The 144,179-nt window shown below is 46.5% G+C and overlaps 3 protein-coding genes across 4 annotated transcripts in view; 2 read left to right on the top strand and 1 right to left on the bottom strand.

Moving 5' to 3' along the window:
• The window catches only part of RAB40B (RAB40B, member RAS oncogene family), a 50,981-nt gene extending 2,836 nt beyond the window's left edge, over window positions 1–48,145 (top strand). Inside the window, exons 2-7 of the mRNA XM_075579652.1 lie at window positions 1–211; window positions 35,533–35,593; window positions 40,084–40,144; window positions 42,277–42,354; window positions 42,816–43,038; window positions 47,103–48,145. The exon at window positions 1–211 is cut by the window's left edge and continues 56 nt beyond it. Of these exons, the coding sequence (XP_075435767.1) occupies window positions 70–211; window positions 35,533–35,593; window positions 40,084–40,144; window positions 42,277–42,354; window positions 42,816–43,038; window positions 47,103–47,374 (837 nt within the window). The 5' untranslated portion in view covers window positions 1–69 and the 3' untranslated portion in view covers window positions 47,375–48,145. The remainder of the gene's footprint in view (window positions 212–35,532; window positions 35,594–40,083; window positions 40,145–42,276; window positions 42,355–42,815; window positions 43,039–47,102) is intronic.
• Window positions 48,146–53,634: 5,489 nt separating this feature from the next.
• On the top strand, window positions 53,635–70,800 carry WDR45B (WD repeat domain 45B). Its single transcript, XM_075579651.1, has 10 exons — window positions 53,635–53,826; window positions 58,055–58,129; window positions 61,907–62,008; window positions 63,093–63,180; window positions 63,643–63,737; window positions 64,957–65,147; window positions 66,762–66,847; window positions 67,362–67,463; window positions 68,223–68,344; window positions 69,220–70,800. Exons 1-10 carry the CDS (start codon window positions 53,760–53,762, stop codon window positions 69,324–69,326), a joined length of 1,035 nt encoding a protein of 344 aa, XP_075435766.1. The 5' UTR covers window positions 53,635–53,759; the 3' UTR covers window positions 69,327–70,800.
• A 1,930-nt stretch (window positions 70,801–72,730) lies between these two features.
• On the bottom strand, window positions 72,731–135,267 carry FOXK2 (forkhead box K2). 2 transcript variants are annotated; one of them, XM_075579649.1, is made up of 10 exons: window positions 134,895–135,267; window positions 94,864–95,058; window positions 93,688–93,835; window positions 92,901–93,047; window positions 82,445–82,638; window positions 80,075–80,250; window positions 77,328–77,624; window positions 75,909–76,148; window positions 75,344–75,403; window positions 72,731–74,392 (listed from the first exon to the last, which is right to left on the bottom strand). In XM_075579649.1, exons 1-10 carry the CDS (start codon window positions 135,212–135,214, stop codon window positions 74,193–74,195), a joined length of 1,977 nt encoding a protein of 658 aa, XP_075435764.1. In that variant the 5' UTR covers window positions 135,215–135,267; the 3' UTR covers window positions 72,731–74,192. The 2 variants fall into 2 exon arrangements, with proteins under 2 accessions (XP_075435764.1, XP_075435765.1); XM_075579650.1 differs by lacking the exon at window positions 134,895–135,267 and adding an exon at window positions 95,445–95,488.
• Between the last annotated feature and the right edge of the window lie 8,912 nt (window positions 135,268–144,179).

The following is a 144,179-nucleotide window of genomic DNA, read 5'->3' as shown; positions in this document are numbered from 1 at the left end:
CGCAGAGATGCTGCTTCCCAAGATGGGCTGAAGGATCACATTAGCCAGAGACTTTCTCTCGGGGGGAGAATGACCCACAGAGCCAGTCCGGTGAAAGCGTACGATTTCCTGCTGAAATTTCTGCTAGTTGGGGATAGCGATGTCGGTAAAGGGGAGATCTTGGCCAGCCTGCAGGATGGCGCCACTGAGTCGCCTTATGGTTACAACATGGGTAAGTGCCCTGTGCATACTGAAGCAGTATACGCAGCACTGTACATTGAGCGTTCTGTCTATTTTTATTGCATGACGCTAGCGTGACTTACCCAAGTTCTGGGCTTCAATCCCCATCTCATTTCAGAGGCCTGTGCCTATCCTATACCACATGGGTGACGGTCTCCTAGTCCAGGCTCTCGTACCTTATTTGGCATCTTACACTCATGATAACCACTTCTAATCTAGTACAGGTTTTCTTATCCAGGGATCTATGTTTCCCTAAAGCAGGGGGGCTCATCTCCAGTCCTCAAGACCCGCCAACAGATCATGTTTTAAGGATATCCCTGCTTCAGCACAGGTGGCTCAGTCAGTGATTGAACAACCTGTGCTGAAGCGGGGTTGGCCTTAAAACCTAACCTGTTGGTGGCCCTTGAGGACTGTAGTTGAGCACCCCTGCCCTAAAGCACCTCAGACTCAATGAAGTGTTCCACCCAGTAGAACAATTTAGGGTTGAATTTGTAGGGTATTTTTGATTAAATATATCATTTTTAAGCAGAAACATATTACACACTTGCATTGAGAGACGTACCAGTGTCATTGTAAAATAAAGTAATAGCAACAATTTGCCCTAGGTTTTTACAGTGTTTTCTACTAATGTTAAAGCCGCGGCTTCCTATTGGACTGCTGTTTTAAATCCCCTCAAGATACACCGGTAACTAAACTGATAAGTACCTTGAAATCCGGAGATCCCCTGGAGGTCTTAGCTCTGCAGGACCCCCTGGATCAAATCCTGGAAGTAACTAAATGTGGCGAGTTTGCAGTTTAACAAAAGTAGCCGATTTTATCCTTTTCAACACCTAAAGATTTGGGTCATGATTCTGGGATTACTTGTAAAGATAAAATAAAGAACAGCTATGTTCTGAAAGCACTGGGCGACAGGGTGTCCTGTCCAAGGTCGCAAGAAGCTGGCACTGAGGGGGAAATGTGGGTCTTGGACTTGGCTGACCGGTACCTTACGCACAGCAGTGTCCTTCTCCAGCTTGTCTCTGTGGGTAATCATAGGAAATGGGAGTGACTAAGCCATTCGGGGCAAGGTCTCCCTGTGTCTTATGTTGTCACTTACCTGTCGTGCTTCTCCCCATTGTTTTGTACGGTATTTACCTTGTATTGTCATTTTGTAAAGCGCTGCTGTTACACTATGGCTGCTTTATAATTACAATGATACATTCATGCTTAGTCTGGTGGCTCAGTAAGGCAATATTATGGCAGGCCCTCGGTGACTGAAATCTATAGTACATATTTGATATATCGTACTAATAATAGACTGGGTGGAAACCCTTTTCTCTATACAGCCAGGGTGATGTCTGCTTCGCCATTGCCAAATAATGCACGTGGTGTATTGCCTTGCAGCTTCCGTTTGATTGCACAAATATCCCCTATTTGCAGGTTCAGTGATATTTTAGAGCACTTTCATGCATTAGTACAACTTAAATGTGAATCTCCTTATCCGTGAGTTTTATTGCTGCATAATAATCAGCGAAGAAGCCTACTTTCTTATTGCCCGTTAGCTAGTTTTTGTATCCCTCTAAAATATGTACCAGCTGTTCTGTAAAGTGAAGGGAATATCTGTACACATTCCAAATCCTTACAGAATAATTCTCCTTTTAGTGGCGGTAGCTTAACGAGCCGCAGTCAGCAGACCTTTGCAAGGTGTACCACAATGACTTCCTTTCTTGTGGTTCCACCTTCTCTGCACAGTAATAAGTCATTATACGGATTTCCCTGGGTGTGTTTGAAAACGATTACAGGATTTTAAAGATCATTGAAGGGTAGGGAATTACGAGAGACCTGTTTGGGCTTTCGGAAGACACGGCATCCACAGAAACTTCCTTATGGTTTTCTCTCTTAGATTCCAGAGGTTTATTCTTCGAAATGTGGGTTATTTTGGTTGTGTTCTTTTGTTTTTCTTTTGATTCCCATGACGTGTATTTGAATACTTATAAATACCTACGTGCCTTGCTAGGCACCACTCTCCGACCCCCCCTCCTTTCATGTATAGGTTTCCCACTCTTGTGTAGAAGCGTTGTTTGTTTTGTCGCTCTCCTACTTACGTTGTAGTATCCCTCTCTTGAAACCTTAAAGAACTACAGTAGATGTATTAAAACACTGGGATAAGTGTCCATGCACTATAAGTGTATGTGCCTTAAAATGTATTCTTATGGTAATCTGTTGTCTTCCCAGTTACTAACAACCTAGGAGAGTTAATGTGCTGCAAACGTATTTATTTGGGATAAAGGCGTTGTTGCGTGGTGGTTATGTCTTTCGGTGACGATATTATTTAATGCAAATACTAAATCCACAGCCCTGAATGTGTGTACTTATGCATACCACAAGCAATGTCTGTCTAACGAGACACAAGCTGGCACAGAGACCCTACTAAATCCAGTTATTTGGCAGTGTACTAGGAATCCACACTGATTTAATGGTGCCTGTTTGGATTTTCGCTTGTGTGTTCAGGAAATGCATACCCTCCTTTGTAATCCCTCAGATTGAATGTCCTTCAAGTGAGACCTATTAATCAATAAGGTGCCCCAGTGTCATTGGAGGGGAGATGGGGGGATATCACCATGGTTCCTGTGACTGGTGGTTTAGAGGCAAAATCTCTCACATCCAGCGCCTAGAACTGTATTTTACCTCCTGTATTGACACCACTATGTGTCACGCCAGCGATGCTGTATATTTCCAGTTGTCACTGAACAGTAGCAAGTAAATGTGAGACCAGGCTGTCTATTTGTGGACTCTTCTTCCCTTTAACCTTTTAAGGTAGGATGAGATTGGAAAGATCCATCACCAGAGGCTTAGATGAGAAGTGAAGATCTATGGGGATTGAAGGCTGTAATTTGTTGCCGAGATACATCCATGTGTTGTATGTAACCATAAAGAATCATTTTCCTTTTATTAACCCCTTTCACTTTCAATGCTTTAGGGTTCTTAAAGGTGTAATCCTATATGTATTCAAATATTCTGTACTCTAGTGGGGTAAATATATATCTAGATCAGGGGAGCGCAGACTTTTGGAGCTGCGCCCCCCTGCCTGCTCTCCCTCGCGCCCTACCTGGTTTGGTGGGGTTAAATGACGCCGCAGGGGTCACGTGACCCCCGTTGCCATGGAGATGGACGTGTGACTTCACTCCGCATGACACCGCAGCGTTATTTGACGCTGCGTTGCCATGGCAATGCATCACAGCAATGCGTCTAAACCACGGTAAGTGAGTTGCAGAGGCCTCACGCGATCTCCCAGCATTTAAATTAAGTGCCTCAGGGAAGAGCGCGGGGCTTCTGCAACCGCCCGCGCCCCTTCCCCCCCCAAAAAAATAATCCTGCGCCCCGCACTTTGTGCACCGCTGATCTAGATCAATCATTAATAGTTGCAATGTTAAACCCCTTTGCTGCCAGCAGGAGTAGGGACCAAGGCAACATTTCTAAAGCTACCAATGATGGAGCTTCAGATCAGAACCAACTGTAATACCATCCTAGCCCCTGTCACTAGTTTTAAATATCTGGGCATATGGTTTGACTCCCTTTTAACATTTGGGTTGCACATTGATACCCTAACCTCAAAAAACCTATTCCAAAATAGGGGTACTTTATAAGAACACATCCTCCCTAAGTCTCCTGGTCAGAAAGCGTATCGCACAGCAGATGCTAATGCCAATTATAGACTATGGGGACATAGTATATGGCACAATATACCACAAACTCACCTTGGCAAACTAGACACCCTCAACAATTCAATATGCCACTTTGTCCTCCAATGTAACTACAACACACAGAACTCCAAAATGCTCAAAGAACTAGATTGGTCATCACTCGAGTCTAGGCGCAAAGTTTACCTTTCCTGTCTTGCCTTCAAATACCTTCTGGGCAAGCTACCCGCCTATCTGAACAAGCTCCTCACCCCTACCACACGCAGCACTTATCATCTGAGATCTGACTCCACAAGGCTGCTCACGGTCCCAAGGTTCAACAAAGTATCTGGCCGCTCCTCCTTCTCTTACCGTGCACCCCAAAACTGGAACAGTCTACCATAGACTCTCACAGCCACCACCGGTCTAAGTTCTTTTAAAGCTAAAGCGGTCTCACATTTTAACCTGGTCTGTAACTGTTCTCCTGTCTCTGCTGCGGGGTCAAATTCTGAAGGGAGACAGAATGACATTGATAATGTTGTGTTACTCCAGAACGAGCTAATGGTTCTAGCAGAGCGCATGGTATCACAGAACAGATTAAGCTATAGTCTATCGCAGGGGTGAGACACTCCAGTCCTCTGAGGCCACCATGAGGCTAAGGATATCCCTGCTTCAGCACAGGTGGTGCAGTCTTCGACTGAGCAAAATGATGTCTTTCATGTTAAATTGATGCAGAGTCATTTTGCAACTGGTGTTTTTGAAAGTACTTTGCTCCTAAATGTCTCTGTGTTTGCGTGCCATTTGGGTAATGTCAATGAGTTGGTTAGATAAAATGCATCTATTATAGCATGTGTAAACCTACATCTCTTCATTGTTCCTTCCTCAGTTTTTGCGAGACGAGTATAACGTGTTCTATGGATCAAGGCAAATGGGTGCAATTTGGGGCAATATAAATGACTATATTTATCACATACATTTTTTGTTCTTCAGATACCTATGGCCAGGTTGTTGCGTTAGAATCTCACCATTTTTGTCTCGATACAAATGTCCCAAAGTGATTTTCTTAGGCAGAAAGGGTGCCAGCTATGGTTTTTCACCACTTCACAGGATAGATCATTAACCCCTTCTGCTCCAAAGGCAACTGCAACACAATGCTGCAGTTACTCCTCCCCCTTGTAATAATTTTCTCATGTTAAATTTGTCTATATATTGTTACCTATCCCAATATTGTGACTTGTGAAAGAAGTGAACATTAAATAATGCATGTAACAACAAAAAAAAACAGCTTGGCAGATTTCTTCATTTTCTGCAATCTTTTGCCATATCAACAGCCCGGTTCTATAAACGCGATGTTAAGCTTTTCTGTAAACGGAAATCTCAAACACAGTAGCTTTTGTTATGTTCATGTATATTATTTTTTTGGCCACCTTTTTATTATACTATTGTGCTTGAATGATCCGAGGTCATTAGCTTACTGACTGCCAGAACCTGTACAAAGCTGTATGTCAGTAGGAGCCGATTGAGCCCAGTGCTACCAGTGCTTGTTTGTACTTGACAAACGTCATTAACTCTTTAATGGCTCGAGGTTACTTGTAACCTCATTCCCATACATGATGATGTTACACTCCCTGAAGTTACTAGTCGGCTGCTGTAAATGAGTTAATGTATTTAAGGGGTAATTTGGGTGGCGTCGTTAGGAATAGACTAGCAATACAAAAATTGAATCAAATCAGAATTGCACCATAGTCAAATATGACCTTTTAAAAACAATTCCTTGCTTAGAAAACTGAACAGGTTCATCAGAAATGTAAATGTGTTCAATGTTTCTGAGTCTCCTGGTAAAACATTAGTCATCGCTCTGGTTTTCGTTTCATGTACTGTATTATTTTTTCGGCAGCAGTTTTTGCACACCTGTTAGTGGTGTATGCACTAGGTACATAATCCAGTGGCTAAACACTGAAATGGTACTGAATAAAACGTGTCCGCACTATTTTTAAATACAACCTACTTTTAAAATACCTTTTTGTAAGCAACTCATCACTACAAAAGAGTGGGTACATTTTCTAATATATTTTCATTGCATCAAAGTGTTTAAATGTATTCCCAAATTGTCAATGGCTACTGTGTATTTGATGAGCGTAAGGCAGGGTTTCTCAACTCCAGACCTCAAGACTCCCCCCTCCCAACAGGTCGGTTTTTCCGGATATCCCTGCTTCAGCACAGGTGGTGTCAAGTCTTCGACTGAGCCACTGATCTGTAACCGCTCCCCCCGAAAATCTCACGCACCGCACCCCTGGTCTACAACATCTGTCAATATATGGGGTATATTGACTAAAGTGTGGTAGGTCTCGCCTGCATGTAAATGTTACCGGACACGCAGAGTCATATGTTTGCTTAACTGCAATAGCCAGTGTATTGCCTAACCAGCCATTTACAGATAATGGCCATCACTCTAAAATATTGCACTCTTGCATTTTTCTACCCCAGCCACCCGCCTGGCCGTGAAAGCGTTGTACAGTTAATGTGTTCGAATCCCCTGTTGATCAATCTTCAAAATGCTAGAGTTCTTAGGCAGTTAATTCAATTAATCAAATGGTCATGTCAACATATATTTGTGTTCAGTTTAAGTTGAATATACAAATAGTTGTTTCTTGCACGTGCATTTCACTGTATTACCACCTGCTACTTACTCACTCGGGATGTTTTTCTGTGAGCTGCGTTTTCAGCTATTCATCTTCCCAGCTTTATACAGGTTTTTCCAGTAGTAATTTATTACTTTGCATCAAGCACTGTTTGATCTGTGTATTATTGCTTAATTTTTTTTTTATCGTAGACATATTTCCTTGTGAGTAGTCGGCCAGACAGATGTTTTCATGCAGAGCCTTTTTAATATATTAACAAAAAAGTGCTTCTTGAAGGTGGCAACAGTAAGTTGCTGTATTTTTAATGTATCCTTGTCTTGTCTTTATGACACCATTGGCTGAAACTATTTGCAACACCCTGGACAAAAAATTCCTTTCATGGATGCTGCCTTCAAAAATTGTGGCACACCCTAATCTCATTAAATCAAACTGTCTGAACAAATACATTTCCCACCCATGGAAATTAGCATTTTCTGTGATGTGAGATGTCAAAGCTAAAGCCTGATTTTGTACATTTATATTTACAGATCATTTGTCAGGCTCGTAATAACCTCTTTATAGACCTGACCTACATGCGTGTTCTTCTAGTTATAGTTTGTCTGTGATCCTTCGAGACTTTTGCTCATTCTCAGAAGTCGCACGACTTAAACTAATCTACATTCTGTACACATGTGATGGATTCTCACTTTGGTCAATTATATTTACTAATATCCGCATACTGTATAAAATGTTCTTATAAAGCGGCAGCCTGTGCTACTACTTATTTTAAGAGATCTCTGTCTTTTCCAACACTGGTTTAATCAAATCGGATGACCTGTGTTTGAAATATTAGGTGTCCGGGAGGTTGAAATGGAGCCTACTGCCGTGTAAAGGTTACGATGGTGACCTCAAAAATCCATGATTTTCTTAATTTCCAACAACGTCACACACTAACAAGTGGGCAAGGTCCTAAGGCCCGAATTCCATAGAAGGATGGCCTTCACTGCCATTCACATACATGTGCTTCTTTTTGTGCATCTGGCCTAACATTATAGAAGTTAATTTCGTATAGGTGTCTGGGGGTATTGCTGATTTAAAGTATCTTTACTGGGAAATATGTTGTATATGGATAATAAAACCTAGACTTGGTAGTGCAACTTTACAATCCGGTATGTTTCTGCATGGGGTCCTGGTCCTGAATCTTAACACTCCAAATATTTGATGGCAAAAATATAGTATATAGGAAATTGAGTAAACAGGAAACAGGAAACGGGTAATTAACAGAAAGGAAGTTCGAGCATCCCAGTGAACTGTTTTATTTTTTAGTTCCTTTAGGTCCCGTGAGGGTATTCCCTTGGAAATGTATGCTTTTTGTAAGTCGGAAAGCTACATGTCCTGTTTGCAAAATATTAATTGTCATTGCCGCATACTACGTAGCGAGGTTTACCACATGAAGGATTTCTCTGGCGTGTGGTTAAGGGAAGGTTCTTTTAGCCAGTTCTTTTTAGTTAACATAAACATCTCGGCATACCAGACTAATGTTATGTACGAAGCGTGTGTTTGTTTTGCACTTTCTTCCATTTCATGTATTTCCAAATACAATTTTTATATGGGGATAGTAAAAAGTGCAGAGCAGTTCAGTTTTTGTGTTTTTGGGTCCTACATTTAAAAAAATGGTGTGCTGTGCTGAATTTGATTCTATTAATGGTACATCAGTACTGTATGCAGCACTGTACACTTGAGAGCAGACAAAAGAAATACTTTATTCAAAGGGGGTCTTCAATGTTTAGGAGTAGAAGGGCCACAAGCTGATTGCAATGTAATTTTATTGATACATTTAGTGTGTGTGTGTGTGTGTGGCATAAAAGTGAGTTTCATTGTGAAAAACTGCACTTGGCTGCCTTATTTCGTACTAGTTTCTTAGGCCCACATCAAGGCCCTTCACGGGTACCATTGTACCTACAGGGCGCTAGTTACAGAGCCCGGGACTACTGTGTGGTTTTGATATGTTATGAACAAGGAGATAATGATGTAACATGTTCTATGCATGATGCTGGTTTTTAACATGATTCTGTTGGTTCACATATAATAGATGCTGTCCCACTGTGCAACACACAGTGAAGTTGTGGCAATTTGAAAGCATTTCACTTTTACATTTGAATGCATGGTCCAAAGCTTTTCCTATGTTGAACAGTAAAACTGTGACGTGCACAACAGCAAATAATTATGTATGTATACCTTTTATTTTTGTAGCGCTTCACAGCAATAGTAGAAGAAAGGCCGCGCTTATAGTGCCGACGTTGCGACAAAAGAAATGTATTGCCGCCGTCACGTGCGTTTATAGTAGAAGCAGCGCGACGGTTTGATCGCTGGAAGTCAAGTCTATTTGATTTTTCCAGCGAACAGCCCAAAAGTAAAGCTGCCCAGAAGAGTTACAGTCTAAGTTTTTAATGTATAATCTGTTTCCTGTAGGGGTTAGTAACTGGATAATACTTGAGTACAGGATGCTGGACTGATCAGCACTGACTTTTTTTTTTTTTTTTTTTTTTTTATAGTTGCCATGTTCTATTTCCCCCTATTGTTGACTTAGAAATCCAAAACTTCTTTGAGGCCGACTATTAACTGATCATTTACAATACAAAATACATTACTAATTGTAATATAATAATAACTTGTTCTTGTATAGCGCTGCTAGTATTACGTAGCACTTTACAGAGACATTTTGCAGACAGTCCCTGCCCCGTAGAGCTTACAATCTGTTTTTGGTGCCTAGGGCACAGGGAGATAACCTGACCTTTTGATCTTGGACAAGTCATTTTTTCAGGATATCCCTGCTTCAGCACAAGGGGCTCAGTCAATGATTGAGCCACCTGTGCTTAAAAAGGAATATCCTTAAAACCTGACCTGTTGGTGGTCCTTGAAGACTGGAGTTCATGTTATTGAGTTGTTTAGAACATGGGGTTCTATAATTTGTGCATACAAAACATTCTCTCTACTAATACTCTGTAGGCTTTATAAAGCTTAGTTACTTATTGTCATACTGTGTTTGGTTTGCAAAATGTGATTATAGTAATAATAACTAGTGTATAGTGTAATACAGGTCACTTTTGTAAAGTGCATGAATGCAAATTAAATATTGAACTCTTGCGGGAATTCCCCCCCCATCCGTCTGTTCATTCTGCACTTATTAAGTAAAAATACCCAGACTGTCATTCCACATGCAAGTTATACTGTACTTATCTTTTACAATGCAACTTGGTGATTCATTAGCGTTCCTAATGCTTCTTGATTGGCATATAACACAGGTTGCATATATCAAATATCCACCATATAGAATCTACTATCTACAGGGCTATAGAGATATTCAATAACAACTTCATGCTTAGTTTCTTTTTCCTTAATTACAGAACATGCCAAAATAGTAATTGTAGAAACGGTAAGATCTGAATTGCCTTTTCCCCACCTACTGCTGTTTTTTTGACATTGCCACAAAGAGAGCAATTTTAAAGCAGGGAATCATATACAGAATAATTACATGGTCTTCCAATGAATACAATGCTGTGGTTCTTTTGGAAAGGAATTTCCTACGCAGAAGATCTTGTGCCAAACCTCATTCAAATACATAAATAAAATGTGCATTGTTATTGGCCCAGTGAGCAATTAAGTCATCCATTTAAATTTTATTTGCATAACACAAAAATGATAATTTGTAAGGGATTAAGAAGCAATCTAAAAATATGTAGTTTAGGAAATCTTGATTTTGGACGTATCAGATTAGAAATTTCTCCAACTCCGACAGCTACATTACATGTTCATAATGGTACCCCAGTGGGGATTTCCACCGTCCGATGTTCTGACCAAAGGTGTAGTACAATAAACATTTTCTTGACTTGAATACAGACAGCATGTGTTAAATTGTTGCTGAGCTTGAATGTTGGTTCATATTTCTGCTAACAAAACTGTTTATACTTGTGCAGTCTTTGTATATTGAGAAACTCTAGGATGTGTGCCAGCATTGTGCCATATGGAATAATGTGTCGTTAGCTCTAAAGGAGGCATCGTTTTCATAGAGCTATTCCCACTATACCAAAGAGGGGAAACGGAGGTGTTTTACTGGGGGGCGGGGGAGGGAGGGGGGTGTTGAATTGCCTTCCTCTGTATTTATACAACTAGAAACATGGGATGAATATCTCGCCCAACTAGAATTTTACATAGGTTGAACGTGATGGACATTTGTGCTTTTTACAACCTAATCTGCTTTGTTAGAAGTATTTTGTGATGCATTGTCCCTTTTATCTCATTGACTTTCCTTTTGAAAGCAAACCTATGAAATGATTTTGTTCTTACCCTTAAAGGACCTTTATTCTAAAGGGGGTACCCTGTTCTCTCTATATTAAATATGGGGAAATGTGCCATCGTACGTCAACCAAAAAACACGCCGTTTTTTTTCCTTCCCTTTTTTAAAGCGGCAAACTAAGCCGGTAATTGGAGCCCCGGGGCCCCCCTGCTTCCAGAGATACTTTCTTCCATATGGAGCGCCAGTAGCTGCTCTCCTCGGCTACCAAGGATCACGTATTGTCGCGTCGCCGGCACTATAAGCGCGGTCCCAGGACATACTTGAAAACGAGAGGTAACTCTCAATGTATTACTTCCTGGTAAAATATTTTATAAATAAATAAATAAATAAATAAATGTGAAGAGGATTCAGAAGCTTCAGACAACTCGAAATATGGACAGATGAATGCTGGGTATTACCTGATGAGACAGGAAAAATAATTAATGGGTTTGAAACTAATCAAGTCTGTGACATCACAACGGTAACGAAATAAAAATGGCAGTGGGCCGGACATATCCCAAGAAGAAACGACCATCGTTGGACAAAGACGGTACTCTATTGGATTACGAGACATTAAAAGACAAAGATGACAGCCAACAGCAAGATGGGAGGATAAAATCCCAAACGTGTTGAAGCAATGTATAAGAGACTTGCAACTGCAGTGTGGAAGCGTCATCCAGCAGTTAATAGACGAGGATATGATGGATATATCTCTCATCTCCTTATTTTGTGTGCATGTTTTTTGTGTGTTTATACGCACACGCAAAAACACGCACACACAAGTGTTGTACAACAGTATGGAAACAAAATGACCATTTCAGAGAAATTGCATCTCCTGGAGAGCTTATCTGATAGGGCTGAAGGAGTGACTTGGCGTGTGAAGGCACTGACTCCTGAACCAGGCACCCCTGCTTCAAAGTCCTGACTTTCAGCCATGTGTCGGCTAGCTCCTTGGGTCACTTATTTTAATCTCTCTATGACTCAAACTTGATTCAAAACCTTAAAATATCATGTACAGTGCTAGGTACGGCTCACTATATTGTACTTGGGAGAAAAGAGTGCTATGAAATGAAGCTGTTCTATATGGGCACCCCCAGCAGATGTGTTATGGCTAGTAAAACCCAGTCCATTCCCCTTTTGTATGGGGTGTGAACAGATTCATGCCTCACTGCTTCAGGCTACAAATATTATTTCTACCAAAGGTGTAAAGGAAACAGACACTTCCTCCTTTATATTCCGCACTGATTATACTGTTGGCTTGAAGCATGTATTATTCATTGTTAATCCCTGTAATATACTGCCTTGTATAAGATATTGAAAGCCATATGCTTTGCTGTAGTAAATGGTTATCTCCCTATGATATTCCAACATGATAGACCTCTTTTTGTTCTTAATTGACCGTATCATGATATAATGGTTGTCTGCCTGTTTCTCACGAGCTGAAGTATAATGGTAAGCAGTAGGGCCAAGTAAAACATGACATCCCTTACATGAACACACAGAAAATTTGATCTAGTAAGTTTGTATCGGGTACTGATGCATTCAAGTTATTAATGAAACTGCAATAGTGCTAATTGGGGCACTAGCACAGGTTAATTAATTCCCCCCACCCCCGTGTCTTATTCACCAACCCACAAATGCCAAACACAAGGGCAACTCAAGCTTGTAGGCTTACTGCTTGTGGTATAGTGTATACTGTCACATTGATTAACTTGGTATATAATACAGGTAGGTGGGAGACCAGCTATGCATTCTGATTTAATGCTTTGCCCCCATATAAATCTGTGTAGCAAGATTTACAGTTGCTATGGAACATGGTTATGCTGGGTTGAGGTAATATGGTATGAGTTGGTATGGAACATGGTTATGCTGGGTTGAGGTATTATGGTATGAGGTTGGTATGGAACATGGTTATGCTGGGTTGAGGTATTATGGTATGCGGTTGGTATGGAACATGGTTATGCTGGGTTGAGGTATTATGGTATGAGGTTGGTATGGAACATGGTTATGCTGGGTTGAGGTATTATGGTATGAGTTGCTATGGAACATGGTTATGCTGGGTTGAGGTAATATGGTATGAGGTTGGTATGGAACATGGTTATGCTGGGTTGAGGTAATATGGTATGAGGTTGGTATGGAACATGGTTATGCTGGGTTGAGGTAATATGGTATGAGGTTGCTATGGAACATGGTTATGCTGGGTTGAGGTAATCTGGTATGAGGTTGGTATGGAACATGGTTATGCTGGGTTGAGGTAATATGGTATGAGGTTGCTATGGAACATGGTTATGCTGGGTTGAGGTAATATGGTATGAGTTGGTATGGAACATGGTTATGCTGGATTGAGGTAATATGGTATGAGTTGGTATGGAACATGGTTATGCTGGGTTGAGGTAATATGGTATGAGTTGGTAATCAATCAGTTACTGTAGATGTGCTTCACTGTCCTACAATGTGTTTTTTTAAATTAACATTTTTATTACCATTTTCTGTGTCTGCTTCTTATAGGCAATAACCTTTGGAAATGTGTACTCCTATAATTGCCGTTGGGCTTTCTGGAGGACTGGAAAATTGACTGCATTATTGTAACATACAGTATGAACCGTTGACATGATGTAGAATTTGTGGTGCTTTTCTGTGTAACTGTGCATGTACAGTAGGCGTATTCTAATATTCAGTCCCAGCATATAAATATTTCCAATAAAAAGGAGCTGGCGCACACAAGCAGGTTTCAGAAGCAGAGGACTGATTTTTAAACAGGAAGTAAAAAATATGTATCTGGTTAGGGAAACGCAGCTGATTTAGAAATAGTTTTGTGAAGCAGCTGTGTTGATGAAGGTTAGTGTTGTAGATCTTGGAAAGCTCATACATCCAGAACATGTTCATTTGATAACGTTGGATGACAGATTAGGTATTAAAATGTAATTTGTTAAACAACTGCTGATACTTGAAATAACATAGCATATGCATGAATATTCTTGCTATTAAAGTTACTTAAAGATCCATTCAACAATCAAAATATTAAGATCAGTGTTCTTTCTCTTGACGTAGTCCCTATACATGCCAAATCTGAGCTTGTTTACAGCTTGTAAAGTTTCATTATGAGTGCTTCTTGCATTCCCCCCCCCCCTCCTTGGAGTATGTTGCAATTTTGATATTCTGCATCTGTTTTCAATTTTACATGGTTAAGGGGAACTACAGTACTATCCTCTTTGCACTTAGGAAAAAGTTTTCCTCAGACCGTCTTTAAGCGACGTTGGGGGAAAAAAACAAAAACAAAAAAAACTTGTAGCCCTGACAGAATAGCAGAAGTCTTTATATTAGTTTAAGGTGCAAGATGCGTCCTAATCAGTGTTTTTGTCAATACATTTTCAGTGGCTCAATGCAATTTTACAGAACTATCACCATGAAATGTCGTCTTTGCAATTCAATAGGCTTGCTGTATAGATTCCTGCATCTGTTATTCAACACAATCTTATGCTTTTAGATCATGTACAGTATAAAACAAGCAAAAATTAGTATATTTTGTAAAGGAGAAAAAACAGCTCTAGCCACTAACTATCTAATTTGAGTAGGATAGGTGTGTATAACAAAATCAGTGATGAACATATAATTCTGTGTGTGTAAGATTGACCAGTGTCAATAAGACACTAAAACAGTGATGAGTGAATATATATAACTGATCACAGTCCCGAAAAAAGTAATTCTGTAAATTGTCCCGTTTAAAAGTCAATGGGTAGATAATACTTAAGTCTAGCTGCCGGCGTCTATAGAGGGATTTGCACGGTGGTCTGTGAGGGTCAACCCAATGCGTTTCGCAGTACACTTTCTCAGGGGTAATTACCATTACCAACTGCGAAACGCGTTGCGGACACCACTCCACAGACGCGAACACGCTTGAAAGAAACTGCCGCCGATCTGTTCCGCTCTCGACTGTGCCTGTGCACAAGCCGAGAAAGGAGGTAGTGTGCCCTCCCCCCCCCCTACCTTGTCCAACTGAGAGAAGCAGATGGCGCCGGACTACGAGGATACGGATATCCCCTGACAGAAACCCCACAGACTCCGGTAACATGAAGGACGGGAGGAGGGGAGACAGAGATCACCTACATGCTGGGAAGCTCTGTATTCGAAATGCTTAATGAAAAGAGGCTTTGTGAGTGTACCCAATTTATATACCAGTTTGTTTGAATAAAAACGATAATATGCCATGGCACCTTTTTTTTCTTCTTCTATTTTTCACCAGGATCGGAGGTTAACCACTGCCCTGGGACTAATAGGAGTATATCTCCATCCCATTTGTGTGAAACAAGCCCATTTACAGAAGATATAGAAAGATGCAAGTGTCTTCCTATGAAAGTAACCGGACACAACTGACATTTTTTGCTTATTCTTTATTGCATATCACATCTATCTGCTGAGTCTACGCGAGAGGACACCGTCTCTTTAACAAACATTTGCATATTGTATCCTATAACTCAGGGGTGGGCAACTTCCAGTCCTCAAGGGCCAACAACAGGTCAGGCTTTCAGGATATCCCTGCCTCAGCACAGATGGTGCAGTCTTTGACTGAGCCACCTGTGCTGAAGCAGGAATATCCTTGTTCTAGTAATGTAAATGTGTGCAATCAATATAAAACAATTGCTGTTAGTATAATATTTGACTTTCCTCCACCTATTGGTCACCAGGATGCCAATAGTAATGCAGACTTAATATTAATAAAACCATTTTCCTCTGTAAAAGTAAATTAATTGAAAACCGGGATTGCAGAAATGTTCTGAAGTTTCCTCTGGTGAGTGTTACTGCTTTCCCAGGGTTTCTGAGGTGTAATAACAAGCACACAGGGACATGAGAAATGTTTTCATTTGAATATTAAGTATAGTGCATAATGTTTACAGTTCAAAAGTCATGTATTTATCAGGCTGTTATCTGCTCAGATATTAAAAGCCTATTGAAATAGCATGTTCTTGGTGCAGTGCTACAAAGTATGCGAGGAATTGCATGGGGTGCAGCCATAAAACACGAAGAAACAAAACTGCCAAACGCTACCTACGCGTTTCCCTTTCTCCCATGGTGCTCAACACCTGCAGATTGTTCTGGAATCTCTTGCTACCCAACCCACAAAGACACACTTCTTGGTGTTGGGCCTGACTTTTCCTTCCCCCACCGTGCTAACGCACATTGCTGATACCATCACAAGTCACTTGTGTTACATGAATACTTGGTGCGAAATGCAGCCATTGATTTCTAGTTTCGGATGCTCTTCCTGAGTACGGTGTAAAAGCTTGACTTGTATAGAACATCAATGATTGCAGAACGTTATCCATTGTGTTATGGATCCAGGTCCTCAAATGTCAAGATATTTTATTCTCTTAATCTTAAAGCAGCATCTACAACCCTCCCTTCTTCCTTTTTTTATTTTTAGTGTGTGTGTGTTAAGCAAGTGACAATGTATAATTCTACATTGTTACCTAAACTGGCAATTGTTTAGAGCAGCGGTGCACAAACAGGGGTTGGCGTGAGATTTTCTGCGTGGGGCGCGGGATTTACAGAGGCCCTGCGCGCTTCCCGAAGGAACTTAAATAAAGTGCCAGGGAAGCGGTAAAGGCCTCTGTAACCTGCACTTACCTTGGCTCAGGCGGCTTCTGGAGACGTGTCGCCATGGCAACGCGGCATCAAATGACGCAGCGAGGTAATGTGCCATCACGTTGCCATGGCAACGTGACGCCGAAACTGAGGTAAGAGGGGGGGAAGGGCGCAGAGAGAAGGGAACAGGGGGGCGCAGGAAAAAAAAATTGCGCTCCCCTGGTTTAGAGCAGGGGTTTCCAACTTTTTTTGGTCAAGGAACCCTATGTGAAATTCTGAGGCACCAAACTCTCTCTAACACCGCGTCTGACATCAGATGCATTGTAAGGAACCCCAACCCTCTCTAATAGCGCGTCTGACATCAGATGCATTGTAAATTCGTCTGTATTTGGTACAATTTTAAAATTACCTGAAAATGACAGGGAGCACTTTAGAAATGCCCGGGGAACTCAAGGGTTCCTGGGAACCCTGGTTCAAAAACACTGGTTTAGGGGCTCCTGTACTAAATGCCAAAATTCTAATTGTGTGCCTAATATAATGGCTGCTTCAGTCAGGGTAATTCAGCAGCTAAAATGCATCCTTGTATTACTAAGGTAACATTATCTATTGTTACAGTTTGCTGCTCAAACGGCTGGGAACATTGGCAACAAATTATCCCAAACAGGAAAGTGTTGCAAATATGGGCTAATTCCTGCTATAAAATTCAAAGGATGCTTTCAAACTTATTAAACATGGCATTAAGGGCCTCGTGCATAGAGCAGCGGTGGAATTAATTGGAGAAAGTAAAAAATAGTACCTTTTTTGGCGTGATTTAATCTCCATATGCAGAAAGGTCATAAAACTGCATTTAAAATCCTGTCTGCATATGGAGAGTTTCAACCGGCGATATGAGCGCTGTTGAAACTTGTTGTAAAAAAATCGCGTTTTTTTTTCTTCTCCCCCACCGGCCGCCGAGCTCCAGCTTCTTGCCAACTTTTGTTGGCGAAGCAAAATGTTGAAAATCGCGCCATTTTTTTGGCGCGAACAGCCGCTAGATGGCGTTCGCGCCTCTCTGAATACGGCCGTTTTCAACACTGGAGAGATTTAGGTTCTCGCCAGCCGCGCGGCGAGATTTGCAAATAAAAAAAAAAATGACGCTTCTTTCAAAACTCGCCATTACCTGCCTTTCTAAAGGCAGATTTCGGCAAAAAATGCCGCTTTTCCTGTTAGCGCTGCTCTCTGCATGAGGCCCTAAGTGTTTAATAATAATAAAATACTGTAACTATTATCTCATACTACAGAACTGATTTATTATTAAACAAAAAAACACTATAATATTTCACGTGTTGCTGCAGACTGCCCTTTTCCTATCCCCCCCCCCCATATTGTATTATGATACATCTTTTATATACTTGTTTCTTTCCAAATAGTTATTTCTGGAATAGTAATAGCAATTATTCCCTCCATGAGCCACTCGGTCCGTGTGCAAATTGCTGGTAAAGCTTTTGGAACATCTGCTCTTTTGAAATAGATTCAATCTATGTAAAAACCGGGCCATGTTATTTCTTAACTGCACATTACCAACTGTGCTTAACAGAGCGGGGTACCATCATCTACAATGCACTAATTACTTACTGTCAAGGGATGGTAATTTCAGAGTGGTAATAGTCAGGCTGAAACAATTTGAATTGGGCTGTACACCCATGTAATTAACCAAGTGGAACTGGTCTTACTTAATTGGCAACAGAGGGTGAACCATACCCCCACTACAATGTATGTTCTTTATTCTCTCATACCATATTGCTTCAATCAAGCCCAAGCATGTTCCATATTAACTATAAATCATTCTACACCAGTGTATATGGGATTTCCGGGCAAAGCATGATATTATAATTATATAATAATTATAATGCATAGCTGTTTCTCCCCCAGTTCTGCTCATTCATTGTATACTGAGCTAACTGGTCTTTATTAACGCCCACCTCCTGATGCACATCTGGTAATGATGTGACAGGGTGTCTGCTAACAGGTGTATGTGCACAGGTGGTATATAGAGTTTGAAGGGATTTTAAAAATACTTCGCGCAAAGCACCTCAACCCAAATCAAAAGTGTGTATTTGAAGGGCAAAAAAAAATACACCAATCAAGAAATCTCAGGGGTTATCTTCTATATAATAGAATGAAATAAACCCAATGTGCTAAGCCAGTTTAACGAAACCAATATAAACAGCAGCTGATGAGATTGGCAGAGGGGATATCTGTCAAGATTATACATCTAAGAAAGCAGTCATTAGATTTCATATGGAAGAAGTCAGTATTATGCTAATTACCTGGTCATTTCTTTATTTAACCAACATACAGGATATAATGAATAAATACGTTAAAATATTAACAGTAACATTACATGAATAACTATTTAAAAAAACATTCAACAATGCAAGTTAATTTAATATATTTAAAAATTTGGTGTGAATGTGAGATGTGCATATTGGATTTTTGTGTCTTTCACCTGTAACATCCGTGTTTTGTGGATATCATTTTGCTGTGTTTCTGGTGTCACTCAGATGTGCTGAAGTGACCTATCTACCAGAGGTGGCAGGCTTTCTATCTAAAGCTAATTAAGCCCCTGTATAAAAATATTTGTTACACTTCATGATCAATCTATAATGGACGTAATGCAGCATCAGTAAATGGGTTCCACCTGTCCGCTGGCTACGTACAGTAACTGGAAAGGAGGACATAATATCCCGTTATAAATAACTTACATTCACAGACCTGAAAGGAGTTATATACTGTATTCAGTTTTAAAGCTGTGCTTGTGGGAGAAGCAGAGTGTCATTCCCTCTGAGTTTAACTGAGGGCTGTAAGACAGCTAGGAAACCCACTCTTGTCAAAGCAACCATTCTGGCTATTTCATTGGGTGGGTAGGATTTATTTGTGCAGGAGCATGTTGTAAGGATGGTAACGACCATCTGAATGCTGCAGTTATTCTCTTCCTTACACATAACTACAGTCTGTAGTTACTCTGTTTCCATACAACATGCATATTAGATTGGTAAAAAAAACCACGTGGGCCGAGTTGGCGCATTTTACGTGAAACTTCTTTGCATTCCTCAATGCCAAAAACACTTGCTTTTGATTTTGCACGTTCTTTTTATTTATTTATTTTTTATTTCATTACCTGGAGATAGGCAAAGAAGGGTGAAGAGCTGTGTTGGTCCTTCCATGCAGTAACACAGGAGGGAGAGGGAGGAGCGGGTATGCTACCTTTTTATTGAATCACCAAGTAGTTGACATGTTATAAGCTTCCCAACCTCGGGGTCCTTCATCGGGTCACCCTGACAGGTTTGTAACACACCTACTTGTTGCCACACACATCATACCACCCTACTCCATCTCCCTCCTCTGTTACTACATTACCTGGTGGTAAACTTTTCAGTGCCTGCAATATATTATGTCAGCATGTTGTCTGCTGATACTCGCTCCACGGATGCCTGATTAACTGAAGATATGAATTTGAGGTTTTTGTAGCATGAAGCACCCTTACCTGACATCTTTGTTTCGATAACCATATTCCTTTTTTCTTTTTTTCTTGTGCTGGGTGAACTGCATGTGAAAGATTAGACTTGTTGTTGCTATAATGTGTGTGAGTCATGCACATGCACCCACAGGTGGTATTTTTACGTGCTGTACACTGTACGGAGGAGGCTTTTTGTCCTTTCTTTTACCCACCATGACATTATAAATGTTTCCTTATAGCCACTACCAGCTTCACATTGCAAGGCCACTAAACATCCTCTCACTGACGGGACCCAGAAGGTGGAAAAGGAGTTCTGCAGGCCCACGTCCCGAGGGTCAAGAAAGCAAATAAATGCTGGTGCTCCTAGAAATGGGGGAAGTCCCAGGGAGTCGTGGAGTACAGGAGCGGCCGGGCACACGGACTTGGCAAATTCTGTGTGCCCTGCTGTACACCCAAAAGGTGGAAACGGCTGTCATGTTAAAATGGATACGAAGCAAAAGGTCAGACACTGTGAGAGCTCATTTGCATGTCATTACCCAGAATCCCTGGCTGCAGTGGAAGCATTGTATGCTAAGAGATAATGGGGAAAGGCAGGGCTGCAGACCTGTCTGAGACATGTGACTGTGCTCACATGTGGGATTTGTATTTGCTGTACACTGTACGGGTGGGGGAGCTTTGTCACTTATTTTACCCATTATAAATGTGTGTGTATACACATCTGTTGAAATGCTCTAAATATATACCACTACACATTGCATAAAAATAAGATGACATATGTTAGAGCAACAGCATTAAGTTGGCAATTTACTGTTTAACACATTTTAATATAGTCATTTATTTTTAATAGTTCTGTTAAGCATGCGGTTTTGTAATGGAAACTTGTATTTATTTATTTTTCTTGGGGGGTTATAACATATGCTAGATTTAATTGCAGCTTTGCCTGAAGGGAAATGGAGCAGGCTTCTTTATATCTTCGGCGATATAATTTTCCAGGCCATACTGCTAACAGCTTGTTACTTGGGCTTGGTAAATCTCCTGATACAGTAGGCTAGAGGGAAATGTGGTGTCAGATCTGTGCTTTGGACTTACCCTGCCCTTAATACGCAGAGCACATATATGGATCGTATGCTGTTTATGTAGTGAAGTCCTTTAAATAACGGAGGTTGGGAACAGGTATTTCCTTTAGTTCCAAACAAAGTATTTCCTGTATAACGCTTTGCACACATTGAACTAAAGGGCTCTACTGTAAGGCAGACAGCAGTAACTGCAGGGCAGACACCCGTAACTGCAGGGCAGACACCCGTAACTGCAGGGCAGACACCCGTAACTGCAGGGCAGACACCCGTAACTGCAGGGCAGACACCCGTAACTGCAGGGCAGACACCCGTAACTGCAGGGCAGACACCCGTAACTGCGAGGCAGACACCCGTAACTGCGAGGCAGACTCCCGTAACTGCGAGGCAGACGGCGGTAACTGCAGGTCAGACGGCGGTAACTGCAGGTCAGACGGCGCTAACTGCAGGTCAGACGGCGGTAACTGCGAGGCAGACGGCGGTAACTGCGAGGCAGACGGCGGTAACTGCGAGGCAGACGGCGGTAACTGCGAGGCAGACGGCGGTAACCGCAGCTCAGTAGCTTACACCAGGAGTGCGCAAACTTTTGCAGATTCGCCCCTCCCCCTGCCTGCTGCCCCCGGCGTCAAATGACACCGCAGGGTCATGTGACCCCGTTGCCATGGTGACGGGCGTCAAATGCCGCTGCAGGGTCATGTGATGTCGCATGGCCCGCGGCGTCATTTGACTGCGTTGCCATGGCGACGCGTCTACACAGCAGGCTGAATCTCGGTAAGTTGAGGTTGCAGAGGCCTCACGCGATCCCTCGGCTTACACAACATTATCCAGCTGACAGATAAGGCTGTAATAGTTCCCTGGCCGTGCGCTAACCGGTTTCCTGCAGTCTTCAGATCACTTGAAAATTGTACCAAATACACAAGTATTTACAATGCATCTGATCTCAGACGCGCTATTAGAGAGGGTCGGGGATCCTTACAATGCATCTGATCTCAGACGTGCTATTAAAGAGGGTTGGGGTTCCTTACAATGCATCTGATCTCAGACGCGCTATTAGAGAGGGTTGGGGTTCCTTACAATGCATCTGATCTCAGACGCGCTATTAGAGAGGGTTGGGGTTCCTTACAATGCATCTGATCTCAGACGCGCTATTAGAGAGGGTCGGGGATCCTTACAATGCATCTGATCTCAGACGCGCTATTAGAGAGGGTTGGGGTTCCTTACAATGCATCTGATCTCAGACGCGCTATTAGAGAGGGTCGGGGATCCTTACAATGCATCTGATCTCAGACGCACTATTAGAGAGGGTTGGGGTTCCTTACAATGCATCTGATCTCAGACGCGCTATTAGAGAGGGTTGGGGTTCCTTACAATGCATCTGATCTCAGACGCGCTATTAGAGAGGGTTGGGGTTCCTTACAATGCATCTGATCTCAGACGCGCTATTAGAGAGGGTCGGGGATCCTTACAATGCATCTGATCTCAGACGCACTATTAGAGAGGGTTGGGGTTCCTTACAATGCATCTGATCTCAGACGCGCTATTAGAGAGGGTTGGGGTTCCTTACAATGCATCTGATCCCAGACGCGCTATTAGAGAGGGTTGGGGTTTCTTACAATGCATCTGATCTTGGACGCGCTATTAGAGAGGGTCGGGGTTCCTTACAATGCATCTGATATCGGACGCGCTATTACAGAGGGTTGGGGTTCCTTACAATGCATCTGATCATAATGCCCCTTGAAGTCGCACTTGACGAAACGCGTAGGGCTACACTGCAGACATAAAGTACAGCTTGCAGAACCAGAGGTACTGTGGAGGATCGTCCAGGACATCCAAACCCCTATATGTAGTGACTTTCTGTGGATGGCCATCACGAGGGCTTGCTGCAACAAGGGTTTCTCCAGGCCTGTACCACTCACTACCTGACCCAGAGGGTCCTACTGTCTACGTTTGCTTACTTATCTGGAGTATTCTGTCCCTCCAGCGATGACCCATCTCATTACATAAGTTGGTTACTTGGAGCAACCAAAATGCTCATATTGCTCACAAAATATCAGGAGTTTTACCATATTATCTACTACTTCAACATTCACTTACAGTATTACACTATTTTTGTTTTTCTATTTTTTGTTCTCTTTTTATAGTTAACTGGATGAGAGTGCGCTTCTGACTTTTTTTGCTGTTACCTCTATAGTGGATTTGGATATAATCTACACCTTTGCTGCACCCATCACAGGACAATACATATACCTATGCAATATCTATGATTTATTATATGCCTTTTTGATTCACAGTATTTTGCACTCTTTCTTGTTCTTATCTATCACTTGTATCAACATCTTTAACGTTGCTTCTTTAGCAGCGTATGTACGTTCTGCAAGCATGATCAGAACTATAAAATAATAGAATATTTGTAGTTTTATGGCTGAAAAATAATAGGTGGAAAAACATTGGAAGTCCATGTCCTAAAGATATTCATGCACAATGTGGAACAAGGCATAGGGGACAGATTTGCTAAAAGGCTAATTCTTTGCTCACTTAGGGCCTCATGCAGAGAGCAGCGCTATTTAAAATCTCGCAATTTTCCAGAGAAAATCGCGCAAAAAACAGCTGAAAATGGCGAGGTAGGAAAAACGCGCCATTTTTTTTTTCTATTTGAAAATCTCGCCGTGCGGCTGGCGAGAAACTACATCTCGCCAGTCTGAAAAATATCCGAATTCAGAAAGGCGCGCTCGCCATCTAGCGGCTGTTTTTGGCGCGATTTTCTTCAATTTTCGCTGCCAACTAAAGTTGGCAAGAAGCAGGAGCTCGCCGGCTATAGGGAAAAAAAAATGCGCGATTTTTTTTTCCCCTTTCAGCTGCGCGCATCTCCTCATTTACAATTCTCCACATGCAGTAATGCTAAAAATAGTGGATTTCGCCCATTTCTGCATATGGAGAATAAAACTCCATTAAACCTACTTTTTATTCCCCTCTCCAATTTTAAAAAGCGCTGCTCTCTGCATAGGCCCCTTAATGCTCTGAATTTGGGTCTCTGTCTCCGGTTGCAGATTTGTACAGCAGGATTAGAGGGTTTAATAAAGTGAGTGTGTAGAGGGAACGTGGAGTGACGTGTTACGCATGGAATGGCTTTAATGTCTTAACTTTAGAAACCTCAACACTATTGAAAGCAATTTATGAAACTTGATTACTAAGTAAGGTTATGAATAACTGCTACTAAGATGGATCTGACAATATTCCCCAGTTAGCATTCACACATTGATGAGATCTGCCACTCCACAAATCTAAATAAAAATGATCGTCATATGAATTCTAATGCACCAATATAATTAAATGAATGATAAAAATAGTCATTTAAAATGCAGATTTTTCCAGCAGATTGTAGTTGCAATCTGTGAGTTTTCAAGCAGGTGGTTTTGAAGCGTGTGCAGTAATTTCTTTTGACGGAAGGGATGGGAAAGAGACGGATGATTATTATTCAGAAGAATGCTACCCAACTTGATTTTTGCGTGGTTGTTATCTGGTAATGTTTTACCAGTTCTCGTCACCCAGTGACAGCTCATAAAGGCAGGGTATAAGGGAAATCAAACTCCTCCCATGTTACTGTTTACTATGCTTACAAACTACTTTTAATTAAAAAAAAAAAAAAAGGCATTCATCACCAGATTTAATTTAAAGATGTCCTGGCCACTGGTGTTTCTTTCTGGTGCTAGAACGGAATACACATTTAAAGGCCACTGTCGCTGTATATTCCTGTCATTGGAGGGCTCATATATAGACGACGTTTTGGAATTGCTTGTCCACTTGGTTCAGAGGCAGATAAATAGATCATTCCACAGCTGCCATGTCTTTCTGGGGTTTCTTTAGGAGGGTCACAGGGACACTTGGAAGTCCACTGGTCAATTTTCATGGAAAGAGACAATGTAAGGTGTTAGATTAATTATGAGTACAAGGAGAGGCTCCACACAGATCTTACATTTTTCCTTTTGGACTTCAGCTCCATTGAACACTCATTTTATAGTCCTTGTTATACAGGTGTTTAATTACTTGCATCACATTGTAGCCTCTGAATCCTATTTTACCACGCTAAAAGCATTGCATATTTCCAAACTTCCTGCCAAAAGCAATATATGATTCACATCCCAACCAGCCTAATAAACAACCGTAGAAAAGGGTGGTAAGAGATGCATTATGGCACATTGGTTTCATTCTATAGATGTGCAACTAGGACAGTTTTCCTTGATGCTCCTGAAAAGTAAGTCCACGTTCGTTTTATTGAAGCATCTCAAGAATAGACCCCGCAACTAGGACAATTGCCACAAGGTGAATCCACTCTGGCAATTCAGAATCATGTAAAGGGGTTGTCCAAAATAAATAAATAACAGTCCCTTTATGGAGGTTGGAATCGGATATTTCAAAGACAGAATTGTGGTGTCCACAGATGTAGCTGACATTCCCAATATTGCTCTATCTATCTATTAATTTTCCTCCCAAATCTACACACAGCATTTAACAGAATTCTGCAACATTTCTGGTTAAATAAATCGACCATGATCAGTCTGAAGCATGATCAGTCTGAAGCACTCCGTCCGTATCAGCCTCTCAAAACATGAAGTTAGACTACAAATAAACTTGAACTAAGTGTAGATGGAGGGAAACAAACTTTACAAACAATCTTACCAAAGATTAATCAGTCATTATTCAAAAAGGACTACCCTGACCTTTTTTAAAAAGACTAAAAAAAGACCTAGATTTGTGGAATAATTTTCACATTTCAGGCTGAAGCTGTACAATGAAGAACATCCTCCCAAAAGTTCTATAAACGCAACCTGTACCAAACAACTTATAATAAGTTCAATTTTATCTGTGGGGAACAGAGCGCAGCTTTCAGCCGTCTGTTATTGGCCTAAATTAGGACAAGGCCTTAGTCCTTTTGAGTTAAAATATTATATCCCATCATGGCACAGAATGACGCCAATAACCCAACATTGCCCGCAGGTACGCAGTCCAAACCTTTCCAAGTTTGGCAAGAAAAAGGCATAAGGCTCAATGGAGATTTTAATACCAAAATAATCAACATATTGAATTTCAGAGACTCGGAAAGAAGTACAACTTTCCAGAATCGGCATATTTATAAATGAACAATTTGCAATTTCTCTAACACAGGGGTGGCCAACTCCAATCCTCAAGGGCCACAAACAGGTCACGTTTTAAGGATATCCCTGCTTCAGCTCAAGTGGCTGTAATGAGCCACTGATTGAACCACCTATGCTGAAGCACTGAAACTGTGGCCCTTGAGGGCTGGAGTTGGCCACCCCTGTATTAACCGCTTCCCAGACCTTCCCTCAATGTATACACTTTTTGAAGGAATACTACGATATTTGTCTGCAATTTTAATGGCAAATCTTACAATAAAGTGTTAGAAAAAAACCCATTAGACTACCAGATAAATCACTATATAAGAAATTCTCTGGCGTGGGTCATTTACAGTATTTAAAAATAAACAGATCACCATACAATACAAATAAAACCAAATGAAATAAATGCCGACTTTACAGGGAAATAGGTGAAGAAGGATGTATTTAGCTCCAGAGAATTTGTGAAGATGACACACGGGGGTATAAATGGATTTCTTGTGACCGACAGGGCTATAAAATAATGAGGCCAAGGTCGGAGAACTAGGTCATTTAATGAGCTAGTATGTTTTATCTATTGTCTTCCATTGAATCAGCCCTGGATTGTGCAGAAAGTAATCTTCTACATTAATCAGTTCTCCATCCCCAAATACTGTGCCTCAGTATGGATTGGTTTCTATAGCGGGACAGGAATGTTGTGAAGACTTACGGACAGATGTCTCTGAAATTATTTTTATTGTCGGACAGAGATGTGGACAAGTTTTACAGGAGGATAGCTCTGATTTTTTTATTTTTATTATTAGACCGGAATGTGTTTAAGATGGTTTCAAGAACTGCACCTGTCACTACAGTGTCATCCAGTCTGCTCCTGTATGTTATTGATATTATAATTCTGGTTTGGATTTACTGTGCTGGGCTTTTTTTTCTTCTTTCACTAGTACTGTACATTCTTTGTGGAATTCAGTGCTACCAGTTTACCTGCCTGTCTTTAAGCCAGCAAATAAATCCATGTTCAGACACCTATAAAAATAAATATTTTATTCAAACTGTATAAATTAACAGTTTTTGCTTATTTAATGCCATCTCCGTTTATTATTATGTAAAGATACAGCCATTAAAGATTGTCTGAGCTGTACAACTAGCAGATATATATATATCATATATTAGTTGGCTGTTATTCAGAGCTACATCCACTGGGACCCATCCCACTCTATTCATAGAAAAATTATTTGGGATTCCTGCAATTCAGGGAAGGCTTTTCCGATTCATGGCACTGACTGTCCATGTTATTCACAGCTACATAACAAGTAATGCTTCTAATTTGGTTTGTGGACAATTCTTGTGGTAGAGCAAATTCTTGTCTGAAGATTCCGGCGGATCAGGTTTATGTATACTCCAGTCTCGTGGCTAGCTCGTAAATTGGCAAGAGTCGGTTATTTTGGTCCCAAGTGAAGTTTACTGTTCTATTCTACATGCCACAGAGAGAAGCAGAGAATCAGTTAAATTATGCAAATTATGTATTGCACTATATTTGTATTTTCATTTTCATATACACCTGGATTTATTTGTGCTCGTGATTCTCTACTTATACCATTCGTTGATGGTCTTGGATTGAGTCCATCTCTGAAGCAGCACTATTTCCAGGAATTGTATAAATTTATTATCTTTATCACGCAAGTGTGTTCACTTTTAAATGATATTTGCTCTCGGTTATTTTCTGTTTGCGTTCATGCCACAGAGAGATTTCTTTACATATTAATAGGGTCAATGTGGTTTGAATATACTGGCTTAAGACTTGGAGAATCCACAATCCAAATGTAGGACTCTTTTAGTCTGAATTTTGGGCAGGTTGGCCGTTTTAACATCTGTGGAACAGGCTCTGGATTCTGACCGGGAGCAAAAGCATCATGAATTTCAATATCTATGCACTTTGCGTTACAATAGCAATAAGCTGCATCTTCCTCCAAAGAGCTGAGTGCGCCGGCCTAACTTGGTCAAACAATATATCTTTAAATTTTTTACCTTGTCCACGATTACATTCTTAAACGTCTTTAGAGAGATTAAACCAGTGAAGTAAGATCAGTACGTTTATGCATTTTTCTGGAACTGTAAAAATGTGTAGACGAGCATTTCAAATGACATGGCAAGGACATTAAATAGAACAATTATTATGGATGTGTATGAAAAATATACTGTACCCGTTAATCACTGTCCTTTGTGATTTTTAAATAAGGCTAAATTACATAACTCTTGAGAGCCTGCATTTATACCGCAAAAGCAGAATTCCATTCTCATCTGAACACTCTGATTTATGCTTTCAGATAAATATTGGCTATGGAAAATAAAGGAAGCCGGGGCATACGGCAGAGCTGTTTTTCTTGCTAAATAATGGAGAGCAGGAGAATGCAGGCATTTTAATATTTTATAAGTGGTTCTTACAAATGCAGTAGCCTCTGGAGAGAGATATTGGTCTCTTCTGTCGTTTATCATTTCTTTTTGAGGACACCGCTAGGTAGAACAATGAATCTATTTGAAGTTGATTTTGAGATTAGGTCACTGGCATGCAAGGGTGAATCCAGTAAAAGGATGTTTATTTCTCTGTGGAAAAGTTGTTGAAACATGTCACCGGAAAGGGACTTTCAGAGAACAATAGACCAGAGCCATACCAGAATGTCTATTGAAGTATTTCACCTATGTGTAACCCGCCCTTTGAAATTATTATGGCCACTGTTAATTGTGTGTGCCCAGACAGAGTAACACCCCTTCCCCATCACATGGTGCTGGGTGACTAGGCAGCATCATAGTCACACACTCTTCTGCCTAGTTATAGTGATGTCATCGCAGGATCTAAATAGGGGGGAGTTACTTGTACTTCAGGGCCCAGGAGGAGTTAAAGAGGGATCTCGCTGTAAATGGGTTGTAATATAGAAGCATATAGGGTAAGGATTCCCTTTGTTTTATAGTTGGGGACCGTGCCCTATATAGACAGCGTCCCCAGAAATGGCTCCACACTACTCATGAATCACATAGAGGAAGCATAGACCTCAGAGGGGTTCCCCAAGCTGCAGCCCCGAGGCGTAGCTGGAGCAGCCCAATTGGAAGGTCCATGGCTGATTCTCACCCAGAAAGCCGTGGGATGGCGTTCAGTACCCGAGATGGGGATACTGATCCCAGACGGAGATGGAGCACTACCAACGCTACACAGCAGAGGGATGACTTGGGTAACAAGGATTAGTAAAGCCTCAGCACCTCCCTAGCGGGCCGAGATAGGTGGTAGCTAGGGAAGAGGATACAGACCGCACAAGCAGGATAATGATACTATACCAGAAATGTGTGTGTGTGTGTGTGTGTGTGTGTGTGTGTATATTCATACAAATGGCATCTTCATCAAAATGAAAGTTCCTGGCACACATCATAGCATTCCGTGCACGCCCAGCGTGCAGAATCCAGCACCCTGATAAGGTAACGCTGAGGAACCCAATTAAAGAGACCTGATGTAAACTGCTTAGGAGTCAGGCAAGGAGAGGTGCAGGTCTTTAAGGACGGGATACAGCCACAGTTGCCTAATTTAGCAGCCAATTATTTGCATAGCTGTTTGTTTCATATTTTCAATCTAGAAGCACACTTTAACACATCAGAAGTTAAATATCTTAAACTTGCACATTATATATATATATATATATATATTTTTTTTTATGGGCCTTGTCAGAGAGAATAATTCCTTTTTTTTGTTTTTTCTTCTTCTTGGGAATGGTTTTTAAAGCTAATAACAGCTCATGTATACAATGGTTACATTGCTGGCATCACCCATTCTTAATGTCCTGTTCGACACGAATGAAACATGTCAATGATTCCATTAAAGCAAATAATTTCTGTATCTCTGTAATGAAATTACCTCATTTGTCGAAGAATGGACTCCTATTAAAAACAAAAACCCCCAAGTCCTTTACTGTCACATTTCTGTGTTCTCATTCTGTAACCGTGGGGTCTAACAACCAAGGCAACATTGGAGCAATTTTGGGACAAAAAAACCCGAACCAGATCTGTCTAAAGAAAATAATCCTATTTCAGTGGGATTGTTTACTTTGATACATTAGCTGACGTTTTAATTGCACCACTTTTCCCTTTATACACCGACCCCAGAGCCTGCTGAAGAATAGGATACCGATTTTCTTACACACTGCTGGAGAATCTTTTGCCAGCCATATTGTAAGACAAAAGGGGAATATTGGTGAGGGTTGACATTACCTTACTGCACATTAAGGCATTCACACTCTTTCAAAGTGGGGCTGTAAATATGGTCTCACCTCCAGCACTATTTATTTTTTATTAATATATTTTTTACCGTGAGTTTGCTCCTAAGAATGAATCGGTTGTGTAGCTTACATGGCGATCTTCAAATGACCCCAGAAGTGTGCAATGTAGAGTGGGAAGCAGGTCTCGTCCCCCAGTTTCTGTGATTTGCACCTGTAGTTATTTTTGTGAGCAGTATTTCACATACTCTTACTCCTGTTATGTCAGCTGCATTCGCAGTCTCAGAATAATGTGCCTATGAGCTGTGCAGGATACCGAGTCCCACCAATTGTCACTGTGTAAGTATTTTCATTCTTCACAGCTTCCCACTCACTGCCAATATGTTACACTTGCTCTCCCTCCTACATGTGTAATTATCTGCCCATCGTCTCAATAAAATCGAAATATTCAAGGTATATTGTTAGCCCACAAAAGGACACTTTTTTTTTTGTTTCTTAAAGAGACGCGACAAACTATTAGTTAAGAGGTGACTCTTTGGTTAACTGGTATATTAAATAAAAATATATATATTGATCCAATAATGTTCCTAGATTAAGTACAACAAAGACAAAAATACCCAATGCTATATCCAATGTGACAAAATACATAGTTAAATACTTAAATGTTAGTATTCTCATGAATAAGGGTAATTTAGTTATACCCTTTGGCCAAAACATTATAAGCCTGCAGCCACGTCACGACATGACCAGTATGCAGCCACGTCACGGCATGACCAGTATGCAGCCACGTCACGTCACGACCAGTATATGCAGGTCCTAACACTACCTGTGAAAATTCTCATTTACCTCTGCAGTGGAGGGAGAATGGTCACAGTGGGCCTGTCCTGCACAGGAACATGGAAACACCTGCTACTTACTGTATGAGCTTAAACCCAGGGAGGCGGGGCCACCAACCCCCAAACAACTGATACCAGTTGAAAATATAAAATTAATAAAATCACAATCCCAGCAAGCTCTAACCCCAGATCTAGATGAAGTAGCTATATGTTTTAGGGTGAATGCAAAGACTGTGTTTGTGTTTACGCTGGCGGTTATTGACATAAACAATTTGGGTACTGTTCTGTGACTGTAGAAAGGTATAGGTTAATGACACAAAAGCAGACTAGTTTTATTTCCAGGCTGAAATGTTATCTGCACGCGCAGTAGAAAGCTTTACACAACAGAGAGGCATTTGTTTCCAGTGTTTCTGTACACTAATATTGTGCTGAATTATTCTGGTCATGTCCAGCCTTATAAATGTTGATGAATGAATGGGCAGTGCAAGCCTTGGAAACCAAATGTAACAACATTCTCATTCATTGTTCAGGCCTCTGGATGTTAAATCTCAAGTGTGTGCTGCCTTCTTTAAAAATGGCATGTGCTCTCTAATGCGCAGCTACGAAAACTCATCCATGTTCACCAAATATACTAAATCCCATTTCCTTTGTTGGAATTGATGTCGAATCCTACGCAGGAGCAAAATCACTTTAGAGCTGTAACTGTGTAGTACAGTGTGTTAGTAGCTGCATTAGCCCTGGAGCTTCCATGTAGCTCACACATCTTCATTGGGTACAGAAGATCAAGTTAGTGATATTCGCTCCAACATTTGCTTCCAGTCTTAAAAAGACAATTCAATAGTATAAGTCCTTTTAAAGATGCAAAGGATAAGCCACTGGGGCTAGTGAGTTATATAAACAATAACCATAGCACTTTGGCGACTGCAAAGTCGATAGCAGGATATCTCTGTCGCTGAAGGCTGAGAATGGTAAACTCAGACCCAAAACCTCATTGGGAGAGTCCTAGACTCACCTTGATAAAAGTACCAGTGGATTCGAAACGCGTAGGAGGTTACTTACTTCCGTTTTTTTAATATGGACCAATAAAGATTCTATTTTCTCATTTTTGTCTGGGACCCACTCTATTTTGGCTGTGCGTTGGAGTGTTTTTTCCTTTGGGTACAGAAGATGTCTTATCCTGAAAGCTTATGTAAAACTACAGTACATCCCTGAAGAAGCCTCATGTTAAAACCATTTAAAAGGTTACTGTTTTTATAACGAACCTCCACTTCTCCAACACCCATCCAGCTCCTGGAGCTCTGCAGTTGATCACATTTATCACACACCATATTTGTGTGGCCCACATTTGGCGTTGCTTCCCTGAGATCACCTTTTTACATGGCCAAAGGAATCTGCGTGAGAGCGACCCACAAAGAAATACCTTATTGCAGGGGTGTCAAACTCGGTCCTCCAGGGCCACGAACAGGCCAGGTTTTATGGATCCCTGCTTCAGCACAGCCAATGATTGAGCCATCTGCGCTGAAGCAGGGATATCCATAAAACGTGGCCTGTTGCTGGCCCTGGAGGATGGCGTTTGACACCCCTGCCTTGGTAATTGTGACCATGAAATAGAATAAGGCATATGTTGCTGTTTCTGTTCCGTCTTCTAAATTATTAATGTTGGCAAATGCGTAATGTAGCGTGTCGGCTTTCAGGAACACACAGGAATAAAGGGCATTGCACAGTGATTGGTGGTCATATTTGGGGCATTTCTTTTGGATTCTTCTGTAGTCTCAATTGGCAGGAAGTGCACTGACCTTTGCTACATTTTGTGATGATCCCCAAAGGATAGAGACTTGTACGCAGGCCGTGAAGCCGTCTCTTTCTGGTGTGTTAAACATGTTTCAGACCACAGTACTGAGTGTCCAGCCTTGATCTGATTCCAAGCACTGCCTTTGCCACCTCCAAGTGGTGTGTTTACTGTGACTCTTACTGGTAGAAAGCAGTCAATTCGTTCACTAATTAGTTCAGTACACGAAACCTCTAGGACCAGGGTGGGCAACCCTGGCTCCATTCACCACGTGTGGCGAATTGGCAGTCAAAGTGTGGCAAACTGAGTAACTACAACATACGGGCTGCCGGGACTCCCTGTGCGGCCCGCGACGGCCCCCTCAGCCACCCCTTCCCTTCCTTGGTAGGGAAGGAGCGTGCTCCAGCGGTGTGATGGCCTATAAATACCACTTGGCCCATATAGTCTGCCCATTAGGACTAGGAAAACCACCAATATAACAAATCAAGCACTCATCTCCTCCCTGGTCAATGCAGTGTATATGTACTGGAGTCTTACCAGCCATCAGCTGTGGACTGCACATTTATCTAGCCAACTGCCCATTCATTCTACTTCCTTTCTCTGTTTAAACGTCACAACAACACACTCGCTCACACATTGGGAAGATTGAGTGTTAAGAGAACACACAGCATCAAAGAAAACAGACTGTCGGAAATGGCTCCAGTACCTCTCTGCAGTGTTTAAATTTAGCTGCAATTTCTCTTGTGAAATTCAAGTACAAAACAAGCGGTGTACACTGTGTTCCCTAGCATTGCAGCGATGACACACACCTACTCACCTCCCACAAGCCAGTGAGGGGTGAACAACACATTTCTATGCAGAAAGGAGCATGCAGGAATACTGTGCTGCACAAGTCTGTTTATATGAAAGAAAAGCTGCTATAAACCCTTTGTAAAAACATGAATCAGAAGATAATTTTGCCTTTTGCAATACTGATGTATAAATGGCCTTTTATACAATAATGCTTAATCACTAAAAGCATTAATTCTCCTAATTCGTATGTCAGTGACAAAATGAGTTGTTGGTTATATCCTTTATTACTAGAATGGCAACTCAATGTGTTACGAGAACACCTTTGCTGTATGTATATTCTATATATGTATATCTATATTGTGTGTGTGTGTGTGTGTGTATGTATGTATGTATGTATATTCTCCAGCCTTTGTCGATCCACTGCTGGATGATGGGCTTCTCCAATAGCCTTCCAAGCCTCTCCTTAATGTTGCTCCAGCAAATATTTCTCCCGTTTTTTACTTTTGGTTGTTGTCTTGTTCTTTTCATATCCTTCGGAATTCAGCCGAGTACCATCTTGGTCCAACAATGGTCATTTCTTCTTGCGATATGTCTGCTACACTACCCTTTTAATTTCTTGTTGCAGACTTTTGTTTGTTACCTTTTGAACCCGTTGATTATTTCCCCTATCAGAGTAATCCTTTTCTCTGTATGTCTTTGTTTTCTAAAGCTACTAAATGATCTTTACATTTAGGGTTCATTTTTCACATCCAGAAGGGAACACGCAGAATACACGGGACAAACACTTTTCTCCTTCAGGCACAGTGGGAGGTCCAATTGAAAGGTTGTCTTGTTTCTTCCAAATGCTCTCGATGATCGATCTCCTCTTCATTTGATTTTTAATTGAAAAGGTTCCCATACATTGTTACTTACTGGCCAAGGTAAACCGTCTTCAATTACTTCTATTCTATTTATTAACATCTTTGTAGAGATGGCACATTTGTTGAACATCACCTTGGTCTTGCTGAGATTCATATGACGGCTCACCTTTTTTACCTTGCTACTGTTCGTTCTGTGATTTGCTCCTGAGAGATGCATGTATATAAAATAAACCAGAGTCTCATGTTCTCTCCTCATTTTAGTGTAAAGTCACAATAACAGAAACGGCAGCACTTTACCTTCAAAGATCTCATCCATATTACAACACTAAATGTAAAATGTAATTATTTGGTTTCCATTTCTAATCCATTTTATAGGAACTTTGCTGAATTAAAAATTTGATAAACGGATTGTGCCTTAGGCCCGGGCCATGGTGCCTTTGCCCTCGCGGAGGCTGTGAAATCACCTGTGTGAAGCGGGTGCGTTCCCTGGTCATGGTGGACGGGCCGTGCGGGTGTTCCTAGGGGCGTCACAGAGCTGGTTCGCCCTCCTTGGGCGAATCCCTCATGTGACCTGCGTGTCGCACCAAGAAATTTCAACTGATTTCTTGCGCAATGCGCGCCTGCCTCTGCCCGCGTGTACCCGCGGTCTATGGGCGTGATCAATGCCTTAAGGCAATCTGATCGCGCCCTGCGCGGTCTCCCACACCATGGACTCAACCTTAGAAATGACAATGTGGAATTAAAGGTAGAGAAACCCTTGGATAAATGTAAATTGTTTGTAGATGTTAGGAGAAACTATTTTGTACACGTGTATAGAAATATTTCATAGAACTCCTTCAGGATCTAAGTAACATTCGACATTTACATGTTTCTATTGCAGGAATTGACTACAAAACCACCACCATACTTTTGGATGGCCGTCGAATAAAATTACAGCTTTGGTAAGTTTTATTTAATTTTTCCTCGTTTCAATGACTGAAATAAAATGTAGGTTTTTTTATTTCTTATCGCGCTGACTATGTACATAGTCCTGTATCTACTATAATTTTTGGTTCCTGGGGCACAAGGATAAACAAGACTTTCCCAAAAAGGAAAGCTGGCACTGGGATTCAAACCATGTTCCCATCCATTGACTTTGGGGCGTCGGCACGAGTGATGCTTTACCAATAAACACCTTACAACCCATCCACTGGAACGGGCTGTAAGGTTCTGACACTGGAAGGTGCCTTACGGAATAGCACTGCTTGGTAAATATGGGCCATTACCCCAATTACTATGCAACGCCTTGTTCCACTGCATTGTTACATGAAATGATGTTGACATATTAGAACATGCTATTTAGTCGGTAATTGTTTAATGCATTCATTTAAGAAGAACGTTATGTTCTTTGCGTTGGTATACATAGTTTTGTGTGTGAGATTTGTTTTAGTGAGTTATGGTTGCTTCACTAATGCATGTGAGAAGGAGCCTTCTGTGTCGGCTCGTAGTGGCGGGAGGTGGGGCAGGCCGGCTGGTGGTAAGAAGAGGGCCCTGGTGGAATGGGACATTTGGTCGCGGCCGTCCCGCTGGCGTTTAGCCGCAGAGGGACTCTCCACCGAAGCCATTGGCTGCTTCTACACTGTATGAGAAAGTACGTTTTGGGGGTAGGGGGTTAAGGTTTTTAGGATAGGGGGTAGTGTGGGTATTGGGTTAACATTAGGGCTAGGAACTGGTGAATAATTGTAGTCTCATGAGTTCACTGGGCGTGAAACCATGCGGTGGTCTGCCCATACAGGAGGAATTTGGGGTTGTGCGGACGGTGTTCTTTTATCTGACCTCTGCCTGGGTTTATATCACCATCCATGGTGGGTTGGAAGAGGGTTTCTGCGGGTCTGGAGGCCCGGGGCTTATTTAATGATTGTTAAATAGCCCCGTTGGGGGAGGGGAGGGTAATGCCTGGTGGTGGCATGGGGCCTGTTCTCGCAGCTGACTGGGGAGTACGCTGGCAGGTTTAGGCACTTACTGGTTTCTGTATCGGTACTTAATAAAATCTGTGGCCATTGAACCTCCGGACCTTTTGTGTCTGTCTGTCTCTGTGTCTCTGTGTGTCTGTGTCTCTGTGTGTCTGTGTCTCTGTGTGTGTGTGTGTCTGTCTCTCTGTGTGTGTTTTATTTTACATGTATGTTTCAAGGGGTGTGCTGGAAGCAGCTTCAAAGGCTTTTTACTTTGCTGTATCTGACGTTATTCCACTAATTTAGAAGCCTTGTTCAGCAATACATGTCAGAGCCCTATAGCACAGAGGAGGTTAAAAGCATCTTATAACATAGTTTAATAATATATTGGTAGAATGTTTCTTATTCAGAGGCCATACTGTAACTAGTTAGTGACGTTCTGCATTTTCTGCCGATGTAGTGAAGCGGTTAATATATAGCATTTGGTTAAGTATTAACGAACCAAAACATCAGGATCTTGTAAAGTTGCTCTTTTACGGATTTCAGACCAAAAGGAAGGCTTTAGTGCTGTGGTTTCTTCCTGGAATTGAATATACAATCCATATAATCCCACGGGGACCAGTGGAAAAGCACTAGGTTGTAGTCACGCATACTTCTACAATTTCCGCATGATTTGGGGGGAAAAATGAAGTAATAATAAAAAAAATGAAGTAATTCTTTTTCTGGGAATAACTGCATTTAAAGACACGCTCTGCATTTTGCGCTTTAATGCGATTATATGAAACGAATCTAAAATAAATTAAAACTAGTAGCGTTTTCAATGCAAAATGCAACTCTCAGTAACTATAATTATAGTGGGAAACGTGTAATTACAGAACCCAACGACGTGCTCCTCGGATTCTTGTGAAATCGTTCCTCTCAGGGGTCTTGTAAATGTCGATCTAAACTGCATTTCTGATGCTACATAAAACCCCAAAGCAAAAAGGCGTTACGAAGCGCCCCCCTCCCCACCCCCCAGATTCTGATGTGCGTTTCATTCCTACAATGTTCGTATCTCACCCCCTGAGCATGTCCTGTTCTTTACCAAAAAAGGGAGGATTTTCATCTCTAGCTTGAGGTTGCCATGGTAACAGTTAGACCGCTATGGAGAGAGCGCCATTTTAACCCCCCGCTTAATATTTCACACGCTTGTATCTTGAACGCATCGATTTAAAAATAAATAAAAATAAAAACGAATTGAATTGGGCAAGATGAGATTTCATAAAGCAAATAGAAATGTCAATCGGTGCAGATTCGCGCCCGAAACTGCTAATGGTCTATAATGGAAAGAAGTAAGTAGAAGATCCAGGGCACTACGGATTTGTAGAAAATAAATGTATTCTTTCAGTGGCACACACAACGTTTCGAACTGCACAGAATCACTTGACAAAGAACTCTGTGCAGTTCGAAACGTTGTGTGTGCCACTGAAAGAATACATTTATTTTCTACAAATCCGTAGTGCCCTGGATCTTCTACTTACTTCCATATACTTGAAATTACACCAGACATGTTTTTTCCCTGAACCACGGAGCACCGGTACCTTTATACGCAAGTATATTGCTCATCTTATAATATTTAAGGTGTGCAAATCTGAACCTCTCATTCATTATAATGGTAAGAGCCATTCACAAACAATTTGAGATTTCTACTTAAAATACAGCTTAATACTGTAGTTATAAATGTTGTAGTTACGTTTTGCAAATGAAGAGTTCACATCATGTTCCGCGCAAATGGGTATTACATTCTTGTGACACTGTTCCTGAGATATATATATATATATATATATATATATATATATATATATATATATATATATATATATATATATATATATATATATATATATTCAAGAGGCAGGTGTAGGTCAGGCGTGCTCGACTCCTCCAATCCTCAAGGGCCATCAATAGGTCAGGATATCCATGCTTCAGCACAGGTGGTGCAGTCTTTGACTGAGCCACCTGTGCTGAAGCAGGGATAACCTTAAAAAATGACCTGTTACTGGCCCTTGAGGATTGGAGTTGATCACCACTGGTGTAGGTGACCAATATACAAATTCAAAACACCTTTTTATTTGACCCAAGAGACCATAGTAAAGGCATACCCCGGTTTAAGGACACTCACTTTAAGTACACTCGCGAGTAAGTACATATCGCTCAATAGGAAAAGGGCAGCTCACGCATGCGCCTGTCAGCATGCCTGAACAGCAATACCGGCTCCCTACCTGTACCGAAGCTGTGCGCAAGCGGGGAGACTATAGAGCCTTTTACACATGTGTTATTTACATCAGTTATGGACGTATATGACGATTGCAGTACAGTTCATGCATCGATAAGTAGGAAAAAGGGAGTGCTTCACGTTAAATACATTTTCGCTTTACATACATGCTCCGGTCCCATTGCGTAAGTTAATGCGGGGTATGCCTGTATTGAGATGCTGTTAACTCTTAGGCTGTGTCCATGGTCGGGCAGACCGTGCGGAGGCATGCGCACGCTGGCCGATCCAACTGCCCAAGGCAGTGATCGATTCCATGCGGCGTGCGGAAGCGGGAGGGGGCGTGCGGAAGCGGGAGGGGGCGCGCGTTGCGCAAGAAATCAGTTCAAACTGATTTGTTGTCGCGACAGGCCGATCACGTGAGCAGTTTGCCCAATGACGTCACTGGCACACCCCTAGACACGCCCATGGACGGTGTGCGTACGATGGCCAGGGAAAGCACCCACTTTCCCTCAGCCACCGCGCGCCTCCGCACGGCTGAACTTACCATGGACGCAGCTTTATACATACACATTTACACATACTGTGCCATTTGGGCCTCTAGGTCGTTTGCATTCAGCAATAAAAAAAAGGTAAATTAGAAGAAATATAGTATAAATAATTAAGTAATATACAGCATCCCTTCAGTGTTTCTCTGTGCCCTAAATATTTTGGTCAGAGGTGATCAATTAATATTGATTCTCATATTCACATCAGGCTACACAAAGGAATCTGGTGAAAGGAGAAACTGGTTATCCCATAGTCTGTTTTATAGTCCAGGAGAGGAATCGTGCACCTCTAACCGTGTTTGCCGTGCCAGTATTGGCACACCCTGCTACTTGACAACAGAGCGAGGCAATAAGAATGGTACTGTGCCCGCAGGAAATCAGGGGAATAATCCATGTTGTGATATTACAACGTGGCCGCGAGCTCTTGTTTCTAAGGATTGTAATATAAAAGTTCATTCTCAGGCTGTATGAAGTCATTACAACTATTGCCCCATCTATTATAGTTTGTGGTGGAAATTGTATTTTAAATGGCATTTTCTAGCTATTATGGGCTTTGTTTATAATTCAAGTCTTACTAACAAATATTGTTCTGTGTTCTTTTTCTTTAGAATGTTATGTAGGAGAGTTTTCAATCTGTTTGCTTAGCACAAAAATGATCATTTGCTGCATATCTTAATGTCATCCTTTTTGTTTTCTTTAAGGGATACATCGGGACAAGGGAGGTTTTGCACTATCTTTCGTTCCTATTCCAGGGGTGCTCAGGTGGGTTTCCAGTACTAAATTACTATGCATTTATTATATATTGTTCTAGATCAAAGGGAACGTCCGTTGACATTTTACATGTTAGTGTAGCGGGTGTGAAAAGATCACATCAGAAGGTCCTCTTATTAGATCACCATGTAAGTTTTTTTTATACCTTAAGTATACATTGAAGGTCTTGAAAGCTCATCCACATCCTAAATTGTGGAGACGCTACAATATTGTCTTTACAACATGGCGACTGGTTTATGTTGACCTGACCCCCTGCAGGACTGGATCTAAGAACAGTTGGTATAATGGCTCAGAAGCTGCCTTGTAATGGGAAGAACTACCTACTGATTATACAGTGGCCCTGCAGTTCATATAGGTTAACGGTCTGGTAACAGGACTAGACCAAACCCAGCCAGCTGTACTGTGCTGATAAGCTCTGAACAGGAGGCACGTGCTGATTATTTAAAGACCTGGTTTAGGCCATTTCCTTTCCCCATTCTAGTTACATACAGGAATGTGGCCAAGAAAGTCCGGATCTCATGCGTGTCTGACTCCTAAGAGCATTGTGCATCAGCCAACATTAAAGCTAAAAGAAGCATTGCATGTAAAGTACACGAGACTGCCCCGTTCAGGCCCACTACTTTGTTATACTTAAATGAAACATCATATAGGCTAGCATTTTCTATAAGCAAAATACAAGCTTGATATAGTCCACCTCTCCACAATCTATGAATGGCAATATTCACCTCTGAAATGCTTTTCTCTTGCATATCATTTGTGGGTTTGTCATGTTTGTAGTAAACAGTGACCGTTGGCATAAACAGACATATGGTTGTGTTGGGTAGTTTTGTATTTCAGAAGGGATGCGAGTATTACCACTTGCAAACAATTAACTGTATTGTATACTTTCATGTTGCATTATTTTCAGCTATAATCTGACAATGGCTTCTCTGATCATTTCAGTGCTTGCCAAAAACATAACGCTAGATGCTGAAGTAATCTGAAGCGCAGTGCTTTTGTATATTGTTATCCTTGACAAAGAAAGTTTTTCCACATCTGAAAGGATGTTGAAATATGTCCTTTTGTTAAAATGCATTCCAGAGATTCCCTATGGTTGTTTGAATGGGGCTGTTTGGCCAGAGATTCCCTATGGTTGTTTGGATGGGGCTGTTTGGCCAGAGATTCCCTATGGTTGTTTGGATGGGGCTGTTTGGTCAAGTTAATGCTTATGATGCACAGATTCTCCAGACGGCCATGTGGTCTGTATTGTATTGTATGTCTTTATTTATATAGCGCCATTAATATAAATAACAGATCATGGGAATAAGTGCTTTAGACATAAAAGTAACATTAAGGAAGAGGAGTCCCTGCCCCGAGGAGCTTACAGTCTAATTGGTAGGTAGGTAGAACGTACAGAGACAGTAGGAGGGAGTTCTGGTAAGTGCGTCTGCAGGGGGCCAAACTTTATGTATCAGGTGTTCAGAATATCCACAGTGCTATTCATATGCTTCTGTAAGCAAGTGGGTCTTAAGGTGGGTCTTAAAGGTGGATAGAGAGGGTGCTAGTCGGGTACTGAGGGGAAGGGCATTCCAGAGGTGAGGGGCAGTTTGCTGATTGTTTAACTTGTATGTATTGACGTTAAGTCCTTCTGCACTTATAAGGACCTCAAACAAACAAACGTATTATACATGATTCTAGCTTGTGTAAAGGTTGAGTCGCACTTAAATGTAAAAAGATTCAGGCAATAAAAATGGTGGATTATCTGGTATTGTCGACAGTGCTTTACAGAATAGAACATGGGTAGGAATAAATATACCGTATGCCACAAACTCTTTCCAGAGTCCGGGGATAGAGGGACAGGACTATGGCAAGAAGACCCCAACCACAAACCCTCAATGTACAGGGAATGCCTGCACTGCCCCTGCGATAACAGCGGTCTCTGCATTAGGGTTATGGCTTGTCTTAGTATAAATACTGGAGGGTTGTTGGAGTTAACCTTCTATCCCGTGCTGTTAAATCATTCACCATACAGTATAATGGTTAGAGTAGATGAGGTGATTATTGGCTACCAGAGACTATTTGGAATGCCAGTTTAATTGTATTTAATTTAGTCACACTCTCTTTCCTTCCCCTTCTGCATATAGGGTGTGATTCTGGTTTATGATATCGCAAACCGCTGGTCTTTTGATGGGATTGATCGGTGGATAAAGGAGATTGACGAGGTAAGACGCACACAGGGGCTTATATTGCAAGGTGTGATGGCGCTGATGACGTACTATAACACCTTACAGAATAAGGGCCTTAGAAACCGGTAATAGTCTCTCCATACTCTGGCCTGGAGCCGGAGTCTAAGTAGGCTTGTGTAAACTTTGCAACTATTGTAGTTCTTGGCACCCATTTCAGGAGTGAAAATTCAATCTTTTTTTTTTTTTTTTAATGATTAGAATAGTCTGTGTTTCCACAACGGTTTGACAATCTGTAGTTAAAATGACACAATGGCAGCCACGGTATTTTTTTCGTTTGGCTTGGGTGAAAAAAAAAAAAAACGCATAAAAATATACTTAATTGGTTCAGGGAAAATGCCACCGTCATTCCAATAAAAGGTATACGGGTTTCCTTTCCCGGTAAAGATTTATATCCATATATGGGAACCTCATAAATAATGACCTTATTTGTTCCCCAGCATGCTCCTGGTGTACCCAAAATCTTGGTAGGAAATCGTCTTCACTTGGCCTTCAAGCGGCAGGTGTCCACAGAACAAGCACAGACGTATGCCGAGAGGTTGGGCATGACTTTCTTTGAGGTCAGCCCACTGTGCAACTTTAACATCACCGAGTCATTCACAGAACTGGCAAGGATAGTGTTAATGCGACATGGGATGGACCGTCTGTGGAGGCCCAACAAGGGTAAGACGACTGAGCAGATTTCAAAATATGTTCCCTGTTTTGTCCTGCTAAGTGGATGTAAAACGTCATTACCAGCAGCACACACAATATGCAAACAGCTGAAGCCCTGTAGCTTGAGGTCAGCAGCTGATCTCGTTGAAGTGAAACTTCTTTGCTGGTCCCTACAGAGATCTGATGGGGAAAATCCTTGTGCTGTAACAAAATTCCGTAACGGAAGTGATGTCACTGCGGTCAGAAGAGGCATCAGTGACGTCGGAGGAGGGAGAGGAAAGACACTGACTGGCGCACACACACACTGACATACACACACACTGACACACACACACACTGTGTGTGTCTGTGTGTCACATGCACGCAGACGCGCACACACACACACTGACGCGCACACACACATTGACACACACACGGAATGCAAAGTTACTATAAATATAGAAGTGCAAATAGCTACAACGCATTCTAAGTGAAACTTCTTTGCGCTTTGGCACTGAAATTGTGTTTTGATTTTTGATTACAAACATCACCATCACAAATACAATTTCTGTGACAAAATAGTGACAGAAGACAAAGATGTTTCACTTAAAATCACACACACACTTTTTTTTCTCTTGGTGAATGTCACAACACTTGCTAACAACGTGAAGATTTGCATGTAGGTAATGCCTGAGATATCTAAAGCCCTGGTTCAAAGGGTCCAGTTGATTACAGCTACATAGAGCTTTATCAAGTGACGGTACCTCTGCCAACTAGAAAAGGTAACGACTTCACCAAACCATTTGCTGGTTTGTGCATCGTAAAAGTGTTTTATGTTCATGTAGTTAGTGTCCTCATCCGGTAACATAACAATGCTCTGCAGTAAGAATGATTACTAGAAAGAGTAATGGTGGCTTTGAGTATGTGAATGGAGTAAGCCCGGAGGTCTCAACTCAAGTCCTCAAGGCCCCTACAACAGGTCAGGTTAAGGATATCCCTGCTTCAGCACAGGTGGCTCTATCAGTGGTTCAGTTGAAGACTGCATAACCTGTGCTGCTGATGGGATATCCTTAATACCTGACCGGTTGGGGGTTCTTGAGGACTGCAGCTGAGACCCCTTGGAGTAAGCGGTCAGCGACTAGATTCGTGTGTTCAATGTTCTCCATACAAATCCTCCATCACAATCATTCTTGTGTAGTGGGCAGGTTTAAAAGGATATCACAGGTGGAATTGAAAAGGAACTACAAGGTCACCTAAAGCCTACAGTGTGGCCGATGGATGGATCACTGTAAGGAACAAGTCGGGGCTGCTAGTAGTTTATTTTATAGCACTGTCACAATTGTATGAGTATTGTTTTATTAGCTATCTATCTATATATTTCTCAAACCGTCATATGCCTGTCTGTCTGTCCTGTCCCTAGGGGCAATCACATTGGACCTTTGGCCCGTCACTCCGCCTCAGGCCAATGAGATGGCTCCCTTGGCCCGCCCCCGCACACCTCTCATTGGCCTGAGGCGGAGTGACGGGCCAAAGGTCACACACACACACACACACACACACACACACACACAGTCCCTCTGTCCCCCCCCCCCCATCACGTGCGCCGCCCTGCACCGGCTCCCGGACGGGGGGGGGGGGGGTGGGAAGCGCGGCACGGCCCTCCTACCCCAGCCGCCAACGCCAACGCTGGGGGGCCAAGCAGCCTCCTCGGATCTGTGCCAGTCCCACTCTCCACCACCTCTCACTCCCGTCGTGTGTGTGTGTGTGGAGAGGGACATTTTACTGCCAACAATTTGTGCCTCACTTTCACCCCTGCCCTTCACCCCCCCTGCCCTTCACCCCCCCCTACCCCTGCCCTTCACCCCCCCTACCCCTGCCCTTCACCCCCCCTACCCCTGCCCTTCACCCCCCCTACCCCTGCCCTTCACCCCCCTACCCCTGCCCTTCACCCCCCCTACCCCTGCCCTTCACGCCCTTCACCCCCCACCCCCTGCCCTTTGCCCCCCCCACCCCCGCCCTTTGCCCCCCTCACCCCGCCCTTTGCCCCCCGCCCTTCGCCCCCCCACCACCTCCTCTGCCCTTTGCCCCCCACCACCTCCCCGCCCTTTGTCCCCCTCCCCGCCCTTTGTCCCCCTCCCCGCCCTTTGTCCCTTTGCCCCCCTCCCCGCCTTTGTCCCCCTCCACGCCCTTTGCCCTCCTTCCCACCACGCCCTTCACGCACCCCCCCTTCCCACCCCGCTCTTCACGCACCCCCCCTTCCCACCCCACCCTTCACGCACCCCCCCTTCCCACCCTTCACGCACCCCGCCCCTGCAATCCCGGGCAACGCCGGGTATATCAGCTAGTAATCCATAAAACATGATCATATTAACTGCATCACACACCTGCATTCAACCACACATTTTGGAGTTTCAGGAATACAAATATTTATTTGTACTATCGGTAAACTTGAACAGTAGTACGATTTAGAAATGAGTTTCCTGATACAGATATATGTTAATGGGATGAAGATGTTGGATTACTTGATGGCATGTATTTTCTACATCTTTAGTCACTATACTTATCCACGTTTTTAATACAGAATTGACAGAGATGATTTAACCCGGCCCAAGTTTTACCGCATGTACATGGGATTCAAATGCTAAGGCGCGGCATAGTAAATCACTGGATGCAAAAGGGTTAATAAATAAGGCCTCATTCACAAAACCTCCGTCGCTGTACTTCACGGATAAAGCCCATAAGACCCCCTAAAATCGCCCAGAAATGTTTCCCCTCACGTTCTAGCTATATACATAAATCAGGTTGTTTACACTTTTGTAATGGAAATAACCTTGGTGTTTTTCACCCCTCTGGGCTGTGCCGGTCCTGTTCGGATGTGCTGATGGCTTTGGACCTTGTCACACCAGGTGATTGTTTGAACACTTTGCCATTGGTGAAGTGCTGATTCATCTCAGCTGATCTTGTTTACAAGACGTGAACCTGGCAACAATGTCCTAGAAAATGCTGCCTCTCACATCTGCTCTGCAATGTGTTCACTTGTCATATTATAGACCATCTGAACCATCTCAGAAATATTCATTAGCCTTTTATATTTCAATACTAAAAAAAAATTAATGCATAGCCAAATACAATAGAAACAATCTACAAAGGCATTCCCTGCCCCTATCCTCGTAGTTATTGTTAAACTGGCGTCGGACATTTTTAACTGTCTGACTCCTAGATTTTGTTCACCTTCTTTAAACTTTTTGCACTGTATCCATCTGGTTACTTGTGAATTGTGTCTCCAACTCCCTTTTGTGAGTGTCCCAACTGGCTGTCGCATCACCAGTGTCATCCATGTTTAAAACGTGTTGAAAGTGAAAGCTCGACCAGCAGAGGATTCTGGGGCCACAGTATGGAAACCTGGGTTTGGGGCCACTAAAAAGAGCATTAACCTATTTTTTGGAGTTGAAAGGATAGTTCTAGAATCCCAGTCCCCTCTGGTAACTAAGTGGTTAAAATAATGATTCTGGGATGACATAATTAGACATGTTTAAGATTAATTAGCAAGATATAACTATAGATTGCACTTTCCTTAGTCAGAAGAACCGTTTTAGTTTAATGCAGGTGGGTAAGGAGGGGTTTGAACCATGTAATTGCTGGAGTAGCTAAATCCTTTATAGACATTTCAGTTCCTTCGCAGATAGACGGTACGTACTTTCACTGACTGGGTTCCTACATGTAAAGGCATCACCAGGGTGACCACCGGTGAGAGGATATCTCAACCAGGAAAGAAACCGGTACTTGCAATAATGTTTGTACTGCCACCATGTGGCTACCGAACAAAGCTACAGGCATTATTAATACATCATGGAAGGGGAGGTATTGACACGCAGACCTGTTGAAAAATTGAACTACCTTGAAAGTGTTGGCCGCTTCTAGCCATCAGAGCGGCTATGAAACGCCAGAGTATTTACAGACCAAAAGATATGGGGTGATGGCATAGCCTGGCACAAGCAGAGAGTCAGAGAACCCGTGTTTTGAAGGAGTTGCTGACCCCACAGAAGTGCATGCTTGAGCCTTTCAGATTAACATTTGTCTTTTCTTTTTGACAGTACTGAGCTTGCAAGACCTCTGCTGCCGCACCATTGTGTCATGCACCCCTGTACACCTGGTGGACAAACTCCCCCTCCCCGTTGCCTTAAGAAGCCATCTCAAGTCTTTCTCCATGGCCAACGGCCTCAATGCCAGGATGATGCATGGCCGCTCGTATTCCCTCACTGCCAACAACTCGAACAAGAGGAACAGTCTAAAGAAAGCCAAGATTATCCGTCCACCTCAAAGCCCCCCTAAGGACTGCACCAGAAATAGCTGTAAGATCTCCTAGTCCTGACCATTAAAACACGCTGCTCACGTTTGCCGGGGGCCTCAGGACTCCTTTCAGTGCTGGAGGGGCATGGATGGAATGAGTAATAGGACATCGTTCCTTATAGTATGTTTGTTTGATTCAGAACAATTAAGGAAGATACTGAGTTTTCTTCTGATAATAATGCTGCTTTGAAATGGATATAGGACACGCTCCTACAAGAGCCACAACATAAAGAGAATACACTTTGTAAAACATTGCTGTGTGAGTATCGCGGTGTAAGTCTGCATGAGCCCGCCGTGTCTTTCATGTGTGCTTATAAAGGGAATATTCTGCATTACCCGCTCTTGTAATTACATCAGTACTTGGCAATGAAGTTTACCCTGTAATTTGTGAACTAGACACTTTTTAATGAAGGTAAGTTAATTTGCAAAGTAATAGTGTTTATTGCAGACAGCGACTTTTTTTTCTAGTACAATGTAATGTGTACATTGCAACATGCACAATGATAGAGACCGTAAGGTATTATTTCTATAGTCATTTTGATTTCTCTTTTGTAAAAGTTCACCTTTGTAATCTTGAGGCACTATATATGAGCTGCAGACAGAGGTATATAGAACATAAAATGCACTCACATCCTCAATGTGTCAGATTTGTGTATGAAACAGGTTATTTGATAATGTTTTTTGCATTGTTATGTAATACTTTTGGGATTAATTCATGAAAAAAACAATTATATATATATATATATATATATATATATATATATATATATATATATATATTCAAATATTTCTGTAAATCAGCCATTTTTTGTACCAGATGTACTAAGCGTTGCGGTGTCAAGAGAAGCAAATGCCAAAGATGTGTTTTGAAATGTGAACGTTTTTAATTAATTTGCAACAGAACAGTGACTAGAATGTGATTTGAAAAACTGTTTTATAAGAGAGAACACTAATATTTAAAAAAAATAAATGTTTCGGAACAACCAGATGTGTGATGGTCTTTATTAGTCCTTTATGTAGGACTTTTACATTTTGGTTGAATAAAATGCTCATGTTTTTAATGTATCTTTTAGAACATGGAAAGTAAGAATTTTTAGAACGAATGTTAATTTGGATTTAGGTTTTTGATAGCGGTTCGTATCCTTAGCTGGCTGGGAAGTTTGTCAATGTTTTGTTCCTTGACACGGAAAAGCGGCACATCATTGAGTAGGTTCCATCATCTTCATGGCCAAAACTTAAATACGCTGCTTTTTTTCTCTATTCCTTCTAGTTTGGTATGTGAAATGTATTGTACGTTCAAAGAGATACAGCTTGTGTATTCCACTTCAACTTCTCAATGTGCACAATCGGTTGCATTAATATGTTAAAATTGTGTTTAAATACGTCCCTACAAATCCTTTTTAAATACATTTTAAAAAGTAACCACTTACAGTTCCGTTAACCATTATGCTTGCGTTAAGTGTGTATCGCCATTAGAGATGTGCAAAACTTGCGCAGGGGGTGGTGAACCTGGCAAAATGTGCCCTTTCAGCCATGGAACTAAATGCGTCTGACTGTTGGTCACACAATAAGGCCGTTTTTCATAGGAAAGGGCCTCTCAATCAGTGCCCACTTCACCCACTGATTCACAACTTGTAATGTGATTTGTCTAACAACCTACCACGCCACAAGCTTAAAGCAGCGGTAACCAGTCGGAACTCAACACTGTACATGCTACAGCGGCTCTGACCAGCACGAAGCCCTGAATGATTACACCATGGGTTTATTATTTCCATGTTTGCCCTGTGACCAGACATTTTTTATTGTGCTACTTATGTCACAGCTGCATGGTTTAGTAATAAGTGAGAGAAATTCAGTGAGAGTCTGACTGAGAAACAACAAGGCAAGTTGCTGAGCTGAGTAAGCTGCCACAAGTACTGTCAGTCTATAGCATATTCTGCCTCAAACCAACACCAACTGTGTAAGTGTACATCATCGCAGCAGGACATTCTTGTATCTTTACAGAATCCACTATGTTCTGTTTTTTTTTAATCTCCTGTGCGCTTTAGGTTTCTTCATTCCCATCTACTAAACCAGTTGCAGGGAGGGTATTGGTTGTATAGGCCTTACCGTTGTTTTTTTGTTTCTGGTTTTGTTCCGTTAGTGTTTCATTATTTGCGCTGTTCTCCTATAGCATATTACCACCACGACCACCATCATTTAATCACCATGACCACATCGCCAGTAGCTAACCTGCCTATGAAATAATGTCATGCTTTAGTGGTGGCACAAAGCTGATAATGACAACAACATGGAGGTAGAACTCCAAGCATATTGAGGGTCTACTAAGGCTGTTTGAGGAGGCCACTGCTATGATCAGCAGTACCAATAATACTGGCATCAGCCAATTCATACCATGGAGCATAATTGTAAGGCTAATGATAACGCTAACTTGGAGAGGGTGGTGGTAGATGTGAAGTTGGACTGCCTAAGGAATTATCCTTGTTTATTGTACATGAAACCAACATCGAGTTTTATGTTTTCACCAAAAGCTCCAGTGACCACCACACCCCACTGTTTACTGTCCACCAGTAGTACCACCTGAGACTTCCCGGCCAACGTTTAACATAACCAACATAAATGTGGGGATTGGGGTGAGAGCCTGGCAGAAGTAAGACCACATGGCTGGGAATGAGTGAGAGCCTGGCAGAAGTAAGACCACATGGCTGGGAATGAGTGAGAGCCTGGCAGAAGTAAGACCACATGGCTGGGAATGAGTGAGAGCCTGGCAGAAGTAAGACCACATGGCTGGGAATGAGTGAGAGCCTGGCAGAAGTAAGACCACATGGCTGGGAATGAGTGAGAGCCTGGCAGAAGTAAGACCACATGGCTGGGAATGAGTGAGAGCCTGGCAGAAGTAAGACCACATGGCTGGGAATGAGTGAGAGCCTGGCAGAAGTAAGACCACATGGCTGGGAATGAGTGAGAGCCTGGCAGAGATCAGATGATGATTAGTGCAACGTGTACAACTTTCAACCACCAGGATCTGTTCACCCCCCAAGGATCCTACACGCCACCTCCACCTGGGCCATAGATACCACCAGTATTTGTCCACCCAAAGGGTCCTACACGCTACCACCCAAAACTTGTGTGCACAAATTTTACCAATGGGGCCACATAATATCTACTGTACGGGTCTGGGGGGAGAAGGGACAGGGATTGAGGATGACGAGGATGATGTCTGGAAATAAAAGTTAACCGATTCCAATAAATATATTTTTATTATATAGAAAACATACCATTACAGCTCGACTATTATTCAATACACAAGTTATTACATGGATCATATAATACAAACAATTTTTTTTACTGGGGTTTGTTGAAAAAAATAAAAATAAATAATTATTGGACTGAAGATTTTAATTTTAAATAAGGAACAAGTTCTGCCACCAGGTGCATTCGTTTGCAGAATAAATATCCACAATTGTTCACGCTGCTGTAACATGTCCCTGTCCCCACCCCTAGATTTGGAGGTGAAGATCTCCAAGGGGTAGATTTCATATATACCTGACCGACGGATCGGGCGGTTTTGACCTGAATTCCGTATTGACTTAAACCCTAAACTCCTCTCCATCACATTCCATAATCCCCAATTAACCAACTACCCCATCCCCCACCTCCCCAACGTCCATGATCTCCCCCTACTCTCACCCCTTCGTAAAGTCTCAAAACCCACCTCGGCAATCGCCTCCACGGTCAGACCCATCAGCATGCCACCGACAAGACTAAATACAGAGACCTGACCCCCAACCAAGCAAGTTCTACTAACGAATGTACAGCGCCTGGATACGGGCGCTAGATAAATGTTATAAATAAATGGGGGAATTTAAGCCACGATCGGCCACATTGGCAGATCTCGAAGAAGCCCCTGAATGGAACACTAGAAGGACCCCATGATGGTTTTCCAAAACAAGTTTGGTCAAATTCAAAATGGTCTCACCCTCCCGTAAATGTTTGAAAGTATTTTTGATATTATTGGCATGTTCCCCCTATTTTTACTTTAGGGCATATGATGCTTTGCCCACATACTGGATACCACATGAACAATTAATAACAATGTTAGAATTGCAATTTGTTTAAATTCTTGATACTATATAATTGATGTGTGGTGTAAATATCTAAACATACCACAATGTCCACAGTTCTGTCTGTAACATACGAGCTATTTTTGGATGAGTACCAAGACTTTCACCATGTATCCATTCTTAACCATTCCTAATGTCCAAATCAAAGTCTCATCCGGGGGCCATATTGTTCTGCCGAGCAGCGTCCTCGGGGGTCGGGGGACCAGCGATCCGTTCAGGGGGACACACCCCTTTTCACCTTGGGGGGTGGGGGATTGTTGCCCTAAGCAGAAAAGAGATGTCCAAATGTGAAAGAAATCCCTATATGACACTTGGCAAAATGACATCTTATCTACTCATTTGTTTCATTAAAGAGGCAGCCCCTCCTGGGACAGAAGGTGAACTAAGACAAGTGACATGTTTAATAGATTAAATGTACCTGTATAAAGCAGCACACCTACAAGTAATGTATTATCTTGTTTGTAACCCTGCAAAAGAACTGAGAAGAGCCACGATGCCAACTCGTCCATGCATCAACACATTATGTGATGACAATGTGTTGTATATTGTAAGCGCATCATCGTCTTTCTGTTTATAATTGATACACAGTATTACACTATATATCCCTATGTTTTCCTATGAGGTGTCATCAATCCGACGACAAGATCAGAGACAAAGAAGGTTAAGAATCTGCATACTAACAAATTGTTTTTGAGGCACAACTAACAAGAAAATGGCAGTGTGTATTACGTACTAACTGCTATTATTAGCAAAACTAACACTACTCCACTAAATAAATGAATTCCCGTCCTATGCACATATGGACCTAACAACTAGTAACAAGGGTACAACTTTTATGGGGAAAACCCTAGAAAATAGGTAATATGGATTATTTATTTTCTATTGCTACTTAAAAAAAGTTCGTTGTGAACTATCACTTTTAAAACTCTATCCTATACTGTAAATAATCACTACTACCAATTGTTATACTAAGTAATATATTAACTGATTGATAGTGTGCTCCTTTAGCATTTTGTTTTACTAACTGATGTATTCATTGATATACATTGAAGACTGATATTATCATTTTTTAATACCTAAAAGAGTACGCACAATATTCATACGGTTTCTTTCCCAGTGTGAGCACATTTTAATCAGGGAGAAACTGAAATAATAACATGATCCAGCATATTTGTAGGTATATATATATATATACTAAATAAAATAATGAAATTCAGGCATACATTGCAGTTCATATGGAAGGGGCATTTAGAATCACAATGAGAACCGATTTCTTTTTAAGTGGATTGTAAACAGTGACTCAAGTCTAGTGTTAAGTTAGTGACGAAGAGGAAAACCATGATTGCTTAGGGTTCAATATATATATACACACATGTAGAGGTATCAGTACCGTGTTAGCCGAGCTTCAATAATCAAAAAATAAATAGATGATACCATTCTGTGGCTAACAAAATGCTTTTATTTGTGCGAGCTTTCGAGATACACTGATCTCTTCTTCCGGCGATGTTACAATGAATGAAGCAAGCAAAAGCTATACTATAAACAGTGTCTCTTGGAATGTTATCTGTGCTTGTCCTTCCCCCGGTGTGGATGTGATATATGGCTAGAGGTGTTAAATGGTTCCTGAAAGTAAGTGATGTAAGAGAGTGTGTGTGTATCTGTGTGAATATAAATGAATGGAGACACACACACACACACACTTATTTATAAAGCGCCAACATGTACTCTGCGCTTTACAAAAGGTACAGTACAGGGAATTATAGTGCACAAGTGCATGAAATAAGATCAGACAATAGACAAGGAAATCCCTGCCCCGCAGAGCTTACAATCTAAGTGGAATGGTGGGAGAGTGCCTAAGTGCAACAGCGACCCACTTTTTTTTATGCAGTCTGTCAAATACAGGTGGGCAGGGGGCAGGGGGCAGGGGGCAGGGGGCAGGGGGCAGGGGGCAGGGGGCAGGGGGCAGGGGGCAGGGGGCAGGGGGCAGGGGGCAGGGGTGTGAAAGTGTATTCCCTGCTGATTGCAGCCTGGGTTCGGTTGCTCGGCACTCCGCTGTGTGGGTGACGTCTGGCGGCGCTCGGCAGGGCAGCCTGCGGAAGCCGGAAATCGCAGTGCCCCGAAGCTCGGCGCTCGGCATGGCGGCCTGCGGAAGCCAGACGTTGCTCGTTGCTCGGCGCTCGGCAGGGTGGGTTGCGGAAGCCGGAAGTCGGTGTGTCCCGCAGCTCCCGGGGAGGATGTGAGGCGGCGGCCGCCGGAACCGAGAGAAGCGGCGACAACATGAACCTGCTGCCCGCCAACCCGCACGGGAACGGACTCCTGTATGCGGGGTTCAACCAGGACCACGGTGAGAACCGGGGGGGGGGGAGGGATGGAGAATCGGGGGGAGAAGGGCGAACTGAACAGGTGTGCAAATGAGCGAGAGACGTGTGTGGGGGGTGAGGGACTGTAAGGGAGTTATGGTAAGAAAGGAAAGAGCAGGGGCCTGGGAAGGTGAGAGAACTACCTGAACCAAGAGAGAGGCCAGGGCATAGAGAGAGGCCAAGGGATAGAAAGAGGCCAGGACCTGAAGACCCAGAACAGGGGGTGGGGATAGAGAGAAGCCAGGACCTGGGAGACCGGATACTGGTCCAGTCTGCGCTAGTACCTCGGATACTGATCCAGTCTGCGCTAGTACCTCGGATACTGATCCAGTCTGCATTAGTACCTCGGATACTTATCCAGTCTGCGCTAGTACCTCGGATACTGATCCAGTCTGCGCTAGTACCTCGGATACTGATCCAGTCTGCGCTAGTACCTCGGATACTGATCCAGTCTGCATTAGTACCTCGGATACTTATCCAGTCTGCGCTAGTACCTCGGATACTGATCCAGTCTGCGCTAGTACCTCGGATACTGATCCAGTCTGCGCTAGTACCTCGGATACTGATCCAGTCTGCGCTAGTACCTCGGATACTGATCCAGTCTGCGCTAGTACCTCGGATACCGATCCAGTCTGCGTTAATACCTCGGATACCGATCCAGTCTGCGCTAGTACCTCGGATACCGATCCAGTCTGCGCTAGTACCTCGGATACCGATCCAGTCTGCGCTAGTACCTCGGATACCGATCCAGTCTGCGCTAGTACCTCGGATACCGATCCAGTCTGTGCTAGTACCTCGGATACTGATCCAGAATTGTCTTTATTTATACAGCGCCATTAATGTACATAGCGCTTCACAGTAGTAATACACGCGGTAATCAAACAAATAACAGATCATGGGAATAAGTGCTACAGGCATAAAAGTAACATTAAGGAAGAGGAGTCCCTGCCCCGAGGAGCTTACAGTCTAATTGGTAGGTAGGGAGAACGTACAGAGACAGTAGGAGGGAGTTCTGGTAAGTGCGTCTGCAGGGGGCCAAGCTTTATGTATCATGTGTTCAGAATATCCACAGTGCTATTCATATGCTTCTTTAAGCAAGTGTGTCTTAAGGTGGGTCTTAAAGGTGGATAGAGAGGGTGCTAGTCGGGTACTGAGGGGAAGGGCTAGATACTGATCCAGTCTGCGCTAGTACCTTGGATACTGATCCAGACTGTGCTAGTACCTCGGATACTGATCCGGTCTGCGCTAGTACCTCGGACACTGGTCCGGTCTGCGCTAGCACCTCGGACACTGGTCCGGTCTGCGCTAGTACCCCGGACACTGGTCCGGTCTGCGCTAGTACCCCGGACACTGGTCCGGTCTGCGCTAGTACCCCGGACACTGGTCCGGTCTGCGCTAGTACCCCGGACACTGGTCCGGTCTGCGCTAGTACCCCGGACACTGGTCCGGTCTGCGCTAGTACCCCGGACACTGGTCCGGTCTGCGCAAGCACCCCGGACACTGGTCCGGTCTGCGCTAGCACCCCGGACACTCACAGCATCAAAATGACTTTCGCGTTGAATGGGCCAAGCCTTGGGTGTTAACCGACTGTGTCATGAGTGAGTTATACAGGTGTCTTCCGGCCTGTAATAAAATGCAAATCATTTCAGGGCAGGCGGGAGTTTCATTTTGTGTATTGTGAAGTTAATGTGGACGGGCCAGGTTTGTTACTGTCTGTGGAGAGCGTTAAAGGGACGGTCTAATGATCTATGCTGCCGATCGGTGAAGGTCCGTCTTCTCCGTGTTAACCCTACGGCTGCCTATTTCAAAAGAGGAAGTGCTGTGCGTTTGTGAGTGGCTGCGATAGAACAATGCAGCTTAAAGCATCCGACAAGCTGCCGTTTTTAGAAAATATATATATATTTTTTTTCCCCCCTTTAATACGTGCATCAATAGAATCCACACAATAAATAATTCGCTAAGTTGCTGATCGATCTGTTCTCCTGTGATCTATCGGCGAAGCTTTGGCTCGGGGGTTCACTAAATGGCTGTCAGTGCAGCAGAATAGGACCAAAGATACAATGTTCTGTGGGGAAGATCATGTGACCAGGCAGTCACTAGATACAATTGGTGCGCTGCTAGAGAGAGGGCAGGGCTCAAAAAGAGGTGTGCCAGAGCCTGTTTCAGAAGAGGAAGGGGATGTGACTCTGTAAATGGTTGCTATAGAAACAAGAAATGCTTGTTACATTGTAATACATTAAAAATGTCATTCAGCGTTGTTTAAAAAAATGCTACAGGTATTTTCTCATAGTACGGAACTGATTTATTAAATAAATAAAAGGGAGGATTGAAAACACATGTAGGATATTGATTAGTCTGCAGCTTTAATGCATTAAAGCCAATTACATACAGAGATGGGTATTTAACAAAGTATATGGGTAGCTCTGCTGTCTGGTACTATATATCTCTTATGCACGGCCCTTGGCCCCTTACAGACGCACTCACCAGAACACCCTCCTACTGTCTCTGTAGGTTCTCCCTGCTTCCCTCATAGAGTGTAAGCTCTTCGGAGCAGGGACTCCGTTTCCTATTGTTACTTTCATGTGTGAAATGCTTCTGCCCATTGTGATATTATTATGTCACAGCGTGTTACTGCTGTGACGCGATATATAAAGATAAACTTGCAATACTACCAAACAAATTTATTTAAAAACAAAAAACCATACAGGATTTTGAAGGTAACGCTGCTTAACAGCACAGCAGTGGCACCTACGTGGGGAGTTTTAGGTGTGACAGTAGGTAGCACTTTGCCACACTCGGCGCCCGGTTGTAGAAGGAACACTTTTGCCGGACTCTGTTCCCCTACCGGAGTAATGGGTGCGGTGTTAGATTGGGTTATTATGCTGACACGTTATGCTCGCCAAAGCCACGGTGCCACTTTGGAGGGTATATTGTGGGTGCAACAAAATGAGCATCGAACCACATCCCGCCTTTCCGTCACTCGTGGTGTTTGCTATATTTTATAACGTTTTAAATCTTGGATGTGAATCCCCATTATTAGGGTGCCAGGTACTGATTGGGCCAGCTGTGCTGAAGCAGTGATATCCTTAAAGCCTGACCTGTTGGTGGCCCTTGAAGACTGGAGTTGGCCTCCCCTGCGCTATAGTTTCTATCTGCTGCATTACACAGCTAAACCTGGTACAAGGAAGTGCAGAGTCAGTGGCCCTGCTCGGAGACGGCTCTTGTATCCTTTTGAGCGTAGTCACTGATTCTGCATTGTGAAACGGATAGGAGTGGTGTGCAATCCTTGGCAAGTTAATGCATGAAGCAGAATTTAGGGTACACTCCTGGGGTTCCTATCTGTGCTTACACTTAGATGGAAACTAATTATTGGGGGGATCTCCTGATGCAGTTTTAAGCTTACGTACTACACGACTTTACTGACGGAAAGGAAATCCCTGCCTCGGGAGTTCACAAGCTAATTGTCCGACTGTTGCACTTCGTGTATTAAAACTCCCTGTATTGCAGCGTTGTTGTTGCACACATTGTCCGTGCTATATAAAGGGAAGATATATGGATCACAGTATATGGTGAACACAGAGTACAGAGCATTTGCAAACGATAAAATGCATCGATAAAATGCATCCTCTATTCCTGGTGATGAAGCGTTGAAATCGCTCCTTTCTTCTGCGTTTCATTCTGTGTATTTAGTTTCCCAGTAAAGACAGGATGATCATAGTGTGACTTTACTCAACTGCAGGTCTTTGCTTTTGTACCCATCCTATAAGTTTATTCAGTGTCTAAACTCTTGCTGCAGAGCAATGCATTGCAAGTTTGCGTGTGTCTGCGTGTGTCTGCGTGTGTCTGCGTGTGTCTGCGTGTGTCTGCGTGTGTCTGCGTGTGTCTGCGTGCGTACACACACTGCTATGAAGAGGTCTTCTTTGTTCTCGAAGATTTGTGCCATTCATTAGAACGGAGCTGAATTTTTCTCCGCGACGTAGGCTGCATTGTCGCGACGTAGGCTGCATTGTCGCGACGTAGGCTGCATTGTCGCGACGTAGGCTGCATTGTCGCGACGTAGGCTGCATTGTCGCGACGTAGGCTGCATTGTCGCGACGTTGGCTGCATTGTCGCGACGTTGGCTGTTTGTACGACACGCTGATATTTGGGGGGAATGCATATTGTTTTGTAGCCATGACTAATTGACCTTGTTCTCTCTCCCTCGGGCTGCAGGCTGCTTCGCGTGTGGCATGGAGAACGGGTTCCGCGTTTACAACACAGATCCATTGAAAGAAAAGGAGAAGCAAGGTAAGAACAGTGTACCCCCGACCCCCCCGCTCCGTGTGGGACCCAGCAAACAGTCTGTGACTTGTACACACCTGTGTCCTCCTGCTCCCCCCATCACACGTCCACCCCCTGCTCCCCCCATCACATGTCCACCCCCTGCTCCCCCCCATCACACGTCCACCCCCTGCTCCCCCCATCACACGTCCACCCCCTGCTCCCCCCATCACACGTCCACCCCCTGCTCCCCCCCCATCACACGTCCACCCCCTGCTCCCCCCCATCACACGTCCACCCCCTGCTCCCCCCCATCACACGTCCACCCCCTGCTCCCCCCCATCACACGTCCACCCCCTGCTCCCCCCATCACACGTCCACCCCCTGCTCCCCCCATCACACGTCCACCCCCTGCTCCCCCCATCACACGTCCACCCCCTGCTCCCCCCATCACACGTCCACCCCATGCTCCCCCCATCACACGTCCACCCCCTGCTCCCCCCATCACACGCCCACCCCCTGCTGCTCCCCCATCACACATCCACCCCCTGCTCCCCCCATCACACGTCCACCCCCTGCTCCCCCCCATATCACACGTCCACCCCCTGCTCCCCCATCACACGTCCACCCCCTGCTCCCCCCCATATCACAGGTCCACCCCCTGCTCCCCCCATCACACGTCCACCCCCTGCTCCCCCCATCACACGTCCACCCCCTGCTCCCCCCCATATCACACGTCCACCCCCTGCTCCCCCCCATATCACACGTCCACCCCCTGCTCCCCCCCATATCACACGTCCACCCCCTGCTCCCCCCCATATCACACGTCCACCCCCTGCTTCCCCATCACACGTCTCCCCCCCCATCACACGTCCACCCCCTGCTCCCCCCCCATCACACGTCCACCCCCTGCTCCCCCCCATCACACGTCCACCCCCTGCTCCCCCCCCATCACACGTCCACCCCCTGCTCCCCCCCCATCACACGTCCACCCCCTGCTCCCCCCCATCACACGTCCACCCCCTGCTCCCCCCCATCACACGTCTACCCCCTGCTGCCCCCCCATCACACGTCCACCCCCTGCTTCAGTCTTCAACTGAGCCACTGATTGAGCCACCTGTGCTGAAGCAGGGATATCCTGAAAACCTGACATGGTAGTGGCCCTTGGGGACTGGAGTTGGCCTTCCCTAATATGTATTTTTTCGCCTTTCTCTACTATATTTCAATCCCATTGAACCTATTTTACATTTAGTAGACACTTATCCTATATTTCTAACAAATCTACGTAAGTACCAGCACTCTCTGTCTAATAGCTAAATGATGAAAACAGCTGTAATGCAGAAAATACATTTAATAATAAAACAAACCAGAAATAAATCAAATGTGTTTGCAGAAACCAGTGACACAAAGTGAGGGGTGGGGGGGGGGGGGGGGGGGAGGAAAGGAAAAGGGGAAAAAAACATGAAACACAAGGAATATACACAAAAAACGGGGAACGGGAAGTATGCTAGGGGGGCGACGTTTCGAGGGACTACATCTTCTTCTGGCCCATTCCCCCTTGTCCCAGAGGTACTTCCCTAAGCCTCCCTTCCCCTAAAACTGGTCAAATCAGACACCCCTGAAAATAGATAGCCGTGTAGGCTAAATACAGCTAATAGCAGGGCAGCAAGAATCCACTAAAGTCAATGCTAGTAGTTCAAGTACCACAAGAAACTGCTGGCAATAATACAGTAAAGGCTGAACACAGCTTGCAAATAAGCACCAGGAGTCCGCAACAGTCAGTAAAAGGTTAATAGCAAATGAAAACAGTGATCAAACCCTCTGTGGCTCTGCTCCTCGTGTGTAGCGCTCCTATATTTGTACGTATATTTATCCGGAGGAAGTCAAACCAAATCCCCCAATGAGCTCTCATAGGGAGAGATAAATTCCAGTAATGGCAATCACATTTCTCCCTTAATGAACATACTTCCCATGTTTAGTTATTTGGTATATCCCTGTATTCCTTTCCTTTCTATGTATATCCCTGTATATTTTCCTTGCTATGTATATCCCTGTATACCTTTCCTTGCTATGTATATCCCTGTATACCTTTCCTTGCTATGTATATCCCTGTATACTTTCCTTGCTATGTATATCCCTGTATACTTTCCTTTCTATGTATATCCCTGTATACTTTCCTTTCTATGTATATCCCTGTATACTTTCCTTGCTATGTATATCCCTGTATACTTTCCTTGCTATGTATATCCCTGTATACCTTTCCTTTCTATGTATATCCCTGTATACCTTTCCTTTCTATGTATATCCCTGTATACCTTTCCTTGTATATCCCTGTATACCTTTCCTTTCTATGGATATCCCTGTATACCTTTCCATGTATATCCCTGTATACCTTTCCATGTATATCCCTGTATACCTTTCCATGTATATCCCTGTATACTTTCCTTGCTATGTATATCCCTGTATACCTTTCCATGTATATCCCTGTATACCTTTCCTTTCTATGGATATCCCTGTATACCTTTCCATGTATATCCCTGTATACTTTCCTTGCTATGTATATCCCTGTATACTTTCCTTGCTATGTATATCCCTGTATACTTTCCTTGCTATGTATATCCCTGTATACCTTTCCTTGCTATGTATATCCCTGTATACCTTTCCTTTCTATGTATATCCCTGTATACTTTCCTTGCTATGTATATCCCTGTATATCTTTCCTTACTATGTATATCCCTGTATACCTTTCCTTGCTATGTATATCCCTGTATACCTTTCCTTGCTATGTATATCCCTGTATACCTTTCCATGTATATCCCTGTATACCTTTCCTTGCTATGTATATCCCTGTATACCTTTCCTTGCTATGTATATCCCTGTATACTTTCCTTGCTATGTATATCCCTGTATACCTTTCCATGTATATCCCTGTATACCTTTCCATGTATATCCCTGTATACCTTTCCATGTATATCCCTGTATACCTTTCCTTTCTATGTATATCCCTGTATACCTTTCCTTTCTATGTATATCCCTGTATACCTTTCTATGTATATCCCTGTATACCTTTCTATGTATATCCCTGTATACCTTTCCTTGCTATGTATATCCCTGTATACCTTTCCTTGCTATGTATATCCCTGTATACCTTTCCTTGCTATGTATATCCCTGTATACCTTTCCTTGCTATGTATATCCCTGTATACCTTTCCTTGCTATGTATATCCCTGCATACCTTTCCTTGCTATGTATATCCCTGTATACCTTTCCTTGCTATGTATATCCCTGTATACCTTTCCTTTCTATGTATATCCCTGTATACCTTTCCTTGCTATGTATATCCCTGTATACCTTTCCTTGCTATGTATATCCCTGTATACCTTTCCTTGCTATGTATATCCCTGTGTTCCTTTCCTTGCTATGTATATCCCTGTATACCTTTCCTTGCTATGTATATCCCTGTATACCTTTCCTTGCTATGTATATCCCTGTATACCTTTCCTTGCTATGTATATCCCTGTATACTTTCCTTGCTATGTATATCCCTGTATACTTTCCTTGCTATGTATATCCCTGTATACTTTCCTTGCTATGTATATCCCTGTATACCTTTCCTTGCTATGTATATCCCTGTATACCTTTCCTTGCTATGTATATCCCTGTATACCTTTCCTTGCTATGTATATCCCTGTATACCTTTCCTTGCTATGTATATCCCTGTATACCTTTCCTTGCTCTGTGTGTTTCTCTTGTCTGCATTTGTCCTTTTTTAAGGGGCCTTGTTTTGTTCTTCCCGTTTCCCAGAATTTCTCGAGGGCGGCGTTGCTTATGTGGAAATGTTGTTCCGCTGTAATTACCTGGCGTTAGTGGGAGGTGGCAAAAAGCCCAAATACCCCCCCAACAAAGGTGAGTGTTGCCCGGTTCCCGGGCTCCTGTCTGCTTTCCGGTTAGGGTGCAGATCTCGGTATAAAGCCGGCTGTGGGTGGAGAATAATCTGCTGGCGAGGAGAGACTTTCCAAAGCTTCGTTCACCTCGTTTTAACAAAAGTATTTCCTGTGCCGACCCTTTAGTAAACCATCGAGGAGTAATGAGTAACCGTGGCCCTTTCTAAAGCAGCAATAAAGGACAGATTCGGCGAATTAACCCCCCTTTTTTGGTTAATTGTATTTGCAGGGTTTGAGACGGGAGGACCTAAGCGAACGGGCTATTTTCAGCTTTGTGGTCCCCGCGTACTTCTCAGTGACGTTACTATTACTTCCTGACTTTTTAAAGGGAGTTTAAATGGCCGCCCAGCAGGGCGGCGCCAGCGCTCACATTAAAGCTTCCGAACACTCAGTATTTGGCGACGATTTGAAACTTTGTCACTAAATATCCCCAAAAACCGCAGGGTCCCCGCAGCTGAAAATAGCGCGGTCCTACGCCACTGGACCCCCGATTCCAGCCCGGTAAATAAATGGGGGGGAGGGGTTCTGCTTCATTGCGGACTCCTGAAGAACAAGCCAGTGAGGCTGAGAGCTGGTACATGGTGACACGGTGAGCGGTACCGCCTGACACGTCTGTCCTCCCGCCTGACCCGTCTCTCCTCCCGCCTGACCCATCTGTCCTCCCACCTGACCCGTCTGTCCTCCCGCCTGACCCGTCTGTCCTCCCGCCTGACCCGTCTGTCCTCCCGCCTGACCCGTCTCTCCTCCCGCCTGACCCGTCTGTCCTCCCGCTTGACCCGTCTCTCCTCCCGCCTGACCCGTCTCTCCTCCCGCCTGACCCGTCTCTCCTCCCGCCTGACCCGTCTCTCCTCCCGCCTGACCCGTCTCTCCTCCCGCCTGACCCGTCTCTCCTCCCGCCTGACCCGTCTCTCCTCCCGCCTGACCCGTCTCTCCTCCCGCCTGACCCGTCTCTCCTCCCGCCTGACCCGTCTCTCCTCCCGCCTGACCCGTCTCTCCTCCCGCCTGACCCGTCTCTCCTCCCGCCTGACCCGTCTCTCCTCCCGCAGTGATGATATGGGACGACCTCAAGAAGAAAACGGTCATCGAAATCGAGTTTTCCACCGAGGTGAAAGCCGTGAAACTGCGCCGGGACAGGTGCGTGCGACTCCATCACGCTGCTTCAGCGTATCCACTGGAGCAGGAAGAGGAAGGGGGCAACTCCAGTCCTCACGCCCTCCTCCCCCCTACCCCCCTCACGTCAGGTTTTCAGGATAGCCTTGCTTCAGCACGAATGGCTCAAAGGCTGTCTTCGACTGAGCCTCTGAGCCACCTGTGCTGAATCAGGGACTGATTGAGCCATGTGTGCTGAGGCAGGGATATATTTAAAACCTGACCTGTTGGTGGCTTTTGAGGACTGGAGTTGCCTACCCCTGTATTAGAAGTTTGTAAGTAACCCTTTACCCTTCTATAGCGCTGTGCTGTACACAGGAGAATCGCAGGCGTAGTGCAGCCTGGGGTAAAGAGCTTGCAATCTAATGTTAATCATGCCTGGGAGGAAGGCCGGTGCGATGACTTGGACGCGAGACGTGACGCGTTTCTTCGGTTTGTGCGTTTTAGGATCGTGGTCGTGCTGGACTCCATGATTAAAGTGTTCACCTTCACGCACAACCCTCACCAGCTTCACGTGTTTGAAACCTGCTACAACCCCAGAGGTAGGAGCCGGCCGCCCCCTGACAGGCGGCGTTAATACCGCGTGCGTTATTAACCCCACGTGTGCGAACATGCTGCTGCTTCACCTTTTCTGGCATAGTTGTACATAGACTTTTTGGTGGAATGAGTTCCTGTCCCAAAGAGCTTGCAATCTAATGTATAAAGAGATAAAGTGGCTTGCCCAAAGTCACTAGGAGCCGAGCGTGTGATTGGAAGCAGGTTTGTACCTCCAAGGCCTCTGCTTCCGGCCAGAACCTTTATATTACAGCAGCGGTCCGCCCTGATCCGCATCGGCCTAGCATTTTATTTTTACATTTACTTTAGATCTCCTCTTCCCCTTTCTAACACTGCTTTTATTTTTTACATCTGACCGTTTCATTCAGGAGATATCCGCGGTTGGAATATTAACTGCCCGGGAGGTTAAAATGGAGTCAGTGTAAAGGTTACCGTGGTAACCTCTGAAGTTAGAGATGAACTAAAAGAGCAGGACGCTCAGCGGGCAAAATACTAACATTATACGAGTTAAGCGTATATAGTCTTCTGGGGATCGCTGCTTTAATGCGTGTTCATATTTGTATATTATCACCAGGACCTACTCTACCAGTCCTGTCCCGCCAGTCCTGTCCCGCCAGTCCTGTCCCGCCAGTCCTGTCCCGCCAGTCCTGTCCTGCCAGTCCTGTCCCGCCAGTCCTGTCCCGCCAGTCCTGTCCCGCCAGTCCTGTCCCGCCAGTCCTGTCCCGCCAGTCCTGTCCCGCCAGTCCTGTCCCGCCAGTCCTGTCCCGCCAGTCCTGTCCCGCCAGTCCTGTCCCGCCAGTCCTGTCCCGCCAGTCCTGTCCCGCCAGTCCTGTCCCGCCAGTCCTGTCCCGCCAGTCCTGTCCTTTCTGTGCTCAGCACTTTATACTAAAACACTTTCTATATACTTTTTCCTCAAGACATTATATCCCTTGTTGAGTATAAATTAACTTCTCTCTCTCTCTTTCTTTCGTTACTGGATCTCAACTCCAGTCCTGGAGACACCCCCCAACAGGTCAGGTTTTAAGGATATCCCAGCTTCAGTTCAATCAGTGGCTCAGCCGAAGCAGAGACTGATTGAGCACCTGTGCTGAAGCAGGGACTGATTGAGCCATATATATCCTGAAAACCTGACCTGTTGAGGGGGTGTGAGGACTGGAGTTGAGACGCTCTGTAATAACGGCTTCACGCCCATTGCGCCCCCTGCAGGTCTGTGCGTCTTGTGTCCGAACAGCAACAACTCCCTCCTCGCGTTTCCTGGAGCGCACACGGGCCACGTACAGATCGTGGACCTTGCCAGCACAGAGAAGCCCCCCGTGGACATCCCAGCCCACGAGGGCGTCCTGAGCTGCATAGCGTTAAACATACAAGGGACCAGAATCGCGACCGCGTCAGAGAAGGTGAGGCGCCCAGAATCCCGGCGTTACCCGCCGCTCGCCTCCGAACCGTCCCAGAATCCCGGCGTTACCCGCCGCTCGCCTCCGAACCGTCCCAGAATCCCGGCGTTACCCGCCGCTCGCCTCCGAACCGTCCCAGAATCCCGGCGTTACCCGCCGCTCGCCTCCGAACCGTCCCAGAATCCCGGCGTTACCCGCCGCTCGCCTCCGAACCGTCCCAGAATCCCGGCGTTACCCGCCGCTCGCCTCCGAACCGTCCCAGAATCCCGGCGTTACCCGCCGCTCGCCTCCGAACCGTCCCAGAATCCCGGCGTTACCCGCCGCTCGCCTCCGAACCGTCCCAGGATCCCGTCTCCTGGTACTAAATGTGCTTCTGTACGTAGCCAGGCGCGCGCCTCCTCCCGCGCCTCCCTTCCGTAGGGTGCGTGGTGGGAAGGTTAAGACATTGGCAACGCAGACTGGTGGATAACCCGTTTTCTGACACTTCTCTCCATTGTTACGTTCACAGCGCGCCACTAAGTGACTTAATGTGCCCGTAACCCAAGTTAACGCCTCGGCGTGTGTCTGTGACGGACAATAACGTAACGTGATCGGCCGGGGCACAGCATTACGCACTCTCACATACTTCACAAAGTTTTGTCCACAGGACAATAAGAAATTCGGCTGCGTCCGCCATGGTAATCTCAGCCGGTGCTTTCCGCGGCCATGGTGTGGGCGTGTCCAGGAGTGTGCCAGTGACGTCACAGAGCAGGTTCGCCCTCATTGGGCGAACCGCTGACGTGACAGCTTGTCGCGCCAAGAAATCAGTTTCAACTGATTTTTTTTGCGCAACGTGCTCCCCCGCTTCATGCCGCATAGACGCGAACACTGCCGTAAAGCAGTCTAATCGCTCAGTGTGCGGAGGCGTCCGCGCGGTCTGCCATACCATGGACGCAGCCGTACATATATTCGGTGCCTGCTAAGCGGAGGTTACCTGGGCGAGGTTGGCGGCTTGAATCATGTTTTGATCACAAGATGCATCCAAAAGACGCCTTTGTTACAGACTTGGGTTCTAAATGCAAACATGTCACTAGTATATTTTAGCCCAATTGGTCGGAGCGCAGGCTCTGTTCTTTGTTTTAGTTATAATTACGTGTAACAGGCGTCCCCCTAACGGAGCAAAACATATCCACGAAGACCCGTTACGGTTACCGCAGAAACTTAACGTTGCATAAGGACAGACCTATACACCTCCCGAGAAACCCAACGCGTGGAGACACCAGGGAAATACACCCATTTCAATCATTCGCATATAATCTGGTATAAGGTTTAAGTTGGGGTACACCAGCTACTTCACCTCGCGTGATGCACGTGTTAATGCGATATTGCTTTTAATTATCCTTGTACGCGTTGACCTGATTTTAGGTAACGTTACGAGTTTTTATGTAACGTGGTCTGTGGGCCCGGCGTTTTGTGTACCCCGCCTATGGGTGTCGCTGGGTACTCAACCACATATCTCAAAAGGGATTTAAATGGTCTTGTTCACCGGGAGAATGGTGTTTCTTCCTTATCTGCTTGTAACGTACGATGCGATGTTTCTAATAAGCGGAGATGTGAGTAATGCTTTTCTGTCTGCAGGGAACTCTTGTAAGAATATTTGATACTTCATCTGGGCATTTAATTCAGGAGCTGCGGAGAGGATCTCAAGCTGCAAATATTTACTGGTAAGCTGAGAAATCCCTGCGGGTGACCCGCGCTACGTAAATTTATAGCACGCCATTTATCTGTTTCTGTTTTAAGATCATCTTATTTTTTCATGGTTGATGAAGTATATTGGGAACAGAATGAAAGCACTCACCCGAATAATACTCTCCGTGCGGGTTTAATGGATATTTCAGTGACCGGGGTGGGAGAATAAGTAATTTATTGTTTGCTGTGCGTGTGATACTGTGGATACAATTTTCGTACAAAGCAGAAAGATCGGAGAATAGGAGACCCACGTTATAATACCTTCTTATAATAAGACCCAACCAATGGAATTGTACTTGTTACACAAGGAGAGAGACCCCCCGTGTGTTAGAACTGGTTACGTTTTAATTAATGTCACTCAAAATTCACTTTATTTTCATCCAAGGGTTTCTTTGGACACGGTCATTGCGGCTAATTTCTGGTAATGTTCATATTTGAAGATGGTATAAAGTGTGACTCCATCTTCCTTTAAACGCCCTTTTTTTGTAGCATTAGTTTCAACGACGACGCTTCCCTAGTTTGTGTATCTAGTGACCACGGCACTGTCCACGTTTTTGCAGCCGAAGACCCCAAGAGAAATAAACAGTCCAGGTAAGGTGCAGGCGCTGGTGTTTGTATACACTTGTGCGTGTAGGATCAGCGCCACTACTCAAATACAATCACCTTCTAAATAAAAATCCCCCATGTGCGCACGTTCACAGGTCTGCCACTCTGCCACGCCCCATTATCTCTTGGCATACCGTGCTTCCACTGCAGCCAGGGGTTCTGGGTAATGACATGCAAAAGAGCACTCTGTGTCACCTTTTTCTTCATATTCATTTTAACATGGGCCCCTATAAGCTTCTGCCTGCCGCCGTACACTACTTTTCCGTACAGCCCGGGTTACAGAAGTGCAGAGCCAGTAACCTACTCACAGACAGCTTACATTCTATACAAATTCACTGCAGCAGAAGAAACTGGATCTTCTAGGATTTCCTTTCACTTTTCTCCCTCTGCTCATGTACACGGTATACACGTATGTTTCCGCTATAAGGGGAACAGCAGGATGAAGATGCTGTCGTAAAGGTGACATCTTTGCTGCCAGAAGCCGACGCCGTAAAAGTGCTGTACAGTTTAATGTCCTGAACATCTAATTACCCCCCAAAACAGCAACAGAAGCCAGTAAATTGTAATTCCAGCTGGAGGCAGCATTGCCCCCCACTAATGGGTTCAATGTCATTATCGACGTGTGATTGAACAATTAGGTTTGGGGACATCTAGTATAGCGATGCTGCACTGCAGGGTGTGTGGTTACCGTTATCAGACTTTGGTAACAAAGTGACATGACCTTTTTGTTTTCTCTCTTTTCAGTTTGGCTTCCGCCAGCTTCCTCCCCAAATACTTTAGCTCCAAGTGGAGCTTCTCGAAATTTCAGGTTCCCTCGGGGTCTCCTTGTGTTTGTGCCTTCGGAACAGAGCCCAATGCAGTCATAGGTAAGGCCAAGAGTACCGTTACACTCCGGACGCCGTGGTAATGCTGCGTTACTCTCCCGGCTCCGGTGCTGATCGGACAGCGCAAACCAAGGTCCCTTAATAATGACATTGTTATATAGGGGGCTGCTGTCTGTCTATTTCTCATTGCACCGACTTAGTGTCTGATTATCAATGTAAACTGTGTCTACAACTGCACTGAGTGCTAGGCGATCGCCGTGTCAGGCCTTAGAACAAGCAATGGAATACATCGACATATAACTATACAAACAGTCTGCTGTCCGTGCCCGTGCTGTCCTAGGATTGTCTTGTAATTCCGGCAATCACCCCTTGCTGCTGTGTGCATGAAGCATCTCCCCCAAAAATTTAAATATATGTATTTTTACTGGAATGCAAAAGACGAGTTCCGGAAATCTCAGGGCACTTCTCTGTGAGTATGTATATGCTTGGTGGCTCTCCTTTACAGGAGAGGATTATGCAGCACACACAGGATCTGTTGTATGTGGGTTGTACTTGGGGCCTGAAATCTCTTCCCTCGGCCGTATAGAAGTGTGCCAATAGGTTTCATTTAATAGATATGTATTTTTACACACGAGCAGAGTTTTTAGTACTTTGTATTGCGCCTCCACTGAAGGCTGTAGCACTGAACATCGGGGGGGGGGGGAGAGAGAAACAGTAAATTAAGTTTAAATCAAATGAGGAGACATTGCGTATAATCTGAGTGAAGGATAAATCTGAAACCTTTGAAGAGTCTGAAACCCTTCCCTGTTTTTGTGGTTGTTGATGGGATATACTTGTAATAATTTGTGCCGCTGTTACTGTGTGCACCGAATAACAGGCTCAAACCGCTCACCGAGTAACGAGAGCGTCTCTTTCAGCGATTTGTGCGGACGGCAGCTACTACAAGTTCCTGTTTAACCAGAAGGGGGAGTGCTCGCGAGACGTCTACGCTCAGTTTTTGGAAATGACGGACGACCGACTCTGACTGAACTGAAAGGGAAAAGGTCCCACCCCAAATTTCTGCCGTGTCGCACATTTCAGGACCCTCGGACCAGCGCAGTAACGGGAAGTGGTTGCAGCAAGGAGGAGACGATGGAAATGGTTTACGACTCCATCTGGTTAGGCTTTTAAGTTGGTTTCATTGGATTTTAGCATTCAAATCAGTTACTGTAAAGCTGTTGTGCTTCTTAAACTCTGGCCTTGTTATACGACCTTATTTTTGAGGTACCCCCAACACTTGGATCCATTTTTTTTTTTTTAACATAGTGGAACCCAGATGTAAAAAACACAAGTGTATTTTCTCAGCAACAAATCGAGCATCTGTACCATCACGTTAGTAAATTGCTGCCTCCCACACCCGGTGGGACCTATAACGTGGACTTGCTGGCAGGGAAATGGCTTAACCTGTACATGCGATTTCTTGCAATAAAGCAGAATTTTAATCTCCAGCTTTCACAAGCGTTACTGGACTTACTGCAGATAAATATATTAAACTTTATTACCAGCCGCTTGCCTTAGAAATCCCCACAAGAGAACAGAATGTAATGTAATGTAATGTACCAATGAAACGCAGTAAAAGTATGCATGTTTTAAATCCTCCTTCACCCCAATGGCAAAGTATTTCCTGGTTTATTTTATACAGTCCCCGCGACGCTCACCTGCGTTCTGTTCCGTTTTCAATGCAAGAAGCACTAATGTCCTTTATCCGTGTCACACGCAGAGCCTACTGCCGACACAAACTAACCACTATTAAACCGTCCCCCTTTTCATGCTGGAAAGACTTTGATTAGGGAAAGCGTTTCCTTAGAAATGGGGAGGTCGTTAATGTACAGATTATCAATATTCATCGGAAGGCGATTGCCGGTCAGCGTTGCTTGCCTCTCTGGCAGTGAAAGGGTTCATTAATAACCCCACTTGTTAAAAGCGAAAGTTACACCCGCCACTTTATTTTTTTATTTTTTCTTTATTCTACTGAATAAATGTTTCTATTAATGCTAGAAATAACGGGTGCCGGCAGCCAGAATTCCCTCGCACTCCTCCGGCCCAGATCTGCAGCCAAGCGAATAAAACACTTTAGGGGCAAAGTGGCCTAACTGTCATTGTCGGCCAAAATTCCCCATTGACCATTAAAATGCAATGACCCCCTTCCGCTCTCCAGTAAAACACAGGTCATAGGTTTAACACTAGTATTCATACTCTTTAGGCTCATTGTATGAGTGATTTTCATCCGCTTCAATACTCGAAGCTTTTGTTTCTATCGACTCATTAGAAGCCGGTTCTAGACTAAAGCCTCGCACTTTTTTTGTTTTACAATATCCCAGAATTAAAATACTAAAGATTAAGCAGTTTTGACGTGTAGGGTTTTTGCATGTTACTTTGTGTATTTTAATCATGAAAGTTTTTGTTTTGCACACTTGTTTGTAAGATATGTTGCTTTTTAATAAAATGTGACCAAATTATGCAGTCTAAATATTTATTCTAAAGCTGTTTTCTGCGTGGTTAATTATTGGGGATGTGGAGAGCAGATGCTGCATTGTGTGAAATAAATCCTACCTCTGCAATCAGTCTTCCAGCTGCTGTAATAAGATTTGCTTTGAACAGGAGAAGCAGTGCATTTTCGCTACTGCTTAATCTGATTACATTTAGGCCAGGGGCAGTTTACTCCAGTCCTCAAGAGCTACCAACAGGTCAGGTTTTCAGGATATTCCTGCTCCAGCACAGGTGGCTGGCTGCTTGTTCGCACAGTGCACACCGAGGCGTGCACTGTGGCAGTCACTGGGACCGCAGCCTAAGGATCTGTTTTGCATTAAACAGGATTTTTGAACCTCACTGACTTAGATAATCACAGCGTCAGAGCATGTGTGTTACAAACAGCAGCGCTGACCCGGTCAGTGGAAGGGTTACTCCCGCAAACCACTAGAACGCAATAAAGTCGGTTTTCTGCTTCCCCGTGTGTACTGGATTTACAAGTATTGAGCACACTTAAATGTCCGGCTCATTCTATGGTTTTCACACACGGATACATTTCCAATCCCCCACCCGGTCAAAATGGGCTTGAAGCAAAGGGTGGCACGGTGTGCTCATTTGCATGTCATTTCCTAGAATCCCTTGCTGCAATGTATGCCGAGAGATAACAGGGATGGGCCAGATTGCAGACCTGGGCAACGTGAAGGTGCATTTTATTTAAGACTTTCTTTTTTTTTTTTTAAGTGGTAGACATTAAGTATTTCAGCAGACAGGATGTGACAGGGAGGTTAGTGATTAGGATGGAGAAGGACATTAGGAAACAGGAATGTTTGACCGGTAAATGAGACTGAGGATCATTAAGAGCTGAAGGGTATAATCCCACAAATCGGCCAGTTGAATTTGCTAGGAGCCTCGGACTAAGGAAGCGTTTATCAAGTGTTTTCTTTCCTCTTATCCAACCCCATCCTTATCAACCAATAAAGATATATGGGGGGCGAACTCTGTACAAGCGCTCGCTGATCACCCCGCAGGGAGCAGCCAGAGGAAATTACACCCTTCCCAAGTCTCGCCTGAAAAAAATACTTGTGGTATAGGCATCAGATTAAAAAAAAAAAAGTATCAATTACCCAGACGAGACCCCCAAGGTCACTGGGATTAGTGAACTTTGCTGCGAGAACGGGCTGCCTTGCGGTCTCTCATCCACCAGAATGCCACGGGAACCAGGCCCACAGAAAGACATTGTCACCGTAGCCAGGTGACAATGTGCCCAAGTAATTCCCCCTCCTATTCTGATACTGTAACTGTGTTCACTTCCTGCCCTTGCCACGTGCCCATGCTTTTCTGTAAGTGGCATGTGTGGGGTGGATGTCCCAGAAGGCACTAGGACACGGCCCATGTCTCCATACCTTGCAGCATGTAAATTGGTAGTTGGATTTCCTCCGCAACCATGAGAAACTATAGCATCTTTGCCTAATTTGCATGCAGCCTTCACCAGCTCACCACACAGGCTTTTCCGCTACGGTTTCCAATATCACAATCCTCCAGCGGCACTTGCGATTGGTCTAATCTGGTTTGCTCGGCCCATGGGGGTCTGTTGTATAATGTTTAATGAATACGACGAAAACCAGAGCACTATACTCACCAAGTCCCTTATGTGAGAGCGCACACGGACAGGGAATGTGGTCACTTCTATGGGCAATCTCCATTATGCACGGTATGGTGACACCAGCCACCTTGCGCGGGTGATATATATATATATATATATATATATATCCTCTGAAGAGAATGCATTAACCCCTTCCTGTCAGAGGGGATCAGGAAACTGGAAACAATTCAAATAACACAGGAATTTCTCAACACCTTGTTCTGCACCGAACACCCGCACGCCCACATTTCTGCTTTCACTTGCTAAAGAATCAGAAATTTTCTTGACACATTTTCTTTACGATTTTTTATTTTTATTTTTTTCTTTGTCTTTTGGATTTTTTTTTCTCTAAGTGGGAGATGAACAGCGTCTTTCTGCCATTTAAACATACACAGTATCAAGCGAGATTCGGTGTACTTTAGAAGTAGGGGGAGGGGAGAGGGAATTAGGCTGGGGCACAGAGAACAGAAGGGGGATAGTTAAGTGCAGCTCTGGTCAAATTCATATTGGTATCTTTACAATTTGGTAAACATCTCGAACATGGGGTTTTCCCAAAAGTCGTGTTACGTGCAAGCGCCAAAGAAGCATTTGATCACTACAAATGGTAATAAAACTTTGGGTTCAATTTATCCGGCAACTGCTAAAATATGGAGAAAAGAAAACAAAAATTTTTTTTGCAGGTGTTTTAAACTAACTTTTTACCTGGACAGATAAGAAAAATAATAAAAATAAATAATAAAATCACTCCATTGGTTAAAAATAAAAAACAGAACTACATTCAGTTTTACCCAAAACAAAAAATTCACAAAGACCTGGGTTTGCAAAATAATGTCGGAGTGATTGGAAATTCTGAAATGTACGACCCGACACGCCCGCTCTCCCCCCCCCCCCATCTCTCCCCCTCCCCCTTCCCATCTGTCCTGCCCCTCAAATCTCTCCCCCTCCCCCCACCCTCTCGCCCTTCAATGTGCAGGAGAAAAAAAATATATATATAACCTTAAGTCCACGTGTGTACAGCAAAATACTGCAAAACTACAAAACAAATGCATTAGGTAGGTATATTACTAGGACCTTTCCCAGCCAGGAGGGGACACTTTTGCAAGCCCCCCATCTGACAATGGAAGGGTACACAAGGCTAGCTGCCAAAAGATGTATGTTATAGCTATTGCCTCAGTTCCCTTTAAAGGAATATAATAAACTATTATTTTTTCCCCCGTTTTAATTTTCTTTTCTTCCTTTTCTTGAACCAGTCCACACCAAGCGCCTTATTACCACGCCACAACAATGTGCTCGGTACTTAAAAAGAAGTGATTTTGTTTTGTAAAAGCCAGCCCCCCTCCTGTACACGTCCGTGCGCCCCCCAGTGCGGAGGTAGCGGGTAGGAAGGGGTTACACAGCCTCAGGATCCACCAAAAAAAAAAAGTTCAGTTTATTTTTCTTTTTTTCTTTTTTTAATTGTGTTTGTTAAATTAAGTTTCTAAGGCCTCCTGTGTTATTTCAGTGCTGAACTACAAAGTATTTTTTGTTTATTCCACAGGGCCCATGTGAGAAGTCAGTGTCTGCTTTTGGCACCTTTTGATGGTTGCGTTTCGTAATTTGTGTTTTCGCTTCCGAAAAGGGGGAGGGAAAAAAAAAAAAGGAAAAATCCGCCGCGGTTCCTATTTTTGGTGGTCTTGTTCACTGGTGGCTGCCGCGGTTCCTATTTTTGGTGGTCTTGTTCACTGGCGGCTGCCGCGGTTCCTATTTTTGGTGGTCTTGTTCACTGGCGGCTGCTGCAGTTTGGGCGTCTACGTTAACCGCCATGACTAGGTTCTCTTGCTCATCTCCTTTAAGTCGCTTCAGCTCGGGCTGCTCCGCCTGGTCGCCGTTCTGACGCTTGGTTGGGAGGGAGGCGGAGGCAGATGCATGGGTGGCCAGCATATGCAGGGGACTGGCTGCAGCTGCAGGGGGGGAGGGAAAGAACAATATAGTGAGAGAGACTTTTCTACCAGTCCAACAACGTGCAAATGAGCACAGTGTTTATCTACCAATTTATATAAAATAATAAAAAAATAAGTGTGTCACTAACAAACATACGGAGACGAAAATGCGTCTCGGGAAGTAAATATGAATGTTCGGACGATCCCTTTTCTTGTTCGCTGGCGCTTTAAGCCTTTTTCTCGGGCAAACACGTCCAAGTCAGAACATGTCTCTTTTCTGGACTGCTTGGGACGAACGGGTCTGCGTGAGAGTCTGCGTGAGAGTCTGCGTGAGAGTCTGCGTGAGAGTCTGCGTGAGAGTCTGCGTGAGAGTCTGCGTGAGAGTCTGCTCTCGTGGGTAGGTCAGGTTCCACCAGTGAGCTGGAAACAGTTTGTTCCCCACGAGCAGAGCGGGGCTAGAAGTGAGATACTGGCTGGAGCGTGGACCTTCCACGTCTGTTTGTACATTGCGGCTTTCTGTGAGCGATTGTCAGGCGCACGCACGGAATTAGTGGTGAGAATGTGAAAGTAACTGGCTGAGTCTTCCAGAGATTTGGTATTTTTAGTGTACATGTGAAATACATGAATTGATCTTCTTATGACAAATTATAGGCATTTGTGTCTCTGCAAGGTTTCTATATATTTTTGTTTGTTTTCAGAACATAATTTTTCAGTATTTATAAAAACAAATCGAGGAATGTTGCATGCTAAAAAACCCAGACTATTTCCAAAACGTGTACACTGTAAAGCAGGCGCATGCAACTCCAGTCCTCAATTCCAAGACCAGGTTCTCAGGATATCCCTGCTTCAGCACAGGTGGCTCAGTGTCAGAAGCTGGGTTATCCTGAAAACCTGACCTTTTCGGGGGTGGGGGGTGGGGGAGACCAGATCAAAAACAAAAACTAATAATGCAAATAAACAATTGGATCTCACCTCTGGTTCCATTCCCTCGCCACTGCCAGGGGCTTTCAATCAGGGAGTAGCTGGTGTTCGCTGAAAGAAAGATGGGCTGCATTGTGGAATAGGATAACTTAACTGTCCGGGGTTGTGTAACTAATGTAGTGTGAACGTGACCCGGCTCTAGGTAAGACTGGCGGTGTCTTACTGAATACACGATATTCTGTGCAAGAACGTGCAACGCACAATGACCGCGTTTCAGCTCCTAGCCTCTCTTCTCGAGGCCCCCCTAATCACAGTGCTCCATTACCAAGGCACCCCCTCAACAGGACAGGCATACACATGACAGTCATACACCAGATAGAGACAGAAAGGCGAAAGCGCGCAGCACGCTCCAGCACGTAATGGCAAGAGATAGTAAAATGACAGTGTGTCATCATATTGTTGCGATTTATCTTGGACCCGCCTGTTTTACACTCGGGTTCAGTTGTCCTTATGGGTAAGTGTGGCTGTAATTAAAGGACAGTGTTCCTATTGGACATCTGTGCCACGTTATCACCGGGACCCACAGATCCGTGGATATTACAGGCTCCCCACTTACCTGTGGTGACGTGCCCCTGCAGCGCGGTGGTGATGGGCACAAGGTGCGTCCCGTTCTGTGTTACTGCTTTTATTGGAAGCTGGTGCTGACCCAGAGGTGCCTGGACTATGGTGACCGTCTGGAGGGGCGTGGAAGAGGAAGTCTGGATGATCCGACTCGCGGTACCGAGTGAAGGATGGCTGATCCGACTCGCGGTACCGAGTGAAGGATGGCTGATGGCAGGAATAGCTTCTACTTTCACTGCAAAGAGAAGCCAACAGAGACATTGGTTTGTGTAATCGAACACTATTAAGATACAAAACAGCAACTAAAAATCACTTGTGTGCTGCTTCGTTGTGTGCCGTGATGTGTTGTGTGCACCACACACTGCACTCCTAGCTGCTTTGTTGTTCGTGTATTCCAGCCCTCATGGGTAAGGTGCATCTCGGGGGTAACCTGCATCTGGTGGGTAACCTGCATCTAGGGGGGTAACCTGCATCTGGGGGGGTAACCTGCATCTGGGGGGTAACCTGCATCTGGGGGGGGGTAACCTGCATCTGGGGGGGGGTAACCTGCATCTGGGGGGGGTAACCTGCATCTCGGGGGGTAACCTGCATCTGGGGGGGTAACCTGCATCTGGGGGGGTAACCTGCATCTGGGGGGGTAACCTGCATCTGGGGGGGTAACCTGCATCTGGGGGGGTAACCTGCATCTGGGGGGGTAACCTGCATCTGGGGGGGTAACCTGCATCTGGGGGGGTAACCTGCATCGCAGGGGTAATTACGCTGCCTTTGACGTGCATGAACCTGGTTTTATTCTCAGTGTCGGCTCCTTGTGATTTTTATCCTGCTGTGCCTCAGGCACTGAAGTTTAGATTGTAAGCTCTTCGGAGGAGGGTCTGCAAAATACTATATAAAGTGCTGCGTATAATGGGATTCTGGTTGGTATTGCCTTATTGTACGACAGGTGTGTACCAAGCTGTAGGTTGCGATACCTTTTACTGGAACACGCCTAGCGATCTAGGGGCGAAATGAGTGCAGAGCTTCCCACAACCGCTCTCCAAGGACAAAAGTGCGCGCATCTTTACCCCAGTCATTGCAGCCTACCGGGCAGCGAGAGGGATACACAACGTGTTTACCCCAGTCATTGCAGCCTACCGGGCAGCGAGAGGGATACACAACGTGTTTACCCCAGTCATTGCAGCCTACCGGGCAGCGAGAGGGATACACAACGTGTTTACCCCAGTCATTGCAGCCTACCGGGCAGCGAGAGGGATACACAACGTGTTTACCCATGGAAAGGTCGCAACCAAGTCTTGCAAACGCTGGAAAGAGCCAGTGAATGCATCATTTGGTTGACAACGTTCCTCCCTGGGTATAACTTTGCCAATGGTCATGGCACGCGTTCACCAGTTACACCGGCAGCGGCAGCTAAACCTACCTTTCACTTCCTTGTGGTCTCCATTCTCTTGAGGCGCCATCTTGGGCTGGGCCATCATTGTGGCCTGCGTGAGCACCGTTTGCCCCGCTACTGTGTAGGTGTTGATGGGGGTTAAGCCGGTGACGTTGGTGACAGACACGGCTGGGATCTGGTGTACCACGTGCACGGTCTGCATGAGCGTTTGCTGGGACGTTGAGGTGGTCACTGGAGTTGCCACAGTGTATGTGACGGGTTTCATGTTCTGCGGGAGCTGGCGCTGCACAGTGATGAGGACTGGCTGGCCAGCGAGGGGTGACCCTATTTAGAGAAGGGAGATACGAGTCACATCGGACAGAGGTGCAACTTAATCCTCATTCCTTTCCCCAATAAATGACCTTGAAAGTGTGGTCAAATGTAATGCTATTTAACCCCTCAAGTTCCAGAGCAAAAATATTACCGTGGTGCTGAATAAAAACAACTTTCCTACAGCATCTCCCAAAATATTGAAAGGTTATAGAGAGGGGAGCCTTCAGATACCGGGCCAGGGAACCGCTCTGTGAAACCCCAGAATTCCCGGGAGTCTTTCTCCTGTGGCTTAGAAATGTTTATGTAAGGCAGTAACCGTGGTGAGCGGAGTCAACTTGGGAGAAGCCTCCCCAAAACAACCCAGCACCGGAGAGGGTCATCTTCTCCTGAACGTGAAATGGGGAGGTCCCCTTCACTCTTAGGTGGGGTGTGCCCCCACAAACTTCTCTTGGGCACCGTGTTTTCCACCCCGAACAGTTAATACGGTCACCACCAGAGGCTGAGCCTATGTATAACTTTGGAGAGGCGTAATGCGCTAGGCTCTTGTGCGCTGGTGTTTACCCATTGCATTTTTAGGCTATGCCAAATTCAGCAGGACAAAAAAACATGTTTCTGCTTCTAAAACGGCTAAATGCACAAATGTAAAACAAATATTATGCCATGTTCTTGTAGCTTTAAGGGTGCTGATCAGTACGTTACATAGACTGTGTAAGAGTGACACTGAATAAAGATGTACAAGTCCATATTCATTCAATGCTATTCATTTATGTTGATGCATTTGGAACATTCTGTGTGACATTAAAGTAACATTTAGGAAGAGGAGTCCCTGCCCAGCAGAGCTTACAATCTACGCGGTAAGTAGGAAGAAGTCACAGAGACAGTAGGAGGGTGTTCTGGTAAGTGTGTCTGCAGGGGGCCAAAGTCAGTGCATGAAAGCTATAGTATCAGCCAATGGAGCTGCCTATATGCTTTGTTACTGAGGTGTGTTTTAAGATATGTCTTAAAAAAGGTGGATAGAGAGGGTGCTAGTTGCATATTTAGGGGAAGGGCATTCCAGAGGTGTGGGGCAGCGAGTGAGAAAGGTTTAAGGCGGGAGAGGGCTTTAGATACAAAAGGGGTAGAGAGAGGAACGCAAGGAAGGGCAGAAGAGTGTATAGTGAGAGGTTAGAGTGAAATGTACAGAGGGGCAGGGGAGGGTATAATGAGATATTACGGTGAGATGTAAGGAGCGGCAGAACAGTGTATAGCCTTAAAAGTGAGGAGACGGAAGCCAGGAGAGGGATTTCATGAGGGGAGACGCGGAGACAGATTTAGGAAAGAGTAGAGTGATTCTGGCAGCAGCGTTTAGGATAGATTGTAGGGGAGACAGGTGAGAGGCAGGAAGGCCGGACAGCAGGAGGTTACAGTAATCGAGGCGGGAGGGAATGAGGGCCTGAGTCAGGGTTTTAGGCTTTGGTCCCGCTGCGTGCGTTCCTCACCAGCAGGGGTATCCTTTCCTAGCTGGTCCCAGTCCCCCCTCGCTGCACGGCTCACAACGTGCTGTGACGCGTCAGTCGCCAGGGGATGCAAGAAAATTGTGATCCCGAGCGGCGACACGTCACGTGGTGCGCTGATGAGCCTATCAGCGGCGGGAGCTGTCAGACAGCTTCCTACACAAGGTAGGAGGTGGTGTGTGTGTGTATCAGCGTGTGTGAGGAGGGCATTTGTGGTGGAAGGGGGAGGGAGCTGCTTACCTTCCAGCAGCCCGCAGCAGCTACCTCCTGCACCCCAGGAGACCGAGCCCGTGGAGGGAGGGGGGGGGGGTGGGAGTAGCAGGTCCCTCCGCTCAAACCACGCCCCCCCCTTCCGGCTCCCTACAGACCGCAAATCGCGGTCTGTGCCTGTCAGCGCGCCGTCTGTCTGCAGTGCGGGCGCGCTGACAGAGGGAGCGGGGCCTTAGCCTTAGAAGTAGAGGGACAGAGGAAAGGGCGTATCTTTCCAATTTTAAAATCGACAGGTTTTAGCTACGTTGTGAACGTGAGGGAAGAGTCAAATGTGACCCCCTAGGCAGTGTGCGTGTGATATTGGGTGTATGATAGTGCTGCCAGCAGTAGTGTAGAAGGGTGCAGTAGGGCCAGGCTATAGGAAGTATAAGGAGCTTCGTCTTTGTCCGTACCGGGAGATAAAGATGCTTGCACACTACTTCCTAGTTTAAAATAAAATATCTAAAATACAGCAGACATTGTTTGTCACATTTATATCCTGTTACACCTGCAAAGCAATGTTTTGGACCTGTGAACAATAAGGGATTTAGGGAACGGAAGTCTAGAGGGGGAAATAGTTTCTGAACGCAAGGATATTTTTGTTGCTTACTTTTTTGCCGTTCATGTTCCAAGCATTTGAGTCACTTTTTTTACATTAGCTGACATCTCCACGCTATATTACAGAATGTGCAATTCAAGCATTGATTTGCAATGTCTCACCTGGGGCGCTCTGTGCAAATCGCGCTTCCTGGATAACGGCTAGTTTTGGCTGGATGGTGGTAGGTTCGGGATCCAGAGGGACGGGGGACCCTTCCCTGGACAGGCTCTCTGGGGTCTGGACTCCGCTGGAGTGTGCGGATAAGACTCCAGAGTGATTCGGAGAAGCGGGTGCACTCCTGCGAGACACAGAGGTGGGAAGGTCAGCCCTTCACGAGCAGGAGAAATGGGTGAAAACATTTATTTGCCTTGGAATTCTCCCCTGAAAATGCGAAAGGTTTTCTGAATTGTCGAATATTTTAGCACTTTCGAATTTTCGTTCTCTCAGAACTTGATATCGTGTCAAATTCTTATTTTCTCCCGGTCTCTCTCCCTCCCTCAAATGGTCCAATATTCTTCCATTTCAACTTTTTTTTTTAAATTTGTGTGTGTGGTGGGTGGGGGGCGGGGGGGGGGGGGGATTGGGGGAGGGAGAAAGAGACATTTTAACATTTTCTCCAATTTCGATTATTCAAGGGGGAAAAAAAACAACAAAAAAAAAAAACCTAATGACAACTTTTCTGTAACCCCAACAAATGTGTAAACGAGTTGGGAATACATGAATTGGTTAAAAGTAGATGAACCTTCTCAGTGATCTACTACAAAGCAATGTGCCGTGATCCACTTTGCCGGCGAAAGAACCAAGACCTCCTCAAAATCCCAGGCCTTTCTAGACTGGTCATACCTATTCCCGCAGTCAGCTCGCGTCACAAGCGGCAGTAATAACCAATAGGAACGTTCTTAGCTTGTGTACATACGATAGGACTCAGATCCATGCAGCTACACACACTAACACAGCGACAGCTTAAATGCACTTGCAATACCAATATGTAACACACGAGGGAGCCGCCTGCATTGTGATAATCAGGAGCGATTGGGGTGTAGCTGGCACATATGCCTGGGATACATCAGCTCTGTGCGTCCCCATGTAACATGAATGTAAATAGGCACCCGGGGCATGGCACAGGCATGTAAATAATAGGAAGAGACGTGTGCACGCAAGCAGGATCTCCGAAAATCTCCTGCATTACTTTCCAGCAGCAATACCCAACACGAACGTACACGTTAGATTCCACCGCAATAAAGACTTCTATTCGGCTGTGGTATTAGGGCAGGGTGGGAAACTCTAGTCCTCAAGGGCCACCAACAGGTCAGGTTCTCAGGCTATCCCTGCTTCAGCACAGGTGGCTCAATCAGTGGCTCAGTTGAAGACTGCAAAACATGGTGCTGAAGTAGGGATCTCCTGAAAACCTGACCTGTTGGTTGCCCTTAAGGACTGGCGTTGCTCACGCCTGTATTAGGGCCCATGTCCCCATGCAATGTTTTGTCTGTCCGCAAAATGGCACCAAAGTAGAACCGACCCCTATATAATCGTGACCCGTTGTACCATGCAGGGCAGTGGGGGAAAAACCCGAATGTCACCCCCCTGCGTGCCTGCGACGACGCAGGAAGCCCGGAAATTGCCAGCATTTAAATGGTTATAAACCTATTTTAATTAAATGAGTCGTTCTCCCAGCAAAAAAATGATGGTCTTGAACCCACCACACCACTCCCTATTTATTATAAGCAGGGGGAATCCCGACGAGGACGCAACGCCGGCCAACGGGAAGCAGCGTGGTCATCGGACGCGGCTTCTTATTGGCCCGGGGGATTTAAATAACCAGGAAATACTGGCGCGACCGCTCCTGGTACGTCGGGGGTCCGTATTATTAGTGTGTGTGTGTGTGTGTGTTTGTATGTATGTATGTATGTGTGTATGTGTGTGTGTATATGTGTGTGTATGTGTGTGTATATGTGTGTGTGTGTATATGTGTGTGTATGTGTGCATGTATGTGTGCGTGTATGTGTGCGTGTATGTGTGCGTGTACGTGTTCGTGTACATGTGCGTGTATATGTGTGTGTGTATGTGTATGTGTGTGCGCGCGCGTGTGTGTATATGTGTGTGTGTGTGTGTGTGTGCGTGCGCGCGCGTGTGTGTGTTAGTTCGCGGATGTTACCGCTGCTCTGTTATTGGTTTCGAGTAAAATATTTTGTCCCCCTGTACCCGATGTTTCCGCTTACAATGTGTTTGGAAGGGTACGTTCCTTGGGGCCGGGCCCCCCTCACCTACTGCAGCAATGTATGTTTAGGCGCGTTATCTAACCCCTATTGTACTGCGCTACGCAATATGTTGGCATGTTATAAATAATAATAATAAAATAGAGACACACTGATCTCCACGAGTTACCTAAACCACAAAGGCGCCTCCTTCATAAAACGCAAGTCACAGCGTGTGCAGCGTCACTATACAGTGCGTCACGTCATGAGAGAGCGGCCCAGCGGCCTCCGTCTTACCTGGAAGAGAGGGGGCCCAAGGGTGTTCTGAAGCAGGGAACGCCCCGGGGCCTTCTTTTCCTAAACGCTTGCTCTATGAGCTTGCTCTCCGAGGCCGGATCTATCCTCCAGAACGAACCCTTGCCTGGCTCCTCCTGGGACCGTGGGACCTTGATGAAGTAGCGGTTCAGGGACAGGTTGTGACGGATCGAATTCTGCGAGACACAGAGGGGAGGAGGGAACACGGACACACGTTATGCTTACAAACAAAGAGGGGTCCGCCTGCCGAGATCGGCTCTCTGGCAACACGGACGCCCGAGCTAATATGTGATCTGCCAGACGACCCAGCACACAGTCACACAGTGACACAGTACACAGCACACAGTCACACAGCACACAGTGACACAGTACACAGTCACACAGTCACACAGTACACAGTCACCCAGTGACACAGTGACACAGTGACACAGTGACACAGTGACACAGCACACAGTGACACAGCAGTCACACAGTGACACAGCACACAGTGACACAGCACAGTCACACAGTGACACAGTGACACAGTGACACAGTGACACAGTGACACAGTACACAGTCACACAGCACACAGTGACACAGTGACACAGCACACAGTGACACAGCACAGTCACACAGTGACCCAGCACCCAGCGACACAGCACACAGTCACACAGCACCCAGCATTACAATGACACCGCTTATTATATCTTTTAATAAACACGTAAAAGATCTTTATCGTAGTGTCATATACTACAGCTTGGTAGAGTGACTGCAGTACCAGACTATAAAGTGTTTTGCGGCTCCGCGGCAGACAGGCCTGAAGCGCACAGCGAATTACTGCACTTTCTGGATACAAAGCCATTAAGCCACAATCCCCCGCAGAAGCCGCCTGTACCGGTGGAACGCCTATAATGTTAGTATCTGACGATCTGCTCTTCAGCTCTTGCTTCCGAGGTTACCATGGTAACCTGTGCTGGGCTCTGGGGAGAGCTTCATTTTAACCTCCCGGACACTCAATATTTACAACGCTGGTATCTCCTGAATGGAGCCGCTGATTTGCCAAATAAAAACCGCGTTGGAAATGGCAAAAGATCTATCAGGAAGTTTAAAAAGAAAGGAAGATGACCAGGGCGGTGGCTGCTTTATAACCCTGCAATGCATTCCTGGTCCCCCGCACTGAAGCAGTTCAGTGCCAAGTCAGTGATTCAGAGGACTTTAGGGGTGGACGTCTGGCTGCAGGAAGCCTGTGGAACAACGCACGATTCCACAGCTGGAATGAAATCCACAGGCCCCACACAGCCCATTAATCCACTCAAACACAGCACAGCCGGATAACGGCTGCAGCTCACAAGGAAACAAACACAGAGTACATGTGTTATTGCCTCTTGAAGCCCCTTAGGAAAAGAACACGTGATACGGAACACGCTCACACTGGAGTTGTGCAAATCTTTCCCAGGAGGTCAAAATTGTTTCATTTTTTTAGCCGGGGTTTAGTCCACATTGAGAAATACCCTAAAAACAAACGCTACATTTGCTTAATGCGGAAAATATAAAAAGGGGGCGCCCACCGTGTTACGCTCACTGCCTGGCGAGATTTCGTTGAACGCTTAGAAATTTGGCGACATTAACCCTTCTGCGAGGCCTGGCGAACGTTTCACAGCGAATCCAAACTGAGCACATTTTGCACTTAAACACACAAAAACACACACAAACACACACAAACACACACAAACACACACAAACACACACAAACACACACCACACGTAAGCCTGGGCTCTGTTGCTTATACAAGTTCTGCCCCACTAATTCATTGACCGATATTCTTCATTCACAGCCTCGTTATTACACTGGGAATGAATTGTATTATGCAGAGGTTGTTATAAAGTATTATGGCAAACATGTCCAGAAACCCCCCAGCAGCACAAGATGAGACTGTGCGATTCCCAGACACATTCTGTGAGGCCGAGCAGACTCCGCGTAAGATAAACACACAGATTTGTATGCAAACGGCATGTTTAGGAATCCGGAAATCGTGCCCAAAAAATGTTACTACAGTGAGGAGAGAGAGTCATATTTCCAGATTAAAAAGGAGGGTGCTTAATATCACTAATTACAGTTGCAGCTGCCCCTATTCTGGTACAGGAACCCACAAAAGCTGTGAAACCATCTTCAACTTGCTCAGGAAGGTTTCAGCTCCCCTGCTGTAAATGGGGTAAAATATTTCCTACTAAAAAGACCACTTCACAGCTCACATTAATAGGGGGGTCACATTAATAGGGGGTCACAGCATACATTAATAGAGGTTCACATTAATAGCGGTTCACATTTATAGGGGGTCACAGCTCACATTAGAGATTCACATTAATAGGGGTTCACATTAATAGGGGTTCACATTAATAGGGGTTCACATTAATAGGGGTTCACATTAATAGGGGTTCACAGCAAGCGATTTAGCAGTACAATTCATCCTACTGTAGGTCCTTTCGCCTAGCAAATTTTTAGTCAATCGATTGTCTGCCGAAAGCACAACAAATACCCCAGAATACACAATTCCAGCGGCTTTTGTAAAGCGCCAGCATCCAGGGGTAGCCAGAGGGCCGAGTTAAAGTGGGTTAGAGACACCGCAGTGGCCGCCATCTTTATTGGGCCCAGGAGAAAATACTTCTACTAGAAGATTTCTCGCAAACCTAAGTAACATATTGAATGAGCGTGGTGTCCCGGTCTGAACCGGCGTTTGTTTACTCTTGTTTCTCAGACTGGAAGCGACAGCGGGCGCCATGAGGAGGAAGTGATTGTGCGGAGGTTATTGATAAGACTTTCCGTGGGCGTTTGGCACACCTCTCCGTGCTAAAGTATCACAGAAGCACATTGTGGCGGAGACGAGTGTCTATACGCGGCGCACTATACCATAACCCCGCAGGGGGTTCATGCGTGGTTAATGATATAAGCATCTTCCCAAGCCAACACATTACCTGCACATTGAGGCCAGATATACTAAGCAGTGCTATTCAGCCGAACGGACCAGAGGGGTAACGAGTTATCAGGACGTTGGCCTTGGAAAGGCCATGAAGCATCGCCTAAATCAGGGGTGCACAAGTCCAGTCATCAAGGGCCACCAACAGGTCAGGTTTTCAGGATATCCCTGCTTCAGCAAAGATGGCTCAATCGATCTCTGGTTTAGCACAGGTGGCTCAGTCTTTGTGCTGAAGCTGGGATATACTGAAAACCTGACCTGTTGGTGGCCCTCGAGGACTGGAGCTGGCCCCCCTGCCCAAATTATACGACTAGACAGTGTTTAGCTGTGCAGGTGTCAGGCCTGAGCATTGGGAGATAGGCTCACCCCCACATATTCCTAACCCCACCGTGCGTGCGCACACCCAGGGGAAGAGAGCGGCAGGAGTTCCAGGCGTGCACGGCTCGGTGACAGGGCAAGATCAGAGAGACGATCCCAAGTGTAGGAAATAAAATACATCACATATTAGAGAACATTGGATCCTTTCGTGCAGTCTGACAATTTGGATGTGCGCGTGTTGGACCTACCTGAAACTCCTGAACTTTACAACAAGAGGATTCTGGGTAAAGAGAGACTGTGAGACTGTCACAGTGAACCAGCAAGGCATGGGTTAATGCTCCAAGGCAGGATTATGTGGGAGCAGTTACCCGGATACAGCTGCGAGAGAGCACGCGCAGGGAGAGAGAGAGAGCACGCGCAGAGAGAGAGAGAGAGCACGCGCAGAGAGAGAGAACGAGCACGCGCAGAGAGAGAGAACGAGCACGCGCAGAGAGAGAGAACGAGCACGCGCAGAGAGAGAGAACGAGCACGCGCAGAGAGAGAGCGAGCACGCGCAGAGAGAGAGCGAGCACGCGCGTAGAGAGAGCGAGCACGCGCGTAGAGAGAGCGAGCACGCGCGTAGAGAGAGCGAGCACGCGCGTAGAGAGAGCGAGCACGCGCGTAGAGAGAGCGAGCACGCGCGTAGAGAGAGCGAGCACGCGCGTAGAGAGAGCGAGCACGCGCGTAGAGAGAGCGAGCACGCGCGTAGAGAGAGCGAGCACGCGCGTAGAGAGAGCGAGCACGCGCGTAGAGAGAGCGAGCACGCGCGTAGAGAGAGCGAGCACGCGCGTAGAGAGAGCGAGCACGCGCGTAGAGAGAGCGAGCACGCGCGTAGAGAGAGCGAGCACGCGCGTAGAGAGAGCGAGCACGCGCGTAGAGAGAGCGAGCACGCGCGTAGAGAGAGCGAGCACGCGCGTAGAGAGAGCGAGCACGCGCGTAGAGAGAGCGAGCACGCGCGTAGAGAGAGCGAGCACGCGCGTAGAGAGAGCGAGCACGCGCGTAGAGAGAGCGAGCACGCGCGTAGAGAGAGCGAGCACGCGCGTAGAGAGAGCGAGCACGCGCGTAGAGAGAGCGAGCACGCGCGTAGAGAGAGCGAGCACGCGCGTAGAGAGAGCGAGCACGCGCGTAGAGAGAGCGAGCACGCGCGTAGAGAGAGCGAGCACGCGCGTAGAGAGAGCGAGCACGCGCGTAGAGAGAGCGAGCACGCGCGTAGAGAGAGCGAGCACGCGCGTAGAGAGAGCGAGCACGCGCGTAGAGAGAGCGAGCACGCGCGTAGAGAGAGCGAGCACGCGCGTAGAGAGAGCGAGCACGCGCGTAGAGAGAGCGAGCACGCGCGTAGAGAGAGCGAGCACGCGCGTAGAGAGAGCGAGCACGCGCGTAGAGAGAGCGAGCACGCGCGTAGAGAGAGCGAGCACGCGCGTAGAGAGAGCGAGCACGCGCGTAGAGAGAGCGAGCACGCGCGTAGAGAGAGCGAGCACGCGCGTAGAGAGAGCGAGCACGCGCGTAGAGAGAGAGAGCACGCGCGTAGAGAGAGCGAGCACGCGCGTAGAGAGAGCGAGCACGCGCGTAGAGAGAGCGAGCACGCGCGTAGAGAGAGCGAGCACGCGCGTAGAGAGAGCGCGCGATTGAGCACGCGCATAGAGAGAGAGCGAGCACGCGCATAGAGAGAGAGCGAGCACGCGCGTAGAGAGAGCGCGCGATTGAGCACGCGCATAGAGAGAGAGAGCACGCGCATAGAGAGCGCGCGATTGAGCACGCGCATAGAGAGCGCGCGATTGAGCACGCGCATAGAGAGAGCGAGCGCGCGATTGAGCACGCGCATAGAGAGAGCGAGCACGCGCATAGAGAGAGCGAGCACGCGCATAGAGAGAGCGAGCGAGCACGCGCATAGAGAGAGAGCGAGCACGCGCATAGAGAGAGAGCGAGCACGCGCATAGAGAGAGAGCGATCACGCGCAGAGAGAGAGCGAGCACGCGCAGAGAGAGAGCGAGCGCGAGAGCGAGCGTGAGAACGCGCAAAGAGAGAGAGAGCGAGCACGCGCAGAGAGAGAGCACGGGCAGAGAGAGCGAGCGAGCACGGGCAGAGAGAGCGAGCGAGCACGGGCAGAGAGAGCGAGCGAGCACGGGCAGAGAGAGCGAGCACGGGCAGAGAGAGCGAGCGAGCACGGGCAGAGAGAGCGAGCACGGGCAGAGAGAGCGAGCACGGGCAGAGAGAGAGCGAGCATGCGCAGAGAGCGCGAGCACGCGCAGAGAGAGCGAGCACGCGCAGAGAGAGAGCGAGCACGCGCAGAGAGAGCGCGCAAAGAGAGAGAGCGAGCACGCGCAGAGAGAGAGAGCGCGCGCATAGAGAGAGAGCGCGCGCATAGAGAGAGAGCGCGCGCATAGAGAGCGCACATAGAGAGAGAGAGAGCGAGCACGCGCAGAGAGAGAGAGAGCACGCGCAGAGAGAGAGAGCGAGCACGGGCAGAGAGAGAGAGCGAGCACGGGCAGAGAGAGAGAGCGAGCACGGGCAGAGAGAGAGAGAGCGAGCACGGGCAGAGAGAGAGAGAGAGCGAGCACGGGCAGAGAGAGAGAGAGAGCGAGCACGGGCAGAGAGAGAGAGAGAGCGAGCACGGGCAGAGAGAGAGAGAGAGCGAGCACGGGCAGAGAGAGAGAGAGCGAGCACGGGCAGAGAGAGAGAGAGCGAGCACGGGCAGAGAGAGAGAGAGCGAGCACGGGCAGAGAGAGAGAGAGCGAGCACGGGCAGAGAGAGAGAGAGCTAGAGAGAGAGAGAGCTAGAGAGAGCGCGCATAGAGAGAGCGCGAGCACGCGCATAGAGCGCGAGCACGCGCATAGAGAGCGAGCACGCGCATAGAGAGCGAGCACGCGCAGAGAGAGCGCGCAAAGAGAGAGAGCGAGCACGCGCAGAGAGAGAGAGCGAGCGCATAGAGAGAGAGAGAGCGCACATAGAGAGAGAGTGCGAGCACGCGCAGAGAGAGAGAGAGCACGCGCAGAGAGAGAGCGAGCACGCGCGTAGAGAGAGCGAGTACGCGCGTAGAGAGAGCGAGCACGCGCGTAGAGAGAGCGAGCACGCGCGTAGAGAGAGCGAGCACGCGCGTAGAGAGAGCGAGCACGCGCGTAGAGAGAGCGAGCACGCGCGTAGAGAGAGCGAGCACGCGCGTAGAGAGAGCGAGCACGCGCGTAGAGAGAGCGAGCACGCGCGTAGAGAGAGCGAGCACGCGCGTAGAGAGAGCGAGCACGCGCGTAGAGAGAGCGAGCACGCGCGTAGAGAGAGCGAGCACGCGCGTAGAGAGAGCGAGCACGCGCGTAGAGAGAGCGAGCACGCGCGTAGAGAGCGCGAGCACGCGCGTAGAGAGAGCGAGCACGCGCGTAGAGAGAGCGAGCACGCGCGTAGAGAGAGCGAGCACGCGCGTAGAGAGAGCGAGCACGCGCGTAGAGAGAGCGAGCACGCGCGTAGAGAGAGCGAGCACGCGCGTAGAGAGAGCGAGCACGCGCGTAGAGAGAGCGAGCACGCGCGTAGAGAGAGCGAGCACGCGCGTAGAGAGAGAGCGAGCACGCGCGTAGAGAGAGAGCGCGCGATTGAGCACGCGCATAGAGAGAGAGCGAGCACGCGCATAGAGAGAGAGCGAGCACGCGCATAGAGAGAGAGCGAGCACGCGCGTAGAGAGAGCGCGCGATTGAGCACGCGCATAGAGAGAGAGCACGCGCATAGAGAGCGCGCGATTGAGCACGCGCATAGAGAGCGCGCGATTGAGCACGCGCATAGAGAGAGCGAGCGCGCGATTGAGCACGCGCATAGAGAGCGAGCACGCGCATAGAGAGAGCGAGCACGCGCATAGAGAGAGAGCGAGCACGCGCATAGAGAGCGAGCACGCGCATAGAGAGAGAGCGAGCACGCGCATAGAGAGAGAGCGATCACGCGCAGAGAGAGAGCGAGCACGCGCAGAGAGAGAGCGAGCGCGAGAGCGAGCGTGAGAACGCGCAAAGAGAGAGAGAGCGAGCACGCGCAGAGAGAGCGAGCGAGCACGGGCAGAGAGAGCGAGCGAGCACGGGCAGAGAGAGCGAGCGAGCACGGGCAGAGAGAGCGAGCGAGCACGGGCAGAGAGAGCGAGCGAGCACGGGCAGAGAGAGCGAGCGAGCACGGGCAGAGAGAGCGAGCACGGGCAGAGAGAGCGAGCACGCGCAGAGAGAGCGAGCACGCGCAGAGAGAGAGCGAGCACGCGCAGAGAGAGAGCGAGCATGCGCAGAGAGAGAGAGAGCACGCGCAGAGAGAGCGCGCAAAGAGAGAGAGCGAGCACGCGCAGAGAGAGAGAGCGCGCGCATAGAGAGAGAGCGCGCGCATAGAGAGAGAGCGCGCGCATAGAGAGCGCACATAGAGAGAGAGAGCGCGAGCACGCGCAGAGAGAGAGCGAGCACGCGCAGAGAGAGAGAGAGCACGCGCAGAGAGAGAGAGCGAGCACGGGCAGAGAGAGAGAGCGAGCACGGGCAGAGAGAGAGAGAGAGCGAGCACGGGCAGAGAGAGAGAGAGAGCGAGCACGGGCAGAGAGAGAGAGAGCGAGCACGGGCAGAGAGAGAGAGAGCGAGCACGGGCAGAGAGAGAGAGAGCGAGCACGGGCAGAGAGAGAGAGAGCTAGAGAGAGAGAGAGCTAGAGAGAGAGAGAGCTAGAGAGAGCGCGCATAGAGAGAGTGCGAGCACGCGCATAGAGCGCGAGCACGCGCATAGAGCGCGAGCACGCGCATAGAGAGCGAGCACGCGCATAGAGAGCGAGCACGCGCAGAGAGAGCGCGCAAAGAGAGAGAGCGAGCACGCGCAGAGAGAGCGCGCAAAGAGAGAGAGCGAGCACGCGCAGAGAGAGAGAGCGAGCGCATAGAGAGAGAGAGCGCACATAGAGAGAGAGTGCGAGCACGCGCAGAGAGAGAGCGCGAGCACGCGCAGAGAGAAAGCGCGAGCACGCGCAGAGAGAGAGCGAGCACGCGCAGAGAGAGAGAGCGAGCACGCGCAGAGAGAGAGAGCGAGCACGCGCAGAGAGAGAGAGAGCGAGCACGCGCAGAGAGTGAGAGCAAGCGCAGAGAGAGCGCGAGCACGCACAGAGAGAGAGCATGCGCAGAGAGAGAGAGAAAGCATGCGTAGAGAGAGAGAGAGAGCATGCGCAGAGAGAGAGAGCATGCGCAGAGAGAGAGAGAGCACGCGCAGAGAGAGATGCAGTGCTCATAAAAGATTTCAACTTTGAGCACAGGTCTGTGACAGCCTCGCCTTTATATACAGTGTGTGCGCGCCATGGGTGGTGACACACGTATTGAACTGGCAGTTTATCCAGCAGTTAGCGGTTATATTCTATATAAGTTGATGTTGTTCAGGACAGGCTTTCTGTTTTTGGGTGTGTGGCCCTGGGAAGCCGCCCCCAAAAGGATGTAAAGTGCAGTGTGCAGGATATTCCCAGCATGCTCTGCAGATCTCTGGTGACGCGAGAACCTCGCAGCCGGTGAGCGCGTCTGTCAGCACACGCTGCCTTGCCTGATTCACTGCAAGCTCAGACACACCGAGGGGAGGGGAAGAGGTCTTAATTAGGAAGTGACAACATTTCCTGAATTACTTCATTCCCGGCCACAACTAACTCTCCCTCTCATAAACCACCAGTGTCCGGAATCCCATTTAAAGGGGCAGTCTCTCCCAGGGGGAAAGGAACTCAGACGGGTGGAACGTTCTATAGGCGGATTATAGGTTACGGACACTTTAAGAACAAGCAAAAACACACAAGTATAGGTTCTATTTGGAGCATTTCTACACGGTGTAGCTAATGCCACAGGGTACGGTTTTGTTTTCGTTCCTGATGGCAAAGCAACGGTGACGCCATCATTGGCAGATTTGCGTGAATTTCGTGTTCCCGGAGATACAGAAGGAAGTGCCATTTTTCACAAGATACGTGTATATCTTTCTAAAGGACCCGATAAGTGATATAAAACTCTTTGGGACTGCGCCTTCAATGTTGGAGAGAAAACATTGTACATCACATTGTATGGACTATGGTAGGAGTGTTCAAGGGCCACCAACAGGTCAGGTTTTCAGGATATCCCTACTTCAGCACAGGTGGCTTAATCAGCCCCAGTGTCAGCACAGGTGGCTCAGACGAAGACTGAGCCACCTATGCTGAAGCAGGGATATCCTGAAAACCTGACCTGTTGGTGGCCCTTGAGGACTGGAGTTGGCCACTCCTGCTCTAAAACTTAAACCTAAATGGCATACAAATGAAAGGGTGTCACTATTAATGCCCAATACGATCTGCGAGCCTTTTCTAACCCTGCGCTCCCGAGGACGCTACAAGTTTTATAATAGCCACAAATATATTACTCCAAATGACTAACAATATCCAAAGAAAAAAACGCCGGGGTTTCAAGCACAGGAGAGAGAAAAAAATAATAAAAATAATAATAATAATATATATATATAAAAGTTTTAAATAGCGTCAGTTTCTTCAGCAAAACTAGGAGGTTTCCAAAGTGATGTACATTTCAGCTACGAAGAAACCTCATTATAAAAGGTATCGCAACGAACCAACATTTCTCCAACACCAGTACGGTTACTGGAACGTTCCATCACCACTTTAAAGCTGCAGACCGGGCAATATCCCACGTGTGTGTTTTTTTTATTAAATAAATCAGTTCTGTACTATGAGAAAATACTTGTAGCATTTTTTAAAATGAACTCTGAATGACATTTTTTATGTATTCTAATGTAACAAGCATTTTGTTTCTATAGCAACCATTTACAAAGTCACATCCCCTTCCTCTTCTGAAACAGGCTCTGACACACCCCTTTTTGAGCCCTGCCCCCTCTCTAGCAGCGCACCAATTGTATCTAGTGACTGCCTGGTCACATGATCTTCCCCACAGAACTTTGCATCGTTGGTCCTCTTCTGCTGCACTGACAGCCATTTAGTGAACACCCCGAGCCGAATCTTCGCCGATCGATCGTCAACTTAGCCAATTACTTATGGTTTGTATTATATTGATGCACATATTAAGGGGGGGGGGGAGGAACCGGCAGCTTGGACTGCTGATTTAAATGCACATAACAGTTGGTTTCTTGACATCACACGGATACGTGAGGAGTCGTTTTATACCACTCACCTGCCAGCCTTTGTCCGCGGTCCTGTAGTACGGGTAGTTTTTCGTTATGTGCGTGTAGATTCCATTTAACGTCAGCTGCTTATCGGTGGCCATGGTGATTGCTTGGACTATTAGTTGGGCATAGGAGTAAGGAGGCTTGGAATCGTCCTGAGCAAAAAGAAGGGAGAGAGAGTGATGGCAGAGAACCTCCGTGGACTGGAGGAGTCTCAGCCGGGTGAATAACCAGTGGGAAGCCCTCGTTCTGGAAAGGTCACTGACCTATAACCTTGTCACGCGAGGAATCCTGTGCACTGAACAAGCCCAAACTAAAACCACCTTTATATTAAATACAGAACATAAAAAGGAGGCCGCCAATTCCAACCACAGGGAATTAACACAGCCACTGGCTTTTACCTTTAAGGATTGACCCCAGAGTGAGTGGTCATTACCCATTTCCTCTCCCAGAATCTCTTGGCTCATTCTCGCTGCTTACTGGGGTTTCCTCCCAAGTGAGTGACCTCATCTGACTGGAATAAAAGCTTCATTGGATTCCGCCTGCCATGTTTGTTTCCCCAGGAAGGAGGAATTTCCTGAGGACTTGGACGTGTAGGGATTGCCTTCCACAAGTCAAGGAAAACCATTGGGGGGGGGGGGGAAATCGGAAGAGATTGGACCTTTAATAAATACATGGAGCTCTTGCTGGAGGAAGCTTGTTTTTGGACACTGCACACATCCCACGGAGTTACCCTAACCGCTCACATGATGTGTATGTAGACAAGTGATGTGGCGGATTGGTGAAAGACATTACCTTTGGGCTGTCTCCACCCGAAGCCTCCTTGTCATTCTCGGACTGCGAGTTCTCCGTCATTAAGTGTAAATCGGAGGAGATTACACGCCCCATTTTGTAACCCGAAGAGCCGGCACCGCGGGGACTGGAAGGGCAGGAGTTTGCAGCGCTGGGGGGACACAAAAACAGGGATTATTGTTCAATGTGTCGTGCTTCCCCTGCACCATATGCTTTGAAGCTCACCTCTCCGTGTCAGGGAAGCTTGGAGCTCCATTCCAAGGAGTTTACTTCACAGTTCCCTCAATATTACCAGTGTTTGTTACCGCAATGTCTCTGCGTCTCGTAGGGCTGGGACAGCGAGCTCCCCCCCTAACCATTACGGGGAGAAGCTACAGGGGAGCACAGTTTCATGTCATATTACATGCGTGTATCGATTGCCCTGTTTATCCCGCTATACATATTCTGTAAGTAGACTCAGATTTGACACAGGTATGCAAGTGTGTGTTTATATGTGTATGTATATCTTTATTTATATAGCACCATCCAGGTATATAGCGCTTTACAATACACGGGAAAGGAGTCCCTGCCCCAAAGAGCTTACAATCTAAGTGGTAAAGATGGGTGCCTGGGGCTCTACCCTTACTATAGTGTGGATGGTGCCATGATTGTATATATAGTAATAATCACACACATGCATCATAAACAAACCCCTCCAGGGATGAGCCGCCCTATTTACCCCACAGTTCCCGAGTGAAGTTACTGTTATTACTTCATGGTTTTTAAAGGGGATTTAGAGGCCGTCCAATGGGAAGCCGCCGCCGCCGATGTCGCAGCTTCCTATTGGCCGGAGATTTGACCGCCATTTTTGTTTCCCCTGCGGGAGATTGAAACACGGTAATTTCACCGGTAACTATCTCACGGATATCCAGGTGGGTCTCCGGAGATACAACCAGCGGCGTTTGGCTCAGGGGGACCTCTGCTTCCCCCCCTGTAACAGATAATGGGGGCCTGTTCCTCTAATCCAGGGGTGGCCAACTCCGGTCCTCAAGGGCACCAACAGGTCAGGGTTTAAGGACATCTCTGCTTCAGCACAGGTGGCCCAGTCAACGACTACTGGTGAAGAAGGGATATCCTTCCACCCTGACCTGTTGGTGGCCCCCGAGTTGCTGTAATGTTTATTGAGTGGGGGCAGCATACCTTATAGTTCCCGTCGGTGAGGGGAGAGGGCTGATCAAGTGAGCCATGTTCTCTGGAATGTTTATGGTAAGGGGGGAGACCTGCGGCTGCACCGGTTTCACCGGCGATTCCGGAACTTCCTGCTTCTCCTTCTTGTCGTTGGCCAGAGCGGTGAACGTGATCTTGATGTTCGTGCTGGGGAACCTGAAGGTGCACCTGCAGAGGGGTGAGGGAGCGGGGGGAAGGAAAGACAAAGAGTGGGGCTCAGATCCAGGAAGTCTGTGACCGGAAGGGCCACAATAGAGGCAGCCGGGTGAGCTGAAGACACAAGGTGCTGGGGAGTCCCAGCGTGACATACGCAGCACCCTCCACACCAGCGTCGCCCATCACAGGCACATACCCAGCAGGCACCACACCATGTGCATTCAGTCATTAATGCAATGTAGTTCCAACACACACACAGACACACACAGACACACACAGACACACACAGACACACACAGACACACACAGACACACACAGACTCACACAGACTCACACAGACACACACAGACACACACAGACACACACAGACACACACTACATTGGTAACAACCCTTACAGAGCGTATGCGACACAATACAATCCCATTATGGACAGTAGAGTGGGCCGTGATCTTGTGGTTTACACTGAAGCAAAGCATTGCAAATAAAACCTACAGGGAAGGGGAGAGCCGGTTAGGAACTAATGAATGAATACATTATTAATGGGAGATTGCAGGTTCCCGTCTCTCCCCTTATTTATAGCGGAGTTCTGCCCTCCTCCGGCAGCGCAGGGATCTGTGCCGCTTGCTGTGTAACTCGGCACCGGGACGGCCTATTTATAACCTGGGCTGCAAATAAACAGGGGAGAGACGCAGGCCCCGGGGGCGAGGCTCGCGCACACACGCTGCCGGCTGCCTCTGCCCTTTGTTACTCTGGCCTGTGAGGACGTGCCCTCTCGCTGGCAGCCGCCCACTGCCAGGGCTAAATAAATAGCCTGTGGCACTGAACACAGGCGTCCTCAGAGCTCGTCAGCGACACCTTATCTACCAGTCAAAATAGCAAGGAGGAACAGGCAGCTAGAGCGCTCGCGTCTCTAAATCAGGGGTGCTCAACCCCCTCCCCCCCAACAGGTCAGGCTTTCAGGATATCCCGGCTTCAGCACAGGTGGTGAATTGGGGGGTTACTGGAGGGCCCTTTTCTAAATCAAAACTTCAATGTGTGAAGGGCAGATACCGATGGTAACCCAACTGCCAGAGATCCTAGACACATTTCAGAGCAGCGGTGAAGCAGTTAAGACCTATTTATTTAAGAGTGGTCACAAACATTACACCATTTTGCTCCAAACCACCCAAGATATCCGATACGGTAACAAGAATATACATTTGAGCTGGGTAGATTCAGCAATATAAAGATATATTATTATTATTATCTTTCATTTGTACGGCGCAAAAAGTACTCCGCAGCGCAGGACAGTGTGCGAGAGCGGGGGCAATAACACTATATGACAACAGCGCAGGGGCGGGCAAGGCCCACCAACAGGTCGTGTTTTAAGGATATACCCGCTTCAGCACAATCAGTGATTCAGTCTTCGACTGCACCCCTGTGCTGAAGCGGGGATATCCTTAAAACCCGACCTGCTGGTGGCCATTGAGCACTGGAGTTGCCCACCCCTGCAATGAAGTATATACACGTTAAAACAAACGGAGAACATGGGAGGGCTGTCCCTGAGCCAAAGAGCTTGCACTCTACGGTTAGTATACATGGGGCACTTTGTATTGCATCTCGGTGAACCAGGTTAGAATAAACAGCGTCGGTGTATACCAGCGTCGGTGTATACCAGCGTCGGTGTATACCAGCGTCGGTGTATACCAGCGTCGGTGTATACCAGCGTCGGTGTATACCAGCGTCGGTGTATACCAGCGTAAATGTTGCTTTATAAAAACACAAAGCGGAGGGATTTCAGAAGGTGCCACGCTATCGGTTTGTGTCAGAAGGTGCCACGCTATCGGTTTGTTTCAGAAGGTGCCACGCTATCGGTTTGTTTCAGAAGGTGCCACGCTATCGGTTTGTGTCAGAAGGTGCCACGCTATCGGTTTGTTTCAGAAGGTGCCACGCTATCGGTTTGTTTCACGTGGCCTCCAGCACGGCTCCCACTTTTAGCCGGTGTCAGGAGCCCACTGCCTGCCCCATGACGCAGGCGCGGAACTATTCTGGCTCACGGCAAACAAGCCGATGAAACCTCTCAGCTTCCGAAATCCCTGTGTGGGGAAATCGGCAGAGATTTAGCCGGATGTCTCAGGTAAATCCCGGCACGGAAAATGCCGAGCCCGCAGGGTGCGTACAGACACAGATTTAGGGAGACGGCCAATCCTGCATCTTTACCAGCGATGGTGAACACATTATTCACAAACCCTGTATACAAATGTGCTTCAATCACAACAAAAAGGCGTCGCCGCTCCCAATATCTCCCTGCTGCAAAAACGCGGCAAACCTACGGGATTTAGCCAAAACGCAAAACCCTACAGCTGCCCGGAGAATGTTTTCTCAGTCGCGTCTTTCCCCAATCTTGCGGGGGAAATTGTGCCAAAATCATTATAAATGATACTGCGATAGTGCCGATCAGGACAATATCGCATGGATACGCCCACTTACTTTATTGGTGGATTACATGCACCGACCAGCACAATCGCCATCTCATAGCCGCCCATGTCTCTTAGGATTTTAAAGATGTGTTGTTTGGCCTATATACTATTGTGCTATTATTAATATTCTTGTACAGCACTGGCCATGTGCCAAGCGTTACACAACAGGACACATATTGCCTACAAAGTGTGAGGAGTCCTGCCCTGCAGAGCTTACAATCCAAGTAAACGCCATGACACAGAGAGGAGAATCCCTAGGCAGTCGAATGAAAGTCATACTCTGCATCTTCCTTTCCATACACGGCAGCACAACATTCAGCTTCATTATCCGTCTGCCGCAGCTCGGGACCGCTACAGGAATTCCAACAGCAGGCGTCGGAAACCGCTGAAAGAAACCGCTCTGGAAATGCAGCGTACAAGTAACTATTCATCCGGCCGTGAAAGGACAAAAGAAGAATGGAGGAGAAAAAAAAAAAACCTGTTCCCAGCAACTTGCTTAGTTACACGCTGCTGCCGCCGCCGCCGCCCGGGGAAGAAAGGGCTCTGTTCCCGGAGCCGGGAATCTGCTGCCGGTACCTGGCAGAATCTCAATGGGAAGGGACTGAAGAATGCGCCGATTTATTTACACTACTGGGGCCAGTCACTGCTTCAAGGGACAATCCAAGCCTTGCTCCCCCCTCTATGCGGGTGGGAAGCCGCCGGGTCCCCCCAGAGCTGAACCATGTTATTTCAGGGGTCCCCGAGATACGTGCCCACCGGTTACTGCCTGGATTTTCCGATCCCCACCAATAGGAATCCGCGACGGGTGACAATGCGGCTTCCTGTTGGACTGCGTGACGCAAGAGATCGCCAGTTTGTTCCCCCTAGAGGGGATCTAGGGAACCGCCAACGGTGCAATATTTTGCTTTGAATTTCAAGGTCAGGAAATATTTATTTCTTCCTAAACCACGGAACACTAAACAGGAAACTTCTTCACTAAGGAGGAAGCGCTTCTTCACTAAGGAGGAAGTGCTTCTTCACCAAGGAGGAAGCGCTTCTTCACCAAGGAGGAAGCGCTTCTTCACTAAGGAGGAAGCGCTTCTTCACTAAGGAGGAAGCGCTTCTTCACTAAGGAGGAAGCGCTTCTTCACTAAGGAGGAAGCGCTTCTTCACTAAGGAGGAAGAGCTTCTTCACTAAGGAGGAAGTGCTTCTTCACCAAGGAGGAAGCGCTTCTTCACTAAGGAGGAAGCGCTTCTTCACTAAGGAGGAAGCGCTTCTTCACTAAGGAGGAAGAGCTTCTTCACTAAGGAGGAAGCGCTTCTTCACTAAGGAGGAAGCGCTTCTTCACTAAGGAGGAAGAGCTTCTTCACTAAGGAGGAAGTGCTTCTTCACCAAGGAGGAAGCGCTTCTTCACTAAGGAGGAAGCGCTTCTTCACTAAGGAGGAAGCGCTTCTTCACCAAGGAGGAAGCGCTTCTTCACCAAGGAGGAAGCGCTTCTTCACTAAGGAGGAAGCGCTTCTTCACTAAGGAGGAAGCGCTTCTTCACTAAGGAGGAAGTGAGGAGGAAGCGCTTCTTCACTAAGGAGGAAGCGCTTCTTCACTAAGGAGGAAGCGCTTCTTCACTAAGGAGGAAGCGCTTCTTCACTAAGGAGGAAGCGCTTCTTCACTAAGGAGGAAGCGCTTCTTCACTAAGGAGGAAGCGCTTCTTCACCAAGGAGGAAGCGCTTCTTCACTAAGGAGGAAGCGCTTCTTCACTAAGGAGGAAGCGCTTCTTCACTAAGGAGGAAGCGCTTCTTCACTAAGGAGGAAGCGCTTCTTCACCGAGGAGGAAGCGCTTCTTCACCGAGGAGGAAGCGCTTCTTCACCAAGGAGGAAGCGCTTCTTCACCAAGGAGGAAGCGCTTCTTCACTAAGGAGGAAGCGCTTCTTCACTAAGGAGGAAGCGCTTCTTCACTAAGGAGGAAGCGCTTCTTCACTAAGGAGGAAGCGCTTCTTCACTAAGGAGGAAGCGCTTCTTCACTAAGGAGGAAGCGCTTCTTCACTAAGGAGGAAGTGCTTCTTCACTAAGGAGGAAGCGCTTCTTCACCAAGGAGGAAGCGCTTCTTCACTAAGGAGGAAGCGCTTCTTCACTAAGGAGGAAGCGCTTCTTCACTAAGGAGGAAGCGCTTCTTCACTAAGGAGGAAGCGCTTCTTCACTAAGGAGGAAGCGCTTCTTCACTAAGGAGGAAGCGCTTCTTCACTAAGGAGGAAGCGCTTCTTCACCAAGGAGGAAGCGCTTCTTCACTAAGGAGGAAGCGCTTCTTCACTAAGGAGGAAGCGCTTCTTCACTAAGGAGGAAGCGCTTCTTCACTAAGGAGGAAGCGCTTCTTCACTAAGGAGGAAATGCTTCTTCACCAAGGAGGAAGCGCTTCTTCACCAAGGAGGAAGCGCTTCTTCACTAAGGAGGAAGCGCTTCTTCACTAAGGAGGAAGCGCTTCTTCACTAAGGAGGAAGCGCTTCTTCACTAAGGAGGAAGCGCTTCTTCACTAAGGAGGAAGCGCTTCTTCACTAAGGAGGAAGCGCTTCTTCACTAAGGAGGAAGCGCTTCTTCACCAAGGAGGAAGCGCTTCTTCACTAAGGAGGAAGCGCTTCTTCACCAAGGAGGAAGAGCTTCTTCACTAAGGAGGAAGTGAGGAGGAAGCGCTTCTTCACTAAGGAGGAAGCGCTTCTTCACTAAGGAGGAAGCGCTTCTTCACTAAGGAGGAAGCGCTTCTTCACTGAGGAGGAAGCGCTTCTTCACTAAGGAGGAAGCGCTTCTTCACTAAGGAGGAAGCGCTTCTTCACTAAGGAGGAAGCGCTTCTTCACTAAGGAGGAAGCGCTTCTTCACCAAGGAGGAAGCGCTTCTTCACTAAGGAGGAAGCGCTTCTTCACTAAGGAGGAAGCGCTTCTTCACTAAGGAGGAAGCGCTTCTTCACTAAGGAGGAAGCGCTTCTTCACCAAGGAGGAAGCGCTTCTTCACCAAGGAGGAAGCGCTTCTTCACCAAGGAGGAAGCGCTTCTTCACTAAGGAGGAAATGCTTCTTCACCAAGGAGGAAGCGCTTCTTCACTAAGGAGGAAGTGCTACGTGGTCAGAGGTGCCGGTCAGAGAAGAGCTGTTAAAATCCACAATTCAAGACACCTATAGGGACATCTCTCCTGTGCAGTACATTAGGGGTCCTCATTGCCAGCCCCCACCCCCCTCACCAGGTATTAGGGATATCCCTGCTTCAGCACACGTTGTGCAGTTAATGATAGCCACCTGTGCTGACGCAGGGATATGGGGGGGGAGGGGGGGAGTGTGAGGAGCAGAGTTGAGTACCCCTGCTGTATATTACCTCCTGCACTGGTTCAAGTGCTTCCTGATCTGTGGGATTATCTTATATGTCAACTAATGTTGCAAAGAGACGGGCTGATCTAGCACTGTACTTTGATTGCAAGCTCTTGGGCACAGGGACGCCTTTACCCATTTGTTTATGTCTGAAGCGCGTATTCCATATTATATTGTCACGTGTATTACTGCGGCATTATGTGCTGTGTACGTGGAGGGGGATGGGGGGGAGGGTACTACACAAGATATACATCCTTTGAATTTCGCTAAAAGCAGTAATCCCTTCCACAACACATTAATACCCCACGATAATCCCATGTCCAGAAATCCCTATGAGTGAAGCCATTACTTCTCGTTTCTTTTCTGTTGGCCTCTTTAGCCTGGATGGCTTACCGCTGGTTTTCAGCCCGCCCCACGCCGTTGCTGTGTATTTTGGCATCTCGGCAACAGAAACGGCAGTGTCAAGCGTTCCATAAAATAGGACCAGCAATTTCACAAAAAAGTGCCAGAGAAATAACAAGGACAGAAGCAAAAGTGGTGAAAGTGAGCACACTACAGGCCACAAATGTGGGTCTATTTGTACAATATTTAGCAAACGAAAAATCCACTTGTGAACACACACACACACACACACACACAGCACTGCAACCCTGCCCTTCCCCATTATCTCTTAGCATACACTGCAGCCAGGGATTCTGGGAAGTTACATGCAAATGAGCGCACTGTGCGTTTGCTTGTCATATAACACAGCCTTTCAGCACAGCCTCGGATAAAGTGCAGAGCCAGTAACCCTCCTCACAGACAGCAGTTTCGACCTTTTGGGTCTCAGTAGGAGAATGGTTATACTGGCTTTGCAATTTGAAGCTGGGATAGGATTCAAGCACGCCTTAAATAAATTGTGGTGGGTATAAAAGTGACAAAAACCCTCCGCAATACAGCGTACAGCGAATAAAAATCCCACGTGTGCGCACATTCACACGCCTCAAACAGGTCTGCGAACCAGAACCATTATCTCTCAGCATACAGCGCTTCCACTGGAGCAAGGGATTCTGGGAAATGACATGCAAATGAAACAATATTTAATAACAGAAGAGACGCAAGAAATGAAATTAGTGGTGAACAAATGTTCACATTTACCATTCACTGATAAGATTGGTGTACACACACTACATACAATAAGTACGTTTTTACACACTATATACAACACTGAAATACACATACATCAGCTGAAATAACGACCTTGTTGTAATTAAGAGACCAAGAACTCAGAGGTCCCTCCTCTGCTGAACGCCCAATATCTGCCAGGGTATGTGATTACTGCAGGCTGATTACAAAGCACCGAGCAGTGTGCGCCTTCCAGCTCGCAATTACCGCTCTGCAATTAGTTACCCCGCACACTTAGAAACCACTCAACCAGAGCCACAAGCAAAAGCAGCAGAACAGGGCGTTTCAGCGCGGGCGCTAAATGAAAGCGTGGAAACGGAGCTGAAGGTGCCTAGGCTGCCGATGCCAAGCAGAGCGGTGTTAAAATCCGTCTCGCGAGCTTCAAAGATGTGATCGAAAGACTCAAGCGTTCGATAATTGTTACATAAAAAAAACATTTGAACCCTTAACTTCATTCCGCATCAATCTAAACTTCCAAACAAATGAATATTGGGCGCACGTGTATGCGCACTCACATAATATGTTCAAATAATACTTGCGGAAGGCTCCAAAGGGAATGCAAAAAATTAGCATCACTCCAAAATGATGTCCAAGCGACTAACCCCATTTTTGCAATGTTTCCATCAAACAGAGCTTTCTACAGAAGGAAGGTCTATTGCAGGGGTGGCCTACTCCAGTCCTCAAGGGCCACCAACAGGTCAGGTTTTCAAGATATCCCTGCTTCAGCACAGGTGGCTCAATCTTCGACTGCACCACCTGTGCTGAATCAGGGATATCCTTAAAACTTGACCTGTTGGTGGCCCTTGAGGACTGGAGTTGGCCGCTCCTGCTCGATAGCACGGGACTGAAATGCTGGAAAAATAAAGTGTTCATCGCTTTGATACAACTTTGGAGTGTTACTATTTTTTTTGCATAATGTACCCAATTTGACAGGCAAATTATTCCGTAACGCGCTCGGCACGTGGATGTAACAGCACGGTAGGTCCTTTACCTCCATGGGGCTTACGTACAAAGCGTTGCACATGGAATTTTTGGCGCAAAATTTACCCACGGAAATGACAAATTTATGCCATGCTGATGTACGCCTATGTACTAACCTTTACTTAACCCGCCTTAAGCGTCAAAATTACTGAGATGCACAGATTGCTGCTTTAACGCAATAAAGAAAAAACGGGCTTCATGGCGAGTCACCGAACCGTGACTGGAAGTCCGAGTCACTGGCTAACCCGGTCACTGGCTGGATTCTCATCCTTATATTCGGTGAGTCTTCAGATCGGCGCCGATCCAAGGCAGGCCAACGGCTTAACCCTTTCTGGCCCCAAACCTTGAGACACAAAAGTATGAGAAGCCAAACACGAATAAGAACGTGTTCCAGTGAAATTGTGGGTATGGTAGAAGAACAACAACATCCCTGCATTATATTCCTTGCAATCTCACTTCTGATACTGGAGACACAAGGAACGTTGGGATTTAAAACACGCACATCCATTTCAAAGGCAGCGAGTTAAACTGCTAGGCTACGCCTTCTGGGGAACGATAACGTGCACATTTATAGCTGTATGTATGTAGCACCCCTTTATGGAAGAACACAACTGTGACACACGGTAAGCGACTATTTCACAGGGTGAATTTTGTTGTGGTTTTTTTTATCCTTTCCCCAGACTTTAGAGAGAATTCTAGGACAGGGGTGCTCCAGTCGCCCCAACCAAAGGTCAGGTTTTCAGAATATCCCAGCTTCAGCACAGGTGGCACAATCAGTCCCTGCTTGAGCACAATCTTTGACTGAGCCACCTGTGCTGAAGCTGGGATATGCTGAAGACGTGACCTGTTGGCGGTGGGGGGTGCTTGAGGACTGGAGTTGAGTGCCCCTGCTCTAGGATACAAATTGCGAGACTGCAGTGCTCTGTAACGCACGGTGTGTGCTCCATCTTGTTTTGGCTGTTCTGCTGCCGTAGTGCAAGGGAGCTTTATATTGAATAAAGGAGACCCAACACAGACACCCACTCAATCAAGCGGCAGCTCTCGAGCACGCACATCCGGACGCTTTGGACACGCAGGCCTTGGCGTGTATGGACAGCTGTTTTAAACCGGTGACTTGTGCTTGCTGGTGCAGAAACCTTGCGGTGGGAGGAGGGACGGGCCTGGTCCGCTATGCCGAGCGTTCACTCGATGCACAGGTTAGAGATTTGTTTTGTACACACACGCCTCATACAATCAGGTGGTGTTCCCGTTTCACACAGCGGGAAAAAGCAGATTGATGCGAGACCCAAAATCGGGAGATAACCAAGGACACTTGTGGCAACAAACAGCCGCCACCCGTCTACGTGCTTTCAAAACTGAAGCGGTCTCATATTTTAATCTGGTCTGTAACTGTTACATACGCCTACAACATATATCATCTTTGACTGTGCATAGTATGTCTTGTATACAATGTATAACTCTGTTCACTTAATGTAACTATGTGTTTGTAACCATGTGTTTGTAACCATGTGTTTGTCATAACTCTGTGCCCAGGACATACTTGAAAAGGAGCGGTAACTCTGAATGCATTACTTCCTGGGAACACATTTTATAAATAAGTAATCGGCAGTGCGGGTAGGCCCTCCCCTGCAGGACACACACACACGCGGTGATTGGCGGGTAGGCCCTCCCCTGCAGGACATGCTGTGATTGGCGGGTAGCCCTCCCCTGCAGGACACGCGGTGATTGGCGGGTAGCCCTCCCCTGCAGGACACGCTGTGATTGGCGGGTAGCCCTCCCCTGCAGGACACGCGGTGATTGGCGGGTAGCCCTCCCCTGCAGGACACGCGGTGATTGGCGGGTAGTTTGCAGTCGTTCCATGTATTGTAATATTTGCAAATAAAAGTTAAGATGCATATGATAAAATGACAATATTTGATTCAAACGGCTTCCTTACAAATAATCAAATGCTGTTGCTTTTATAAAGCATTTAAGTGTTCAGCCTTGCCAACAATCATGAAATAAATACACACTGTGTACACACAACACAAAGATAGATACATTTATTACAGTACATCATACGATAAGAGAGTAGAGCTCTAATTTCTTTATATCTTATGTAATAAATGTACAGCTCAACCCTGTTATAGCGCGACCCGTTACAACGAGAATCCGCTTATAGCGCGATGCAAGCGTGGCTCCCAATTTTCGTATTTATGAATACTTTACAACACGATTATTGGTATCTTAAATACTTTATTGTACATCACATACAAATGTACATTATTTCTAACGCGACCCGCTTACAACGCGATGTGATTCTTTGGACCCCAAGCACAGCGTTATAAGGGGGTTGAGCTGTATCTTTATATTTTCCGAATTGTGGAGTGATGTTGACATTTTCTATATTTGTATTGTTTTGAGAGGTGAACACGGATCAGCGAGCGAACACGCGAACACACGCACACACACACACACACCTCAAGTAACTCAGTCTCGTCCTGGCTCCATTACACTGCATTGGACGTAAAGGTGATCAAATTCCCTTGGGACAATACATCTATTTTTCCTAACAGAAAATGACATTACCCAGCTGCTTTAAAAAAAAAAAAAAGGATGCGATCTCAGACAGCCGACACCCCCAAAAATATCTCGTGAAGAATTTAAGTCTAATTGACATACAAATGTAACCATGCATACAGCAAATATTTGGTTGCTTTTACTTTGTTAAATTATACAGGATTTATTTTCCTCGCCTTGATCCCCTGAATGACGGCAGAATGCGTTCCCCCTCCCCTAACTTCACCCTTATCAGAGAACAAGAGAAGTGTAGGAGAGGGGGGCTGGTGGGGGGGTGGGGGGGAAAGCATTTTTTATTCTCCCGTGCAAACTCTTGGAATGAATATACGGTGACTGCAGGAATTTAATATGCATCGTCGTGCTCTCCCCACCACAGGAAGGGTTAAAGGTTCTACCAAAATGTACTTTTTGTTCCCGTGTCACCTCTTTGGCAGAAAAGGCAGGAAGCCAATTTGTTTCAGCTAAATCCAGCTGAAGAAGTGCAAATGTTTACAATGCAAAGTCCTGTCACCCGAACACGCGATTAAAATAAATCATTCATCGTCAACAGCAGTGACAGGGGACGGATCCACTCATTCTATCACTGCCACTGAGAGAATGAATTCCTGCTCAGGCAATTAGACAAGGCCCGCAGCATGTATAACAGCGCTACAATACACAGATTATGTACAGCACACGTGTGTGTACAAGTACAGAACACATCATGGCACAGCCCCAGAAAACACACCTTTCTCACAGCCACAGGTGAGGCGTTGTGTTAGTTTTGTGCGTTTGTTTGCAAGCTAATTATGATTGACATTAGCCAAACAGAAGCAGCCGAAATGCTGTAAAAGTCCGAGCTGGCGGAGGAAAGCAGGACGTATTTGTATTTCACAACGGGCGCTTGGGGAGTTCCAATCTTTAAGGAAGCCGATGGCACCAAGTTATTAACATAATAATAATAATAATAATTGCAGCACAGGTAACTCAATCTGATTGAGCCACCTCTGCGGAAGCTGGGATATCCTGAAAAACCTGACCTGTTTGGGGGGTGGGGAGGGCCTGGCTTAAGCAACAAAATACAGTCATTTGTAGCAGCTACAATAAGGAAAATACTGTATATAGTAAATGTTAAAAACATACACAGCACTGTAAATAGAACTATCCAGGCACAATGGGCCCATGCCCTGAAGAGCTTACAATCTAATTTGGGTGACTTTGTAAGGCGACTCGCCCAAGATCACAAGCAGCCCCCCCCCGAGACCAGGATTCAAATTCGGTTGACCCCTTTGAAAGGTCATGTTCTCACCCCTAACCTATCCTTCCAGACCATGAGAGAAGCCTTTATCCAAATGCCATCACCATAACGTTCTGGGCCCTTCGGCGCCATGTTTTTCTGTGCCGGGCCCTAGTCTCAGAGCCAGTCAAGCTGCAATGAGGAAGAGCTAGAAATCTATAACCGTTATAGATATAGAAACGCAAAAATAGCTCGGTGATTGCAAACCTCAAGGACGAAGGAATTCTGCCAACAGAAACCCAAACAGCAGCAAAGTGCCGGCTGCAGGAAATGTACAACAAGCCGTCAGTGGGATAAATGGCGACATGCAGTTACTGTAGAAACCGGGGTTTTCAATGCTGCTTAACATTCCTCCTTCACACGGAGCACAAAGACGTAGCGATGGGAAGCAGCTTTCTAGGAGATGCTCGTCACATCTGCTGCAGGCTCAGGCTACAATTCATTGCAGCCGTTCGTGTAATGCCTCTGGAATCTGAGGCTTCGAGGGCCCGAGAAGACAAAGCAGCTACTCCCCCCAAAGAGAGAGAAAAGCACAGCCATGCGAACACGGCTAAAACACGCTTCCTCCTGTGACACGGTGATGCAACCTATAAACGCACAACAGCAGTGCCTCTTATACTGTGATCTCTGGACATTGCTGCGCTGCAGAGAACGGAGGTGGCTAGAGGTCGTCAAAGCCCTTTCAAATGGCTTTTTTGGCCTTTTCATACTCGGCGCGCGCGATGGAGCACGTGGCGTTGCACGCGTCTGCAGCATGCGATCCGCGGCCACAGGATATGGAGGAGACGTGACGGGGAGGCGGGCCCGTGACATGTTGAGTGGTCCGCCCTCATTGGCTAATCCGCTCACGTGACCCCAGCGTCATGCGACAAAATCAAATTACTTTGTCGCGCGGTCATGCGCCCTATTGGCCATCCTCACTGAGGAATGGCCTTTTGTTCTCGGCGCCCGCGCACGGTCGCGCTAAGTATGAACGTGGCTTTTCTACCACCACTGGAATATCGCAACGATGTGTTACAAATATACTTCGCGCTGTTCATCAGTATATTTAAATACGGTGGTCCTAGCTCACCCAGTTATTCCTAAAAACACGATATTAGCCCCGGATGGGGCCGGCAAAAACACTGCAAAGCGTGTGCGGCATGATCCCTAAACTCTGACAAGGTGCGCAGACTTGAGAACTGGAGTTGGCCAGCCCTGATCTAAAGGGCCAGCAACAGGTCAGGTTTTCATGATATTCCCGCTTCAGCACAGGTGGCTCAAATCGAAGATTAAGAATAAAAGGAGCACATTCTTGCAGCAGAGGGCTCATCCTAGGACCAGAGTGAATGAAAGGTAAATAGATATTGTAGTAGGTGAATTCTAGGCGTTTCATACTGTAAAAATAGGACTGGCCAACTATATGTATTTTTAAACTAGTTTTTCAGGGAAAACTCTTGCAGCAAAGGGGATTAATCTAAACCAACCGAGCGGTTTACATCAAATGCAAAACCTCCCGTCTGCAAAGGGTGCAGTCCCTCCTAGGACAACTGTGACAAAGGGCGGTGGCCTGTTTAATAGGTTACATGTAGCTGATTGACACCTTATAAAGGAGAAGGAGGGAGGGAGACACTATATATCCCTCTTCTTCCATATATACTTACCTCCGAAGGTCAAGCCAGTACCTCCTGCATGTTTAAAGGTCTCACGGACCAATAGGAAGCCATTGGTTTAAAACCTCCATATTGTGTACCCAGCTGGGGAAGCTACCGTCGTGACCTACGGAGGCAAGTAACTTAGGGAGCAGGGGGTCCCCACAGCCGAAATTAATACGATTCTGCCCCGGCGACCCGCGGCTTAACATATAATAATAAAAATCTTTAGGCGGAAACAAACCTTTAAAATTACCAATTAAAAGTATTGGCATTTCAAAAATAATTATTTACCCGTTTTCCCCATGGTAAACCAACACTTTTGAGAGTTTTTACAATTAAGTGTCTCCAGGATTAGACTGTCCGCTCTCAGAGCTGCAGGTAACGTGTTCTTTGCTAGCAAAGTAATTATGGCACCAGAATTAGGCAGAGAAATAAAACGCAAGCGAACGATCTATTCCTGCAGGAAAAGCAAAACATACACCCCCCCCCCAATCAGGTCAGGTCTGATTGAGCCGCCTGTGCTGAAGCTAGGACCAAAGCCACCTGTATTAATCAGGGATATCCTGAAAACCTGACCTGTTGGAGGGGGGTGGGGGAGGAATGGTGCTGCTTTAGAGGGGATTGAAGTAAGCCAAACTAAGAGGACCCTGTTCGGCCTAAAAGCAATGCTGATGTTTGGCCGGGAATGCCTGACTGGCAGATTAGAGAGTGAGGCCCTACGTTTTATTTTTTTAAGAGGCGTTTTACAGGCGACGTGCGACCGCCGCTTTACCCAAATCTGTTAACTTGTTTATGAAAGCGGCGTTTGTACTTATTCCCCTTTTGTTCCTGCTCGTTCCCGATCTGCAGACCGCTTTAGACTGAATAATAACACACAAGCAGGACACGTGTAGACAGGAACACACACGGCTGTTGCTATAGAGATTGTTCATTCTGCTTTGAAACTGCACACGCGGTTTAAGACGCCAATATCAGACCCAGTCTCTCTATAGCAGCGTTTGTGTGCTGAAGTGGGGGGTGCAAAGACGAAGCAGATCGCACCGACGAGAGCAGAGTCAATGCAGCCGAATTTCCTGTCCATACACTAACCAGGGGGGCTCAACTAGAGTCCCCAAGGACCCCACCAACAGGTCAGGTTTTCAGGATATCCCAGCTTAGCACAAGTGGCTTTCGACTGAGCCTCTGATTGAGCCACCTGTGCTGAAGCTGGGGATATCCTGAAAACTAGATGGGGGAGTCCTTGAAGACTGGAGTTCAGCCCCCTGCACTAAACCACACAAGCCGTATACTGTAATGCAGTATTCACATGCGTGCGTCACACACACACACACACACACACACACACACACACCGTATAATGCAGTATTCACATGCGTGCGACACACACACACACACACCGTATAATGCAGTATTCACATGCGTGCGACACAGATATTCATTTGTTGGTAAAAATGATTTTTCAGACACTGAAAATAAAAACACAATTATGTTTAGTAGGAAGAGAAGTACAAGCCTGCATTCATTTGTGCAAGCTGTACGGGGTGGCCATTTGAAGAGGAAAACCCTAGTAACCTGAACATTTTGTAGGGGGAAAAAATCTATTTTTCCCTTAAGGAAATGTAGCTGCGCTTCTCTCTTTGCAAATTAAGCTTCATTTCTTTTTCTTGGGGGCCTCGGAATAGGACAGGGTTTTTCAATCATGTGTTTCCTCTACCCTTATCCCAAGCTGTCCTGTTAGAGAACAGGGAGAGAGGAGAAGCAGGGGAGGAAGGGGGGAGAGGCAGAGAAGGTAGGGAGAGGGGAGAGATAGAGAAGGGTGGGGGGGAGGGGGGAGGGACAGGGGAGGAAGGGGGGAGAGGCAGAGAAGGGAGTGAGAGGGGAGGGAGGAGAGGCAGAGGAGGAAGGGAGGGAGAGGGAGGGAAGAGGCAGAGGAGGAAGGGAGGCAGAGGAGGAAGGGAGGCAGAGGAGAAAGGCAGGGAGAGGGAAGAGGCAGAGAAGGGAGGGAGAGGGGGAAGGTTACCTTTTGTAAGTTCTTCTTAAACCCAATATCACAAAAATGGGAGGAGCGAGAAAACAAAACCCTCCCAAAAAAAACAAAACTCAGCTTAGTCAAATAAAAATGTATTTTACAGCCTTCAAATATTGATTTAAAAAAAGGCAGTCACCCACCAAGATGTGACCCCAAACAGGTCACGGCCATTAGTACATTTTGCCCCTGGGGGCAAACCGATTCCAATGACGCTCTGATCTGTCACAGATGTCTCATTGCTCTACAAATACACAAACAGTCCAACCCCATCACTTGTATTCTTAGACATCACTCGGCATTTTCATTCCCAAGTCGGATCCAGCCAGGCTCGTCCTGCTCGGCAGACACTTCGATGAATACACAGGGAGACACGCTCTTAAATTCTAGCCCAGGCCACTTCGTTAATTCTGTTTCCATTAAGTTAACAAATTGGGTCAAGTAACATTTAATTGGGCCCTGCTAATGTAGCCCCTGAGTAAAGCGAAGAGATGCACGTATCACATTAGCGAGCGGAATCACGCGGGTTGGCTTGTGCTACCTGGGAGTCAGGGGACTTCAGAAAGTAATGGTATTAATCAGAGTGCTGCAGCAGCAGCAGCATCCTTCTGTCCCCCAACCCCATCATTGCTTGGTGTAACGATCAGGTGGATGCAGGAAGCCCCCCCCCCCAGCATGACGTAGCATACCCTGCCTGTCATAGGGACCCTAGGGTTCAGAGTCACATGACGTGCAGGGTACAGAGGCACTCGAGGGGTTAAAAGGGTAGTTTGACCATGGAAACATGCAACTGGATCCCTTAGCGAGACTATCATCCTTACAGTAAATATCGGATATCAATGTTTCGATTTTTCGGATTCTGTCCAGTTCTCTACTACTTGTGGGTTCCCCCGTCCCCAGAAAAGTTAGTGTACTTAAAATAACACCAAAAGAAAGTAAAACAGGGCTATAAACATAAGATAAAACAATCTTATGAAAGATGAGCTCAAGCCTGCACTTCAAAGCCTTGCACTATTATGGAGACACGTGCAGGGGTAAACACAGGGAGACACGTGCAGGGGTACACACAGGGAGACACGTGCAGGGGTACACACAGGGAGACACGTGCAGAGGTACACACAGGGAGACACGTGCAGAGGTACACACAGGGAGACACGTGCAGAGGTACACACAGGGAGACACGTGCAGAGGTACACACAGGGAGACACGTGCAGAGGTACACACAGGGAGACACGTGCAGAGGTACACACAGGGAGACACGTGCAGAGGTACACACAGGGAGACACGTGCAGAGGTACACACAGGGAGACACGTGCAGAGGTACACACAGGGAGACACGTGCAGAGGTACACACAGGGAGACACGTGCAGAGGTACACACAGGGAGACACGTGCAGAGGTACACACAAGGAGACACGTGCAGAGGTACACACAGGGAGACACGTGCAGAGGTACACACAGGGAGACACGTGCAGAGGTACACACAGGGAGACACGTGCAGAGGTACACACAGGGAGACACGTGCAGAGGTACACACAGGGAGACACGTGCAGAGGTACACACAGGGAGACACGTGCAGAGGTACACACAGGGAGACACGTGCAGAGGTACACACAGGGAGACACGTGCAGAGGTACACACAGGGAGACACGTGCAGAGGTACACACGGAGACACGTGCAGAGGTACACACAGGGAGACATGTGCAGGGGTACACACAGGGAGACCGTTTTGGGGAAATTAAAACATGGCTTTATTTAGCCTGTCCCTTTAAACAATGCACAGCATACAAAAAAAACAAACAAACAGCCTATCCCTGGGCAAGGGCTAACTCACTTCCACAGTCCCGATCTGCAAGGCTGGGAGGAAAAACCCATTACCAGCCTCTCACCCCAAAGTCAAAAAGCAGTACCTCAAAGCAGGCGGCCCTTCAGGCCAGTCTCCGGGTCTGGATGGGTGTTTGTTGAGGGGGCCAGCCTCTGGTAGGTTCCTGGGTTTGCTGCACCCTGGCAGAGAGGTCTGTTCCCTTGGTGTCTTGAAATCAGCACACAGTAATCCTGTGTGCCCAAGAGTCTCTTGGTTAGTTCACAGCAGGGGGCTTTTACACTGGTCTGATTAACCAGGTGGAGACTGGTTAATGGCTTTTAGCTGCAATTAACCAGCTCCCTGCTGGATTCCTCAGACCACTGAGGCTTTTTAGTGAAGCCTCATTGAGACAGGGTTAATTCCCTGTTACAGAGACATTAAACAGTTTAAAGATATATATTTAAAATGCGCCGGTTGTTTTTAACCCTTTGGGAGTCCATAGACATAGGCACTATGGTACGGTCTGGCGCTTCAGGGGCCCGGTGACGTAGTAGCTACGACATTGCCTTTTCCGTGGTCTGTTTTCCAGGGGAGTTCACGTTCTGCACTCACGAAAAATCCCCCCCCCCCCTCCAAAAAAAAGTCAAAACGGATTGAAAGGAAAATCATTTACCAATTAAAGGTATTTGCTGGCTGAATTGTGCATGTGCGGGCGTCTTGTTCTCTTCTAGACTAACGCTCCGACTTCCATAATGTTCTCCCACATTTCCACTGCGGTCACTTGAACTTGCGTGAACCTGCCTAACACACACGTTTCAATGAACAGTCTTTGCACGGAGCACGGCCATGGATTCCTGTGTGTGTTTGTCACTGTGTGTGTGTGTGTGTGTGTGTGTGTCTGTGTGTATAGATATATATATCTGTCTCTGTGTGTCTGTCTGTGTGTCACAGTCACACACACTTTGGAGTGATGTCCGCCATCAGCCTTCTAGATCAAAGAAATATTTCAACATTTCCAACCACTCATAAAATGGAATATTTGGCTTCACGGCTGTACTCTCTCCCGCACAGGGGTCTGATCATGTAAGTAGCCATAACAAAATCAACACGTATTACGTATTCTTGGGTACTTTGATTCTGTGTTTTTTTTAAAATTGGGCTTTTGGGTGTAAACTAAAAAAAAAAAAAAAAAAAAATGTTATGAAAAATACGAAACCAACGTTAAATATTAGATCGTTCAATTTGCTAAACCAATAGCCCACATGCGCAATTGTGAATAATTAATGGTTATAAAACCACGATCACATACAGTAAGCACCCTCTCAAGCACGGTACAAAAGGCCATCACAGTATGGGAATTCAGAAATGTTTGGGATAAACACAAGACTATCCTAAATCTGAAAGTATTCAAGTTGAGTCTTTGGTTCCATAATGGCTGGAAACCACTGGGCCCACTCAGCCTTCCCAGTGTGCTGGGCTTACTGTAATGTGCGCGTTCTCATTTATACTGTACAGCTAGAAACATTTCCACAATGTGACTGAAAAGAACGTGAGAAAAAGCATTATTGCACGCTTTAATATTATCACTAGAAAACCCAACATATGTTCAGGCATGCATGTTAATACATTCATTTACTGACCATTTGCTTCAGGAATCAGAGCCTCCATGTCTTAGAGCAGGGGCGGCCAACTCCAATCCTCAAGACCTCTCAACAGGTCAGGTTTTAACGATATCTCTGCATCAGCACAGGTGGCTCAATCAGTCCCTGCTTCAGCACAGGTGGCCCAGTCCCAGCACAGGTGGCTCAATTTTCCACTAAGCCACCTCTGCTGAAGCAGGGATATCCATAAAACCCGACCTGTTGGTGGCCCTTGAAGACCGGCGTTGGCCACTCCTGGCTTAGAGCATGGATGAATTCAGTAGCGTACATAAAAACCCGGACAAAAATAAATCAGTGCTCAAAAGAAAGAAAAAGCACCGCTTATGCAACACTGCCTGAGGCTTAACATCTAGTTAAGAGCTTTTCAAAAACAAAAAGCAAGCGTGTGCATGTGTTGTATACCCACGTCTCTTTCTATTGTTTCCTGGCTCTGCTCATACTGAAACATGCCGGCTAACGATGCTCCTGCCTACACTTGTACAACACAGAAATAGGCCCAAATAAACCAGATGCAGCAGTCCTGTATCCTGGGCATCGCCCTTCTCGCTGCAATATTTACCATGGTAGCCCAAGACGCTAAATATTAAATAATGTAGGTTTTTTTTAACACTAGAAAGAGCAGGATCAGGGGTAACATACCAACATTAAATAGACTTAAACTCATAGGCTTCTGGGGGAGCGGGATTTGCTACTTTAAGGTCTCAAGCGTCTCCTTCATATTTTTATACATTGTTGAACACTATTAAAATTTTAAGAACATTTACATCGGTTGAATAATACGTGTCACAGCGTGGGGGAAATCTCCCAGCATAAACACAGCTGTAAGGACGGATAAAAGAAAGATGGCTGCCAAGGTACGTAGAAAACAGCTAGCAGTCCTATGCAGCAGTTATTTTAATGAGTGCTGTCCCTGCGTGCGCGGACATCTGGTATAACGGCATGTCCAGACACAAACTGTACAGGGACCGTTTCCTAAACCACCTGAAGCGGTCTTTGCAGACGACAGTCGCCGTGACACCTTAGCCCTAAGCAGGGTCAGTGCAGACTCTCTTAAACCGTTATAGGCAAACCGGTCTTGAAAAACCATTATGCAGGGATGTCTGTTTTAAGCTTGGTCCATACATACAAAGATGGAGTGGTTTCCAGTTACCAGCTGGAGAGCGTTCCCAAAATCAACCACGAAAAGGAAGTGAGAACATTGCACACGGAGAACGGATTGGGGGACACCGAATGGCTCTATAGCAAATGGCGATATCAAGGATACAGATTCATCAGGGGACACAAGCCAAAAATTACCAGAAATGCACCAAGAAGAAACCCACCACAGTCTGCAAACTGTATTAAATAAATAGTCTCACCCCGTGCATAAATGAACCAAAGTATCAGAGCAAACAGGTCAGTCTGCTAGTGAAACTAGGAAGTATTTCAGTCAAAATCACAAAATGGGCAGAGAGCTCAATCGCAAGCGTGTGAAACCTTCAGGAATCAAAACTAGTATTTTCTTACATATCCCATAGTGTTTATATTAACCAATTCCAGGACTTTTGAAAGCAAAATATATGAATTAGACAAACAAACAGTAATTAAGAGTGAGGCTATGTGCAAAAGTAAGTGAAACCCTGGTTCTATCAGCTAGATTAAAGGGGATAACTAGAATGCGGTGTTTAAATAATTATGGTATATACTCCGTAAACGACATTGCTTCAACTTTTACAAAGGTAAGGAGCGATGCGTTGTGGAGGCCAGCGGCAGAATGTTCAATACGTCTCTAGCGATTCCGCGCCATTGATCTAGATTTAGGGCGGCTTTTTGGGCTTCGGGTACTGTGAAGTGGAGCTGTCTGAGATCTTGCGCCACCTGGTTCGACCAAGTTTTCTTTGGAGCATTTCGGCCCACTTTTCAGCCTATGGGTCGTGTGGTGTTGAGGCGCTGGTGTGGTAGTCTGGTGATGTCCATACGGTAGATGTGGCCAAACCCCCTAAGTCTGTCGCTTAATGTACTGGTGGATTGGTTTTGACAGGCTAACCGAACATCTTCATTTTTCCATCTGTCTCGTAGCGTAATATGGAGTATGTTACGTGGACATCTTATTTGGAATCGTTCGAGTAGGTTCATATCGCTTTTGAGTAGTGTCCATGTTTCTGAGCCATACAGTAAAATGAGGCGTATAAAGGCGTTAAAAATTTGCATTTTTGTTACATTTGTCACGTCCGGTTGGACGTGACAAATTTAAACAATTAGGTAGATCTTAAGGTGTGCGTTTGGGAGGCCCCATCCTATATAAAGATCAGAAACTTTGTGAGTTTGGTCTTCACCATACAGGTGTGTGGAAACAAGTCAAGCCATGATCAAAAGAAATCTCGGAGGACCTTCATAAAAGCAGTTATTGATGCCCATCTCTCTAGAAAGGGTTACAAACCCATTTCTATAGATTTGGGGTGCCACCAATTCACTGTCAGACAGATAGTCTACAAATGAAGAAAGTTCATCTACCCAGGAGCGGTCACCCCACAAACAATAAATAAAATAAAACCTCCAAGAACTGGCAAATCATCCAGGAAGTCACAAAGAACCCCAGAGTAACATCCAAGGATCTGCAGGCCACTCTCGCCTCGGCTAATGTGAGTGATCATGACTCAACTATCAGAAAAAGACTGAACAAGAATGGTGTTCATGGAAACATAGCCAGGAGTAAACCACTGCTCTCCAAAAAGAACATTGCTGCCCGTCTGAAGTTCGCTAAAGAGCACATACATGATCCACAAGACTTCTGGAACAATGTTCTCTGGACAGACGAGTCAAAGGTAGAACTTTTTGGCCTCAATGAGAATAAATGTTTGCAAAAAAAACAAAAAAAAAAAACTATGTCCGAACAGAAGAACCTCATCCCAACCGTCAAGCATGGTGGTGGGAGTGTGATGGTTTGGGGCGGCTTTGCTGCCTGAGGACCTGAACGGCTGGCCATCATTAAGGCATAGGTCATACACGCCGCTTGCTAGCGAGAGTGCGAGCTCCTACCATGCTGTGCGGCTGCAGCACAAGCAATCCCCGCTCATAGTGCTGGCGGCGATGAGGGGGCGTGGCTATGACGTCGTGATTGGCTGAACTGCCGACGCTTGAAGACTGTCTTTTCAAAACGCGGTCGTGCCGTCGTGCGCGCATACTAGGTGCGGCCTCAAAGGAATCCTGCAATTTGTGCTTGGCGCATACGCACACAGTATGATTCCAGCCTAACACAACCATGAATTCTGTCTGCATTGTATCAGAAGATTCCAGAGGAGAATGTCAGGTCACCCGTCTGTCAGCTGAAGTGAAAGTGGGTCATGCAGCAAGACAACGATCCCAAACATACAAGCAGATCTACAAAAGAATGGCTGCAGAAGAAATTCCACCTTTTAGATTGGCTTAATCCAAGTCCGGACCTAAACCCCATCGAAATGTTGTGGCAGGACCTGAAGCGAGCGGTCCATGCAAGGAAGCCCTCAAATGTCACAGAGTTGAAGCAGTTCTGTAAGGGGGAATGGGCCAAAATTCCTCAGACCCGAAGTGCGAGACTGACCGGCAGTTACAGGACGCGCGCAGTTGAAGTCATTGCTGCTCTGGGGGGCGCCACCAGGCACTGAATCTAAAGCGTCGCACACAGATATTGAATGTTAAATAATTTGTGGATAAATAAATGTTGAAAAAGTATCATGTTTGTGTCATTTGTTAAATTAAATTAAGATCCAACAATATTTTAGTTTGAAATATGTGGTTCACAAACTTTTCGCGCATATGTTTGTGTGTATATCAGACGCGCTATTAGAGGGCTGGGGTTCCTTACAATGCATCTGATCTCAGACGCGCTATTAGAGAGGGTTGGGGTTCCTTACAATGCATCTGATCTCAGACGCGCTATTAGAGAGGGTTGGGGTTCCTTACAATGCATCTGATCTCAGACGCGCTATTAGAGAGGGTTGGGGTTCCTTACAATGCATCTGATCTCAGACATGCTATTGGAGAGTGTTAGAGCCCTGCAGAATTTCACAATATAATTATAGGGTTCCTTAACCCTCCCAAAAAGGTTGGAAACCAATTATTTAAATAGATTAAAGACCCCTGATCCTTAGATAGCAGTGTTTTGTCTACACATTGTACATTAGAGAATTCGCAAGAAAAGTGTGAGGGTCCCTGTATGTTATAAGCCCCTGACGTGGCAGCTCTCCTCAGGTACAGGGGCATCCTAAAAGGCAGCCGCAGGGTTAAAAAGCACTACCCCAGCAGTCTTGAGGATACAAAGAGTTGACAGCTGGCGGAATATGTAAACAAGAAACATCGCCTTAATAAGAGCTTGGGGAATAGAAATACAATTTCTGCATGTCACCGCAGAGCTTCTGGTAATGTTTCTAGTTTACTGACAATTCAATTCATAATAGAGTGTTTTATATGTGCTGCTGTCCACCTACTGTATGTACCCAGCACAGCGATACGCGTGCAAAACTACTTCCACCTACTGTATGTACCCAGCACAGCGATACGCGCGCGAAACTACTTCCACCTACTGTATGTACCCAGCGCAGTGATACGCGTGCGAAACTACTTCCACCTACTGTATGTACCCAGCACAGTGATACTGTATGTATCCAGCAGTATCAAGTCCTCAAGATCCCCAACCGGTCAGGTTTTCAGGATATCCCCGCCTCAGCACAGGTGGCCCAGTCAGTGCAGTCTTTCGGCTGAGCCACCTGTGCAGAAGCAGGGATATCCTGAAAACCTGACCTGTTGGTGGCCCTTGAGGAATGGAGTTGGCCGCCCCTGTACTATACAATATACCTAAAAGGAACTGTGCTTCTTGTACGCTCATTCAACACCAATACCTAGAAATAGGCCATGTGATGCCAGCGCAAGAGAACATTGTGATGTCAAAGGGGAAAATAAATTATATTATTTATAACAGGCACCCAACCCCAGCCATGCGGGGAGGGGGGGGGGGGGGTGGGGGGAAGCCCACCACAGGAAGGAAAGGCGCACTTGAAAGATGTGTCACGTGTCATATTACGCACCACAACTTACGACCCAGCTGGGGGAGGGGGGGGGGGGATGAGAAGTCTACTCAAGCTTTCCATTAATATTGCTCGAAGTTGCACCTCCGGTCCCAAATATACACAGCTCCCCCCCCCCCCCCCTCCCGCCTACTCTTGGCCGTTTAATCACTTTCGGACATATCCCTCTCGTGAAATTATTGTGGTTTGCGAGATTAAATACCTACGTTTCGACCGCTAAGGAAAACGGAAGAGAAAACCCGGTGTTAATAGTTTTTTTTGATTTTCGCCCTTCCAAAAACGGAAGGAACTTCAGCTTTAGGAGCGCGAGTAACCGCGTAAAGCCTCAGTCCCCCCAACCAGCTCCTTTTCCAATGTTTGCCGTTTTACAGGATTGGAACGTGTTGCTGTCTTGACGACATGCTGCTGGTTATTAAACAAGGCAAGTAACCGTGTGTGGTGTTAGACGGGAAAGAAGCGCAATCCTGTGCAGCAGGACAGAAAAAGAAAATCGTTTTATAAACCAATGTAACAATCGAATTGGCTTCCTTACATGAATCTCACCGCGCTACCAGCAGCGCAGCCAATGTCCCCTCTCGCAAAATAAAGTACTAGTGCATTTCTGATGGGTCTCAATTGGGGAAGTGTTTGTCCTTAACTCACCCAGGCCTTATCAGAGACCCAATAAAGATGAGGGGCTTTGCCAGTGCAAACTCTTGTTCAACACAGAGAGCAAATGAAACCCCTCCCAAGTCTCGGCTCACCATGTCTACATAACACCCTTTGGATGCCCCAGGGTGTAAGGACTACCGTATTCCCAAAAGTTTTTTCCGGCTCCGATGGCGTTCCGCGTCCCCTTGGATCGCAAGACGCGATCTGCCCAGTAGTGAAAACAGAGGCATCCTCTTCCGTACTTGTGTCGGAGAGGCCATGGCAGACCGGTACAGCGACCGCCCTCCCCCCCTCCTCGGCACTCACAGGGTTGGACAATACTTTTAGGAGGCAGACTTTGTGCGCACTGCCATCAGTACATTGTGGCCCTTGGAGGGGCTGCCTCTGTAGGAGTTGGCCGAGAACAAGCCTACTCCAAAAAAACCCCCACCCAAGTTGAATAACACAAAAGCTTACATATAACAGAGGGCTCAAACAAAACGAAAGTCAAAATCTTTCTTATAAAAAAGGGAAAAATAATATAAATGTTTATTTTCTGGGAATAGCGTCTGTATCATTTTTTTTTAATGTACCTACAATGTACTCAGCGCTTTACAACATTACAATGGTAAATAAAAGGGAATAAGTGCAACAGGTAAACACAAGGCACAGAGATCCCGCCCCAAGAGCTTACACTCTGTGCGCAACAAGTGCATTCTTATTCATTGAACCCATTTAATGCCAAGGGCTGTGGTTACAGTCCCATCCACCACTTCCTGGTCATAGGATTTCTCCCGCGCGGTCCCAACGCCATTCTGGCGATGGAAGGAGGCTGCTCCGCTTCCGTCCAGGTCGCGGTCTGCGCTCCATCACGATCTACCCCCAGGGAAACGAGCGTAGCGCCATGACGTACAGGGCACTGGTGTGGCGGACCTCCTGACGTACAGGGCACTGGTGTGGCGGACCTCCTGACGTACAAGGCACTGGTGTGGCGGACCTCCTGACGTACAGGGCACTGGTGTGGCGGACCTCCTGACGTACAGGGTACTGGTGTGGCGGACCTCATGACGTACAGGGCACTGGTGTGGCGGGCCTCCTGACGTACAGGGCACTGGTGTGGCGGACCTCCTGACGTACAGGGTACTGGTGTGGCGGACCTCCTGACGTACAGGGTACTGGTGTGGCGGACCTCCTGACGTACAGGGTACTGGTGTGGCGGACCTCCTGACGTACAGGGTACTGGTGTGGCGGACCTCCTGACGTACAGGGCACTGGTGTGGCGGACCTCCTGACGTACAGGGCACTGGTGTGGCGGACCTCCTGACGTACAGGGCACTGGTGTGGCGGACCTCCTGACGTACAGGGCACTGGTGTGGCGGACCTCCTGACGTACAGGGCACTGGTGTGGCGGACCTCCTGACGTACAGGGCACTGGTGTGGCGGACCTCCTGACGTACAGGGCACTGGTGTGGCGGACCTCCTGACGTACAGGGCACTGGTGTGGCGGACCTCCTGACGTACAGGGCACTGGTGTGGCGGACCTCCTGACACACAGGGTACTGGTGTGGCGGACCTCCTGACGTACAGGGTACTGGTGTGGCGGACCTCCTGACGTACAGGGTACTGGTGTGGCGGACCTCCTGACGTACAGGGCACTGGTGTGGCGGACCTCCTGACGTACAGGGTACTGGTGTGGCGGACCTCCTGACGTACAGGGCACTGGTGTGGCGGACCTCCTGACGTACAGGGCACTGGTGTGGCGGACCTCCTGATGTACACTGTATGACTACAGGGCACTAACGAGGTTACGACAAACCTTTACAGAACCCAAAGATGGGTTTTACCACAACGTTTTTCGTCCGAACGTCTGGAGTGAAAACTTTCAACTTCAAAAAGGAGCCGAGAGATTCCCACAACTGGCAATGCAACGCCAAGTCCCAATCCGAAACTAATCCAATACTTTTATCCCTTTGCAACTACATTAGTACATTAATACAATCCTACATTAATACAATCCTACATTAACACAATCCTACATTAACACAATCCTACATTAACACAATCCTACATTAACACAATCCTACATTAATACAATCCTACAGTATCAGACGTGTTTTGGTTCAACCTTCCCAAAAAAAAAAATCCATGTTCTGTGAATTTGATGCAATACCTTTTCCTAGAACTCCCCCCTTCCCCCCAAAACAAGGTTTCTCTATTTGTGAATAGCTTCTTTACAGAGAGTACTTTGTGTCGGGCTGTCTTTAGAAATACTAATCCTCAGAGTTTTGCAGTGGACTGAAAGATTTGGGCAGTTCCAGGCAGGAGTAGGGGGGGGGGGGGGGGGAGGGGAGAAGGGGGAGAATTGGAGCTGGGGCTTCAGGGGAACCACAATTATTCAGAATATTTCAACAGTCACGTCACTCGCAACCAGACGACGCTCATGGCTTTGTGCTAACAGAATGAGAACAGCATCTGGGGGCCCCGAGAAACCGCACGTGGGGGTCCTCAGAGTTCTGCTCTCCAATGCAGATCCAAAGTACTTAACCCCGTCGATGCCAGAGGGGTCCACAACACATGCCAGAGGTGGGGCTTGAATTATAGGAGTAACCCGACATAGCGACAGCCACCACAAATCAGTGGGCTAGAACAGGGGTGCGCAAAGATTTCTCCCTGCAGCCTGCTGCCCGCTCTCCTCCGGCGTCAAATGACGCTGCGGGGTCATGTGATGTCACGTTGACAGGGCAAAGCGACATCACGTGACCCCGCGTTGGCATTTGATGCTATGTTACCATGGCGACCCGTCACCAAAGACCAGGTAGGAGAAAGTTAGAGGCCTCATGCGGTCCCCCGGCATTTAGGGGAGAGCGCAGGCCCTCTGTAACCGCCCCCCCGTTTGCGCACCCCTGGGCTAGAAGACAAGCTCCCGAGAATATAGTAGGTCCCAGTTACTGATTTGTCGCAGGCACCGTTGGCCATCTTTACCCATGCTAGGAATCCCGAGGCTCATTAAACGCAGGTAATGTTGGGAGGGTCCAGGCGGTGGCAATAACGCAAGCATGAAGCAGCGAATCACCACGTTTAACCTCAAGAAAAGGGCTTTGTATTACCTCATTCCTTTTATTCAGCAGTATTGCCATGTACAACGGGACCAGCACGGCAGTCATTATAATATAAAGTCCAAAGATCACAGCCGGCGTTTAACGGGTTTGAACTCCATTCTGCAGATGAACCGGCGCTTTCAGCTACTAGAGGACTGGCTGAAAATTCTCATTTATATGTAACATTATCGGACACCGTTTTACAAACCCCCAAATACAAAGTGTAAATATACATGTGTATATACACATTTTGAACGTCATGTGATGTACAAAAGTTAACATAGATGAAGAATAAGCAGACCGTACATTGGCTATAATTACAATACACACGGGGAGACAACTATAGAAAGTAGCAGCTTTAAAACAAGAAGGGGGTAAATCAGTCTGATGCAGCGGTTTGGGCTGACCACCCCACTGACACCAAAAAGGCCTTTTCAGACTGTATTGAACCCACCCCCCAATTATTTTTAGAGAAAAAACTTCAGCAAATATTTTAATATTGCGACTATGACCCTTACTATATGTTCAATAAATTAGCAGATCAGCGGTATGTTTGTGTCTGTACTTTTTCACTGGAATGAGATAGAATGTATGTTTCCAATTGTAGAACCAGATATAAAACAAGATATAGGGGAAAAAATAAATAAAATAAAGTGACAAAAACCCTCCACTGTAAATAAAAATCCCTCATCTCAGACAGATCTGCAACCCTGCCCTTCCCTGTTATCTTAGTGCTTCCCCTGCAGCCAGGGATTCTGGGTAATGACATGCAAATGAGCACAGGGTCACCTTTGGCTTTTTATCCACTTTAACATGAAGCCCTATAAGCTTCTGCCTGCCGCATTACACAGCTTTTCATCGCAGCCTGTGTTCAAGTGCAGAGCCTGTAACCTACTCACAGACCAATTGTTTCGCTACCAAGTGCATGAATAAATACAGGCGATCCTCGCTATCCGTCATTTCACTTTATGACGAACGGATTATCCGACGCGGCACAAAGTAATTGGCGGGACGGATACGCCATTCGCCGCCGCCCATTAACATGGAATTCGCTTTACGAAGCTTTCACCGACGCTAGTTTCCGGAAAGGATTCCGTCAGACACCCGAGCACCGCCTGTATAGGAGGAGGAGCAAGGAGAAATTAAAAATACCCTTATTATTCGGATTGCCTGAATTTCACAAAAAAAACCTTTATAAAGAAGTAATATGCCTTTAAAGAAATATTACACATTCCAACTAAGGGAGAAACAACGTCCATATTGTTATCAGCATGCTGCTCCATTATGGAGTTATTTGAATCTCTTGGCATGGCTTACCCTTAAAAAGCACAGCAAGCCGGTTTTATTTCCAGCATTAACACTCCCTGCTTTGCCCGGGTGAAGCAAACCTTTGCCCAAGACAGTAAAACGGCGTGCCTGCCAAGGGGTAACACAGGCCGAGACGATACACGTCTAGTCTCTACAGATCCAAATATAGGATCCACAAGAGTGCAAGGACAGAACACAGCAGCCAATAGGGAGGGAGCCTTAATCCGTAGGGGTGGAATCGGTTCAAAAGATTTGCGTGTGAAACCACAAAACAGAAGCCCTATGGAAATGGGTTTAATCTCCATTCAGTCATTGGGATTAATAAAATAAGCATTTCAAATCACACAGGAAATCGCTCCTATCGTTTCGTGACGAGCAAAAGGCCACCGGTTTAAGAACCAAACACACGTGGACTAGTAAATGGCTTTGCTTTGGTGCAGCAAAAAGATGAAAGGGTGGATCACTGCAGAGAACGTGGCAAGAACAACAAGTGTTATTTATGTTTTAACATAAAAAAGGTGCTATGTGACCCAAAACTGCCTTTGAGCTAAACATCTTGTAAAAGAGCGCAGCCAATTACAAGTGTTACTGAAGTTTGTTTTCCAAAAACATTTCTTGAAACCCTTCCGGCTTACAAACAGTATTAGTTTGTGGGTTGCCGTGGTGTCATCGAGACTTCCTTGCTGCCATTTCATCTCGCAGAGTCCACTGCTGGTCTCGTCCTCCGTGTATTGGATCTCCCTTCCAAGTGAGGGCAGTGACATCATCAGACTGGAATTAAAGCTTCATCGGATTGTATCAGCCATGGTTTTCTATCCCACAGTTCAGGGCTTTTCACGAGGATTTACAAAGGCCAAATACATTTAGGAGCTGCCTGACAGAGTACATGAGCAATGCCCCTTCCAATAAACAGTAAGGAAATAGAAGAAAGAAAAAAAAAGGTTAAGAGCAGATGTGTCTGCACAGCTAACCTTCGGCATCACCCCCAAAATAACACCAGGATCTTGGTCAAGAGATTTTTTTAATTGAAACAGTCAGTTAGCCCTTGGAGTCTCTTCATATGTTCAGCGCTCCACTGGAACTCATGACATGGTAGCTATGTTATGGGACACAAGAGGTTAAACCAGGCTTTCCCCGGAGCAGAACCGCAGCGCTCCGAGCTACAGGGCCCACTTTGCGTTTCTGAGCTATTTCGTCGGGCAATTCCCTTACTAGAAGTCTTGTCCGGGAGACAAAGACTCGGGGTCAGCGTTACTCTGGGGGCCAATAGAAAGCTTTGACATCATGCAGAGAGAGTGCATTGCCGCAGCCATCTTTTGTTGTAACATGGATATACTGGCAACAGTGACAAATGTTATATATCTCGGGTATCCTGAGGCTTTGCAAGCAATGGTTCAAATCCATGGGCATGCAAGGTAAAGAAAACAAACTTTCATTTTGGGGAAAGGATTGCCACTTTAACGGTATATCCTCAGCCATATAGAACTCAGTCTAAGTGGTAGGTTTTTGTTTGAATGGATTTGAAAGTGGTTTCACTAAACTCAATGCTTCTGTTGCCAGAGGGGCAGCAAGTACTGACCATACCATTACTTGTACAACACAAGCAGTCTTATCATCAGCTGCTGTACAAAGCTAAATATTTACACTCCAGTTGGAGGCATTTCCTGGGTTGCTCCGGTTCATTCATCCATGTTTGTAGCAGAGACGACTTCTTTCCTCTTTATGGTTACGCTCAGTGAACAAAGTCCGTGCAACCATTCTTTCAATGGAGGAATTAAAATGCGCTAGCGTTAAACCACGGGATACAATTCATTTGCTTACGTCACTGTATATACACTATAGGAGATGCGGATTATGCATGGTACTGCCAAATCAAAACGTGGTCATCGCTTTATTTGAATAGTGTGTAACCGACTACAGTATATACTTCCACTATGCTCGAGACTAACCAGACGTGCAAAACAACGAGTCCGAGACATCCATGATCTGCTCACTACTGATATATAGATATAGTGTCCACTGCATTAAATGAATATACCCACTTTGGGCCAAAGTACAGGTGATGTGCTGCGGTGTTACAGGCACCAGGATGAGTGTAACAATACCCCAGGATTCACTCGCTACCCCATTAACCCCTTGTATACAACAGACTACAGAGTAATGGGTCACAAAGTATCACAACCTGCATGGACACCCATCCCTCCCAACACCTAGTATAGGAAAGGCAGCGTTACAAACTGTTTGCTCTGTGAACAATTCAAAAGCAAATCTCAAACAAAGGGACAAAAACAGAAAAACAGAATTTGTGCTGGGGGTTTTTTTTTTTGATGGTTTGCAAAAAAGAAAGTTATATATGAAAATGTAAGAAGAGGTGACACACACACACACACACACACACACACACACACACACACGAACTACTGCCGTCAGCTACACCTACAAAGTAGAATAGTGCTCATTTTGCAAAAGGGTTACTGAAAAGTGAAATTAGCCCCACGTGGGTACTGAAAATATGCTGCGATACGTATTGTATGTACGCCCTGCATTGTTCCCAGCCAAGCAGACACACAGAGCATGCTTCCGCCGGCTCTCACACACACACACATGCCTCCCTGTAAACACTGCTCAGATTAGCCACAAGGCAACATGGAAACGTGTTTGGCCACAAAAGACTTCTAAGCAAGCTGCATGTGCAGACAGCGCGCAGGGAGAATGCAGATACGCCGTATATGGCCACCCTGACTCCGGCTGTTTTTGTATTCAGTGTATGTGTTGTTGCCACAGTTACCTCCGCTCCCTAGTGACAGAGCCGCCATCATTACATCATACCCCTGACTGCCTTCGCTGGGCGGCCAATTTGTACATGTTACCGGCTTAAAGACGCAGGATCTTGCAATGTGTTTGCAGCTAAACCAGCAGTGCACCAAACCACGGTGTCACCGATAAACACCGTTATACAGCCAGTAAACGGACAACGAAAAGGAGACTCGTGAGGTTTCAAAATAGTGTGCAAATCAATCTGTGAAAACACCTTCACTTAAATGTAACAAAATCAACTACACACCTATACTTCTAAAGCAGGGGGAGGGGAAGCACAACTCAAGTCTTCAAGAGCTATGAACAGGTCAGGTTGTCATGATATTCCTGCTTCAGCACAGGTGGCTCAGTCAAATGTACCCACTGTGCTGAAGGGACCTCCTGAAAACCTGACCTGTAGGTAGCCCCTGCACTAAAAGGATCACAGAAAAAGACTAAATTATAAACCCACTGATGTTTCAAGGTTTACGGAGACCGATAAAAACGCAGAAAACGCTCTTCCACGGTTTATTTTTTCTTCTGGTTTCCAAGGTTTTGGACTTGAAAACTGTGACCCAACTAAAACCATAAGCAGGCACGTGCAGAACAGGCACATATTCTGAGGGTACGGTACAATAAGGGAAATTTAAAGGCAAAGTTTAAACATACAGACACAGCGGCAAACAATGCAACAGTTTGGTCACCGTTGTTCTCTCCTTCCTCAACATTACAACGCGAGGCAGGGCTACGAGAAGCCATCTTTACACTATTTGTGTGAGCTACAACAAGGCTGCGCTTATAGTGCCGCTGACAGCAATGCCGCAGAAAAACAAATGCATTTCCGCCGTCGCGTGCGCTTATAGTAAGCGCAACGCAACCGATTGGTCGCGATCGCTGGAAATCATCTCTATAAACGTAGCCTTATGGTGAAGGCCAGTAAACCGTGATCTACCTAAATACACTTTGGAAAAGGCAGTTTAAGCCCTACGCCAGGGGGGCTCAACGCCAGACCAGAACCCCCCATCAACAGGTCAGATTATCAGGATATCCCAGCTTCACCACAGGTGGCTCTATCAGTCCCTGCTTCAGCACAAATGGCTCAACCACCTGTGCTGAAGCAGAGATATCCTGAAAACCTGACCTGTTGGGGGAACTTGAGGACTGGAGTTGGGCGCCCCTGCCCTACGGACCACATACTCCATACTCATGCGTGCGTCACCTTTATCAAGCAGAGCGCACACATCTGGGGTTTTTTGCACAGCTCAAACTGCCTCCCCGTAAGAACGTTGGAGAAAACGAGTGTGCACTTCACACACACAGAAAATAAGCGGTCTCCTCCATACCACCACAGTTACCATTATTATTATTATTATTTTAAACAGCTGACTCTCAAACGCAGGGCACAAATATAATAAAATATATTACAATACAGAATATTGGTCTTCAAATGTTGTGCAGGGATTAAGGCGGCTCCTTGAAAGAGTGAAGACAAACAAGATATCCTCAAACAGTTTCTAACCACACAGCTTCCTCTTAGTCATGTTCTCATTTGTAAAAACACACCTGCAGTGTTCTGCTTTGGAAATCCACTCGTATTAAAGCTCACATTGTGTGCCCTCTTATATCGTACGTAGTACGTTACCATACGCCATTATAAGCCAACAGCCATCACCGCAAAAGGTTTATGTTTATGCATTATTATTTAGGTCTGAAAGCAGCATTTAACGTGTATATATTCTGTGATATTTGTATATGTGCATTTGCACGTATCGCCTCAAATCTGCACAGCTGTTAAATCATCAGAAAGTCAGAACAAGAGCGTTATAAATGGTAGAGAAGTCAGATAGCGCTGTGCTTTCATATCACTGCAAAGCCAACATGTTGCCAAGTGGGACTAAGGCTTTAATTAACCTCCTCTCCTGGCAAGTGACGTTCGCAAGTCTCTCTGCTGGAACACACGGGCAGGCCATTGGTGCAAGATTTCGATACCCAATATTGAAGCTTATTGGCTCCTGGCCTAAGCATTTACAATAAATGATGTACAGTACACACATCTAGACCAGCACATGTTAAAGTCATGAGAACAATGTAAACATTCAACCATCAACCAGAATTACATTCAAATGCAACCCGTCCACTGCTGCATAAATCAGTTTATCTACCTTCCATATACCCAGTTGTAACAGGGACATGTTCCCGTTTACCCTATAAATACACAGGAGCAATGGTAACAAAATATTACACGGCAAGATTTTTATAAACAGTTTTGTCAATAAAGAGATTGCAGCCTTAAAGCAACACACACCTTACGGCTGGAAGTTGAAGCTTATTCTTGTTTAAAAATAAATGCTGACGACATTTCCAGACAGCGACACACCACCAATTAATAAGTCTATGTACCAATGCCTGCGATTTTAGCTTCTTCGGGGGGAGGACTACTCCAGTCCACCAGGGCCACGAACATGTCAGATTTTCAGGATATCCCTGCTTCAGCAAAGGCGACTCGGTGACTCAAAGACTGAGCAACCGATTGACCCACCTTTGCTGAAGCTGTGCTAAAATGGCTGTCTTCATCTGAGCCACTTGTGCTGAAGCAGCGGACCTGATGGTGGCCCTTGAGCACTGGAGTTGGCCCCTCCTGGTACAGGTGCAACGGGTCAGTACCTTACTGGGCTGGAAACATGTAGGGTGCAACAATGTGACAAGCACTGAAAGTGACAGAATTTGCAGAGAGCAAACGGATTGTGCGTAATGAGTCATGTTAACATTAAACAGCAGTGACAGGTGTAGCTCAGAACTGCTTACAGGGCACGAGTTCCCGCTGCAGTCTTACAATCTGCACCAAGGTATAGGCATAGTATTCAGACGCACGCCAGGAAGCCAAATGTGAAGGTCACTTAAATAAAAATCAACATGGCAAATACTTCAAGGTGAGATTCTGCAAACAGAATGCCGCATGTCTTCTCATTCTGGTATAAGAATAAAGTTACCACTTGCCGAGAGATAAAACCTTCAATAACAACTGTATGAAGGTTTCACTAATTGCTGAAATCTGCAATGTGTTTACTTTCTAAGTAAACCAGAATTATTGTGCTTTACAATTCGAACCATCACACACCAAGAAATAAAAGGTTTCTCGCCCATCAAACGCTCGCAGGGGGATTCCATGAAAGATCATCAGCTGAAAAACTCAGAACCCTGAAGTGGGCTCGAACATTCAGGTCATATCTGTTTTACACGTGAAAATGACCCGTGTAGCAGTGATCTGGAACAACCCCCCGACCTCCAACTGCTGGTTGGCAATCGAGTCCCACCATGCGGCCCCCACCCCCCTCCCGGTCTTACTATGGTCCCAGACGCACAAAGAAAAGAGACCCCAGAGATTCGAGCGATGAGATGCACGTGGTCTACCTGGATTAAAACCAAAGCAAAACATGGCCTAGCTTCTTCCCCCTCCCAACTCACCCCCATTTTCGGGAATCCAGATTTCCTGCCTGGATGCGCCCGTAACCAATTTGGTCAATTTCAGGACCTAAATATCAGAATGGTTGCGGATCTGCTGAGGAGGGATGAGGTACTGTCCTTCCAAGAGCTCAAAAATAAATTCTCCTCCCCCGACCTCCCCATTTTCAAATACCTGCAGGTAAGGCACTTCCTGCGAGCTCTATCCCCAAATTCTAAATTCCCAGCACAGACCAGATTTGAATCCCTCTGCCTAAAAGGGGAATATCAGAGAGGATTAATTTCTGAAATCTACAGAACGATCGAGGCTTCCCATCCCCTCCCCACTCCCATATGTATATGCAAAAACAGAGTGCCGACCTAAACCTACAAATCGACCTGGAGGATGTCTGGGAGGCCGCTTCCAAAACATCAATTTGTTCCATCACAAAAGAAAAAATATATAAAATCCTATTCCAGTGGTACCTCACCCGAGCAGACTGAGCCAGATCTTCCCCAGCACAACAGACTTGTGCTGGAGGGGATGTGGTCAAAGGGGGGACATGGCCCATATTTGGTGGTCATGCCCAGAGATCCAGAGGTTCTGGACCAGGGTCCAGAGACTCTTGATGGAAACCCTAGGACTGGAGATCCCCCTGGACCCTCTGACGTACGTGCTCGGAAAACCAATTGAGGACATCCCTGCCCCACTAGCCAGGCTGATCTCCGCTATTCTGACGGCCGCTAGATGCTCTGTCGCGGCGGCTTGGAAACACACGAAGGCTCCCCCCAGGAGAACAGTAGCAAATAGAATAGACACGGTCATGAACATGGAAAGGCTCACGGCCATGCTCAAACAGAAAATGCACCACTTCTACAAAACCTGGGAACCATGGCCGGGCCCGGGTGCACCGTCACTACTACAAGCCCTGATTCAAGTATGATACCCTGTGGCTTAGAAGGGACCAGAGACGTGCCCAACCCTCCCAATACCCCCCCCCCCTCCTTCTCCGTGTCGTTCCCATCTATCCACCGCCCCTTGTTTCTCCCCCTCTTCTTCAACATAAAAAGGAAAAATGGTTTATTGGGTATCTCAATCCGTTTCGCAGTCATGTGCCTATGACTTATTAATTAATCTCTGTTCAGCTCTGACTGTTTTCACTATCTGTACCTACCTTGTAAGATACCAATAAAGGAAAAAAAGATTAAAAAAAAAAAAAAATGACCCGTACACACGTGCTTGAAGCTCAAAGGAAACAGAACATGACATTCTGAGACTTAATCGGCCCATGAGGTTTCTCAAGACAAAGTAGGTGCAGCTGGATACTGAATGGCCGCAAAACGGAGCAAAATAACAGAAAATAAATATATATATATATATTCAAAAAATTAATAGATGATACCGTCCTGTGGCTAACGAAATGCCGGAAGAATAGATCAGTGTATCTCGAAAGCTCGCACAAATAAAAGCATTTCGTTAGCCACAGAACGGTATCATCTATTTATTTTTTGATTATTGAAGCTCGGCTAACACGGTACTGATTTATATATATATATATATATATATATATATATATATATATATACATACATACATACACATATACACAATATATATTATCTTTAACTGTGCATGCAATGTCTTGTATATAATGTATGCCCTGCTCATTATGTAACTGTATTTGTAACCATGTATTATTTGTCTTAACTCTGTGCCCAGGACATACTTGAAAACGAGAGGTAACTCTCAATGTATTACTTCCTGGTAAAATATTTTATAAATAAATAAATATATATATATACACACATACATACACAAAGAAATATGAATTGAACAGCATTACCTTAATTGCAAAAAATATATATAAGTCGACGTCAATAATTTTTTCATCACAAAGAATCATTGACTAACACACACAGCCCCTGTAACCTCAGAACCCAAACTCACCACACACATATACATGTCAAAAAGGAGTGTTACTGAGATTGTAACCAAGAATCATTGACCAATATATGTGCAACAACACTTTACTAGCTGGCAACAGATGTACACAGTCTGTCAATAATCACAAATTCCTCCTACATAGAATACAAAAGACAACAAACAAAACACGCACACAGTGACTACAGCCACATGGGAGGCAAGATGAAGTGCCAAGGTATTTCAAAACTTCCCCCAGAGGGGCTGCAACACGTTGCTGGTGGTGAAGGGGTTAGCAGAACACGTAGCTTGCATGACATGGTCACAGGTTGGACTGTATCCAGGTTAAAAGCAATGCAGCACATGAGGTTTTAATATCAGTAATGGTGCAGCCGCATGTAAATATTCCCACTCTTCCCTGGCTGGGCCATCTGATACCTCCAGCATCCCAAGCGCATTTATAAGCCACAGGCCGTGGCCTGGTCCAGCTTGTAAGAAAGGTCAACTCTGCCACAGTCCGAGGCAATGATCTAGCACCCCTATAAAAAGGGAAATGAACTTGCACAAGGCAAGACCGTTAACAGCTATCCTAATTAACAACAAAGTATGCAGATTAATAGCCAGCACAATAAGGATGTCTAGAAACATTTCAATGATAATATATTCGTATGAGATCCTCCGCAAACAGGTATACAGAATAGGGGGGGGAGGGGGGGAGAGGGGGGAAACACACAACATGCCGGTCTTTTCCGAGGGAATGTTCCTTACAGCACACTAAAGCAATCGTATGCAATAATTAATTAGCTAATGAAACCTTCACGCGTGTCTGAAAAGCAAGGCTGCGTAGGGTTGCAAACAGCAACAAACATGAATACAAATCATGACATAGCACAAGAAAACGATGAGTACGTCCATTAATAAACACAGATAAATACGGATCACGAGAACACTGCAAACAGCATTTTGCCTACTACGCTCTTGCCTCACCACGTGATGCAGCCAATGAATGGATGAGTGTTTCCCATGGAAGCATGGGGTCTTATCCCAGCCAAATGTTTTTGTTTTGGTGGCTTGTGACATCTCCCCGGAGCCTCCGGCCAAAATGTGTAAACTGGGCCTGCAAACACTCGCAATGATTTCCATAAAAGGCATGGCAGCTTGAGCAAACACAAAACCAGTGTTTTCATCAACCGTGTTCAAAACGTGGCTATGGGTGTGATGAAACCAGAACACTTCACTCAACAATATTTAAATAAAATTTGAAAAAAAAAAAGTGTCAAGAAATTCCAAACATGGGCAGGAGGAAACCTGTATGAATAGCACAAGCCTCCCCCCCCCCCCAAACCCTTCTCAATAATCTGGATCATACACTGAACACAACCATGCCATGTACAAAGAGATTACAATGACTTTGTCCCCAAGACCCGGAGTTCAGCGTACATCGCACCACCGCAATCTCAAGGCCATATACTGATTTATTTTGTCATTGTCAAACCCCCTTTGAAACACTGCCCCCTCCCCCCACTCAGACATACATATCATGATTACCCCACCACCTCAATGACAGGATCTTAACTGTCCACGTCCACAGACAGGCTCACACCTTCCACAATCCATGACTAAATTGCACCCAATACCCATCCAACCCCAAATAAACACATCCAATACCTATCATTTTCCATCAACCCTTTAAACCATGGTTGTCAATGTCCTTACAGATGTCATTCAGCCCAAGAATGTTACCTCCAAAAATCAATGTTCACTCCCTTCACCAACACCCCACTAACCCTGTTCCTAATATTACTCAAATACTAACCTTACTCCATATCTGTCACCCCCTCCTTCTCCTGTCATTCCCCCCTCACCCCCAGTAACCCCTTTCCATCACCCCCTCTTATCCCCCTGTTACTCCTCCCCCTGTCCTGTCACCTCTCCCACCCCACCTGTCACCCCGTGACTCCTCCCCCACTCCCCATACCCCGTGACTCCTCCCTCACCTGTCATCCCCATGACTCTTCCCCCCTAACCTGTCATCCCCCACCCCTCCTCACCTGTCATCCCCCTATGACTCCACCCTCTCACTGGTCATCCCCCACCCCCATGACTCTTCCCCCAATCACAGTGACTCCTCCCCTACTCCCCGTGACTCCTCCCTGATCATCCCCCTGTGACTTTCCCTCTCACCCCCCTATGACTCCTCCCTCTCACCTGTCATCCCCCACCCCTCACCCCCGTGACTCCTCCCTCTCACCTGTCATCCCCCACCCCCCTGTGACTCTTCCCCCCTCACCTGTCATCCCACACCCCTCATCACCTGTCATCCCCCTATGACTCCTCCCTCTCACCTGTCATCCCCACCCCCCTGTGACTCCTCCCTCTCACCTGTCATCCCCCACCCCTCATCCCCGTGACTCTTCCCCCTCACCTGTCATCCCACACCCCTCATCACCTGTCACCCCCATGACTCCTCCCTCATCTGTCATCCCCCTGTGACTCCTCCCCCTCACCTGTCAACCCCCCCCTCACCTGTCAACCCCCCCCCTCACCTGTCAACCCCCCCCTCATCTTCATGACTCCTCCCTCACCTGTCATCCCCCTCTGTGACTCCTCCCCCTCCATGTGACTCCTCCCCCCTCCTGCTTACAACCTGCACCATGTGTCAAACACAAACAAGGCCGCCCACCCCCCCCAAAAAAAAATAATATATATATATAACTCACACTCTGGGCAGCTGCAGCGCGGGGGCCCCCCTCCTCTGGAACACCCCGTCCACGAACACCCCGTTCTTCCCCAGGCAGCGCAGGTAGAAGGCCTCCTCCTGCTGCTCCCCGGCCTCCCCCTGCTGCTGCTCCCCCCCGGCCTCCTCCCCCGCCTCCCCCCCGGTGGTGAAGATCTCCAGGTGCCGGCGGGAGATAAAACTCGAGTGGCCCATGCTCACGTCCACCGAGCCCTGCGACGAGTTGCGGCCCACGGTCACCGAGCGCTTCTTCATCAGGTACTGGAACTCGCGGCCCTCCAGCCGGGCCACGGGCGCCGCCATCTTTAATCCGGGGGGTGGGGGGGAGGGGTGTTTATACCACACCGGGAGGGGAGGGGGGGTAACGGAGGAGGAGGAGGGGGCTGCGCCGGCTCCGGACCCCACCACAGCCGCCAGCGGGAGAGAGAGAGGGAAGAGAGAGGGCGCAGCCTAACCTGGCGCGCGCGCAGCAACGCACTGGCAGCCAATGGGGAGGGAGGGTGAGGCGGCGGGGAGAGGCGGCGGCCAATGGGAAGAGAGAGGAGGCGGGGCTTATTGAGGGATGGCTGTCACAGTGAAGGGATAGGAGGGAGGGACGTGGCCGCAAGGCTCGGTTGAGGCGTGTGTGGCCGAGGGAGGCCGGTAGGGGGAGCCCGCGTGCATGGCTGCTGCACACACAGCATGGGGACACTTGTTATTATTGTTATTATTATTAATTCTTGTTGTTTGTTGTTATTATTATTGTTTTGTTGTTGTTGATATTGTTATTTATTATTATTATATATTATTATTAATATTGTTATAAATTATTATTGTTATGAATATTGTTGTTGATGTTCTTATTATTGTTACTATTGTTGTTGTTATTATTATTAAACACACAGATACCCAACAAGCTCTGAAAACCCCCTACATTACCACAATATATATATATATATATATATATATATATATATATATATATATATATATATATATATATATATATATATATATATATATATATATATATATATATATATATGTGTCAAAATGAGTGCTAGTGGGCGTGGCTAAATATGTATAATATTATTATTATCAGGAACAATATTACTACTATATGTAACCATGTCCCCTACTCTGCCTCCTGTGCAGGGATCTGCTCGGTTGTCTGGCCGGAGCTCAGCGCAATTGGGCGGCCATGTTGATCAGATGCGCAGTGCAGCGCATGCGCAGTGTCGGGACTGCGGCAAACATCTTGGGACGGCTCCGCAGACACGGGGACTACAAGTCCCAGGATCCTCCTCGTCATGATGTCACTGTAAGGAATCCGCTCCGCGGTTTACTGGTTGCCTTACCTTGCAGACCGGTGCAGTCCTGGAACTCTTCACCTGATATTACTGCAGCCTGGATTCACTCACCAAAGCTATACTGCCATACACTCCCTCTGGTATCTACTGCAGCTGTGCAATCTATCACTGCAATCCAGCCTTGTATTCACTTATTGGAGCAGGACCTTCACACCCCCCAGCCGGGGATTGGTCCGCTGGCCTTTAAGTACTATGTTCCCACAATGCTCCCTGCCGAGCATAGTCCTTACCGGATGTCACTACCTGTTCTGCCACAAGCTCTCGCTTGTTCTCCTATGCTGATACGGAGGTTTCCCCTGCGTCCTTCAGCTTCCTTCTCCTGTGCTGAAGCGGAGGTTTCCCCTGCGTCCTTCAGCTTCCTTCTCCTGTGCTGAAGCGGAGGTTTCGCCCTGTGTCCTTCAGCTTCCTGTTCTCCTGTGCTGAAGCGGAGGTTTCGTCCCTGCGTCCTTCAGCCTCCTGGATTCCTGCACTGAAGCGGAGGTTTCGCCCCTGCGTCCTTCAGCCTCCTGGATTCCTGCACTGAAGCGGAGGTTTCCCTGTGTATCTACAGCTTCCTGGTTCCTGGGGCCTACTCTTTCCCTAATCTAGAGAGGCCGTGTCCTGGTTCCTGCGCTGCAACAGAGGATTCCCTAGCCCGCTCAGGACTCTTGCGCTGTAGCACTGGTTTACCCGTGCAGCTAGGCGGTGTGTAAATCTGGTCTGTCTTCCACCTCCTGAGACCAGTACCATGGGCCATGGTCGCCGCACACGCAGAGGCCACCCCTGCGCTCCTAAGCTGAAGCGGGGCTTTCCTGACTCCCTGTTGCCGAACTCCTGCTTGGACAATGTTTATTCTGACGTCTCCTGCCCTGACCCTGGCTTGTACAACGAAGATGCTGTCTTCTCCTATCCTGATCCTGCTACGTATGACTACGAACTGCACAATCCGGATCAGCCGGCGCGGTCTAAGGTCGGTGCTTTTACAACCCCACCTCAGCCTCGCGGTCCGACCCTGGTTTGTGGCGAGCACAACCGTGACAGTCACATAGCATCTGGTTACCATGGCAACGCGCCGTCATTGGACGCCGCACAGCCATGTTCACTGCAGTTGGAGGGGGGAATTGCAGGAGAATAACGGAGAATGCCGGAGACGACGGCAACCCGTAGCCCGAAGGTAAGTGCCTGAAATCTGGAGTCTCCGGGTCAAAGTGTGTGTGTGTGTGTGTATATATATGTATATTATAGTCTTATTAATATGAGATGACAGGAGGGTGTCCGCCGAGGTGCCTGTCTGAGCAGAGGGGGTCTGCAGGAAGGTGTCCGCAGAGGTGCCTGTCTGAGAAGAGGGGGGCCTGCAGGAGGTGTCCGCAGAGGTGCCTGTCTGAGAAGAGGGGGGCCTGCAGGAGGTGTCCGCAGAGGTGCCTGGCAGACGCAGTCTACTATATGTCGGTAAAAGGTATGCCCCCTCTGACAGGCACCTCTGTGGGCACGTTTAACAGGCCCCCTTAAGCCTCCAAGGCAGCAGGTATGAACACATGTCTCTTCTTTTCCCCTTCTTTCCTTTCGTCCCCTCCTTCCCCCTTCTCCCCCCTCCTTTCCCTCTCCCCCTCCTTCCCCTTTCCCCCTCCTTTCCCTCTCGCCCCTCTTTCCCCCCTCCTTTCCCACATTCCTCCACCTTTTTCCTTCTTTGCCCCCCTCCTTTCTCCCTCCCCCTTCTTTCTTTCCCCCTTCAAAATGACAAAAACAAAACACACAGCGCACCAGAAGTGAATAGTAATATGTGTAATATAAAAACACACAACAAATACATGAACTTACATTTTTTAAGAAAATAAAAGTGGGCTCCACTCCCCCACGGGTCTGCCGCCTCTCCAGGAAGAAGAGGCATTTTATAATAAAAAATATTCCGAGAGCCGCAACACATTCATGAATATTACACCCCCCCACACACTAATAGGTATATTGTACACACACTAATAGGTATATTCTGTGTAATCATTAACATACAGCACAATATGTGGGTAATAAAATACATCTCACAATAATAAATCCCTTTATTTAGTTTTTTCATACATACACATACCCTCCCCAAAAAACACATACCCCCCCCCAAAAACAAATATATATATATATATATATGTATATGTATATGTGTATATATATATATATATATATATACACCAATATAAATCTAGGGGCCCAAGTCAAATTAAAGGAGCAGGACCCCCCATTAATCCCCACATCTCACCCCCTCCTCCCCCCCTCATTAAACCCCACACCGCATTATGTGTTGGGATATGGGGAGAGACAGAGGGGGGGGGGGGGGGAGAGAGAGGAGGGGGGAGGAGAGAGAGTGGGAAGGGGGAGGGGGGAGGGGAGAGGGAGGGGAGAGAGGAGGGGAGGAAGGAGAGAGTGGGGGAAGGGGGGGGAGAGAGAGGTGAAGGAGAGAGAGTGGGGGAAGGGGGATGGGAGATGTTTCAACCATCGGCAGAGATGTCCAAGACCCTCCACAGTCTGCTACCCCATGCACTGTGTCACAGATGTCTGTGAGTGTTATTAATCTTTTCAATTAATTCAGTAAAGTTTTGCACTGCACTATGTCTCTCTCTATCGTTCTGAGCTCAGATAGAGGAGATTCGCGTGACCAGCTACCTGTGCCAGACACCCCATCGAAGCCCTTCTTATCCATTGCCTGATTTTCTGCTACCCCTGGGAGTGTAACCGCTTATTATCTTGGTCATATATTTTGGTGTCATACAATGTTGCACTATTTTTGTGTGCCCTTATTTTCATATACGCTCTGTGAAATTGCACCCCTGGTTTGGTTGGGATACTTTGTAAAATGGTACACGGTCTACACCATAAGATCACAGGACCTCAACGTGTACAGCTTGGAGGAGAGGGGAGAGGAGGGGAAATGATTGAAACTTTCAAATATATGAAGGGTTTCAACGAACGACCGTTCCGAGAAAGAGAAGGGCTAGAACAAGAGGCCATTCTCTGATGCTGGGGGGTGGCCGGCCAAGGGGAAATATGGGAAAGTATGTCACTGAAAGGGTGGTGGATCCACAGAATGGCCTCCCGGCAGAGGTGGGAAAGGCTAATACAGTAAGGGAATTAAAAAATGCAGAGGGTCATATAGACTGAAGTTTTACAGCAGAAAGGACAATTGGATGTCACATGGTTCCGATGTGGTATCAAAGTCTACGTTTTTATGTAGAAAACTCTTATATAGGTGGCACTTCAATATAAGGAAAGTAATTATAGGGCCGCAGTAAACTGACAGGGCCCTTACTTATTCTGAGACCTTACATTGATGCTGTCAGTGTTTGGCCATAGATATAATAAAATCCTAACAATAAGACTATTACATAATGAAATGACTTATAGTGGGGGGAGGGGGGTACCGTTCCCATGCAGCGCTAAGGAAGGGCACAACTTTAACGTACCACTTGAGAGCATTTAGTTTGTGTAGAGATAAAAGATTTAAAATACGCGGGTTATCAAAGAAAATGGTGCACTGGATAGTGGGTGTGGGGATAGTGCCCTCTAGTGGTAGAGTGGCAGATTCTCTCTCGTCCATGTTAAAGGAAAAGGGGATCGGTCGGTGAGACGGTCCCATTAACGTCTATAAGGCCAGTGATGTGAACTATCAGTGAGACAGACTCCAAATCAGTGAGACAGACTCCAAATCAGTGAGACAGACTCCAAATCAGCGAGACAGACTCCAAATCAGCGGGACAGACTCCAAATCAGCGGGACAGACTCCAAATCAGCGGGACAGACTCCAAATCAGCGGGTCAGACTCCAAATCAGCGGGACAGACTCCAAATCAGCGGGACAGACTCCAAATCAGCGGGACAGACTCCAAATCAGCGAGACAGACTCCAAATCAGTGAGACAGACTCCAAATCAGTGAGACAGACTCCAAATCAGGGGGACAGACTCCAAATCAGGGGGACAGACTCCAAATCAGGGGGACAGACTCCAAATCAGTGAGACAGACTCCAAATCAGTGAGACAGACTCCAAATCAGGGGGACAGACTCCAAATCAGGGGGACAGACTCCAAATCAGGGGGACAGACTCCAAATCAGTGAGACAGACTCCAAATCAGGGGGACAGACTCCAAATCAGTGAGACAGACTCCAAATCAGTGAGACAGACTCCAAATCAGTGAGACAGACTCCAAATCAGGGGGACAGACTCCAAATCAGGGGGACAGACTCCAATTCAGGGGGACAGACTCCAAATCAGGGGGACAGACTCCAAATCAGGGGGACAGACTCCAAATCAGGGGGACAGACTCCAAATCAGGGGGACAGACTCCAAATCAGGGGGACAGACTCCAAATCAGCGGGACAGACTCCAAATCAGGGGGACAGACTCCAAATCAGGGGGACAGACTCCAAATCAGGGGGACAGACTCCAAATCAGGGGGACAGACTCCAAATCAGCGGGACAGACTCCAAATCAGCGAGACAGACTCCAAATCAGCGAGACAGACTCCAAATCAGGGGGACAGACTCCAAATCAGGGGAACAGACTCCAAATCAGGGGGGCAGCTCCGGGGACGGTAACTTGCAGATATCGGACGGCTATTAAGTTGATAAGGTACACCATGTTTTTAAAAATGAACCCTGGGACCCATTACAAATGGATTGTTACTTTGTAGAATCGCAGCGAACTTATTCTATGTTAAATACCACTGTACCCAGTGACGGGACAACCAAAGGGGCAGCCGGTCCAGCCGCACCAGGACCCTGAGCGCTGGGGGCCCATCTCCCCAGAGACAGAACAGCGTTCCGTAGCGCTCTCTCTCTCTCTCTCTCTCTCTCTCTCTCTCTCTCTCTCTCTTTCTCTCTCTTTCTCTCTCTCTTTCTTTCTTTCTTTCTTTCTTTCAATACTGGACACCTGGCACCCTATATAATATTCATATTAGGGTTGGCAATAGAAACAATTAAACGCGGCGCTATCACACGGGGTCGAGCACGGACAGGCTGGTGTGTGAACATTTGTTTGAACATAGTGCCAGACAGTGTTTGTTAAGTAGTCGGTGCATGGCTCTTCCTACCAGAAGGTGAGGTATGGGCAAACAACTGATAATCAGTAGAAAATAAGGCTTTGAATTAAATTGGAAATAGGCAAATAGTTCTTATTGTCCTTCCATTTTTCGTTTGAGCCCAAATAACCCGGCTCTTTTGACATTCACAATACTCCCGTTCTGTGCCGGGCAGAATAAGTGGTCAGCAACCCCAGTACCCAAACATGCCCACTGCACGCCTCTGCAGCAAGCGAAGGATTCTGGGAGCAATTGTTTCCTGGATTGACTTGGTCTGCCACAGAATGCTAAGAGGCAGAGCTGGCGTCCCACAACAAAGACCAACAGGAAGAATTTCAGTAACAAAAAAAATAAAAAGCCATAATCATGGGGATTTGGGGGGGGAGGATTTGGGGGGGAGGATTTGGGGGGGATTCCAACGGCGGAACGGCTGTGGCAGAGGGTCCGTCTGAGCAAAGCGGCGGCGCCATCTGGTTACGGCGAAACGCCCACGTCCAAATGTTCCATTCCACCGGGGAATGAGCCCGTTAAGGCCGTGAGCCCCACTACTTTGCACCCGCGGCACTAGCGGCCATTAACTCTTTCCCTCCCCCCGTCAATGTTTTGTCTATGAACTGTTAACTCAACCAGAGACCATTAATACCTTGTATTGTGCTCCAGGTCCCATTGGCAGTGAAGGGGTTAGCAATAATTCATTGTTCCTGACAGTGTACCGTCCAATAGTCCAATAGTACTGATACAATGACCTCCTGGGTCCACTTCATAGGCCAGCGCTGTAACGTCCAGCCTTCGCTCAATGAATAGTGCCCTCTAGTGGATATTTTGAGTGAAGCGCTTGCACATATTCTATCTTACATAGCCCTGATAATAAATGACGCGCTGTAAATGGAATAAACAAAGAGCTTACAATCTAATTTTCTTTCCTGAGCCTCTGGAAGAAAGAATGAGGTTTCCCCAGATTACAAGGAACGGACGCCGAGATTTAAAGTAATGTCACTTATTACCGTAGCTTAGTGACATTCCCTCATCCCATCCTCTCCAGCCCGTGTCTCCCCACTGCTGGATGAAGTCTCCCCAGTGATCCCCCAGGTCCTGCGGTTACAGCCTCTCTTCTCCACGTCGCTCCCACACATTCCCTCATCCCATCCTCTCCAGCCCGTGTCTCCCACTGCTGGATGAAGTCTCCTCAGTGATCCCCCAGGTCATGCGGTTACAGCCTCTCTTCTCCACGTCGCTCCCACACATTCCCTCATCCCATCCTCCCCAGCCCGTGTCTCCCCACTGCTGGATGCAGACTCCCCAGTGATCTCCCAGGTCCTGCGGTTACAGCCTCTTCTCCACGTCGCTCCCACACATTCCCCCATCCCATCCTCTCCAGCCCGTGTCTCCCCACTGCTGGATGAAGTCTCCTCAGTGATCTCACAGGTCCTGCGGTTACAGCCTCTCTTCTCCACGTCGCTCCCACACATTCCCTCATCCCATCCTCCCCAGCCCGAGTCTCCCCATTGCTGGATGAAGTCTCCCCAGTGATCCCCCAGGTCCTGCGGTTACAGCCTCTCTTCTCCACGTCGCTCCCACACATTCCCTCATCCCATCCTCCCCAGCCCGAGTCTCCCCACTGCTGGATGAAACCTCCCCAGAGATCTCCCAGGTCCTGCGGTTACAGCCTCTCTTCTCCACGTCGCTCCCACACATTCCCTCATCCCATCCTCTCCAGCCCGTGTCTCCCCACTTCTGGATGAAGCCTCCCCAGTGATCTCCCAGGTCCTGCGGTTACAGTCTCTCTTCTCCACGTCGCTCCCACACATTCCCTCATCCCATCCTCTCCAGCCCGTGTCTCCCCACTTCTGGATGAAGCCTCCCCAGTGATCCCCCAGGTCCTGTGGTTACAGTCTCTCTTCTCCACGTCGCTCCCACACATTCCCTCATCCCATCCCCAGCCCGTGTCTCCCCACTGCTGGATGAAGTCTCCCCAGTGATCCCCCAGGTCCTGCGGTTACAGCCTCTCTTCTCCACGTCGCTCCCACACATTCCCTCATCCCATCCTCTCCAGCCCGTGTCTCCCACTGCTGGATGAAGTCTCCTCAGTGATCCCCCAGGTCATGCGGTTACAGCCTCTCTTCTCCACGTCGCTCCCACACATTCCCTCATCCCATCCTCCCCAGCCCGTGTCTCCCCACTGCTGGATGCAGACTCCCCAGTGATCTCCCAGGTCCTGCGGTTACAGCCTCTTCTCCACGTCGCTCCCACACATTCCCCCATCCCATCCTCTCCAGCCCGTGTCTCCCCACTGCTGGATGAAGTCTCCTCAGTGATCTCACAGGTCCTGCGGTTACAGCCTCTCTTCTCCACGTCGCTCCCACACATTCCCACATCCCATCCTCCCCAGCCCGTGTCTCCCCACTGCTGGATGAAGTCTCCCCAGTGATCTCCCAGGTCCTGCAGTTACAGCCTCTCTTCTCCACGTCGCTCCCACACATTCCCTCATCCCATCCTCCCCAGCCCGAGTCTCCCCACTGCTGGATGAAGCCTCCCCAATGACAGGTCCTGCGGTTACAGTCTCTCTTCTCCACGTCGCTCCCACACATTCCCTCATCCCATCCTCTCCAGCCCGTGTCTCCCCACTGCTGGATGAAGCCTCCCCAGTGATCTCCCAGGTCCTGCGGTTACAGCTTCTCTTCTCCACCTCGCTCCCACACATTCCCTCATCCCATCCTCCCCAGCCCGAGTCTCCCCACTGCTGGATGAAGCCTCCCCAATGATCCCCTAGGTCCTGCGGTTACAGTCTCTCTTCTCCACGTCGCTCCCACACATTCCCTCATCCCATACTCTCCAGCCCGTGTCTCCCCACTGCTGGATGAAGCCTCCCCAGTGATCTC

Source organism: Ascaphus truei, chromosome 22 (genome assembly GCF_040206685.1).
Source record: "Ascaphus truei isolate aAscTru1 chromosome 22, aAscTru1.hap1, whole genome shotgun sequence".
Classification (NCBI taxonomy): Eukaryota; Metazoa; Chordata; class Amphibia; order Anura; family Ascaphidae; genus Ascaphus; species Ascaphus truei.
Note: the sequence above shows the minus strand (reverse complement) of the source record. Positions and strands in the feature narration are given on the sequence as shown.

What these genes read in the sequence shown, in the direction of transcription:
- WDR45B (XM_075579651.1), top strand. Translation starts at nt 53,760, where the DNA reads ATGAACCTGCTGCCCGCCAACCCGCACGGGAACGGACTCCTGTATGCG. An exon ending in GGGGTTCAACCAGGACCACG is followed by an intron (nt 53,827 to 58,054) that starts GTGAGAACCGGG and finishes CTCGGGCTGCAG; the next exon opens with GCTGCTTCGCGTGTGGCATG. An exon ending in TCGCGACCGCGTCAGAGAAG is followed by an intron (nt 65,148 to 66,761) that starts GTGAGGCGCCCA and finishes TTCTGTCTGCAG; the next exon opens with GGAACTCTTGTAAGAATATT.
- FOXK2 (XM_075579649.1), bottom strand. Translation starts at nt 135,214, where the DNA reads ATGGCGGCGCCCGTGGCCCGGCTGGAGGGCCGCGAGTTCCAGTACCTG. An exon ending in TTGGGCCCCCTCTCTTCCAG is followed by an intron (nt 80,251 to 82,444) that starts GTAAGACGGAGG and finishes TGTGTCTCGCAG; the next exon opens with GAGTGCACCCGCTTCTCCGA. An exon ending in GCAGGGGCACGTCACCACAG is followed by an intron (nt 75,404 to 75,908) that starts GTAAGTGGGGAG and finishes TCTTTCTTTCAG; the next exon opens with CGAACACCAGCTACTCCCTG.